This window comes from Liolophura sinensis, chromosome 4, assembly GCF_032854445.1.
Source record: "Liolophura sinensis isolate JHLJ2023 chromosome 4, CUHK_Ljap_v2, whole genome shotgun sequence".
Lineage (NCBI taxonomy): Eukaryota > Metazoa > Mollusca > Polyplacophora > Chitonida > Chitonidae > Liolophura > Liolophura sinensis.
In genome coordinates, this window is record NC_088298.1 from 1,529,688 (window position 1) to 1,667,659 (window position 137,972).

General features: G+C 40.1%; 4 protein-coding genes across 6 annotated transcripts; 2 read left to right on the forward strand and 2 right to left on the reverse strand.

Annotated features, from left to right (window-relative positions):
* The first annotated feature begins 5,334 nt into the window (after positions 1-5,334).
* Positions 5,335-10,991, forward strand: LOC135464910 (purine nucleoside phosphorylase LACC1-like). Of its 3 annotated transcripts, none has more exons than XM_064742482.1 (2): positions 5,335-5,422; positions 9,231-10,991. In XM_064742482.1, the coding sequence occupies exon 2, from the start codon at positions 9,243-9,245 to the stop codon at positions 10,461-10,463; it is 1,221 nt and encodes a 406-aa protein (XP_064598552.1). In that variant the 5' UTR covers positions 5,335-5,422; positions 9,231-9,242; the 3' UTR covers positions 10,464-10,991. The 3 variants fall into 3 exon arrangements, with proteins under 3 accessions (XP_064598552.1, XP_064598550.1, XP_064598551.1); XM_064742480.1 differs by having other exon boundaries at positions 5,341-5,439; XM_064742481.1 differs by lacking the exon at positions 5,335-5,422 and adding an exon at positions 6,047-6,123.
* Positions 10,992-19,154: 8,163 nt separating this feature from the next.
* Positions 19,155-21,365, forward strand: LOC135464861 (taurocyamine kinase-like). Its single transcript, XM_064742430.1, has one exon. The coding sequence runs from the start codon at positions 19,170-19,172 to the stop codon at positions 21,363-21,365; it is 2,196 nt and encodes a 731-aa protein (XP_064598500.1). The 5' UTR covers positions 19,155-19,169.
* A 7,458-nt stretch (positions 21,366-28,823) lies between these two features.
* On the reverse strand, positions 28,824-29,882 carry LOC135464610 (arginine kinase-like). The gene has a single exon (XM_064742054.1). It carries the CDS (start codon positions 29,880-29,882, stop codon positions 28,824-28,826), a length of 1,059 nt encoding a protein of 352 aa, XP_064598124.1.
* A 10,083-nt stretch (positions 29,883-39,965) lies between these two features.
* On the reverse strand, positions 39,966-114,981 carry LOC135464862 (supervillin-like; the record flags this gene model as incomplete). Its single annotated transcript, XM_064742431.1, has 32 exons — positions 39,966-41,124; positions 41,609-41,764; positions 43,337-43,458; positions 44,671-44,829; positions 45,308-45,460; positions 46,503-46,636; positions 47,594-47,907; positions 48,796-48,950; positions 49,722-49,891; positions 50,915-51,024; positions 51,153-51,325; positions 51,706-51,862; positions 52,424-52,569; positions 54,023-54,170; positions 55,354-55,490; positions 56,059-56,275; positions 56,732-56,754; positions 56,877-57,031; positions 58,099-58,342; positions 58,730-58,816; positions 59,382-59,453; positions 59,928-60,160; positions 61,930-62,106; positions 68,737-69,433; positions 71,516-71,674; positions 90,982-91,225; positions 92,323-92,455; positions 110,689-111,342; positions 112,001-112,234; positions 113,207-113,386; positions 113,760-114,377; positions 114,563-114,981. Coding segments are annotated over 32 exons (6,867 nt in total), but the record flags the coding sequence as incomplete, so codon positions are not given.
* Between the last annotated feature and the right edge of the window lie 22,991 nt (positions 114,982-137,972).

The window sequence follows — 137,972 nt, forward strand, 5'->3', positions numbered from 1 at the left end:
CTTCACCCACATTGTTCTTGGGCGTGGATGAGTAGAAAGCGTAGCCGCAACCCTCCGTCAGCTTTCTTCATCCACATCTGTTACTGAGGTTTGTTGTATAGAAAGCGTCGTTATTGCACTCTATCAGCTTTCTTCGTCCGTAGGTCTATCTGTTTTAAGAGAGTGGTGGGGCAGATATCGTCATTGCGACATTCTACCGGATTTCTCCATCTGTAAGCCTATCCTTTTTAGTAGAGGGTGGGAGACGTTGCTCTGTCATCTTTGTTATTTCTTCATTTATATGTCGCGTTAAATGGGAACCTTCCTCTGGAACTGTTCTCATATTTGTTATTTCTTCATCCACGTCTTCTCCAGTGCCTGGTGATTGAGAAAGCGTTCTGTGATGCGTTTTTAAGTTTGTTCTTTCTTCATTCATATCTGTTCTAGATCGTGGTTTAAGGGAAAGCTTGTGCATTTCCTTCATATTTGTTTTATGGCCTCTGAGTAGAAACATGTCGCTACAACGATCTGTGAGACTTTTTGTTTCTTAGTTTCCATACATGTTTGCTTTCAATGCCTGGTGGTGGGATTAACATCGTTGCAAGGTAATGTTAGATTCGTTATTTCTTCATCCATGTGTGCTTTCAATGCCTGGTGGTGGGATTAGCATCGTTGCAAGGCAATGTTAGGTTCGTTACTTCTTCATCCATGTCTGTTTTCAATGCCTGGTGGTAGGATTAGCATCGTTGCAACGTTAATGTCAGGTTCGTTACTTCTTCATCCATGTCTGTTTTCAATGCCTGATGGTAGGATTAGCATCGTTGCAAGGCAATGTTAGGTTCGTTACTTCCTCATCCATGTCTGTTTTCAATGCCTGGTGTTAGGATTAGCATCGTTGCAACGTTAATGTTAGGTTCGTTACTTCTTCATCCATGTCTGTTTTCAATGCCTGGTATCAGGATTAGCATCGTTGCAACGTTAATGTTAGGTTCGTTACTTCTTCATCCATGTCTGTTTTCAATGCCTGATGGTAGGATTAGCATCGTTGCAATGGAATGTTAGGTTCGTTACTTCTTCATCCATGTCTGTTTTTAATGCCTGGTGGTAGGATTAGCATCGTTGCAATGGAATGTTAGGTTCGTTACTTCTTCATCCATGTCTGTTTTCAATGCCTGGTGGTGGGATTAGCATCGTTGCAATGGAATGTTAGGTTCGTTACTTCTTCATCCATGTCTGTTTTCAATGCCTGGTGGTGGGATTAGCATCGTTGCAAGAAAATGTTAGGTTCGTTACTTCTTCATCCATGTCTGTTTTCAATGCCTGGTGATAGGATTAGCATCGTTGCAAGAAAATGTTAGGTTCGTTACTTCTTCATCCATGTCTGTTTTCAATGCCTGGTGATAGGATTAGCATCGTTGCAAGGCAATGTTAGATTCGTTACTTCTTCACCCATGTCTGTTTTCAATGCCTGGTGGTAGGATTAGCATTGCTGCAACGTAAATGTTAGGTTCGTTACTTCTTCACCCATGTCTGTTTTCAATGCCTTGTGGTAGGATTAGCATCGTTGCAATGGAATGTTAGATTCGTTACTTTTTCACCCATGTCTGTTTTCAATGCCTGGTGGTAGGATTAGCATTGCTGCAAGGTAAATGTTAGGTTCGTTACTTCTTCACCCATGTCTGTTTTCAATGCCTGGTGGTAGGATTAGCATCGTTGCAATGGAATGTTAGATTCGTTACTTTTTCACCCATGTCTGTTTTCAATGCCTGGTGGTAGGATTAGCATTGCTGCAAGGTAAATGTTAGGTTCGTTACTTCTTCATCCATGTCTGTTTTCAATGCCTGGTGGCAGGATTAGCATCGTTGCAATGGAATGTTAGGTTCGTTACTTCTTCATCCATGTCTGTTTCCAATGTCTGGTGATAGAATTAGCATCGTTGCAATGGATTGTTAGGTTCGTTACTTCCTCATCCATGTCTGTTTCCAATGTCTGGTGATAGAATTAGCATCGTTGCAATGGAATGTTAGGTTCGTTACTTCTTCATCCATGTCTGTTTTCAATGCCTGGTGTCAGGATTAGCATCGTTGCAAGGCAATGTTAGGTTCGTTACTTCTTCATCCATGCCTACTTTCATTACCTGACTAAGTGGTTAGGATAGCATTGCGACAAAGCAATCTAAAAGTTATTATTTTTTCATAAATGCCTGCTTTCAGCGCTTTGCCGTAGGAGTAGCACTGGTGCGACCCTGTGCTTATATATCATTACACTCAGAATACAATGTTTAATGTACATTACGGCCGAGCTAGCGGGGTTAGCGTGTCAGTGAAGCAGAACGATACAGGAGCATCTCACCAACGCTGCCTTTGTGGGTTCAAGTCCAGCTCATGCTGGCTTCTTCTCTGGTCGTGCGTGGGAAGGTCTGCCAGTAAATTGCTCGACGACGTAAGGCACAAATCAAGTAAATAAATCAATAAAAGAATAAATAAATACTGTATTCATCTCTTCTAGGGTCCGGTGCTCGACCGATCTCTTCAGCTCTCTGCCAGATTTGTAGGCGTCAGGGGAACCAACGATGCATTAGAAGATTTTGCTCATAAGATCCAAGAGAGGAGCGAAGAAAACTACTGGAAATGATGCATAGCCCTCTGTGTACAAAGTTTTCACCGTGAAAACATGGAGAAACATGTTATTCTATTCAAATTGTTTACAATGTAAACATAAAAAAGCAGTTTGCGCTATGTACAACTTATTCACCTTGTAAACATCAAGAAATACTGTGTAATATTTACTAAGTAGTTACAATGTAATCAGCAAACAATGTGTATTATATACTATGTATTCACCGCGTAAATACTAAAGACTCTGTACTGTATGGAAATTATACACTGTGTAAACGTCAGCAGACTCTATTCAAACATCAGCAAACACGGTACACTGCAAGTAAAGTATTTACTGTGTAAACAGAGAACATTACTGTACTGCAAATGAAGTATTTAGGCCTCACTTAGTCACATTATGCTGACACCGGGCAAGAAATGGCCCATAACTCCATACATCTATTTCAGAAGGGTCCGAAAAATAAATTCTGACTTTTACCGTTTGTGGTGGCGGCAACCCACACATGGTATTGTGTTGTACATGTAGCATGTTTAATACGATTATTCTTGTTTAATGTAATCCATTATGATCCAGAATAATGAAAGGGTTACTGAATACAACATTTTGTTTGTCTTGTATCAATCACAGGATCATTAAAACATTAATAAGTACAGTAATATATTGTTTACAAGACCCCACTGACAAGCACAAGAGCATCACGGCAGTGAACGCAGATCAACTAAGGGCGACAACTCTCGATGTGTTTTTGCACTTGATCAGTACACGGGTATAACGTGTGCTATTCGAGACAAACTGCAACGTGGTCATCATAAGCGAGAAAACAAAACTTGATGAAAAACATAAACTAAAGCAAAAAACTCTTAGGAGACGGATTGGGGTGATTTAGGTTTTGGTGCATCACTGATTCTGGGAGCCAGGGGTGCATGAGGTTATCCCCACTTTGTCAGGTGACCTGAGATCAAACCCAGGTCGGGTCGTACAAAAAATGGTACTTGGTGCTGCCTCACATGGCACTCAGCACTGAGATGTTAGAGCAAGGAAACAGGACTGGTTGGCCCGGTCTCAGTTTAATGTGTCATGTATGCTGTCTTCGGCATGATACTTCAGTGGCGGCAGCACTTTGACAGCCATGAGTTGCCCTACCACAAGAAGACACAGAATATGTACACACACACTTAATGACTCCTCCTCGTCACGTGACCGTAAAACTTTAATCAGACTGACTATGAGTAAGCGGCCGCATTGAACAAAAACAATCAAAACAAAACATATATATATCTCCACCTTATAACACGTAACATCCACGTTTAATGTAGGTACAGTGTGGAAGTAGGTAGGTACAGTGTGGAAGTACCCTTCCTCCCGTTGACAATGATTAACCTTGAACATTTATTAGGAGACGGTAGCAGTTGGACATAAATCGTATACATCAATACATCAATACATGATTTTTTTGTGCTTAAGTTCAATGCAGCCGACAGTGCGCCATATTTCATTCACTGTAAAAAGTGCAAAAAAATCACATCCATATTTGGAATAAGCACGAAATGTGTACACATGAAATGCACTCTATTTAGATGTGGTCATTTTCTTTTAATTGCTAGCTGTCGATCTATCTTCCCTAAGCTAGGCTGCGGCCTCTCGTCAGGTATTGTGCGAAGTGCGGTCGCTTACTCATAGTCAGTCGACTTGTTTCGTGCAAAACCGACCAATAGCGTTTAAACCTAACTGGCAGGAACTGCAATATTTCCGGTACTACCATTCTTTGTTAATGTTTTACTTATCCATTCATTTCACCGGTTTTTGACACCACACCCAGAACTATTTCACTGTAGCGACGGCGGCCAGCATTATGGCGGGAGGATACAAGGCAGAGCTCGGGGGAAACCCACAACCATCCGCAGATAGTTGACAGACCTTGTCTCGTAAGACCGGAGAGGAAGGCAGCATGGGCTGGACTTGAACTCACAGTGAAAGGATTGGTAAAATGCGCAGGTCATTTTTCTGCGCTGGAACACTAACAACTCGGCCACGGAGGTCTCCTTTCACATATTCAGTTGTTCGTCATGAAATACCTCTTCAACAAGACAGACGTCATATCCGCTACCCTGTGATTAAGAAAACAACATAAACTTTAAGACTCCCCTGCCCTTCTGTTTCGTCTTTGTAAAAAATTGTATAAAAACTGTTCATGGGTTAAAATCACTATTCAGGTATTCAAGCAAGAAATAAACAGATAAATAAATTAATTGACCGCCATTACGTACGTGAAAATGATTGAGTATTGAGCATTAAACAACAATCAAATAAATAAATAAATAAATAAATAAATAAATGTAGCACACCATCGATCGTTGTGCTCACAAAGGTGTATTTCATCAACATATCGGTTTATTTGTTTGTTTTGGAATAAGTCATCATTTGCCGAATTAAAAAACTGACATATGCGTTCATCATCGCTACACATTAACGCATAGACAAGCTCACCCCAAACTGTGACATTTTCTGCTGTTATGCTGCCGTACGTGTGAACAGTCTTACTGGTTTGTGTGTACTACTACACAGAAACTATGACGCATTACACAGAACAACAAAATAAAAGCGTACACCGTTTGGGTTTGGAGAGTCAATATTTCCCATTAGAAATGTGCAAGCGGTAAACTCGGGTGTAGGTCTATATATGTGTGAATAAGAATACACAGTTTGTCCAGGTCACAGATGTCTCACAGGCCGAAACGGAAAGAGAAAGAAAGCGACGTCGACTTCTGGACATGTGCAATCTTGTTTACGCATGCGTATGAGGCTCATACATAGCCAATGATAGGTCAGTGGTGTTATATAGTAAGTATAACATGTTGTTATAACACTGTACTTTAAAGTCCTTTTACATAAATGAGTTTTACTAGTGAGCACCAGGGCGTTATCTAATGTAACCAGCATGTACAAAGGCCTATGTGTGTGGGTCATGGGCCTGTGACACGAAGCTTTTCATTAGGCCTGTGTTCTGCGTAAACATGAATACAGTGGAAATTTCACCTGTACATAGTTATACATGCTTCACTAATATGACAAAGCTCTGGCCGACTAACTAACGTCATACACTAATGCTACATAACTGGTCAGCGATACTCTCTAGAAACTACTGTGTACAAGTACCTGGTACACAATATTGTGATAAAACATACATTCACGTAATTTTGTGTACCAGCAGTACACAAACTGGGTAGCCTGTGAAACATAATTTGTGTGCCGCTGACACTGACGTGCGAATTTGTACACATGTGGTCATATTTGGAGCATACCATATAGCACGCATCCTGGTTAGCGTGCCGTGTGGATAGAACGGGAATTTGGAGGGGAATCCCCATGTGTGTATTGTAACTTGACACTGCAGATGTGCTTAAGCCTATACGTGTATAAGTGTATACTTTGATTGCCAACGGCTACGAATTACACTGGAAGTGACAGCTTATCCATTCGGTCGTATTTTTAACGTCAATACCGCATAACTTTGCTCCAAGACAGGTAAGTTTAAATTGCTAATGCAACGTAATGTAAAACAATGATAAAGGGCCACTGTCTTCTTATTTGTGCCAGGCACAATATTGCAGCTCTCCTGTTTTATAGACGAAGTTATAGAGTAAAACATAGCGAAATTGTTTAATACCTGCTGTGTCTACAATACACAGCATTTTTGTGACAAACATACACATCCACATAATTTCGTGTAATAGCAGTACACAACTTGTGTACCTCGTGCAACACATCCCCAATCTCATGTACACTTTGTGTACCACTGATAGGCCAATACATTACATGTCAGTGTGGATTTGCAACAGTTGTTCTTATAGAGGGTATACATTTTCTACCACGGACATTTGGATAAACATCACTTAAAAAAGAAAGCAATTGTTTATTGTCTGTTTTGCGCCGCCTTTTATAGTATAGTTTTTCAAGACAGCTACTTTTGACTGCATATATGTTTATGCTCAACGCGAGCTAACGCATATAAGCGACATATTCTTGAGTACGGCGTAAAACACCAATCAAATAAATAAATCAAATGAAACCTGTCACTCTGTCTCATCTATAATCTAGGAGAGCTACAGTAATATATCTACAATTCAATAGTTTATTATGAGGTTATATGTCAATGTCAGTGTTCAACCTAAGGCTTATCATTTACTAAAATAACCAGTAAACACTATAATAACAGAATACATTCTAGCATCAGTCAAACAACATACTTTCTATTAAAATTAACAGATTAATTTTTTGAGTGTAAAATCATTTAGAGCTTCCGTGTTGATTGATTGTTATTGATCAATGATCAATGTACTGAAATAACTTTACCTTTTTCCTTTATCTTTCCATAAAGGTAACTCGGCTTATCGTTATGATATGAACAAATGCGGTGTTTGACAATTCATTTACATTTTGTATAGGAATATGGCTTGATAAAATGGAATGAAGGAATTTTTCAGCCATATCGTGGCGATGATAAACTGGAAGGTATGTTTATAAATGCAAAGTGAGTGTGACCCAGAAGGCTGCCTTAAAGCATTGTACTCCGTGGTCTCTCACAAAAGAGGTTCAGGTTCGAATCTACAAATCGCTGGTTTGTCCGAGGGAATAACTCAACTGATTTGCGATACACGTAAACAAACATACCAAGGTGGTCCGATTCACGCAGGATACAAGGGGACACTGATACATGTAAACAAACATACCAGGTTGATCCGATTCACGTAGGATACAAGGGGACACAGATACGAGTAAACAAACATACCAGGTTGATCCGATTCACGAAGGATACAACGGGGCACAGATACGAGTAAACAAACATACCAAGGTGGTCCGATTCACGTAGGATACAAGGGGACACAGATACGAGTAAACAAACATACCAGGTTGGTCCCATTCACGTAGGATACAACGGGGCACAGATACGAGTAAACAAACATACCAGGTTGATCCGATTCACGTAGGATACAATTGGACACAGATACGAGTAAACAAACATACCAAGGTGGTCCCATTCACGTAGGATACAACGGGGCACAGATACGAGTAAACAAACATACCAGGTTGGTCCCATTCACGTAGGATACAACGGGACACAGATACGAGTAAACAAACATACCAGGTTGGTCCCATTCACGTAGGATACAACGGGGCACAGATACGAGTAAACAAACATACCAAGGTGGTCCGATTCACGTAGGATACAAGGTGACACAGATACGAGTAAACAAACATACCAGGTTGGTCCCATTCACGTAGGATACAACGGGGCACAGATACTAGTAAACAAACATACCAAGGTGGTCCGATTCACGTAGGATACAAGGGGACACAGATACGAGTAAACAAACATACCAGGTTGGTCCCATTCACGTAGGATACAACGGGGCACAGATACGAGTAAACAAACATACCAAGGTGGTCCGATTCACGTAGGATACAAGGGGACACAGATATGGGTAAACAAACATACTAGGTTGGTCCCATTCACGTAGGATACAACGGGGCACAGATACGAGTAGACAAACATACCCAGGTGGTCCGATTCACGTAGGATACAAGGGGACACAGATACGAGTAAACAAACATACCAGGTTGGTCCGATTCACGTAGGATACAACGGGGCACAGGTACGAGTAAACAAACATACCAAGGTGGTCCGATTCACGTAGGATACAAGGTGACACAGATACGAGTAAACAAACATACTAGGTTGGTCCCATTCACGTGGGATACAAGGGGACACTGATACACGTAAACAAACATACCAGGTTGGTCCGATTCACGTAGGATACAAGGGGACACTGATACATGTAAACAAACATACCAGGTTGGTCCGATTCACGTAGGATACAACGTGACACAGACACATTTGAACAAGCGTACCAAGGCTGTCCGATTCACGTAGGATACAACTTAACACAGTAACATGTGAAAAAACATACCAGGGTGGTCCGATTCAAGTAGGATACAAGGGGACACAGACACACGTAAACAAACATACCACGGTGGTCCTATTTACGTAGGATACAACTGAACATAGATACACGTAAACAGACATACCAAGGTGGTCAGATTCACGTAGGATACAATGGGACACAGTCACACGTAAACAAACATATCGGGCTGGTCCGATTCACGTAGGATACAAATGAACACAGATAAAAGTAAGCAAACATACCACGGTGGTCCTATTTACGTAGGACACAACGTGACACAGATACACGTAAACAGACATACCACGGTTGTCCTATTTACGTAGGATAGAACTGAACATAGATAAAAGTAAACAAACATACCAGGGTGGTCCGATTCACGTAGGATACAATGGGACACAGATACACGTAAACAAACATCAGAATTACCTAGAATACAAAGGGACGCAGACAAACGTAAATAAACATATCAGGGTGGTCCGATTCACGTAGAATACAAAGGGACACAGTCACACGTAAGTAAACATATCAGGGTGGTCCGATTCACGTAGGATATAACGGTACACAGATAAAAGTAAACAAACATACCCGAATGGACCCATTCACGTAAGCAGTAATGAAATGAATTAATAAATAAATATTTAAAAAAATAAATAAACCCTTATATTCCAGCTTCTGTGGAGGATGAGTGAACAAGAGCATGTCGTCTTTCTGGATTTCTTCGGGTGCGTACCTTCTAAAGAAGACCTTCAGAATTCGTTAGCCAAGGTGGGCACTGCAATTCAAGGAGCCAGGCTTTTAGTTGCTCTACGCCATGACGTCAACACCGGTTTAGACTTGTCCGCACTGCTTCCTGGAAGTCCAACAGAGACCGTCAGCCACGCGGCGAAGATCAAGTCTGTCTTGATTGCGAAGGCGCGCCTGGATGATTTGCAGGTGAAGCGTCTTCGCATTGTGACGGATCCCGATTGTGCCCAGTGGTGGAAGCGAGTCCAGGAAGTCTGCTTCACCCCGTGCTACAGCATAGATCAAATCTACACTACCGTGCCAAAACGAACGGTGAAACCCGATGGGGATTCTGTCAGCTCGATCGGAAACCAGGTTAGGGATTTCTTTCGAAGCCTTCCCGCCGTTGGTCAAATCGGCTTTCTCCGGTCACCGAATATTCCGGCGGAGGTGTTCGTCCACGGTTTCAGTACTAGGTTCGGCGGTTTGAGCTCTTACCCGGGAATGAAGTCTCTAAATCTGACATACACTATGAAAAAACCGGACCCAGAAGCTCTGATCAAGGAAAACATCCGACGCCTGGCGGACTTTGCGGGCTTTGACGGCGGAAACCTCCACGTAGCTGCGGCTACCCACGGCATCCAGGTTTGGACAGTTGGAGAGGAAAAGCCAGCGGGATACGACGCCGTCATTTCCAACATGCCCGGCGTTGTTGTTGCAGCGCCGTCGGCTGACTGCACGCTTGTGCTTTTCGCAGACCCGGTCAACAAATGCTGCGGCGCGGCGCATGCCGGCTGGCGTGGGACTATGACGTCAGAGGGCATTGCCATGGCAACTGTGAATGCTATGAAAAGCAAATTCGGCACGAATCCGAAAGATGTGTTGGTAGCCATCGGCCCTTCCATCGGTACATGCTGCTACGAATTCGGTGTAGAGGAGGCCAAACAATTCGAAGAATTTGACCCTAGCTGCATTGTACACAAGCCTGATCATCCTAAACCCTTCGTGGACGTCGCCAGGACGAATAAGCTTCAACTGCAGAGAGGAGGAGTCCCAGCATCCAATATCGATATGTCTAATACTCTCTGCACAAAATGTCACCCGGACAAGTTTTTCTCCTACAGACGGGATGGGACACCCTTTGGAAACCAAATTGGCTTTATTGGGATTAAGCTGTAATTCATACAGATTGCCAGATTGTTTAAAATGAGCTTGCACGAAAACGAAATACTAGACGTTTAACAGTTCAAGCGTAACGTTGATTCCTGGAGACGTCGATCACAGCTTTGTTCAGATATCTTTTGAGTTGAATTCATCAAGTGGAAATCGAGCTATAGCTTATTACCTTTTCACAACGCTACATTTTCAGGCATTCCATGTTCCGCAAAGCCTTTGGAGAAATTATCCGTGGTATTCTGCCACCAACTAAGAAAGCATTTCAGTTCTGTCACTGGTGTACCAAGTTTGTTTTCTTTTCATCTCGATATTTCTGTTTATATTTTTTGTTTTTTTTATATATATTTTTGAGATGGTACATACATTCATTAAATTGTCTATCCTTTTATAATTGGCCTAACGCTTGACCACTGTCTATAATCGCCATTTGGCTTGATCATGGTGGATCATAGTTGATTTTCAACTGTATGTTGATTATTATTGATTTTTTTTGTCCTGATTTGTCGAGACTCCTGAATAAATATCAATCAAAATGGGAGGCCGACCATGCCTTGAGTGAGTACAGCAGAATTTTAAAATAATAGGCGCAAGAAGAATAAGTATATCAATGTATTACTTTGTTCAACTGACACTCAGCACACCTTATAGAGCATGCGCCGCTCTCTATGATCGCTGCCATCATAAGCAAGTTTCGTACAAGAATGGTGTGCAAAGCCAAGATCACGTGGGCCATAGTGATGAGGCAGGAAATGTCAGAAAAAGCAAAAAGTCTGTACCAAACTTTTTCATGAAAATTAACACTTGTAATGTGTGTATTCTGCTCGGACACCTAAGATTATTTTACTGATAAAGGTCTGCGCGAGGACATCGTTGATGAGGTTATAAACCTAAACAAGATGAAAAGGTCAGGTTGTATCCGAGGACGATAATGGTTAGAGTGATATAGTTCAACACGTGACCCAGGAGCCTCTCCCCAATCGCTGTAAGTTCAAGTTCAGTTCATGCTGGCTGGTTTCCTCCTTGGTCGTGCCTAGCGGGGCTCAGCAACAAGCGGACGGTCGGGGGTACGGGGTAAAACGCCAGTGAAATAAATAAATAAATCCTAGGACACAAGGCGGAGGAATAGGAATCCCTTGAACCAGATAACCGGATGAGATGCATTTTATGTTATGTCTGTGGTATAAAATGAAAAATTGTTTAACAAACCAACATATAATAAGGGTAGACAAGAATAGAAAGACACTGTAAAAGAATACAGCACAGAGACTAACACCAGAGCAGTGACGACCGTGATCACACGTAACCGATGACATACGGCTACAGCACAGAGACTAACACCAGAGCAGTGACGACAGTGGTCACACCTAACTGGTGACATTCGGCTACAGCACAGAGACTAACGCCAGAGTAAGTACGACAGTGGTCACACCTAACCGGTGACAAACGGATACACCACAGAGACTAACACCAGAGTAAGTACGACAGTGGTCAGACGTAACCGGTGACATTCGGCTACAGCACAGAGACTAACACCTGAGCAGTGACGACAGTGGTCACTCCTAACTGGTGACATTCGGGTACAGCACAGAGACTAACACCAGAGCAGTGACGACAGTGGTCACACGTAACCGGTGACATACGGCTACAGCACAGAGACTAACAACATAGCAATGAGGACAGTGGTCACTCCTAATTGGTGACATTCGGGTACAGCACAGAGGCTAACACCAGGGCAGTGACGACAGTGGTCACACGTAACCGGTGACATACGGTTACAGCACAGAGACTAACACCAGAGCAGTGACGACAGTGGTCACACCTAACTGGTGACATTCGGCTACAGCACAGAGACTAACGCCAGAGTAAGTACGACAGTGGTCACACCTAACCGGTGACAAACGGATACACCACAGAGACTAACACCAGAGTAAGTACGACAGTGGTCAGACGTAACCGGTGACATTCGGCTACAGCACAGAGACTAACACCAGAGCAGTGACGACAGTGGTCACACGTAACTGGTGACATACGGATACAGCACAGAGATTAACACCAGAGCAGTGACGACAGTGGTCACACGTAACAGGTGACATACGGATACAGCACAGAGACTAACACTAGAGCAGTGACGACAGTGGTCACACGTAACCGGTGACATACGGCTACAGCACAGAGACTAACACCAGAGCAGTGACGACAGTGGTCACACGTAACCGGTGACATACGGCTACAGCACAGAGACTAACACCAGAACAGTGACGATAGTGATCACACCTAAACGGTGACATACGGCTACAGCACAGAGACTAACACCAGAGCAATGACGACAGTGGTCACACCTAACTGGTGACATTCGGTTACAGCACAGAGACTAACACCAGAGCAATGACGGCAGGATTATAGACAGCAAATGGTCTTTCGTAACTCGAGAAATACGGGATTATGACGGGAACTCTGACTGGTAACCACGGCACACTACTGTAAGACGGGAACTCTGACTGGTAACCACGGCACACTACTGTAAGACGCGAACTCTGACTGGTAACCATGGCGCACTACTGTAAGACGGGAACTCTTACTGGTAGCCACGACACACTACTGTAAGACGAGAACTCTTACTGGTAACCACGACACACTACTATAAGACGAGAACTCTTACTGGTCGTTTCATTTTGTCACATTTGTAGCCTCCCGAGGGGCTAGTAGTAACCTGAGGAAAAAAGTTTTCAACTCTGTTCAAACCAGAAAGCGGAATTGGAGACATAATTTAACTAGTTGCAAAATAACAGTGCAAAAATTTATACCGTATCAACAACCTATAAAGTCGTTGTGGCCGAATTACCCAATCAATTCCCCAGAACTCTTCAGTTAGGAGGTTAATCTTGAACCCACCAATTGCGCATGTGTAAGCTACATTTGCCATCTTTTTTGAGATTTTCCACACGTTTTTGGTTGTAGAAATTTGAAAAGCCATTAAACTCACTTATATAGATGGATGTCTTTTGTAGGCCACGAAGTCATAAATGAGCATGATGCGAAACGCGGTAAATCTATAACAGAAGATACAGTGAGATCGAGTATTTTTTCAGGATGACTAGTTTCCCCTGTAATCACAGGGCTTGTACACAGCGTCCGTTGAGGTCATGGTTTATCCGTATCTCGCCTTCCGCATTCATGGCTTGTACACAGCGTCCATTTAGATGATAGCTTATCCATATTTCCACGGACGTATTCATGGCTTGTACACAGCGTCCATTTAGATGATGGCTTATCCGTATCTCGCCTTCCACGGACGTATTCATGGCTTGTACACAGCGTCCATTTAGATGATGGCTTATCCGTATCTCGCCTTCCACGGACGTATTCATGGCTTGTACACAGCGTCCGTTTAGATGATGGCTTATCCGTATCTCGCCTTCCACGGACGTATTCATGGCTTGTACACAGCATCCGTTTAGATGATGGCTTATCCGTATTTCGCCTTCCACGGTTGTATTCATGGCTTGTACACAGCGCCCGTTTAGATGATAGCTTATCCATATTTCCACGGACGTATTCATGGCTTGTACACAGCATCCGTTTAGATGATGGCTTATCCGTATTTCGCCTTCCACGGACGTATTCATGGCTTTTACACAGCGTCCGTTTAGATGATGGCTTATCCGTATTTCGCCTTCCACGGACGTATTCATGGCTTTTACACAGCGTCCATTTAGATGATGGCTTATCCGTATCTCGCCTTCCACGGACGTATTCATGGCTTGTACACAGCATCCATTTAGATGATGGCTTATCCGTATCTCGCCTTCCACGGACGTATTCATGGCTTTTACACAGCGTCCGTTTAGATGATGGCTTATCCGTATTTCGCCTTCCACGCTTGTATTCATGGCTTGTACACAGCGTCCGTTTAGATGATAGCTTATCCGTATTTCGCCTTCCACGCTTGTATTCATGGCTTGTACACAGCGTCCGTTTAGATGATGGCTTATCCATATTTCCACGGACGTATTCATGGCTTGTACACAGCGTCCGTTTAGATGATAGCTTATCCGTATTTCGCCTTCCACGCTTGTATTCATGGCTTGTACACAGCATCCGTTCAGATGATGGCTTATCCGTATTTCGCCTTCCACGGTTGTATTCGTGGCTTGTACACAGCGCCCGGTTAGATGATAGCTTATCCATATTTCCACGGACGTATTCATGGCTTGTACACCGCGTCCGTTCAGATGATGGCTTATCCGTATTTCACCTTCCACGGCTGTATTCATGGCTTGTACACAGCGTCCGTTTAGATGATGGCTTATCCGTATTTCCACGGACGTATTCATGGCTTGTACACAGCGTCCGTTTAGATGATAGCTTATCCGTATTTCGCCTTCCACGCTTGCATTCATGGCTTGTACACCGCGTCCGTTCAGATGATGGCTTATCAGTATTTCGCCTTCCACGCTTGTATTCATGGCTTGTACACAGCGTCCGTTCAGATGATAGCTTATCCGTATTTCGCCTTCCACGCTTGTATTCATGGCTTGTACACAGCATCCGTTCAGATGATGGCTTATCCGTATTTCGCCTTCCACGGACGTATTCGTGGCTTGTACACAGCGCCCGGTTAGATGATAGCTTATCCATATTTCCACGGATGTATTCATGGCTTGTACACAGCGTCCGTTTGCCAGTGGCAAAAAGCAGAGGCCTTCTGAATGGAGTTCAATATTCAGTTACTTAAACTGCTGTCGACTTCTAAACCCTGTTTCACACACTGCCATATTTGACATTGTTCGCACGGTTTATTATAATTCCCATAAATGAATTCTTGTACTATAATAAATCTCTTGTAGTATATGATCTCATAGCAGCATGATTTTACAGTTGGATGTTTTCGTACAGTGGGACCGAGTATAGTTCATAATGAGTGGAGTTTCCCCAGTAATCACTAACTGAGTGCTGACAGTAAGAAAGCGTGGATCATACAACATGCTATTCTCCCCTCCAGGGTTGTTTGCCACATGCACGCACATGGATTTCTTGTTACCACCTATGCTTCTTTCGCTAATCACACGTCGGCCGCTGTAAATTCATTCACGGAGAGCACGTGCGCATTATTTGGCGCCGTCATGAAGTAATATAACTGAGCGTCCGTAGTTGGCCTATTTTTTTCCCCATTTCATAGTCACATTTTAAAGGCTACTCAAATCGGACTTTGATTTCTCTGATTTCTCTTTTCGATGTAACATTTTTTCCGCCAATGAAACATACAGACTGATATTTCTCATGCTCCAGGCGATTTGGGACATTCATGCTATGAAGTTAATACAGAGGCGGAAGTGAAAATAACTCGCTTTCCAGACGTAAAATGTGTTTTCTTCTCTCTAAACTGCAATAAATGTAATATACAGGAAGATAAAATATGCAGCCAAATATTTTCCTTTATTTTGGAGTCAGAAGAATTTTGTTTTAACTTCAGCTTGTGTCGTCGAAAAATGTCAAGGGGTGGTCAAGTTTTTCGACAAGTTTGTTGCACATTCGTCAGTGATGCGTATTTGTCTTTTATGGAACCGATCCATGTTGTGTACTCACCTTACCCTTCATCAGCGACTGTCCTAGTCCTTGAGCAGGCTTATATGCATCTTGTAAGATACGATGTGTCGCTTCTGCAAAGGTCAAGCTTTTCTGGGTGTGGGGTGGGGTGGGGTGGGGGTGGGGGGCAGTAATGTAAAGCGAGTGTATAGCAGCGACGCATGCGCGATAAGAGTATGCATGGTACTCGGCCCGTTCCAAAGCGGAGATATTTACAGTGCTGCCTAACTGAAACACCATGCCCTTCTCGGAGTTGAACCGCGACTCTCCCATGGTGGAAACTCACACGTTAAAACTTTTGCTGAATTATGTGCGTGCTGCATCTTTAATTCTTTGATTTATTGCTTTATTTATTTGTTGATTCTGATTGGCGTTTTATTTCAAACATGTTTCATTTATACAACGGGGACTATGTAGCATTATGGCTGGAGGAACCGAGAAGAGCCCGGGAGAACCCACGACCATTCGCAGTTTGCTGGTGGACCTTCCAACGTACAATCTGAGAGGAAGCCGGCATGAGCTTGACTGGAACTCCCTGCGACTGCACTTTTGAGAAGCCATTTATCTGCACTAACATGTTAACGGCTCGGTCGCGGATCTCCCCCCTCCTCCGCCATGACCGCGAAGGTGCGATTGTACGTAATTTTCTGCTACCTCCCGCGATAATGGTGGCCGCCGTCGTTTAAGTGAAATTCTTGATTAAGGCTTTAAGCACCATCAAATAAATAAATAAAAATATATATATATATATATAAAAATATACATATATATAATAATAAAAAATATATTTCCTGGTGCTGAATGTTACGTTTAGCGATATAATCTCTGTTTACATGGAAGAGACATCCTAACTGAGATGTAAATGGTGGAGTTAGTGAGTGCTTGGGGTTTAACGTCGTACTGAACAATTTTTGAGTCATATGACAACGAAGGAATCCTTAGGATGTATGCAATGTGCCTCCTTGTTGCAGTGCTGCTTCACTTAGATGACTTACCGAAGGTAAGTAAGCAGCCCCGCCCGAGCCGATACGGGTCAACCAGTACTGCACTACCCCTTCATGCTGAACACCAAACTTTCTCTTTTAATGTCTTAGGTGTGAATCGATCCAGGACTGATCCTGGATTTACCGCTCCCGAAATGGACGCTCTACCAACTGTGCTATCCGGGCCGGTCTGTAATAGTTGGACGATTTACTCATACCCGGAAGTGATATCAGATCTCATGATCTGCAATTTGCCAAAGGAGCTAAAGGAAACCTCCCATTACCCTTCATGCTGTCAGCATTAACGCTGGATAGCTATTCTCGCGTTTCTACACCTGGTCACGTGGCATATGTCCTGTAAAGGATACATATGAAGGACCTCTAAAAGAAAGATTATGGTTTTAATGAAAATGAAGAAAATTTTGCCAAAATATTTTTTTCGAAAAGTTCTCATTTTTGACTTATACCCCAAGAAGAAAGCTAAGAATTATTTTTTGCACCTGTGCATGATAAGACATATCCTTAACCGCATATTAGGAAATAAAAACCAAACGTTTTATGTATCCGTTAATATCCCTTAATATTGCAACTCAAGTGTGTAGCGTTAATATGCGATCGTGAGCTAGCAACTCCCACATGCTAACAGCCTTGATTCCCATTGACCTTAATTAGCGTGGAGCACCCACGCGTCAATCTTTTCATCAGTGGGCGACATGCGGTCTTCGTGCAGAGTCTTTTATTTTCCGGAATCACAGCACTCGTGTATCACCCTCACCCCCCCGCCCCCCCTGCCCACCGACACCCAGCCACCAAGGCCAGCCTCTAAGTGTGACAAATTACACGTACAAGTCGTACAGAATCTCGAGGGAGAATCGCGCCAAAATATTGATGCCAACGGTACATTTTCATCTTCCCCACTGGTGAGTATCAAAGGTTACAGATCGGAGTGTAACTCTTTCCAAATAAATGCTATATTTAGAATCAAGTGCAAAACACTATTTTCAAACAAAAATGAACCTATCTTGTCAAGTTTTGTGCCAGGGTGTTTGACTTTGGCAGGATCGAGGTTTATAATTCTTTAATACGCGGATCTGTAATCAGCATCAGCATCTGTAATCTCAATAAAATTATTTCAAATGTCCGTTGGAGTTTCTGAGATCACTTCCTGTCTCATTACCATGTTCCCAGTAACCTGTTGTTGTTCAAGATTTCTACTAAAAATATTCTAGTGGTGTTAGAGCTGTAAAGTGAGCGTTAGAGGGCGGCGCATGCGCATTTAAAAGTTGCAATATCCTTCAGGTGATTTTACATGTTTCCATTGTCCTTGCCGTTGTCAATACCGTTGTGGTGGCAAGAGTCCAAATTATATTCGTGGAATGACTTGCAAAGGTGTGATTGTAGTTTCCTTTAAAGGGAAGCTAACAAAATCGTGAAGTTGAAAGATCGATCGGTAATCTCAGGCCACTGGGATCATCAGATCTCGACTCCGGAACTGACAGTGACTGACACCTATAAGGGTGTCCGTGTCCGAGTGCCTGGCGTGTTAGAGGAGATGAATTAGTTGGGCGCCCTCTCACTAATATTGTCGCTAAGAGTTCAAGTCCAGCTAATGTTGCATCCTATCCGGTCGTACCGGGTCTGTCAGCAAATGCGCGGATGGTCGTGCGTTTCCCCATCCCACCATAATGCTGCATGACCTCCACCATATAAGTGAAATATTTTTGAGTTCGACGTAAAACACTAATTAAATAAATTCAACAGTTATAAGGCCGTTATATAACAGATATCTAGCTACACATAACTGCTGAAAGCTTTCTCTCTCCATAGTGCATTACGGAATATAGTAGCCTAATAAGCGGGTCAGATCATCTCAATTCAAACGAAACAATACGCTCTCCTGAGGGGATTAACGGATTGAGGATTATCGACCAAGCGGATTAACCAACAGTGCACTGACATTCGGTACAGAACGTGTTCTGCCTTGCCATGCATATTTTATCCAACGCTAAGGAAACGAAGCCAAACACGACCAATACCTAACAACCACCGCACATATAAGCCACACACCTGAAACAACCGTTAGAAACATTGACTGACAGCATACGGTCGACTACCTGTGTTATCACAATCACACAGCAAAATGGCAGACTTGGGACAGCTATGGGAAAAACTAAGCGGTGCGGAAAGTAAGTCGCTTCTCAAGAAGCACTGCACTCCCGAAGTTTACGAAACTTTGAAAGAGAAGACCACGAAATTTGGCGGCACGCTTGCCGAGTGTATCCGATCGGGAGCGGAAAATCCCGAGAGCGGAGTAGGCGTTTATGCAAGTGACCCAGAAGGCTACACTGTGTTCGCCGATCTTTTAAACCCGGTCATCATGGACTACCACAAAGTGGACGAGTTGAACCATCCAGGATGTGACTATGGATCTGAGGCTGATCTCAATTTCGGCGACCTTGACCCTTCAGGGGAGCTAATCGTGTCCACAAGGGTCAGAGTTGGCAGGAGTCATGACAGTTACGGGTTTCCCCCAACCCTCAACAAGGAACAGAGAGAGGAAATGGAAAAAGTCACCCGTGAGGTATTAGAGGGACTAACTGGGGAGCTTAAAGGTACATACTATCCTCTAGATGGAATGACCGAGGAGACACAAAAACAGCTCACCGAAGATCATTTCCTTTTCAAAGACGATGACCGATTCCTCAAAGCCGCCGGAGGGTACGACGACTGGCCCGCCGGTAGAGGCATCTTCTTCAACGACAACAAAACTTTTCTGGTCTGGGTGAACGAAGAGGACCACATCCGAATCATCTCCATGCAGAAGGGAGGAGACTTGGCCGCTGTGTACAAGCGATTGGTGAGTGGCATTCAAGAACTGGAAAAGAAACTGCAATTTGCCCGTCTGCCCAATTTGGGTTACCTCACGTTTTGTCCCAGTAATTTAGGCACAGCCCTACGGGCCAGCGTGCACGTGAAGATACCCAAAGTGGCGGCCATGCCGGAGTTCAAAGAGATCTGTGACAAATATCACATCCAGGCGAGAGGCATCCACGGCGAGCACACGGAGAGCGTGGGCGGTGTGTACGATATCTCTAACAAGAGACGACTGGGTCTGACAGAGATTCAAGCGATAGAGGAGATGAGACGAGGGGTCGAGGAACTGATCAGGTTAGAGAAGGGACATCCGGACACAGGGGCTGCCAAGCCTGAGTCAGACCTTCCAATACTATGGGAGAAACTGGAATCTGCTAAGGACAGCAAGTCCCTACTGAAGAAGCACTGTACTAAGAAAGTCTACGAAAAACTCAAGGATAAGAAGACGAAGTTTGGCGGAACTCTGGCCGAGTGTATTCGATCGGGGGCGGAAAATCCCGAGAGCGGAGTCGGTGTCTACGCATCCGATCCCGAGGGCTACACTGTGTTCGCCGATCTTTTGAACCCGGTCATCATGGACTACCATAAAGTGAACAAACTTAAACACCCAGAATGTAATTTCGGTTCTGAAGCCGATCTAAGCTTCGGTGATCTTGACCCCGAAGGGGAGCTAATCGTGTCCACAAGGGTCAGAGTTGGCAGGAGTCATGACAGTTACGGGTTTCCCCCAACCCTCAACAAGGAACAGAGAGAGGAAATGGAAAAAGTCACCCGTGAGGTATTAGAGGGACTAACTGGGGAGCTTAAAGGTACATACTATCCTCTAGATGGAATGACCGAGGAGACACAAAAACAGCTCACCGAAGATCATTTCCTTTTCAAAGACGATGACCGATTCCTCAAAGCCGCCGGAGGGTACGACGACTGGCCCGCCGGTAGAGGCATCTTCTTCAACGACAACAAAACTTTTCTGGTCTGGGTGAACGAAGAGGACCACATCCGAATCATCTCCATGCAGAAGGGAGGAGACTTGGCCGCTGTGTACAAGCGATTGGTGAGTGGCATTCAAGAACTGGAAAAGAAACTGCAATTTGCCCGTCTGCCCAATTTGGGTTACCTCACGTTTTGTCCCAGTAATTTAGGCACAGCCCTACGGGCCAGCGTGCACGTGAAGATACCCAAAGTGGCGGCCATGCCGGAGTTCAAAGAGATCTGTGACAAATATCACATCCAGGCGAGAGGCATCCACGGCGAGCACACGGAGAGCGTGGGCGGTGTGTACGATATCTCTAACAAGAGACGACTGGGTCTGACAGAGATTCAAGCGATAGAGGAGATGAGACGAGGGGTCGAGGAACTGATCAGGTTAGAGAAAGGAGGAGAACTTAAAGATGACAAGCAATCAGAAACGAAAAAGCATTCAGATAAACCTACAACTACACGATCCTGTTCCATTCTTTAAATATCATGGACAATGAAGACTTTTAGTCATGTAGAATCCCAGAGGCGTTGTTTGATTGACATGGTTATTACATATGTTATTCACCGGTAAACACTAAGTACGTCTGTCCCTGGATCGACCAGAGAATTTGCTGAACGCCCTATATCCACTGAAGAGGTATTATTTCAGCTTTACAAGAACAAAAAACAGATATTTAGGGCAATTTTCTCTACTGTTCCTCAAGCCTTCAAAATGAAAAAGCAGATTTCTTTATTTTATGGGTACATATTTAAGTTAAGATTGCTGAACACACATATATATGTATAGATGCATTGATAATGCCGTCATTACACTGGTCATTTCGATTCTTCTAGCTATATGTGTCATATATAAAGATCAATAATGGTTTCCAAAAGTTTATTTAACGCGCTATTAAACTTTTCTGTTGATATATACTAGTAGATGGTGCTTTAGTTTATATATGAAAACTCATAAATACAGAAGCAATCTCATGTACAAATATCATGCCTTGATAATTTATTCTATAACTTGTTCTGTTTTCTCCTGTATTATATCTTTGATGTATTTATTATATATTTATGTACATGCAGAACTTTGAGGTACAATATGTTTGTTTGAAATTAAAATCGGCATTCTGAAAATACCCTGTGACTTTAATGATATTTCATTGTTGTTTATTTTTGTACGAAATTATCTCTCTAGAGGTAGGCCGCTATTTAATATGGCTGTTTCCTTTATTTTGGACGATGTCTAGGACCAAGTTTTTTTTCGAAATTCTACCCCGCTGTTAGTTGTGGGAGTGTGCAAATATACGTATTAATAAAGATGACCTTTCAAACAACATCGAGTGTGTCACGCAACACGCTGGCCGGTACGTTTACCTCCCCGGTATGATTTCCTACTGCTTATGTCTACAAATAAAAGAATATATTTTCTGGTGAACTATCGGAATTCCCTTCAGTGATAAAAGTGTTATTTCCCCCACAGTTATTTCGCACAGTTTATAGATATTGCTTCTGTTTTTACATTTTTGATAGTTTACTCCCAGACGCTATGACGTGAAAAATAAACATTTGTTTCATGACGTTCCAATCTGACCTGTGCGGTATGACGTCACAATGAGACACGACGTCATACATACGCAGCTTTGAAATATCTAGGCCAACTGCAATGGAATAAGCTTGCCGTTGATTGGCCCAATATGTATGAACTCTGTGGAGGGAAGGACAGAGAACTGAAGCAAATACTGCATGAAATGTCACATTTTTGCCAAATTTTCTTTATTTTTTTGGGTGACATAGACTTTAACACCTTCGTCTTGGCGTTTGTTGTGTAACCCGAGATTGTGCACATCGAGATTTGACTCGGTACGAAACAAAGTTCAGCGGTATCGGGTTACACAACAAACACCGCTAAGGTGGTGTTATACCTGCTAGTTGCGGACCGTGTGCAAATATACATATTAAATGGAAAAGACCTTTCAAACAACATCGAGTGTGGGACGCAACACACCAGCCGGTACGTTGCCTAGATTTGAAATATCTAGGTTAACTGCCATGGAATAAGCTTGCCGTTGATTGGTCTAAAATGTATGAACTCTGTGGAGGGAGGGAAAGAGAACGGCAGCAAAAAGTTACACGAAATATGCCGTTTTTGTCTGATTTTCGTCAGTTTTTGGAGTAGAATAGACTTTAACACATTTGGTATGGAACGAGGTTCAGCGGTGACGGGCTACACCCTTAAATGTATCAGGTAATACTGGTACTAGGTCATATTTTATATTTAAAAATTTGGCCAAACTCAGTTACGAATACAGTTGCCCAAAGTCAAAGTATTACATCATCAGCTTTAGTTGCTATGTTATGCACTGTTTTTAAGGTTAAGTACAAAACTGAACACTTGGTATAAAGTTAAATCCGGTATTAAGTATTTTAGAGAGCTTTGAACAGCCGGACACAAAACAGTTAGTCTCGATGACACCATTTTTATTTACTTTATTGGAACTCATCGTCATGTTCAAGACTATTTCACTCACACAAAAGCAATGGCCAGGTTTATGGGCGAAAGAAACTAAACAGGGGGCTGTTTCTCAAAGCGGTCATAACGTTACCTCCGGTCCCAAATACCGGGCGACGTACGCCATCATTATGCGACGACATAGTGATCATAGGCCAGCGTACGTTACAACCCCATTGAGAAACCGGGCCCGGAATCCAGTTTCACAAAGTGACGTACAACAATTTTTATTATATATTTGTCGTATGATACGAGTCTAATCAAATTAAATCTTCTGAATTTATCAATAATACAGCTTAAATTATTGCCTTTCGGTAAATGCCAGACTCATACCTATATTATTTATAGTGTTAAAATCGATCTGAAGTTTGAAAGAGTTATAATCAGCTTTACAAATTTTGGGTATTTCTCAGTATTTATTTATTATCTTGCATGTTTTCATTCTATGGGCTTTAGACGGCAATAAAACATAATAATAATAATAATCATAAATAATGTACACCTATAGTTGTAAACAATGTAGAAATATGACAGAGACTGTTTGTTACTGCCCGTTCTGTATGACAGCAAAAGTCCTCCGTAGAATTTCATTGTTTTTTTTCGCCCTTTATTCACTGTAGAAAATCAGGAGAACCACATTTGGAATTGTGAATATGTTGGTGCATTTTGCCATCGTTTTGTACGGTCTTAGAGAGAATAGCAATCAAATAAAACCCTGACGTTAGTCCCCGAGGTAACAGATCAACGGTTTACTTGTCGCAAGCTCTTGAATTTTTGCCGAAGGACGCCTTTTCATTTCTTTGCCAAAATGTATGACAGGTGAAACAATGTCATATCACAGGTATTACAGGTGAAAAAAAAAATTTGTTTTAAATTACGTAATACCGTAACCAGCGCTACAACCTATAATTTCTTCTCCGGGCATTCACGTGCCTAATATTATTTCCGATGAACAATATCTTTTTGTGATTCAAGACTATTTGAAGTTTTTAACACCATCAGCATCAACCTACACTTTATTTATTTATTTGATTGGTTCTTTACGCCGTACTCAAGAATATTTCACATATACGACGGCGGCCAGTATTATGGTGGGTGGAAACCGGGCATAGCTCGGGGGAAACCCATGACCATCCGCAGGTTTCTGGCAGACCTTCCCACGGAGAGGAAGCCAGCATGAGCTGGACTTGAACTCACAGCGACTGCATTGGTGAGAGACTCCTGGGTCATTACGCTGCACCTACACTTTAACTGCAAGATAAAAATATATGTAAAAATGAATTGGGGCGATGCAAAAATGGATCATGTCTTAACTGTAGTTAGTAGACGCCATAGACTATGTTTTATATAATGCTACATTTTATAATGCTCTGCCGTGTACTGCCAGATGTTGTTTAATGCCCTGCCGTGTACTGCCAAATATTGTTTAATACTTTGCTGTGCACTGCCAAATATTGTTTAACGCTGTGTTGTGCACTGCCAAATGTTGCTTAATGCTCTGTTACATACTGTCAACTAGTATTTTATGCTCTGTTGTGTGCTGCCAAATATTGTTGAGTGCACTGCCAAATAGTGTTTAATGCTCTGCTGTGTACTGGCAAATAGTGTTTAATGCTCTGCTGTGTACTGCCAAATATTGTTTAGCACTCTGTTGTTTACTGCAGTATTGCATAGCATTCTACTGTATATTATAGTATTGTTTAGCGTTCTGCTGTGTACTGCCGTATTGTTTAGCGCTCTACTGTGTTTTGCAAATTATTGCTTAACGCTCTACGATGTGCCGCAAAACATTGCTTAGCGCTCCATTGTGTGCCGCTAAATATTGCTTAGCGTTCCACTGTGTGCAGCAAAATGTTGCTTAGCGCTCCACTGTCTGCCGCAAAATATTGCTTAGCGCTCCACTGTGTGCATCAAAAATGTTGCTTAGTGCTCCACTGTTTGCCGCAAAATATTGCTTAGCTCTCCACTATCTGGCGCAAAATATTGCTTAGCACTTGTGCTCTAGTGGTACTGCAAAATATTGTTTAATGCTCTACTGGGTAATGCATTGCTGTTTACTGCTCTATTGTGTAATGCCTATTGTAGAATGCTACATTGTTTAATGTTCTATTGGGTGAGAACTGAGTTAACCACATCGATGTTGTACAAGATCTTGTTGAACAAAGTACATTGCTGAAACAGTAGGGGACATTCTTCATCAGTGGAGCCCCATATATTGTTCAATATCTTATTAAATAGACATTTTTTTAATAACATTGTCTGACTTATTTATTTTATTTCATTTAATTTCTTTAATTCACGCTTAGCGACATGCCCAAGAATGTTTCACTTATAACACGGTGGTCAGGTTTATGTGTGGAAGAAACCGGAATGACGAGAGGAAACCCCCGACCTTCGCCAGGCACCTGACGAGAGAAAACCACCGACCTTCTCCAGGTACCTGACGAGAGGAAACCCTCGACCTTCGCCAGGTACCTGACGAGAGAAAACCACCGACCTTCGCCAGGTACCTGACGGGGGTAACCACCGACCTTCGCCAGGTACCTGACGAGAGGAAACCCCCGACCTTCGCCAGGTACCTGACGAGAGGAAACCACCGACCTTCGCCAGGCAGCTGACGAGAGAAAACCACCGACCTTCGCCAGGTACCTGACGAGAGAAAACCACCGACCTTCGCCAGGTACCTGACGAGAGGTAACCACCGACCTTCGTCAGGTACCTGACAAACCTCTTGACTTAGAAGCAGCAGTAGTTGCGGCAAGAGCTGGGTTCGAACACGCGACCTCGTAACGCATTCATCCTGGAGAATTAGGTTTAGTGGATTACTCGGTTCACACTTGGCTAAATCTTACATACATACATACATGTGTGCATAGACAAATAACAGTCAGCGGAAAATTCCAGAACAGGTATCAACACGGAATATAATGATACGTGGATTCTACCTGATTGGATTATGTAAGGTATGACGCATGTAATCTAGTCACCTAGCAGGTTTAATACCCGGCACGCAAGTTACATAAATGGCTGATATCTGAACAATACGGCTCAAGATAGAGAGCAGTCGAGACAAACAAATATGCGCATAAAAAGTGAAGTGCTATTTTTGTTTACCGTAGTCTCGGAACATTAGTAAACATTGCATGTTTGAACACGAGTCATCTTTAACCGGCTTCCTCACTATACGAGCATAAACGGTATACGAGTCACAAACGGTAGCCATTTTTGACAATGGCTGAGCGCGCTGGCAATACCTGGTCAAGAGTGACGTCCCTTCATCACCTCGAGTGCGGTTGACTGTTGTACACTTATATAACACTGTACAGTTACTAAGCCTGCATATATGATAAGAAAAATGTCCATCTTTTCAACACATTTTGCAAGAACAGCTGCATGATGTAGTGGTTCGACCCTAGCCAGCTTCAGACAGGGAATCCTAAAAATTGGGCGTTGTTTTCTCGGCTTTGGTGGTTTTTTTGTTTGTTTGTTTGATTGGTGCTTTACGCCGTACTCAAGAATATTTCACTTGTACGACGGCGACCAGCATTATGGTGGGTGGAAACCGGGCAGAGCCCTGGGGAAACCCAAGACCATCCGCAGGTTGCTGACAGACCTTCCCACGTACGGCTGGAGAGGAAGCCAGCATGAGCTGGACTTGAACTCACAGCGACCGCATTGATGAGAGACTCCTGGATCATTGCGCTGCGCTAGCGCGCTAACCAACTGAGCCACGGAAGTCCCCCGGCTTTGGTGGTAAGAAATGGGGTTGACAGCGCCAATTAGATGGCCCCTCACATACCTTCTATCAATAATAAAGCGGGTAAAAAAATAGAGTGGGGTGGGTCCCACGCGTGGGAAAGAGCTCCAGGTTCTTGTAAAAACGTCAGTGGCTTTAGATTGTTGTGAGGGGAACGAGTTCTTGCTAAATTTGGTGAATTACTTCAGGTATTCCTGTTTCTCCCACTAGTAATACTGTACAAGTAAAAAGTTCTTGAGTATTTCCTTAAACAATAAAATAAATAAATAGCGGGCGATTCTACCACCCCTGTTGATTATTCAGCCTAGAAAGAATAAATAAAACAGACAATAAACATGTTGTTTAGTACCTGTTGACATCTTTCCAAGAATTGGTCTCGTGGCAGTGAAGGATGGAGACATGCGAGCTACGGTCATTACTGTCGTCGGTTTCAATCAAATTATAAACACCTCTCACGCAGTTGTCAAAATGGATTCCGTATTAATAATGGGAAGATGTCAAGTGTAATGAAAATGTACAGTTAAGATATTTAGAAAATGCATTCTTGCTTTTTATGTTATGTTCACATTGGAAATGTCCGCTTGCACTCTACGTACTAGTTGTGGTATCATTATGTTTAGGCAAAAGGTTGGTCGTTTTGGAAAGGGCTTAATTAAAAAAAAGCAACAAGAACAAAACCTTAATTTCTTAACTGGAAAGTGATGAAAAAAACCCTTAAAATATTTCAGGAGAAACACGGCATGACAGGAGAGAAACAGGACATAATATGGAAGAAACAGGACATAATATGGAAGAAACTCGATATATCACGGAAGGAACTTGATATATCACGGAAGAAACTCGATATATCACGGAAGGAACTTGATATATCACGGAAGAAACTTGATATATCACGGAAGGAAATTGATATATCACGGAAGAAATTCGATATATCACGGAAGGAACTTGATATATCACGGAAGGAACTTGATATATCACGGGAGAAATTCGATATATCACGGAAGAAATTCGATATATCACGGAAGAAACCTGACATAACGCGCAAGAAACTTGACATATCTTGGAAGAAACCGACCGGACATAGCATGGAGGAAACAATAAATATACACTCATAATAGGAGCCACGAGGAAACAGAAATGAACACAGACCAAAAGAGAACAGAGACAATAGGAAATATTTTATACTTATGGAGGAAACACGACTGAGACACGGAGAAACACGACCGAGACACGGCTGAGAAATGAGGGAATACTACTGAGATACGAGGAAACACACCTGAGACCCGAGGATTCACAACGAGTTTACAACAGGTCATAAGACAACAAAAAAAATTTAAAAAGGTAATCCATTACCATACCTGTTTTAAGACTATATATCCGTGATTTTCTTAAATAAATTGACACTGGGCGCAGAGAAAAAGACAAGAAATCAGAGAGGATCATCAAACTGAGCTACCATGCGTTTATTAATACATGGAGATTAACAAAACAAAGTACGGTGAATTTACTCTCACAGGATTTGAAACCAGATTATTTTCCGTTCCAGAACAACGAAATGAAATAGCACAAGTCAAGGTGAACAATACAGGTCTTATAATAAACACCCGTGGGAAGTCTGTGTTAATTTTATTCTCGTTCGGCAAAGCATGGCAGCCATGTTGTATGCTAATGGTTTCATTAAATTATTATTTAAGTTCTCCTCCCTTCTCTAACCTGATCAGTTCTTCGACCCCTCGTCTCATCTCCTCTATCGCTTGAATCTCTGTCAAACCCAGTCGTCTCTTGTTAGAGATATCGTACACACCGCCCAAGCTCTCTGTGTGCTCGCCGTGGATGCCTCTCGCCTGGATGCTATACTCGTCACAGATCGTTTTGAACTCCGGCATGGCCGCCACTTTGGGTATCTTCACGTGCACGCTGGCCCGTAGGGCTGTGCCCAAATTACTGGGACAAAACGTGAGGTAACCCAAATTGGGCAGACGGGCAAATTGCAGTTTCTTTTCCAGTTCTTGAATGCCACTCACAAGTCGCTTGTACACAGCGGCCAAGTCCCCTCCCTTCTGCATGGAGATGATTCTCAGATGGTCTTCTTCGTTCACCCAGACCAGAAAGGTTTTGTTGTCGTTGAAGAATATACCCCTACCCACGGGCCAGTCGTTGTACCCACCAGCAGCCTTAAGGAATCTGTCACTGTCGTTAAAGAGGAAATGGTCATCCATCAACTTTTTCTGAGTTTCGGGGGTCATACCATCTAGGGGATAGTAAGTACCTTTAAGCTCCCCAGTCAACTTCTCCAAGACATCACGAGTATTTCTCTCCATGTTAACACGCTGCTCCTTGTTGAGGGTTGGGGGAAACCCGTAACTGTCATGACTCCTGCCAACTCTGACCCTAGTGGACACAATTAGCTCACCGGAAGGGTCAAGATCACCGAAGTTTAACTGTTCGACATTTCCAAAATCGGTGGGAGGGTGGTAGAGGGCTTCTACTTTGTGATAGTCCTTAATGATCGGATCAAACAGCTCGCTAAACTCTTGGTAGGCTGCAGGATCAGATGCGTAGATTCCCACTCCACTGTCCAGGTTTTCCACACCAGATCGAATGCAGTCCGTTAACGTACCGCCCAACTTCGTCTTTTTGTCTTTCAGTTTTTCATAAATCTCTGGCGTCAGGTATTTGCTCATCAGAGACTTGCTTTCCTTTGTTGCCCTCAGTTTTTTCCATAGCTGTGGTAGATCCGACATCTTGCTTATCTGTTGTAGATGTCGACTTCGACGTGGACTGTAAAGAGCAGATAGTTTTACCCGTGTCGTGTCGACGAGGTGTACGTCTCTTCTGAATTACGTATCGCGTCTTTTCTATCTGTTCCAATTCTCTGTGATCTGAAAAAAGACTGAGGTGTGTTCATGCGCTAGAGGGCATATCGACCTGCAAGTGCAGCATTCATCACGTGACGTCTGACCTCGCACAGCGCCTTCAGCTTCATAACGCTTCATGCAGTTCTCACAGAATCCAATATCTGTGTTGAACTCACCATCAGAGATTCCGTTGGCTGTGTATGCAAAGTGGATTAAATTGGCTCAATGTAGTCGCTTATCTGAAAGAAAGAGACAGGCAAACAGAAATATATATGCATAGAAGTTTGAAAAATAAAATAAAATTCTTTACTAGATCAAGTTTATAAGGATGGATTAGCTGAAACAGGTGCCTCCTGACCGGAAGGAATTTTCGCCTGTTTGCTCATACCTGCTGCGTATCTTGAAGACCATCGCATGCGTCTTGTCGCACACTCATCCAATATGGGGTTTCGGTAAACATGGTCGATAAAACATAAAATCAAATTGAAATCAAATTGAAATCAAATGTGACATGAAAATTATTTTCTCACCCAAAAGCAGTATAGACTTTAGATAGTATAGTATAGTTATTCGTTTTACATTATATAGCAAAAAAACTCGTCACTTAACGTGTTGTAAAGCATACATGAATAACCTGATGGGTACAGCAGTATTTTAATCAAGTTGCGAATGTTAAGGCAGTCTCTTTTTTCCAGGCTTTTTTTCAGTTCATTATTTCTTTCTTCCTTTTGAGGCTTTAAATCGAATGATGAAATGTTTTGTAACGCATATAAATTTACATCGAGGATCCACTATTGCCTAAATATCCATGAAGAAAAGAAATCTGACCAGCCAGGAAAGTTCACAATAAGTTCATGAATATCCCGGCTTAAGTTTTCTCAGGTCAGTGAACACATAAATGGGCGTTTGACCTCAGCCAGGATATTGTTTTAATGCCAAAGTTGTGCCCCTTGAATGACAATGTAACCGATTTACACACAAAGACAGACTGCAACTATCGCCTTGCGAGGTTCTCGTTGTGTGGATGGCCTTCTGTGTCCGGGTCAGGTCAGGTAGCCCCCGTTGTGGTCAGGTGCGATCAGCCATTTTGGACACGGGTCAGTGGTTTGTAAGGACAGAGGTTTTGTCTGCGCAGTTAACCGCATCGGAAAACAACGCTAACTTTGATCCGGTTTATTTATTCATTTATTTATTTATTTATTTGATTAATGCTTTACTAGCTAGCGCGCTACTCAACTGAGCCACGGAGGCCCCTGATCCGGTTAGTTACGAAGTTAAACTTCCTTTAATTACCTGCCTAATGTATTTGTACATGCATACTCTTACAGCGCATGCGTCGCTCTCCATCTTTCGCTTTACATCACTGCCACCAATAGGCACGCTTGACCTTTAGAGTCTGTGAGACGCACATAGGTTTGTTTAGGCTTAGCCTCATCACCTGTGTCCTCCCGCGGAACTATTTTATGAGCACTCATCAATAAAATTTTGTTAGGTTTTCGGTTAGAATCATGTTGTACATACTGTAGATAAAGCGAATGCATGTGTATAAAGTATTATTAGAAATGAAGTGTGCGTGGTTTCTGACATTACCTGCCTCATAACCGTGACCCCAGTGACTTTGGCGTCGTTCAAGATTTCTGTACAAATTATGCTACTGGTGGCAGTGATGTAAAGCGAAAAGTAGGAAGCGACGCATCCGCTGTAAGGAGTATGTTTTATATATAGATCAAGCATCAGACTGAAATATAACGAGATTCCTAACCTAAGGGACATGAGTTCAACCCCGGCCTTGGACAACAAGTGATCGACGGTGCTCGTGTGGCCTTTTGCACAATCTAACGTTCAAGACCACTCAATTGTCTTCCACAAATATGGCGTGCAAGCCTGTGCGCCTCACGTGGAAAAATTCACAATAGCTTGCCAAAGGTCAGTGGTTTATCAAGGCATTCTGGATTCCTCTACGCATAATTCTGACCGCCACCATACAAACCAATGAATGAATGATTATGTGTGCGTGTGTGAATGTATTTTGGGGGTTTTACGTCGCACACCCAACAAAAAATGTAAACCTTTGTTTAATAAATTTTATACTAGAAGGTCACGAGTTGGAGATACTCTGTATATCCAACGTGGTGATTCTGTTCAACACGATGAGTGTACAGCCCCTAGCCCCTTCTCCATGCACAGTTTATAACCGGAAAAATAACATTTGCGTCTTCTTCGTGTTGTTTTTAGAAGGCACCAGCCTTTCGCATCGTTACTGCTCAACTCACTGTTTACAAATCACAGGATTTCCTGAATACAGCTCATGCTAAACTGCGGCTCTCACGCTACATGGTGGGTAGATAAATAAATACCTGTTCAAGCAGAGCTACGTCAAATTTCTCAGATAATAGCTAGGGGGTTCCGAACATCGACCCTCCGCCGGAGCCATGGCCATGTGACAAGCACGGGGACAGATGGAGATGGCACGTTCCATGTATTTTTCGAGGTTGAACTAAGAGTGCGAGGTGTAAGAGTGAAGACTGACAGTTTTAATAGAACTGTGAACGTTCACGAGCTCCTACATGTAAGACGACTTTAATAAAAGCCTCCACACTAAATGTTGAAAAGAGCACGTCCCATGTCATTCTTCTTACAGCACATGTTCTGCTCTCCACGCTAAATATTTACATCGGGCGCATTCGAGTCCCTGAAATCGTGTTGATCCCCACACGAGAACGAGGTTTCGAATGCCAAAGTGTAACACGGGATCACTGTTTGCGAACAAGATTTTCACTCATCAATTCTCCAAGGTCAGAGCCGAGTGCAACAGGAACGATATTAAAATAAAGCGCCCTCTGTGTCCGTTTTGTACTTACACATTCGTATCAGCTGACACGAGAATATTATATTTGTATTCACCCTTAATGCAACAACTAGACAAAGTTGGCCTTTGGAAACCGCGAAAGAAACGTGGACTACAAATCAGAATTTCACTAACAACAACTCAGAAATGGTGGCCATACTAAAAATATTTAACTGTCACGACGTCTGCCAGCATTATGGTGGGAGAAACCGGGTAGTGTCCGGGGGAAACCTACGATCATCCGCTGGTTGCTGCAGACCTTCTCACACGTTCAACTGGAGAGGAAGCCAGTATGAGCTGTACTCGAACTCTGGGCGACTGCATTGGTGAGAGGCTCCTGGGTCATTCCGCTCGTGTAGGACGGTAACACTCGGTCAAGCCCCAGATATGTACACAGACACACTACTGTCAAGTGACCACATTTTACAGGGTGTATGTGACCAGATGTCAGTCCATTACGTTTTCAAGTGAGCGCATTTTTACAGGTTATGTGTGAGCAGATGCCAGTCACCATACTGTTAAATGGTCGCACCAAGGTCTTGGGGATGGTTAGTCCACCAGCAGGGGACTAGGTCATGGATGATGGTTAGTCCACCAGCAGGACCAGGCCTCAGGGATGGTTAGTCCGCAAGCAGGGACCAGGTCTTGGGGATGGTTAGTCCACCAGCAGGGACCAGGCCCTCAGGGATGCTTTGTCAACCAGCAGGGATCAGGTCTCGGGGACACTTAGTCCACCAACAGGGACCAGGCCTCAGGGATTCTGTCCACCAGCAGGGACCAGACCTCGGGGATTCTGTCCACCAGCAGGGACCAGGCCTCAGGGACACTTAGTCCACCAGCAGGGACCAGACCTCGGGGATTCTGTCCACCAGCAGGGACCAGACCTCGGGGATTCTGTCCACCAGCAGGGACCAGACCTCGGGGATTCTGTCCAACAGCAGGGACCAGACCTCGGGGATTCTGTCCACCAGCAGGGACCAGTCCTCGGGGATGCTTTGTCAACCAGCAGGAATCAGGTTTCGGGGACACTTAGTCCACCAGCAGGGACCAGACCTCGGGCATGCTTAGTCCACCAACAGAATCATGGTTTATGCGGAATACCATATACATCTGTATATCGGGTTTCATCAATCTGCGAATGGTTGTGGGTTTCCCCACAGCCCGTTTTTCCCTCCACCATAATGCTGGCCGCCGTCGTATAAGTGAAATATTCTTAAAAATGGCGTAAACCATCAAGCAAATAAATATTATAAATATACCAGACCTTTCACCAGACTATGCGATTAAGCATTAATCCTTCTCTTCGCAGAGGTCTTTTTTTTTCAAAATCGGGCCATTTTCTCAAAACATCACAATTATTCTTGATTTTCGGATACTTCTATATTTCTGGTTGTACTCATAAACATTGGCTATAACAGAGTGTTCCGAAAAATTTTTTTAAACAATCACATTAAAAGTCATTTTTGGGGTATTGGTGTTCTACGCCGTACTCAAGAACATTTCACTTATACGATGGCGGCCAGCAGTGTGGTGGGACTAAACCGGGCAGAGTCCGCGGAGGAAATCCGCGACCATCCATTGAATGTTGACAGCCCCTCCATCTGACTACCGAAAAGAAGGCTAGCTGTATACAGCTGTTTTCACTGTATACAAGGACTATTCGTACGCAGCTCACCCCAAGTACGGCCTTTGTTATTTCTACATGTATATGTAGCATGTAAAATATGACGTATGTAACCGGTGCAGCTGCTCTCTTCACAAAACTCGCGTGCGGATCTGATAAAACCACAGAAAAATCTTAACAAAAGGTCAACGCGGATTCTGGGCAGTACACGAAAGATGTTTGCATATTACTCTTGGAGATCCATGCAAAAATGAAATTATTAACTGAACACAAGGACAGATTGGCACACCTTCAAGCATCTATGTAAATAAATATACGCTTGAAATAATTAGTCACGATATCTCAGGCACCGTCTGACCGCATACAGGTTTCATATCTGTACATCCTCTTAAACTACACTCAACAAAATAATCTGTTAATTTTAACAGAAAGTCTGTTGTCTGAGTGATGTTAGAATCTATTCTTTCATTTTGACTCATATTCAACATCATATCTTGGTACTTTAATAAAAGCTTTATGTTGAATTAATAGAATATGTGTACGCGCTGTGTTTATCATAGCAGCCTACTGCAATGCGAGAAGATTTATTTATTTGTTTGATACGTGTTTTACGCCATACTCAAGAATATTTCACTTCTACCACGGCGGCCAACATTATGGTGGATGGAAACCGGGCGGAGCCCGTGGGAAACCCACAGCCATCCGCAAGTTGCTGTCAGACCTTCCAGCATACAGCCGGAAAGGAAGTCAGCATGAACTGGACTTGAGCTCACAGTATGAGGCCAACCCTGGGGTCATTTCGCCACGCTGGCACGCTAACCACCTCGGCCAGGGAGGCCCCCGCAATGGCAGAATAACTTGCCTTAATAACAAAATACATTATAACATCACTCAGACAACAGATTTTACGATCCCATTACCATAGCCTCTAATGTAGAAATTTCGCACTGAAGGAGTATTTCGACGTAACCTATGACAGAAAAACTTCACCAAACATGCATGTTACACAGGCTCCGATGATCATCAGAACTGCTTGTTGCACCAGAACAGCGCTACGTGTGATTGCCTGTTGATGTAAAAAAGTCAGCAACAGTATGTGCGCGTGTCAACTGAGACTGCCCTTTCGTGCTGTCAAAATGTGGAACAGCAACGGGCGGACAACTCTATGTTGTATCGTTGATCGTTCAGATTTTCTCTGATATTAACAACCAACCAACCACCATCACACACACACACAATCCGGAAGTTACTTTAAGATGTTGCTTTAAGTATATGTCGTATTCCTGTAGCTCAAGGCACTGGTTCTACCATCACTCATAAACAACAAAAATCGACTTTCGTCTCAGCAGCAGATCATTCCACCATCGTCAGGTGTCAATGACGTCGACTCCAAGCTTAGAATATTTCACTTGCACCACAGCAAGCAGCATTATAGTGGGAGGAAACCGGGTACAATCCGAGGGAAACCCACGACCATCCCTAGGTTGCTGAAAGACCTTCCCACGTAGGACCGGAAAGGAAGCCAGCATGAAATGGAACTGAACTCCCAGCGACCGCGTAACATGTTGTAATCCCGAGTTCACAACGGACAGTTAAGGGTTACTGATTAAAATATATTGTATATTAGATGAGCGTCATCTTCAGTTGCACCTTCTCTAGGGCTGGTATCTAGTGGCTTGTCCAGATGTGGTGTTCTTAAAACCACCTTTCGTTTTTGGTATTTTCCAGACCAGTATATAAGTATCAAGGTGATGACCAACGCGCTCTGCTACGGCTGTTAAAGACATACCGACATCTACTCTTTCTTCACGGTCGCGCTATGCTGAAGGTAAAGAGTGTGTGCTTAGGGCTTAACGTCGTAATCAACAATTTTTCGGTCATATGACGACGAAGGAATCCTTAGAGTGCACGTACGTGTGTAATGTATCTCCTTGTTGCAGGACGGGTTTCAACCCCTCTTTTATCTAGCGCTGCTTCACTGAGACGACTCACCGAAGGCAAGACTGCCGTCGTATCAGTGAAATATTCTTGAGTACGGTGTAAAACACCAATCAAATAAATAAATAAACATTGGGGCCGGTCTTAAAAGCAAACAAAACACTAAAATGAAGTATATACCAGATGGAGGGCCATTAAACAATGTCCAAGAAAATAGTTCGATATACTTTTTAAGAATGTTTCCAGCTGAGTAAAATGGTCAAATGATCATACTGTAATGATAAGTGTCCATTGAAACTCGAGTTTTTCTACATCAGATACATGTACACGCGCAGTTCCTGTGCATTTTAGTGTAGGGGTTTCTCCCATTCTCCTTACAGCGCCTCGCTCTCTATTTTTCGCTTTACATCACTGCCACCAATAGTCAAGTTTGACCTTTGGAGCCTGTGAGATGCACGTAAGTTTGTTTAGGCATAGCCTCATCACCTGTGTACTCACGCGGAACTATTTAATCAACACTCATCAATACAAGTGTACGAAGTATAATTAGTGACAAACGTTGAGACAGTTTGTTTCTGACATCACTTCCTGCCTTATCACCCCAGTGACCTCGGCGGTACTCAAGATTTCTGTACAAAATTTGCTATTGGTGGCAGTGATGTAAAGCGAAAGGTAGAGAGCGACCCATACGCTAAAAGGAGTGTGGGGTTTCTCTCAGTCTTCTTGTGGCAGGGCGAATCCATGCTACCTAAGCGATGGCGCAACTGAACTATCATGCTGAAGACACCAGACAGGACACCCCAATCAGCCACATTATACGGACACCGGGCCAACCAGTCTGTGCTCTATTCGAAACCGCGCAAATCCGCACACTTCACGCATGTTTGTGCGAGTAAGGCGTCAAATGTCCGCATGTCTGCAGTCTCGCATAACCTCTAAAGTCATTTCGGGTAGTCAGTGCCTCTTTAAACAGCCATCAGAAATGCATACAAACGAATAAAAGTAGCTAGCCTTAATTGAACTGGAAAACACAAGTGTTAGTATTTTTTGTGGTCGTTTTTTTATGCCAAATCCGACCCCAAATATCAGACATATTCTTGTTGTGTCATTTGTACGCGTTATACATATGTTTAGAATGTGCGTGTCAGGACAAGTGCTCGGCTGTTCGAACATAACCAATGTCAGCCTCAGCATAAAAGCCGGTCTCGGCTTTGACACTTCGGCAAAGAGCCAGGAATCAGAACCGCGATAAACCGACTGCTGTTGATCTTCTCCGTGGTGCAGAATTTGTCAAGATCGAAGCAGTTTTTACAGAGTCACAACAAAAAAGATCGAAGTCGAGAAAATGTGTTTAAGACAATGTTATATTTAATAGCGAGTATGACTTAAAAGGTATAAAACAGTAGAATATTCCCAATGAATGAGAGTTGCTGCATCGAGACTTCTTTGACACTTTGGTTTACACATAACAAAAACACCTCCTTGCACGTTTTATAACGGTCATTTAAAACACGGCTAGATTAAACCAGCTGGCGTTGAACCCTTCCTCTCCCAATGGATGGCTTATCCCAAGGAAGTGTAGAGAGGGGGGATATTATACTCAGTTTCGGGGGACAGGAAGCAGGAGGAAAATGATATCAGTATTTTACTTTCTTCTTCTGACTGTCAGAATGGCTTTTCTCAGCATGGAAAATCATATTCCACGAGGACACAGTTCACCATTTCCATTCCAATCAATCAATCGATCAATCAAAACGTTTCCTGAAGAAGTGAACCTAAAAATCCATTTTTATTTTTGAAGGGAAATCTGTTCGATGTGCCATTTTTCTAAAATACAATGCATTTAGTCATTTCATATTCTACAGCACAGAAATAAATAAAACAGTTTCATTTTTTCCGGATCTTCTAAATTTCTTATGCCATTTATGGAATGAAATTAAAAGTACAAAAGGTTTTTTTACTTCAGTACAATTTTTTTTACCAAATAATAAATTTCAATCATCAGAAAGATATGTAAGTAATACCAAAATTGTAAAAAAAAACATTTATCTGTGGAAAACAGTTTGTTTAAAACGTTTGCATGTCTTATATGATGCAACAGACCCAAACCCTAAAAAAATGTAAACAAGGCTTTGTGACAGCACTGAAGTAAAAGAAAAGAAAAATTCCAACACATGATTTTGAAAACGTGAACAAATTTTTCACGGCATATATATCACATAGCGGACATTTTGGATACTTTGTGACCTGCAGGTCTAAGCCTTGTGAAACACTTCAGAGATTCAGAGATGACACCGTATCCTTAGCAGCTGGGAAACCTGAACATTGGCAACAAAAGAACGGTACAGTTTCTATTGCACATTGTTCTTCAGGAAAGACAAGAGATAAAGAAAGATAGTCCTTGTCAACATCTGCAGTAATGTTTGTCAGTATGTAGAACGAAGGATCCGGTTTCACAGTTATCTGCTTCGGCCAAAGTGTTTTGCTGAACTAACTTCCTCACCATACTTATGTATTATGGCATTTGCATTGTTTCCTGAGAAACATTCCTTGTTTAACTTGAGCAAAAAAATACTGACCTGGCTGAACATTTCTAGTGTTGTGTAAACATGGACAGTGCCATAGTCAACGTGAAGACTGCCCTTTCAACATGGACAGTGCCATAGTCAACGTGTAGACCGCGCTGTCAACATGGACAGTGCAATAGTCAACGTGTAGACCGCCCTGTCAACATGGACAGTGCCATAGTCAACGTGTAGACTGCCCTGTCAACATGGACAGTGCCATAGTCAACGTACAGACTGCATTGTCAACATGGACAGTGCAACAGTCAACGTGTAGACTGCCCTTTCAACATGGACAGTGCCATAGTCAACGTGTAGACCGCGCTGTCAACATGGACAGTGCAATAGTCAACGTGTAGACCGCCCTGTCAACATGGACAGTGCAATAGTCAACGTGTAGACTGCCCTGTCAACATGGACAGTGCCATAGTCAACGTGTAGACTGCCCTGTCAACATGGACAGTGCCATAGTCAACGTACAGACTGCATTGTCAACATGGACAGTGCAACAGTCAACGTGTAGACTGCCCTGTCAACATGGACAGTGCCATAGTCAACGTGTAGACTGCCCTGTCAACATGGACAGTGCCATAGTCAACGTACAGACTGCATTGTCAACATGGACAGTGCCACAGTCAACGTGCAGACTGCATTGTCAACATGAAGTGTGCCACTGTCAACGTGCAGACTGTATTGTCAACATGACGTGTGCCATTGTCAACGTGCAGACTGCATTGTCAACATGAAGTGTGCCACTGTCAACGTGCATACTGCACTGTCAACATGAAGTGTGCCATTGTCAAAATGTATGTAGAGTGCTCTGTCAGCAACTTGTACAATGACCTCTCAGGTTTGTGTGAAACTACGACAGCAGAAGTAAACTGTGTACGTTCCTCAAGAAAAAATCCCCACAGAACTTTGCAAAACGCGAGCCTTCTGAAGTTTAACACTGAGAAAACTGTGTTTTGAAAATAGTAAAAAACAGAACAAAAAAAAGAAACAAAACAAAACAAACCCCCAAACAATCTAAAGAATGAAATGCTCAGAACAAGACATTCCGTCAATGTGGAGCTAAAATTCCATGGATGATGTGATTTGGCCTTGTATAATGTACACAGTAATTCACTTGTACCGTTTGTGGAACAGTGGTAAAAAAGCTTTTCAATAATCAGCATTTGTGACGTTTTGAATTGTTACCTGTCGGTGACCATGTCCGTATTTACAATCATGATCTAAAGCAATGAGGAGACATGAGCCAAGTGTTCTATTGCACATTTACTCTATACATATGTCTAAAATATACAAGCCACACTGTTAGCAAAACTGGAAGAACCATTGGCCAGCAAAGGATGCTAAATGTCACAAACTACTCAAGGCGATCAGACCAGCGCCGACACACGCTTGTTGTCTCTCTTACCAACCAGGCAAGATTGTTTCGGTAATTTGCGTAGGGTTTTACTATTTTCAAACTTCTTCTCCTATTTTTTTTTCTTCTCCTTACACTGCTTTAGAAAGCCAATTGCATATGTACATGCATAGTCATTTTATACAAATAAAAATGAAAGAAGAAAAAAATGTTTATACAAAATTACTCAATTCAATTCTGAATCTGTCCTGTACAAAAAGAGACTTTATATACAAAATATACGCGGCAAGGTGAATTCAGTTTCCAATGGCACCACGTTTAACCAATCAAATTCCACAGCAGTAATTTTTGTTTTCTTAAAATCAGCCAATCACGATCACAGCTTGCTTGTGGTGGGAGTCCAACAAAGATTGGGAGCATATAAAATTGTTGGAGAAGACGGAACGATCCCCCGATATGGACATTCCCAATAGGGCCAAAATGTACTAACGCAGGGAAGGCTCTGCCTCGGATTTGTAACGCCAACGGCAAATTGCACAATCATAACACCTACAGTCCATTATATCTTCAGCAGGGGGGTCAGCTTGATCGATGGAAGGCACAAACCTTTATACTGTCAAAATATTTCTCATGTATCACAGACGTTGCGGAAAGGTCAATAATTCAACTATTTTGCTTATCATTTTTGGTTGTGGTTTTCATCAAAACAGTCCTACTTTTTGTTTTAACTTAGTCTGCTTCCAGCCAGGCAGCGCGTAAAAGTCATCTTTTGTCATGTTTAGGACCTCCTGAAAAGAGAGAAGAAAACCAGGTCATTTTAAACACTCAATTTACTTATTTATTTGACTGATGAGTATCACACATTGCAGAATTTGCATTTATCTGAGCCGACAGAAATGTTCAAGATTCTTTTCATACATGTTGGTAATCGACAAGTAGTCTTTAACAAACGTCAGGCTGCGCAAATCGTTATCTGAAACTTCACACTATTCCTGAAAAAAAACATTTGGAAGTGGGAAATCCGAGTGCTTTGGAGTATACCACCAACCTTTGCCACCCGACTGACAAACTTCCCCACATGTTACCTTCAGTTGTGCACACCATGTTGGTGGATGAAAAAGTGGTCTTCAACAAATGTTAGAATGCATAAATGGTCTGGTAAGCTCCGTTGACCATCAAATCTACGGACAATGAGAGCAAGGCAATCTACAAAATCCCTGCCCAAGACCTAGACTTAACCCATGATGCTTCATTCAATATGGCTGCCGTTACCTCAAATTCCTCCTCCCGCAGATATGTCTCAAGCTTCAGTGGATCAACGCCTTCAGGTAAGGGACGCTCTTTCAACTCGTCTAATGTGTACTGGGACTGTGTCAACTTGGCTAGGAGCTCCTCCACAATGATTGTCTCCCCTGGTTTGCGGCCATCCTGATAAAAAAAAAAAGCACAGTCAAGGTCACAGCCTGTTACAATGTCAGAATAATGATAAATGAATAAATGAGCTGACTCGCAGACTTCGACACCTGACAAGAAGTTGTTACGGTTCAAACCAAATTTGATCATATTCAGCCCAGAGCTGGTTTACTTTCCGGCTGTACGAGAGAAGGTCTGCCAGCAACAAGCGGATGGCTGTGGGTTCCCCCCCAGGCTTTGCCCGGTTTTCTCCCACCATAAAGCTGACCACCGTCGTAAAAGTGAAATATTCTTGATTACGGTGCAAAAACATTCAATCAAATAAATAAATAAATATTCAGCCTAGAAGCTCTGTCGGTATCCCATGGACAAGTAGTTTACTCCTGCTGCTATCCCATGATACTGATAATGGATATACAAACAATACCCTAAAACAACAATCATAAGACCCATGACAAAACTTCAAACCAAATGTAATTAATTTTAGCTAAGCAGTTCAGGAGATAAAATATGGACACGATTTATAAGGTGGAAAATTTATTTATTTCCTTTGTGTTTGACCCCCAACGGAAGAATGTTCACCTATGCGAGCGTTATGATGGTAGGAAACTGAACAGAACCCTGGAAAACCCATGACCATCAACAGGTTGCTGAAGACCTTCCCATGTACGACAGTACAGGAAGCCAGTATGGGCTCCAGAAACTCACAGTGATCCCACTGCTGAGAGATTTTTGAGGATTTCTACTACTGTAGCATGCTAAACACTCTGGCACTGAGGATCCAATATGGTGGACAACGGATAACAGACAGCACAAAGACAAGACATCTCCTCACAACGTTTTTATGGGTGGGCGGACCAACCACTGGCCTTTTAACAAACAGCCATATGTGCCTCATTGAGCGCTTACAATCTCACAACGTAAGGCCCCACAAACAGTGACAGTGGGGAAATCAACTAGTATGTCCAACATGTTAATGACAACCATTAAACTGTAACCCTGACTCTTGTGCAAGTGTAAGACAAGCCTTTTAACCACTCGACCTTAGTCAGCTTGCTCTGTAGGGATCACGCAGCACAATATTTGATAAATTCCATGACTTTCAAAGTCTTTTTCATATACAATTCCATGGTCTTTCCATGACTATCAGTTCAATGACACTCAGCACTTCAGGGTGCTTTATCCTTTATGCACATTTTTGTAAATTTCGCCATGTGAAAATATTTTGCTGTGTTATTGTGTGTAAATGACAATTAGAACCTTGCTTCCCTTACATGTCAAGGATTTGTGACCTAAAACAAGTGGTCTATCAACAATCTGGAAAGTATTTTTATAATCAATTTCTAGGACTTCTAAAAAAAAATTCAAGGACCTGCACACAAATTCCATAACTTTCCAAGGTTTCCCAGGGCTGTTTTAGCCCCGTCATACCTGAATAATGACTTGCGTATTCATAAAACACCACACAATAACATCGACTCCTTACTGTTAGCTCGGTACTATATGAAATATTGCCGATGTGGTGTTAAGCCATACTCATTCGTTCCTTTACGGTATAGAGTATGAAGTAAACCATGGGCTCCTTACCCTTAGACTGGATTCCTTGGCTTCTTCGTCTAACGTCCACGCTGGGAAGAGGTTGGTAAATGCAAGAGGCTCCAGACCAGCAAACACCAGGTATGCTGTCGGTGGCTTGGACGGGCACTTCTCTATAACACATCAAACACCAAGGACATAATGATAATGGCAAACAGTAGCATGTAGATAGGTATAGATGTCAATTAGAAAGGGATTAAGTAACAGTATTATCGTTAATAGGGATTACACTTTCTGAATATTCAGAAAGTGTAATCCCTATTAACAATAATACTGTTAAACAGTAGCACGCTTTCTTAGAAGAACAGCCCTTTAGTTCTTCATGGACTATAAACAATGATCTCTCTCGCCATATTACAGCGTTTCGATAACAATGCGAAACAGTAGTATGCGTTCTTTATAGAAGAGCACAGCAACCTGCGGATGGTCGTGGGTTTCCTCTGTGCTCTGCCTGGTTTCCTCCTACCATAATGCTGGCCGCCGTTGTATAAGTGAAATATTCTTGAGTTTGGCATAAAACACAAATCAAATAAATAAATAAAAGCACTTCAGCTCCTTATGGACCACCAAAAATGATCGCTCTTTTCACGAATAATTTGGGGGCTACTTGTTGATCTTTTGACATGCCAATATTCACGTTTAGATAAAACTATCCAAAACCCAATTCTGCTTCATTAGTTCTCTGTTTTCTATATACACCTCATATTAGAACTGGAACATTGACTCTATCATGATACTACAAAATCAAGTCACATTGCACATCAGTCTATTGGCGCAGTCTTACATGAAGTCTCTTCTCCTAAACTGTACATGACCAACTCTGGGACACTGCCCAGTCATGAGGAAAATTGTACACTATTAACACGAAATCTGAATTGTTACGACATGAGTATCTCAATCTATCATCGACATTGCCCATTTATTTCAAAGGCGTATTTTCAGGCCAGTTTGTTGTGGATAATAAATTTTTTGGAATACCATGTTCATCAAATAATTGATCCCATATATATATATATACATATATCTAATATTCAACTGGTTGTTATTTGCATCTTGTTTAAGTAATACACTGTAGCCTTTCATACATGTGCCTTATGTTCAGTTGAGCAATCTTTGCGCTCAAATTCATCCGACATTGCACAAAAAATTGGTGCAGTCTTATATAAAGTCTATGCTTTTTTATACATGCAGTGCTGTATTTCAGCACAATCATGCTTTATACTCTCTTCCAGTAATAAAGTGCGGCATATAAACAAATACACAAGTATGACTCAAGTTCTGTGTCAGCCCAAGTTCGTGCAGTCCTACATGAAGACTATACTCACCCTGGCAGTACTGTAGCGTGGTTTGCATGGCACAGCGGCGGTCGGTGTTAAATCTTGCCTGTGCTGACCCAGTGTGGACATTCTCGCTGTCTTCACCACCCTCTGGCCACCAGCCCTGCCACAAGTACACCTCCTCATGGTTGTCCAATAAAAACAAACCTACAAATCACAAGACAAAATATTCTTGTTTTGTAATCTGATAAAGAATGAAAAGTTTACTTAAATGATTGTTATTAGACACTATAATACAAAATTTTCAACGACAAATACATTTTATACTAACATATATTTTGTATTTGTTAATACTACATCTAGTCCACTGCTTGATGAAAATAATTTTGTCAGTATGGTTGGCACAATCATCCTGCCTTCCAAATAAAACAAATCAACTTTCTAAAATCAGCGAAACTCTATGACACACAAAATTTTAGCTCATACAACACAAACACAAACCATGAAATAAATACTAATAAAATATTCTAAGCATTTCTGAGAGTTTTAATAACATAACGAGTATAAGGGCTTCTGAAACGTTCACCAGCACAAGGTGACAAAAAGGCCACATGTTCAAATCCATCTCACTCTGTTTCAGCTGAATCTTTTACGCCAATATTTGTGGGGTACCGGGTGAACTCACCTGGCTGTGAGACCTTGTAGAGATCGGACTGTAGGAATGGCATGGGGGTGACCAGGTCGTGGCAGCGGGTGGGGTTCAGGATCTCCACGGCCTCAAACACCCCAGCCACGCTGTTCATGTAGAACAGCCGAGGGGTGTGGCGGATTGGTTTTCCTGTACATGTACAAACCACAGTTAGTCTATTAGTTAAAATGTCACTAAATGATAGGATAAGCACACATACAAAGGGTAAATCATAATGGGCAAGGTTTTAGCAATCCTTTGTGATGTCTGTCTTACAGCTGTATAACACTGTTACGGTGACTGTTTTGTTACAGGATATGGGAATATACACATCCTTCTTGTGACTGTTGCTGTCCAATGAAAAGACTATTTTGTCTGATGCCAGCTAAACTCATATATAATTTACCATACGTAAAAATGTTCACATATTATATAATGGTTCACCGACATTTGGCAAGCTAATGACAAACTTTTTGTCTGACATGCACATATTATGGAACAAAAGAGGTTTGTAGCTCAGTCTCAGCAGCCAGCGTTATTGCTGGCTGTGTAAACTATCTTTAATTGTTCTGTCGTTAAAGAGGCTATGTCAGAGATTTTGACAAAACACATTTTGTTCTTATTTTGGAATAATAGCCCAGTAGATGTACAAGCCGAGCTTTGTTGTACTTCTTCTAGATCTTTGTTTAAAAAGGCTACATCAATGATTTTACCCCCCAAAAAATCAAAATTTGCTATAAATAGAATCAAATTTTCTTTATTAACCAAGACTAGCTCCAAACTGTGAGACTCCAGTACATCTCTGACTTGTATCTGTACTATTATGTTTAGACTTCAAAAAATAGTTTGACAAGTCTGTAATGTGACTGACTTCCTAAATTCTAGGAACTTTATTACAGATTCTGAACAGTCACACGGCACAGATGAGGTTGGTATTTTGTGTAAGGTAAATATTTGTGCTATTCTAAAATAATAGCAACAATTTGACTAAATTTGCACTGATCAATTTTGTCCCGAAAGTCTCCAGTAAAGGCCCTTTATTTAATCTGTGCAGGTACACGTACCCTAATTCTTCCACCTTTTCAACGACCAACATTCTGAAACATTCTGTATGAAGATTATAGTATATAACATTTTACCTGAGCTGCTTAATATCAACAGCAATAAATAAATGAAGAATCTGTTGGTGTACCTTTGAGAAGGGAGTGATACAGCTTCCTGTCCCTAGTCCTCATGGCGCTCCAGAACTCAGACTTCTCCGAGCCTTCCTCCAGTTCCGTGATCGTCACGCTGGCCTTGTTATGAAGCCCTACCTCCAGTGGGCATCTGCCAATACACAAGACAGCATTCAGAATTCATACATGCCATATTCATAACTTTTATTTATTCATCTGAATGGTGTTTCACAACGTACCCAAGAATATTTCACTTATACGATGGCGGCCAGAAAAAAGGTCAAGGTCGCTGAAAATCAATAGGTTTCTCCCTCATGCCAAGGTGTAAGTGTGGTGAAAGTGTGGTGTAAGTGTGGTGTAAGTGTTGTGTAAATTTGGTGAACTTGGGCTAAACTGTTCTAGAGGCAGAGCATTCACAAGGATATGGACAGATGGACAGCGCCCCTTACACAATACCCCCTTGGTCAATATTGGCCCAGGAGTAAAAAAATGATGATATATTTGATTAGTATGCAAATGAATTTGAGTATAAATGTGAAAAGCCAAAACGCACATGGTAAAGTAATCATTTCCGCAAAAGTTTTTGAATTTCCTATGAATAGGTTCAGTGATATAATGGACACAGATTGGGGCAGACAGAGGAAAAGACAGGCGCAAACATGCCAATACCCCTTAAAAGATAGTACTAGACCAAATGTATATATGCAGTGATAAACTATCTCACAGAAAGTTTAAAAAGCATAACGTTTCATTGTTGTAATGCTGCACATATGCTGGCATATCTCACTTCAAAGTAAGCCAAATCATCCACAAAAGAGACAATCAAAAGCACCGCCATGTTATCACATTTAATTAATCAGGCGCGAGTTACTTCAATAGTCTGAGGACACAGCTGTTTCTACTTACATCACCCTAACCCTCTTTCACCTTGTTTGTTTGTTTTAACAAGTCACATTCAATGGCCTCGTAAGAATTCTTGATTTAAATCTCTGTGGATGTTCAGATCTGTTTCCCCCCTTCTTCCTAAACAACTTGAAGTTATATTGTTTGATGTGTTTTCTTTTAACTCAAAGAGATTGAGGAGTAAAAAACTCCAGTCAGGACTTACTTCTCCTTAAGCTTGTTGGCTGCTCCTATGGCCAGCTTCCTTGTGTACGATGGAGACTTGGCACCATGCCAGATGTACAGGAACCCTGTCTTAACATTGAGCAATAAAAAGGACGTCCTACTGCGAAGATTCTCAGCCCCTAGAGGCACCTCCATCAGGCACATTTCGTTTTCGAGTTCGTTTCGCACCAGGTACAATCGGTAAGCACCCTGAGTGTTCGTTTCGGCCTCTTCTCGTTTGCCAATGTGAACGATGGTTTGTCCCTCAAAGAGATTCAGAAAACATGGAGGTTCTTTTCCCTGAGAAACCCGCACCTGGAAAAATGCAAGAAAAAAAATTATGACATTTTACTGCCTTCAGGAATGGAATAACCTCAACTTAAGTTTAAATGAAGAGTTCAGGTGTAAAAGCAGATATACGCCATTCATGCCGAGACCTGAACTCTTCAATTATTGAACCTAAGTTTAAATGCTGAATTAAAGCACTGAAGTATAGTTTACATGCTAACCATACATTTAGGCTGAATGGCTTACTTCATGCGTAGAGTTTAAATACTGAATTAAAGCACTGAAGTATAGTTCACATGCTAACCATACATTTAGGCTGAATGGCTTACTTCATGCGTAGAGTTTAAATACTGAATTAAAGCACTGAAGTATAGTTTACATGCTAACCATACATTTAGGCTGAATGGCTTACTTCATGCGTAGAGTTTAAATACGGAAGTAGATCTCAACAGAGTTTATTTTCACTTCTCAATCATGTTTTTGTCCACAATCTTCTGTTTTTTTAAAATATAATCTTGTAAAAACGTGACAGATTTATCTCGCTGACCCACTGAACAGCTTAGTATAATAAATAAACAAAGTAACCCTGAAGAAATTCATTTTGACGGTTTCAATATTTCGACTTTAATTAAGTCATCCTCAGGAGTATTGTGACAGTTTTTGTGACGATGAATTCACCATGACATTCCATAATCCAAATACTACAAGCCACAGCCTTTTGTACTCATTATAAACTGTCCAGATCAGCATGGCTCTTTCTGGCCAAACATACAACAACAGTTGCATATATGTATACAAAATAACAGAAAAACAGAAGACAATCATCGCTGTGTATTTACTAGGATGCCTTTCACTTTCAGATGAAAAACACTTTGTAGTTCACCCTTCATACATAAAGGTTTCTTTTCCTCATACCTGTGGGCCTCTTTCCTCATCCAACTCCACGGTCATCAATGCAGACGCACCTTTCTCGTTGACAGTAGAATTATGTCCCTGCCAGAAGAAGTAAGCACACCTTTCTCGTCCTGTCAGCGAGTGACGAGCAGCCTGACCCTTTAAAGTTTTCATACCTGTTGGGCAGCGCATAGGCATATCAGTGTACAGTTACCATGGCAACAAGGCACAAAGGAAAATACACACATGGTAATGCGTAAATTATTGCCCTCATTACATATGCTTAACAAATATCTGCTGAGCGGTATCATTTATTTTCCTGTATTTTTGACCCTATTCTTCAAAATTTTTCAGCCATACAATGGGTGTCAGTTTTATGGATGGAAGAAACCAGAGTGCCTGTGGAAAACAACCAACCTTTGACAAGTTACTGAAGAGCTTCTCCCCACTACTTATTGTCACCAAGGCCTCACGGCCTTGAGAACAAAGGAATCAACAAACCTCCTGTTGCACAGTATAGCCAGAATGACATACAAGGCACGTACGTGTCCCCATCACTGAACTGCCTGTAGCTGTGTTTGGGCAGTTGGAGCGATTGTACTCCACGTCGGACAATACAGACAGAATGCCATACAGGTCTGTGATCATGTACTTCCATGACACCCTGTACGTGTCCCCATCAATGAACTGCCTGTAGCTGTGTTTGGGCAGTTGGAGCGATTGTACTCCACGTCGGACAATACAGACAATCAGTGACAGGCAGTGTTTGGGCAGTTGGAGCAATTGTACTCCACGTTGGACAATACAGACAGAATGACATACAGGTCTGTGATCATGTACTTCCATGACACCCTGTACGTGTCCCCATCAATGAACTGCCTGTAGCTGTGTTTGGGCAGTTGGAGCGATTGTACTCCACGTCGGACAATAAAGACAGAATGACATACCTGAGGCTGTGATCATGTACTGCCAGCGCACCACGTACGTGTCTCCATCATGGAACTGACCGTAGCTGTGTTTGGGAAGTTTGGAGTGGTCGTACTCCAGGACGTGCCAGACAATGACATCCAGGGTGAGGATGTCAAACTCTCGCCGCAGTCCGTCCATCTCCTCCACCCTGCCAAGCAAACAAACACGAATGTTTGCAAAGGCGTTTATTCAAGAATATTCTGAAGGCATTACTCAGACTGACTGATCAAATTAGACTTTCTGTGAGGCCCTGACACTGGCCAATCCAACCAATGTAGTTTTGTCTCCAGACTCAAATCAAAACTGTGCTTAAATTGTGCTGGAAGTCACTCTTTCACATGCAATGAGGTTGAGTAATTAGGGTACTGTCATTTTAATTATTTATTGTATTTAAGAATTTACCAAACATAACCAGTCCTAATTAAATTTCTCTATTTCATTATAGTTTAACATCATACTCAAGGAATTTTTTAGTTATGTGATGGCAATCAGTTTTTATGGGTGAAGAAACCAAAGTGCCAAGGGTAAACCACTGTCCAGTGGCAAGTAACTAATGAACTTTTCCAAGCAGGACGTACATAAACGCACAATCCACAAAATCCCTGAGCGCTGCCTGTTTTGAGCGTGATTGGTGTTCAATAGCTAAGCTAATACTACAGAAATGAATAAAACAGCCTTCTCAGAGGACTACTTGCTCTCCTGTAAATACGATGTATATATATATATACATACAAGTGAAAAAGCGTTATGCAAGAAGTACTTGATTGGTGGTGGGGGGGGGGGGGGGTGGGGTTGTAACATTGTAATTCCTGAACTGATTACCACATAAAATAAGACAAATTTAAGTAGCACAAAACTTCACAAGAATCCTTGAAGTACATTCACAGCAGTTGTAGTCTTGTCTGTAGATTCTAAAGTACATTAAGGAAGGTAACTTTATCACTAAAAATGTAAATGGCACAAAAATTACTCACAGACAAGTCTGGATTGTGGAGAAGATGTGTGGAAATTTTCATAGCAATCAGTCCAGTACTTTAAGAGAAGATGCGCAGACAAAATCATGTCTGCAGACAGTCATAGACACAGACAAGGTGTTTTCAACATCCACCCCTCTCCCCTGCTTATACATACGGGAACAAATATTGAGGAAAGCTATTTTACATGTACATACCACTTATCTCCTCGTCCAACATGGCTGCCTTCAAACAACATGGTGACCGGCGCTTTGTTCACAGGTATGAGGAGTTTGGCATCATAAGGTTTGAGATCACACTCCACCTGCTAAGGTCACAAAACACACATCTCATGTTTACCTCATCTTTTTTCGGTATTCAAGATTTTTATGACTTATTTTTATATTTGTATTAAAATAAACTATTTTGTTAATGAACAAACAGCCGTACAAATACCTTCAGGGCAAAGCTTTCTGGCGTTTTACTGCGCATTGTAAATCGCGATGATTCCGGCCAATCAAAAAACTTCTCCTTGAACAGCGTTGTTTCCATGTTCTGGTTGACTTTACCAAATACAGCCCAAGATGGCCGCTGAGAGGATTTCTTTGGCGGTGCACCTTCTTCTTCATCTGAAATACAGATAGGAATTTGTTTTGTTTCATAAGAAAAACAAAGAAATTTGTTTCTTTCATTTTTGATTGATTTATTTATTTGTTTGATTTGTTTCCCCTCATAACGATGGCGACCAGCATTATGGTGGGAGGAAACCCACAACCATCCACAGGCTGTTGGCAGGCTTTCCCCTCGTACGGCCCTTTCATTTTTAAGGTATATTTTATATTTCTTAATATCCCATCTATTTTATGGTTATTTTCTATCTATGGTAAATTTCAGCAACGATGTCACTGATGGAACATGGGTCAAATTAGCACTCTCCATTCCGACTCTTCCACCTGCAGAATTGTTACAATAGCTATCAAGGTTGATATCATGACAGTTGATAACTCACCCCTGAGGCCTGAGATAGGGTTGACGGGACACATGCTATAATCATAGCCCTTCTCCCAGAGCTGGGTGGCCAGCTTCATCCCCATTCGTCTCTGCTCCATGGACACCTGGTTACCCTGCCAGACGTACAACTCCGAGCCAAAGTCAAAAACCAAGACCTGAACAAGTAAATCCAGCTCATTATGAATGCCTTAAACACCAATATGGGTACGTGTGAATCAGGTGAATCAAAGTGGTTTTTCTCCTAAACTCCAATACCTGAACAAGTACATCCAGCTCATTATGAATGCCTTAAACACCAATATGGGTACGTGTGAATCAGGTGAATCAAAGTGGTTTTTCTCCTAAACTCCAATACCTGAACAAGTAAATCCAGCTCATTATGAATGCCTTAAACACCAATATGGGTACATGAATGCCGTAAACACCAATCAAGTGTTAAAACCCCAATACCTGAACAGGTAAAATCAAGTCTTCAACACTAACACCTGTAGAGGTGAGTCTGGGTCATTAATAAAGACTTCAAGATTAACAAATACACAAGACAGTCCTATCTGATAACTCTCAAGTAAAGAATAAAAAAAAGAACCAAATTTATTGCCCAAGTGAAGCACAGCTGTAGGTACAATAGTAACATGACAGTAGTAAAGTTTACAGGTGGGCAAACAACGTGATATCACGGGCGCATATAAAAATGGATGGGAGATGACGACACATACCTCCTCGGGTTTTAACATCTCCACCTTGGGGATCTTGCCCCAGTATTCCTCGTATGGGACTAACGTGTTATTGCAGACTTTATAAACCATGTTGGTTTCCACGATGAAGGCTTCGTAAGCCTCGTCTTCATCAGGGGGGCCACACTCTGGAAATAAAGCATATGTATGTATGAGTGGGGTTTAATATCACAATTTTTCAGGCATATGATGATGAGGAGTCATTGGATGCACGTACATATATTGTGTCTTCTTGTGGCAGGGCGAGTCCATGACTGCCAAACTGCAGCTACCACCTAAGTTTCATGCTGAAGACACCAGACATGACACCCCACCCTGTCACATTATACGGAAAACGGGTCAACCAGTGATGTCTCCTTGCTATAACTTCTCAGTGCTTAGCGCCAAGCAAGACAGCAGCCAACACCACATTTAAAGTCTGTAAAGTATGACCCGACCCGGGTTTGATCCCGAGATCTCCCTACTCTGAGGCAGACGCTCTAACCATTAGGCCACCGAAACGGTTGAAATAAAGAGTTTCGATATTTAAATATTTCCTCTGAGATAATACTATTACAACCCCTTATTCTGTATTATTCAAACACAACTAGTAAAGGTCATCGTAGGGGAGTGGGGGCCTCGGTGGCTCAGTCGGTTAGCGCGCTAGTGCAGCGTCATGACCCAGGAGCCTCTCACCAATGCGGTCGCTGTGAGTTCAAGTCCAGCTCATGCTGGCTTCCTCTCATGGGAAGGTCTGCCAGCATCCTGCGGATGGTCGTGGGTTTGCCACGGGCGGTTTCCAACCACCATAATGCTGGCCGCCGTCATATAAGTGAAATGTTCTTGAGTACGGCGTAAAACACCAATCAAATAAATAAATAAATAGTACGGGAGTGGAAACTGTACACTGATTTAAGTATCGGTACATGAAGGCAGGGGTTGAAATTAACTAGAAAATCTTGGTGTTTTAGGACTCAAGTTCATCTAAACGTTGGCCATCTAGTGAAAAGCTCCATTTCATTACATTATTGTATTACTGTATGAGTATAAATGTGGGTACAGTCAGTATAAATCATAGGCCAGTCAAATACGCTAGTGCTTCTCTTCAGCAAGACCAAAATTCCACCAGCCTCTGAATGGTGGATCACCGTTAATTTCCAGCCCAAACAAGGAATAAAATGTTAAAGCAGACCAACATATTTCACTTGTCACGCAAATGATCTAGGAACCTCTCCCCATGCATTTACTGTGAGCTCAAGTCCAACTCACACTGGTTTCCTCTCCACCATGGGGAGGTCTGCCAGCAACCTGCAGATGGCACAGAGTTTACCCCAGGCACTACTTGGTTTCCTCCCACTATAATACTTACCACCATCGTATAAGTGAAATAGACTTGAGTATGGCTTAAAACACCAATCAAATAAATAAACACATAGACAATTCTTTCATTGGTCACCGACATTCTTCCATCCAAACACCCAATCAGAACAACCATATTTTATAATCATGTTCAAATTCAACCAATCAGAAGAATGAATGCTTATGACTTATCCAATCATAAGACGGGTACCACAGAAAGTCTGCCAATGACAACAGCTGTACCTTGGCACTCTTCATCGCCTTCCAACGCGGACCAGAAGTTTTTATTGGCTACGTGTCTCATCTTCTCGTCTTCCACGATAATAGGTGGCGATGATTCACGATAACCCAAATCCTTTTTCTGAGAGACGAATTGGGCAATGTCCGCTGCCTGAGAATGAGAAAAAAGACAAATTGGGCAATGTCCGCTGCCTGAGAATGAGAAAGAAGACAAATTGGGCAATGTCCGCTGCCTGAGATTGAGAAAAAAGACAAATTGGGCAATGTCCGCTGCCTGAGAATGAGAAAAAAGACAAATTGGGCAATGTCCGCTGCCTGAGAATGAGAAAGAAGACGAATTGGGCAATGTCCGCTGCCTGAGAATGAGAAAGAAGACAAATTGGGCAATGTCCGCTGCCTGAGAATGAGAAAGAAGACAAATTGGGCAATGTCCGCTGCCTGAGAATGAGAAAGAAGACGAATTGGGCAATGTCCGCTGCCTGAGAATGAGAAAGAAGACAAATTGGGCAATGTCCGCTGCCTGAGAATGAGAAAGAAGACAAATTGGGCAATGTCCGCTGCCTGAGATTGAGAAAAAAGACAAATTGGGCAATGTCCGCTGCCTGAGAATGAGAAAGAAGACAAATTGGGCAATGTCCGCTGCCTGAGATTGAGAAAAAAGACAAATTGGGCAATGTCCGCTGCCTGAGAATGAGAAAAAAGACAAATTGGGCAATGTCCGCTGCCTGAGAATGAGAAAAAAGACAAATTGGGCAATGTCCGCTGCCTGAGAATGAGAAAGAAGACAAATTGGGCAATGTCCGCTGCCTGAGAATGAGAAAGAAGACAAATTGGGCAATGTCCACTGCCTGAGAATGAGAAAGAAGACAAATTGGGCAATGTCCGCTGCCTGAGAATGAGAAAGAAGACAAATTGGGCAATGTCCGCTGCCTGAGAATGAGAAAGAAGACAAATTGGGCAATGTCCGCTGCCTGAGAATGAGAAAGAAGACAAATTGGGCAATGTCCGCTGCCTGAGATTGAGAAATATAACCACCAAATTATGGGAATTTAGATCCTACGATAAAAGAATACATAGAGCAAGCTGGTTTTCCAAGCTGTGTTGATGGCGCACAAAGTGAAAGGAGTAAAAATAAAGCTGAAAATCCACCTTCTTATTTTTGTCACATCCCAATATTTGTAGGATTTTCTTAATGTTTGAGGCTTTATCATGTAAATATTTTGTCAAAAGAAAAAAATTGCTGGTGCAAGTCCACATTTGCCACCGAGTAGATAATTTCTAAGTTTTATTTATGAAACATTTTCAAAACTTTATGTCACAAAATTTGTACTCACTCTGGCCTTTTCAATGACATTACTAAACTTCCCATTCCAATTCACGACCCTGTCTGGTCTGATCAGAATGTATGAGTCGCCCCTGTTTACAGACGAGACGTGTGGTTCAACCAATCGTGTCTGGACATGGCGCCGACCTAAACCAACAACCATATTACACCGGAGTTAGGTAATGAAATGCAAGTATGGAATGAATGACATCTCACGCCCACACAACCCGATCAACAACACATACACAACATTCTCACTGCAGCTGACATATCCTGGATTCACTTTATCTATAAGACTGGTTTTCAATCATATAACAGTACTCTAATTTTTTTGGTCTGCATGTTTATGATAGTGGTTTCCCGAATGTGCATTAAAATGTCCATACAAAGGGGGCATAACTCCTGCATTGGTCACTCCAGCAAACAGGGGAGACAATCTGGTGTGCATGGACAAAGTTCTCCTCTTCAAAATCCTATAACCTGGTTGTTGTAATCTAAATTGCACTAAATATGCTGTAACTCAATGAGATACATCAGATTATTCATTCTAGTTTCTTTGCCATTAATTTTCACATTTCATATTAATTTTCATTTTTAGTCCGATTTCTTCATTAAAATTACCTTTTCCTCCCATGATAATGCTGGCTATATAGAAATATTCTTCAGCAGCACATAAAACCCCAATCATATAGGTAAATCTAACAAATAAAATTACCTTTAATATGCAACAACATGAGATCCTTATATGGTAAAAATTTATCAGCACCCCCTGGTGTCTGTGCCTTGGAATCTTTGGTTTTGCGCAGTTCGATGTTGAAACTCTCCGTGGATTGGAGTCCCTTAACCGCAGCCTCAGCCAACATCACCTGGGCTGACGAAGAATCCTTGGCAACTATGCACAAATGTTCAAACAAACACAAACATTCAGATGTCTGACACAGTTACCTGATTTGTTTAATTTGATTTTTTTTTTTAAATTTGAGTTCTATTCATCTTTGAAAGGTGTTTTGACATTTGATTAAAAGTTATGATGAAATTTTATTACATTTTTTACATTAAAAAGATAAAAAATATGTGAAATTTAGGGCAAACACAGCTGCTACTAATTTCAGTTTTATCAGTGATATTTATTGTGTTGTAACATTCAAGAAACCAGGTTTTATCCAAATCAACCACACGTTATTTGTTGTCTGAAACTATTTTAAAATTTTCTGATTTAATTTAAAACTGATCCAACAGAATTCTTGAAGTATTGCTAAAGCAATGTGTATCCCCCACTCGCTTGAGGCATCAGAATAAAGGATATGTCACAACAGTCCACAACAGAACAAAAATGGCTGTAAATTTGTGTGAAAAAGTGTATGAAACAGTCCAAAACTTAAACTTGCTCTGTAACCGGACTCTGTGAAGCCTTGTTCGAAGATTGAATTGAGATCAACAAACTGTGTAAAAAACTAAAAAGACGTGAGAAAATCTTGGTCCAAGGGAACAGTTCTCCTTGATTCCACATTATCCTTCTCCACAGTTACTCACAGCCTTCCCGTTTGAGCCTCTTCAGTTCCAGCTCAGCCACACCCGTTCGGAACTCGGTGTATGTCTGCTCGATTTCCACGGACATTGTCTTCAGCGGGTTACGATTCTGAGCAAGATGGCGGCGTTTGGGACGAATCCTTCTAGCTGGAGTCAGTCTGTAAGGGGAGATAACAAGCATGACAAGATGTCAGTGACTAAATGGATCTTAAATTATTTATTTGAATAGAATTTAACAGCACAAGCAAGAACTTTTCAGTTTTGAGCAGCGATCCAAGTTATGCAAGGGCCTCAGATATGGCACTTTTGAACAAATCAAAAGGGTCTGGGGGGGGGGGAGGGGGGGGAGTTGGGGTCCAACAATTTTCATGTCTTTTGCTTACATAAAAATGGCAAAACTGAAAGCTGTGTGAATCACAAGGATGCTCTCACTATTCAACCCCTGCATGCATGAAAGAAAACTGTTTACCAAGAACTTCCAAAGACCTAATACTAAAAGTATTCTCACACTTTCAAGGGTCATTAAGTTTAAAGGAGAAGAAAAGATAAAACTGATGCCAAAATCAGATGAAACAACATCAAAATATGGTCTTTTACTATTTTTTTTTTGATTTTTCTTTCCAGAAGAATAAGTTATTTGAAAATATTTTTTGTACGGTGGGTATTTGGGACATCATTTCGGTATTTATTGTCGTTGCATAATAATGTTCTAAATAAAATGAGGTGCTTGCATTCTACATTTATCTGAATGTAAATTTGTTTATATCCAAACATATGTATGCATTTAATCGGAATTATGATAATATTTATGAATATATTAAAAAACAATTATTTTCTAGTGTCTTTTTCTTTTTACATAAAAATCGAAAAGATGAAGACCACATTTGCGACTAACTTTCCACACTATTTCATCTGAACTTCATGTCATTTTCATGTTTTCTCCACCTTTAAGTACAAACCTTCGTGTGTGGAGATTAATGGGTAGAATTTTGATGCGTGTGCAGATAATTTATCGGTCCACTTTAAACATAATGCAATGTGTAATTAACATAGACAGATCAAGGATTTCAAGGTCAAGAGGGAACTGTGTATCTTCTGCAGCTGGCTACCTTCTGTATATCAGATTTGAGAATCAGGCAAATTCAGCAACATAGTCCTGGGAACAATTTTACGTTCTTTACGGTGATTTAGCATTTTTCTCCACCTCTACGTCTCAGTAACTTACACATCTTCTGCCTTGAGGAAGAGGTGATTAAAATCGTCAAGCGACACATCGATCTTCTCCTCCTCCAACCCTTGCACCTTCGAGAAAAATGTGTTAAAACTATCCTCGCCAAGGTCGGGTAACTCTACCGTCATGGTTCGGAATGCATCCTCAACCTCACGGTCCTCCTCGCCACCGACCCTTGTGATCACCGTCTTGGACGAGGAAGAGGTCGAGGATTTTGAGACAGAGACTATCGGAGGGCCTGGGAACAGAATCAGGAACACTGCTACTTACTTCACTAAGCAAATACGTTTCTATTTTAATTCCTTTTTTTTTTTTAAAGATTATATTTGTTTCTTGTTTAATGCTTGTTCACTCATACAATGGCAGTCAATGTTCACTATGAAGTAAACTGGTGTAAACCACCTGACCTTTGACAAGTTACTGGCAATCTTTCCCACATGTGACTAACAGACCTGCCAGTTTATAGGATGAAAACCTCACAATACGGACATTACAATTTAGTACGTATACAAGAATATGCATATGCTCATGACTGGGATGTTTATTCATTGATGCTGTTTATGACAGTGCCAATCATGACTTACATCAAATAAACATTTTCACACCTGTACAGAGGTAATCTCACCTTCAGATATAAGCTCTTTGGGAATGGGGATTCTCTCTCTGGAGGGCGACTGTAGTGGGGAGCCATCCTCTGAGGGGGCAGAGTCTCCTTTCAATCAAACAAATAAGACACGGTGATGTTATTTGCTTATATATGCATAGGTATGAGGAGCCATCCTCTGAGGGAGCAGTCTCTCTTGTCAATCACGCAAATAGGACATGGTGATTGACATGGTGATACAGTATAATATACATTTATGATCAGGTATGAGGAGCCCTCCTCTGAGGGGGCTGACTCTCCTGTCAATCAATCACACAGCTCCGGACAAATGTACTCATCTAAGGCCGTCCTTAAAACTATGTTCTTTGTGCTCAAGCTGATACATGCATATGAATACAGGTAGGAAAAGCTATTCTCTGACTGACAGACAATGCATAAACAGGCAGGAGGGGCCATCCTTTGTGGGCACAGTCTTCTGTCAATCAAATACACACAACCCAGAATGACTGACAGATAATCTGCAAATACAAATACACATGTAGAGAGGGCAAACATATCCAAAACTTCAAGGCTGTCTGCAACATGTGTAACTCCTTTAAAAACGTCAGAAATCATTTTTAAACTCTGAATTCTTTCTTTGGTGTAAATGTGGGAGAGTCACCTATTTTCTTACCTTTCCCAAAGGACAGCTCTCTCTTTGGTAATCGCCTCTTTCTGGTGGATACAGGGCTATCCAAAACAATACCTGCAGCCACAAAACAGAATGTAAGTTCACAGTCCTAAAAAATACTTTCCAAAATAGCAAGAAACAATAAACAGTATTTATAGTATTCATAGCGATACACTGTTAATTCCTATTTGGAAAAGCATCGCTCTTGTAAATGAGACAGCAGATACTGCTACTTTTTTTGTATTTTTAGCAACTTTAAGTCAGGAAATTTGTATGATACACTCTGCAAAAGAAAAAGTGTAAAGAATTCTGGCATTTGACTGCCTGTAATTCATCGAAAAAGAAATCAAATTGGAAAATAAAGACCCTACGTTTCAGCTATACGAGTGGCCCCGTCAGTCAGTCAACTTCTCTAATACCGTATCATTCGACATAAACCATTCATGTGACTCACAGCGCAAGACAACACAAATCCCTATGCTGTCAACATTCTGTGGGACATCAAAGCTTTGCACATTTGCTTACAAGTCAAAACATGCTGAGCCTTACCATTTTTGCTCTGCTTGCCCTCAACTGTGAAGGCTTGAGCATCTTTCTCCTCCACCCTACTTGTCCATCTCATCTGGGACTCGCCTAACTTGGACAGTCTGTCGGCAATGCTGTGCGGACGTTCCAGGAGAGGCCCCTTCTTCACTCTCATCTGGACATCTTCAGGAAGACCCAACTCAGGACGTATTCTTCTTTTCCAGTCTTCTTCACCGCTCTTCTTAAGCAGGTTCAACCTACAGTACAAGGTAGAAGATATCACTTGTTCACAAACATTCCTCATTGTCAGCTACTAAAGGCGACCAGATTGGGCTGATGGGGACAGAATGTCTGGCTCGCCCTAAATGAGGAGGGAATTATCCTTTCATGTAACTTGTTTTCGTTGTGAGATCTCCAGCCAAATCTAGTCTATCAGACCCACTTCAATGAATTCCCATACGCCTCCACAGTGAATTATTTACAATTTTCAAGGGCAGATGGAATTCGTTTATACATACACAAACCGATTATATTTATGTCTGTGTATCTTAATAGGCATTTCAGTGAGTTCATTAAACACCGTAAAAAAGGTTAAATTAGGTGTATTTAAGTGATTTCATAACCACTGAAGGTATCATACTATACATCCGTGGTTGGAGTGGGTCTATAGTTGTAGTGATTGACAGGTTCCTTGATTGTGATTTGCATACTGTACCAACTCTGCATTTGTTTATATTTGAACACTCGGACCCTTATATAGATTGATGCCCCAATCTTCACACAATGAATGCTCTCATCAGCGATCATCAGAGCTTGCACTAGTAAGGTGTAATAATATTAGAGTGTACAAGTATACAATTTAACGGAGTGATTTTATTCCTACCCAGCGCAAACGAATGGGGAGTCTTGCATATTTAATACAGAAAGCTATAGTGTGGCCAGAACCTACATTGTTTTGGTGTCTCTGAAAAATTCTATTGGCCCTTTTGTGTTGTATAAGAATTTTAAAATGATTAATAAACAGGATCATAAATTCACCATTTTACTTTGTGAAAAAAAATCACCAAATATATATGTACATGTACAGTATACAGATCGAACAAAGAACTTCAACACTGCTTCAAATGCATAATCTTCACAGCAAATTTACCAGTTTTTACAAGCATGGTTCACTTCCTCAAGAGGTCAATATCACCCTGACAAGTGTATTTTTGTAGTTGACAAGCTGGTATATGATCACCCATTACGATGTATCATCTGTTTGAACGATATTAAAGACTTGCTTCGGGAAGCTGTAAAATATCCTCCATACCAAGAGCTTTTTTTTTTTTGTTTGTTATTTTCTTTTTAATTTAATCAGCGGTGAAATGCAACTTTAATACTCTGTACATGTTAGATTAGTATATGGATTTTACACGGTAAAGTGTTCAGCTAACAGTGAACAAACTGTAACAAAAATTGTTGTCCTCACAGCTGAGTTAAGCTCCCAGCTGTTAGGCAGCCAACCTTCAGACTGTAGCAGAGAGGCAGCTTGGCCAGGAACGAATAAGGAAGCAGTCTAGCTGATTGGACATACAAGACAGCAGGCATATCTTCTAACTCAAGGTATGTTAACGCACTGGACACTGTCTGTTGGCTGTCCGTTCTGACATTTCAGCTCTTGCCTGACATGTATTTATAATACATTTCAATTCAATGCCGCCAGTGTCGCATCATTATCCCTGGGCAAATCCCTTATTTAACTTCTAAATTATTAGTTCTTTGTAATAATTTAAAATGTTTTAATGTAAATGATGAGATTACATGGTCCTGTAAATATAACTCTGTAACTGCCTTCAGTTAGAAGAGGACTTGTCCACATGAAAGAAGACATAGATTTGTATTGTAGAGTTAGTTAAATACTATGTTCTCAGTTGTCACTAGAAATACTAAAATGTTAAGTGAAAGAAAATAAAAGTGACAGTAAAATGGAAAATCCGAATATCGGATATAATTCATCGCTCTAGGACCACACCTAGACTGTTACCTTTCTGCGATAGACCCGCTGTTGGTCTTCGTTAGCTCCCCTGATCCTGTGGCCTCTGCCGCCTCTTTCTCCTCGGGAGTGATTGGCTGTGTGTGGTGGCGTGATGCCCCGTACTTCATCTTCCGCTGTTCTGGCGTTTTCTCTGGCGCCCCAGTGTCAGCTGGCTGGGTGTGGTACCTGAAGAGAAAATGGACAGGATGGTGTTGTTGAGCTACATGTATATATAGGGTCTACAATACCTGTAGATGTGAACATGTTTTTCTGTGCTGTACATCTTAAGTTCAAACTTACCTTGGAACACTAGGCCAAGCTGTTAGCCTGGTATTAAATTTAATCTGGACTTATGTCTCAAAATCAAAATCCAAATATACATGTAGCTATGATCAAAATGGTTGGCTCCAAAAACTTGAAAATTTGTACACTGATTCTTTACTGCGGAACACTGTACCGATGACAATCTGAGCTCTTCAAGTTTGTCATTTCAAGTACTTGTAATTTGATGGTTGTGGGTTTCCCCCTGGGCTGTGCCCGGTTTCCTTCTGCCATAATGCTGGCCACCATCGTATAAGTGAAATATTCTTAAGTACAGCGTAAAACACCAATCAAATAAATAAACAAATAATTGATGACCTGCGTCTTAATTTGGTTCGTAACTACGAGCCTACTTTTGTACGATTCACCTGGATACTGTTTACACTGAGAGTACAAGGTCTGCTGGTGAAATGTTTTGCCACTAATCTTCGTAACTATTACCTAATATCCTACCTCTTTCGTAACCGTCCACTTCTTACTTCACATTAACTTGACACGAAAACCTAACCATATGTTTTGTGTGTAGCTTCAACAGCTTACTTATAATGTAATTGCCCAAGCTTGGAGAGATGACTAAAGGGCATGCTGGTAAACTAATACAGCTAATGCTGGTAAAACTAATACAACAATTATGTGTAACTCTATTATGAACCAGTCTGACACAGCCGACACAACAACAACCCTAATTCAAGAGCGCACTACTAAAGGTATAGGCTTTCGTCATCATATCTGCAAACACGAGACGTGGTGTTGTTCACGGGCCTGGTAACATGTATATAATACCGCAATGCTACGTGCAGGCTAATGATAGGTTACACCCTGTCTGGTACGTGGTGTAGCACAATAAAGATACTGGTACCAATCCCTCATTTGCCTGTAATGTGAATTTATAGGGGCAAATGAAGATACTACTTTTGATGCTACCCAGTAGGATATCATCCTGCCCTCCTAACAAATCTCACAGTATATGTACACACACCTGATCACTTCTTGTTGTCATATGACTGAAAAATGTTTAAGTACGACGTTCATCCTTAAGCATTCATTCATTCATTCCTGACAAACCTGGAAAAATGTGTTACTATGACATAAATCAAACTTTATGACCAAATGTATTATATGCATCAATAAATTATCAGGATCAAAAAAGAGTTCCAAGTGTTATTTCTATAACTTGAGAATGCAGCTGTTTGATGTCACCCAAACCCTGTTTTTCCGTATAGCCATATTTAAATAGGGTATGGTATGTGGGAAGGTCCGCCAGCAACCTGCAGATAATCGTGGGCTTCCCCTGGGATGTGCCTGGTTTCCTTCCACCATAATGCTAACCACCGTTGCATAAGTGAAATATTCTTGAGTACAGCATAAAACAACAATCAATCAAATAAATAAATCAATCAATCCCTCATGACAATACGATGTATATATAGTAATATGACCTTATGCATGTGACACACATGCCTACTGAATGCCCAATACTTGTACCTGAGTAGATGAACATCCTACAGCCCTGACATATCGCTTTATATCTCTCAGCATATATACCCTCGTGAAAACAATCGGCCGCAAAACAAAGCCCTGCAATGTACATATGTACCTCCCAAATTTGGTTCATTACTAAGTTTCTTATGTTGTCTGATTCTGATTTGTCCATACTGATCGCAGAGTTTTGGGTTTGTCTGGAAGGTAGTGGACAAATCTAAGTCACCACAAGGATCTTTTTTTTTTTTACTTTTAATCCGCTTTTTGGGGGGCAAATTTTTAGATACCCTAAGCAGGTTCAGCCTAATTCTTCCCCTCTTTGTGACATCTACATGTAGTCTGCTGTAACTGTTTTGCAGGAATACACAGTTTCTCTTTTCTCACAATGTTAACTCTAAAGAACATAAACAAAATGTTTACTTTTCTGATAAAAAAAAAAAAAAAAAAAAAATGGGAAGAAATGTAATTTTTGGCCTTCAATCAGCAAAAAATGTACTAATATCTATCCTAAAAGTAAAATACAGTAATTAAAGATTGGTATTAAACTAAACTAATAACACATGTACCAATATTGACATATGAACTCCCTGTGTATTAAAACTGTTTATTGATAATGGTTTATTCATTTAACTATTTAACTGGTGTTTGATTTCCCTTATATCATGGGGACTAGCATTGTTGGGAGCATGCCAGGCTGAACCATGGGTGTGTACACCTTCCTACATGCGTACGATTTCACTTATATCATGGGGACTAGCATTGTTGGGAGCATGCCAGGCTGAACCATGGGTGTGTACACCTTCCTACATGCGTACGGTTTCACTTATATCACGGGGACTAGCATTATGTTGGGAGAATGGCAGGCTGAACCATGGGTGTGTACACCTTCCTACATGCGTACGATTTCACTTATATCATGGGGACTAGCATTGTTGGGAGCATGCCAGGCTGAACCATGGGTGTGTACACCTTCCTACATGCGTACGATTTCACTTATATCATGGGGACTAGCATTGTTGGGAGCATGCCAGGCTGAACCATGGGTGTGTACACCTTCCTACACACTTACAGATATAGGAACCATCTTTACACTGCTACACAGCATGTGGTTACTAGATATTAACAGGATTATAAAAACCACAGCAATTCTGATCTCTAAATCCAGTGTCTGCTGTTTTATCAAGGGTAACTTGCGCTGTTTTCTCTAACATGTTGTAAATCATGAGATATGGTCGGCCTTACGGGCAGAGGGGACAGGATCATGACAGCCACAGCAATTCTGATCTCTAAATCCAAAGTTTGCTCCTTTATCAAGGGTAACTGGTGAAGTTTTCTCTAACATGTTGTAAATCATGAGGACAGGTTACACCATGTTTATGCGGGAGCCAGGAACATCATGATCTACCTGACGCTTCCATAAGTGCCCTATTACCAATGGGTGCTGCTGTATACTTTCTAATAATACCACGTCACAGAAGTTTAGTGCAGTTGTCCTTAGTTCATTTGTCCTTCCCCTCAATACCTATACTCAAGCATGAGTGTACTACTCGTGTAATGCTTCAGCATGAGTACATTACTCATGTAATGCTTCCGCATGAGTGTATTACTCATGTAATGCTCAAGCATGAGTACATTACTCATGTAATGCTTCAGCATGAGTATATTACTCATGTAATGCTCAAGCATGACTATATTACTCATGTAATGCTTCAGCATGAGTATATTACTCGTGTAATGCTTCAGCATGAGTATATTACTCGTGTAATGCTTCAGCATGAGTACATTACTCATGTAATGGTTCAGCATGAGTATATTACTCGTGTAATGCTTCAGCATGAGTGTATTACTCATGTAATGCTTCAGCATGAGTGTATTACTCGTGTAATGCTTCAGCTTGAGTATATTACTCGTGTAATGCTCAAGCATGAGTACATTACTCATGTAATGGTTCAGCATGAGTGTATTACTCATGTAATGCTCAAGCATGACTATATTACTCATGTAATGCTTCAGCATGAGTATATTACTCGTGTAATGCTTCAGCATGAGTATATTACTCGTGTAATGCTTCAGCATGAGTGTACTACTCGTGTAATGCTTCAGCATGAGTGTATTACTCGTGTAATACTCCAGCATGACTATATTACTCATGTAATGCTTCAGCATGAGTATATTACTCATGTAATGCTTCAGCTTGAGTATATTACTCGTGTAATGCTCAAGCATGAGTGTATTACTCATGTAATGCTCAAGCATGAGTATATTACTCATGTAATGCTTCAGCATGAGTACATTACTCATGTAATGCTTCAGCATGAGTACATTACTCATGTAATGAGTATATTACTCATGTAATGCTTCAGCATGAGTGTATTACTTGTGTAATGCTTCAGCATGAGTAATGCTTCAGCATGAGTGTATTACTCATGTAATGCTTCAGCATGAGTGTATTACTCGTGTAATGCTTCAGCATGAGTGTATTACTCGTGTAACGCTTCAGCATGAGTGTATTACTCGTGTAATGCTTCAGCATGAGTGTATTACTCATGTAATGCTTCAGCATGAGTGTATTACTCGTGTAATGCTCCAGCATGACTATATTACTCATGTAATGCTTCAGCATGAGTATATTACTCATGTAATGCTTCAGCTTGAGTATATTACTCGTGTAATGCTCAAGCATGAGTACATTACTCATGTAATGCTCAAGCATGAGTACATTACTCATGTAATGCTCAAGCATGAGTACATTACTCATGTAATGCTTCAGCTTGAGTATATTACTCATGTAATGCTCAAGCATGAGTACATTACTCATGTAATGCTCAAGCATGAGTACATTACTCATGTAATGCTTCAGCATGAGTATATTACTCATGTAATGCTTCAGCATGAGTGTATTACTCATGTAATGCTTCAGCTTGGGCCCCATGGCTACCATTGCACATGTCGTAAGGAAAATGGCAACTCATAAAACTTTTATCATCAGAAGACACCTCATTCTACATTATTGCATGTTCTTCATGTACGTCTCCATGAAAACAGTGCTGTGAACAATACATAGGGTAAACCATCAGCTTTCCACTGAAGCAGTTGGCTGAAGTACAAGATTAATGTTTAACCACAATTACTCACTTTTAACATGTGGAGAGATATATGTAGGACAAACTATGAAACCTTGAGTTTCTCCTGAAACAAAATGAATTGCACAACCTATTTCATATTTCTAGTTACGCCCACGGATGGGTTCGTCTCAAAATGATATGTAATGCAGTTCAAACCATATGATATATATCATTATCTTACTTTCCGATAAGTTTAATAAAACAACTAATTTATGCTGGTGAAATGGATCAAGGCAGAAATCATTATGCTGTATATAAAAGCTCAGCGTTTGATTAGTCAACAAAACTTTGACACTTTGAAGCCTAGAAAAAAAGGTTACAACAGGTAGAGTTTTTACGGTAAAATACCCACACCAGGAATTATATGGTCGAGGGAGGGGGGGGGGGGGGAGATCAATTTTCATCAATTTCTCCATTATCATTTAAATTATCACTACCATAAAACCACCATATAACCACATAAAATTACTTCTGCTGTGGAGCAGGCAACATTACATGGGAACTGCCAGCATTGATATAATAAGGTTTAATAGGCCTCCATCCAGTCTGATTTATGACTGTCTGGCTTTTAAACCTCCGGTATTTCTAACCAACTATTCATCTCTCCCTTATTTAACATGCTTTAATACTAACATGGTCACACAAGTGTCCCCCGAATATTTTTTACGAAGTCATTGTTGTACACATCTGTAAATGCTGTATTTCACTTACATGTAAAGTTTATATACTGCTAGAAACTCATACTTGAATTGGACTTCAATAATAATAATAATAATAATAATAATAATGAAGTTGAAGCATCACAACGTAAATGTAAAGCGCTTCACAAGCTCTGGACCCACGTGCCAGGATCATTATCTTTTACATGTCTGTGGTGATGCCTCGACTTCATTATCATTATGTCAAGTTGAGTTTTTTCAATGCCAAATTTTGCTTCATTTTAACTGATTCATTCACTTTAAAGGTCCATTTAAGAGGTTTTTTTTGGAAGGTTTCATTCATTTCTCATCAGAAAAACCTAGGTGTTGGCAACAAATGTATCATTTTATGGCCGTTACCCCAATTCCTCAAGTTTTTCGGATATTGAAAGAGCAACTTTCAATGCAATTTATGCAAATTCATAACAAAACTACATTGGTTTCAGTAATAATTGATTTACTATGTACATAAAGGCACATATCTGTCTGTTTCTATGTCATGCATGAAGAAGTCAGGGGAAACCTATCCGTGGCAACATATTAGATCCCTTACAACACCCATCCCTAGCGCATAGTATCCTTTGGGATGGACAAATCCGTTCCCAAACAACAGCGTTGTGATGATGGAGTGGCTGGCTGCTGTACAATATTGTGAGTCTTCAGTTAATCCACTTTAATCACCAAATGTTGTACCATGTTATCACCATTGTACGGTTTGTCACTGGATACTACAGTGTACTACAGTGTACTAGAGTGTACTACAATGTACATGTACTTATGAGGCCCACATTGCTGGTGCATGACAGTCAATAAAACACTGATCAATACATTATGGAACAAACTGTTACAAGTATCATCACACATAAATAATAAATAAGTACCGGGATAATGTAATTCTATAAAGGTACCAGCAGGGGCACACAATTAGTATATTCCATGTTATTAGTTTCCTTGACATATCTTGTCTAAGCAACTATTCACTTTCTATTTGGTTGTGATCATGCAGTTTTATTCCTGGAGAACACATAAGAGCCAGGAATAAACCACTGACCTTTGACAAATAACTGATAAACCTTTCCACATGTGATACAAAGATGTTCACACGCAAAGCTCTTGTGCAATACATACGTATGCAAGGGATGAAAATCTTAGGCATTCATGAGATGAACTTTCAAATCAGAGAAACCTACCTTTCTGCTTCTGCTTTCCTCGGTTCTTTAAAGCGCCGCCGAGCCACAGCTTCATTTTTGATCTTGGACATTTTCCTTGTTTCCGCTGTCTCAGACTTTTCCACAGTGACAGAAGCAGCTGCTGTCTCCGTACCATTGGTCTGGTTACTCCGAGTCTCCACATGATGTGACTCTGTCTCCTCTCGCGTTACCACTGATATAGACTCCCTTGTCACGTCACTGTCTTCACTGGTCACTTCACACGACACTGACCGGACCTCGCTGGACGCTGTCTTCTTCAGAATTCCTCGGATTTCGTGCGATTCCTTGAAGTCTTGTGAACGGGACTTCTTGAGAACACCTTTATCAGGTTCGACCTTGTTCTCTTCAAGGGAATCGCGCTTCAAAATGCTCCTCGGAAGATCGCCCTCCGATTTCCCTTTAGAGTCACGCCGCAATGCGCTCCTGTGACCTTTTTGGGAATCATTCGAGTCTGTGTGTTTGAGGATCCCACGACATGGTTCATCGGGAGACTTCACAGATGAAGTTATCTCCCCTTCCGAGTCGCCATGTTTTAGAATTCCCCGAGGTTCTGCACTGTCTTTTCCACCGTCTTTCAGTATCCCGCGGATTTCAGAATCGGACGACTTCCTCCCATCATGCTTCAGGATACTTTTAACTTCCTGTGGGTCCTTGCTTTCTGAGGTTTTCAAAATTCCTACAATGACACAAAAATATTATGACTTACAAAACTACACAACTCATACATATACACCTGTTTATAATACTATAGGAGCGTAACATATGAAGGATGGAATTCTCTAATACGGTGAATCAAATAGACTAATAAAAATCCCAGATTAAAATTTGATTTAAAAATTGTGCTGACGTCAGCACAAATTAGCTGTGGCCATTTAGATCTGTTTCCATCCCTGCTGTGCTGCGCACGCACGCTAACCACTTAGTCATGGAGGCCCCTAATTGTTAAGTGAATGGCCGGCCTACATGAAAAGACATAATCATCCTGAATTTTAAAAATTTCACAAACCGATTAACTTATAGGATTGCTACTGGAAGGTAAACGCTGGTATATATTATACGATTTATACATTTATGTGAACATGTAAGTCGGACTCCTGCTTTGGTCTGTGTTTGTACAAATATATTGTCATACATTTATACACTGGCACACGAATACTCGACCCAGTTTTTACAATTCTGTACATCTATAAGCTTGACTAGAGTCAGTGACACTCAGTTCTATACAACATCTACCTGCCATTTATAGATGACCCACATACCTTACCTGTACCAGGTAAGTGTGCAGGTGAATGAGGGAGGAATGTAACCCTCTCTCTCACCTGTAGGTGAGATGGGATGGGATAGGCAATTTACATCACAATATTAACATCCTGTCTCCTTAATAAACTACTAAGGTGAAGACATGTATACTTAATCAAAGTCTTTTCTTTTCTTTCACCTTTATGACATATGGTTAACCACAAACCATACTGCCAGGCAATTATATTTTAGCATGAATTACTTTTCTTCTGTCCTGCAAAATAATATACACTCTTTACCAATAAAGTAAACAAATGGCATCCGAGTTTCCTCCAGCTTCACTACAATTTTATTACATGGTGCATTCTTGGTTTTCGTGTCAGGCCAAAAACTGTCTAAGTCTTCAACAGGTGGAGTTGCAATTTTTGCCCTGAACTGAAGAAGACAATCCTTACTATGCGGGAGGTTATAATGAACCTAAATGCAAATGCATTCAAATTATCTTCTTGTTATCAAAAAGCCATTATTTAATTATTATAGTTCTACATACAGACAGAACTGGATTTACTCTGGAAATCTGAATGAACCTGCGGATGGTTGTGGGTTTTCCCCGTGCTCTGCCCGGTTGCCACCCACCATAATGCCGGCCGCCGTTGCATAAGTGAAATATTCTTGAGTACGGCGTAAAACAATAATCAAATAAATAAACAAATACAACTAGTACATGTATATGCAGGCCAGTTTTGCTGGTGTCCAGACCAATATGGGATCTTAAGAGTAAACCACAAACATTGGGCATGTTACTTGTGTACTTTCACAGTACTGATGAAATTAAGCCTCATCATGTATTTAAAAAATTTCAGACCATCAAAATACTTTTGCCACAGTTTGACTGAAACTGTCTAAATATGTCACAGGGTTATTCTGCACTCCATTCAGGATAGTCTGTCCAATTGCCTGAGGCACAGCAGATTCCTGACACAGATACATCCAAATGTAGGCCAAAAAACACCAACACCTCCAGATTCATTCATGGTAGGTCTACGTGTCTTTATACACAGTTTACAGTCTAAAGTATTAAATAAATAACAAATACCATCAATCTGTTATTCAACATGACAGGTGTTTTTCCAAACTCATGCGAGTTTTAATGAGGATATACACCTGTATCAAGTAACAATCTACTGTTACCTAGACTCTCATTTACACCAACCTGGCAGGTATGTGGCCCGTCCAGGTCAAATGCTCACCTCAGGCTATAAATATACTACCACATAGTGAATGAGTTTACCCTAATTCTTTCATCATATCCATTGTATAATATATAGGTCTACATGGAGAATAAATTTTAAAGGTGAGCCATCACATACTATCCAAGACACACACACATTCTTATCTAGACATTTTCTCAGGCTAAAAACAAACTTTTAAAGTAGCCTATAAACTTGATACTTCACGATAAATGTAAAGACATTCACGATACGTAGGAATGAGATGGATGATAGGGATTACAATATACCTCGACGGATCCTCGAAGATGACGAAGACTTTGTTGTGGTTGTAGCAGACCTTTCAAACCAACTGGCGCGAGACCTTGTCCGATTGGTCTGCTGACGGAATGTTTCCATGGGAACGATGTGTGACTTTGACAATGAAATCCAATCAAATCCACGATTAACTTTGCACATTTATTTTTATCTTTCCGGTGGCTTTTTCAAAGTCTTGCTGTCAAACACAGCATATATGCAGCACAAAGCACAAAATGTGCTTCTTACAATCTCCATCCTTTAATGGAAATCTCCTAGGTTAATAGTTCTTTAGTCGTTTAATCTGTTAATCCTCTGCTTCGGTCTTTCTACGAAAACATGCCACCTGTAAGGTGTATATCCTCCAGCATGCTTTTCTGAAACCTCAATCACAAACCTCGTCACAACCTAAACGGATTATCAAAATGACAATTTTCAAGTTTCAGTACAACTATTCCTAACCAATATGCCACTGACGACCACTGGAACAAAATATGCTGATTAGAATCTTGTGACTTTAACCTCTGTTCCCACACAACATGAAATAGGAGCTCAATTCACCTCGTAGAAATGAGGACTTTTCACCTATAACTATAAACTGGTTGAATCAAACTCCACACAAACTCTAACCCCTCTCTCTTCTGGACATGACATATCTGTGTCAGACATACCTGCCAGGTAAAACACGCCGACGACAGGAGGTAATCAACACACCTGGGGAATGTACCTGCCCAAAAACAAGTCTACCTGACTGACTACCATTAGACTACTGCATGACCCCGAAGCCTCGCACCAATGAACCTTCTAAATACATTAGTTGTTGTCTCTGCAGTTGTCTTCTCTTGTATGATGTGGCCATAATGCACACAACTACATACATTGTGAGAGACATCATGATGATGTATGGCCTGTAGCTGAATAGAGTGAGTGAGTGAGTGCATGGGGTTTAACGTCGTACTCAACAATTTTTCAGGCATATGACGATGATCGCTGAATAGACAGACTGTCAAATCCTCAAGCGTGTCACAGTCTTATCACAGACTAGTCTTGGGGCTTCGTCATATGGGAAATGATATCGAAATCTTCCAATTTTCGAGATATATCTTATCTGCTCTTGTGGCCGAAATATATGCAACTGTTAACAAGAATGAGCAGTTTGCTTCTTCTCACATGATCAGTACATCCAATCAACAAGATATAGACATCTTTACTATTCCGAAACAAATCTGTGAGAGAAATGTAAGTTTTTACTTTCAGTACCACTACCATCTGTCTTAAAAATTAGAAGTATGAAGGAAATCTTGTATAGAGCTCCGGTTAACAGCTAAGACTTTTCATTCTAGAACAAAAGAGTCATGTGACCATTGATAATGATCACGATCATCTGGATTTCTATCCTAAATTCTAACGAATTTATGACTCAATACCAGTTTTGCATGACTAGAAGGGTTGTACTGAGACAAAACTGACATGTATACTATAAATGGTCGTGAGTTAGCCCAGTCTCCTCCCACTATACATGCTGGACACTGTCGTATGAAGTCAAATATTCTTAAGTAGGGCGTAAAACACCTATCATATATTAAACTGAATAAACTGACTGATTTGTAAATTTTCAGCTTTGCCCGATGTTCCGTCACTCAGAAACAGATCTTTGTCAAGCACTGACGTACGGCCAAACGGATTGCACAGGAATATTTTGAAATTTTCTAACTGAGATGCTATGTTCTCCTTCAAACCTTCTTCAGGCCAGGGTAAAACATTAATCAACTAAATACATCAATGAAAGAAAAAACATGACGTATTGTAGAAGCTAACTGCACGAATATCTTAATACCAGAAATGAACAACAGCTGACACATTCCACAAAAAGTTGATGTCGTCATGAAGTGAGCGGTAGAATGTTAAACTACAGGGTGTCATGTCATGAAGTGAGCGGTAGAATGTTAAACTACAGGGTGTCATGTCATGAAGTGAGCGGTAGAATGTTAAACTACAGGATGTCATGTCATGAAGTGAGCGGTAGAATGTTAAACTACAGGATGTCATGTCATGAAGTGAGCGGTAGAATGTTAAACTACAGGGTGTCATGTCATGAAGTGAGCGGTAGAATGTTAAACTACAGGGTGTCATGTCATGAAGTGAGCGGTAGAATGTTAAACTACAGGGTGTCATGTCATGAAGTGAGCGGTAGAATGTTAAACTACAGGGTGTCATGTCATGAAGTGAGCGGTAGAATGTTAAACTACAGGGTGTCATGTCATGAAGTGAGCGGTAGAATGTTAAACTACAGGGTGTCATGTCATGAAGTGAGCGGTAGAATGTTAAACTACAGGGTGTCATGTCATGAAGTGAGCGGTAGAATGTTAAACTACAGGGTGTCATGTCATGAAGTGAGCGGTAGAATGTTAAACTACAGGGTGTCATGTCATGAAGTGAGCGGTAGAATGTTAAACTACAGGGTGTCATGTCATGAAGTGAGCGGTAGAATGTTAAACTACAGGGTGTCATGTCATGAAGTGAGCGGTAGAATGTTAAACTACAGGATGTCATGTCATGAAGTGAGCGGTAGAATGTTAAACTACAGGGTGTCATGTCATGAAGTGAGCGGTAGAATGTTAAACTACAGGGTGTCATGTCATGAAGTGAGCGGTAGAATGTTAAACTACAGGGTGTCATGTCATGAAGTGAGCGGTAGAATGTTAAACTACAGGATGTCATGTCATGAAGTGAGCGGTAGAATGTTAAACTACAGGATGTCATGTCATGAAGTGAGCGGTAGAATGTTAAACTACAGGATGTCATGTCATGAAGTGAGCGGTAGAATGTTAAACTACAGGATGTCATACAAATTTCCTGCTCGACAGACCAACCGACCAACAGACTAATTAAGCCTATACAGCAGGTTGTGCAACTAAAATGTCGCACACCGCTGATCAGGAAAGAAGACTGCATGAAGATTTACACTGGTACTTAATTTAAACACCCTTTATAAAATCCCACAAAGAGTAGGTATTATCCTCCAACCACGTTACTGGCAAACAGTAAATTCAGGCCCGGTTCAACGGTCTAAATCAAAACACCATCAAAAATTACTGTATTTCATCTAGTTTGGGGCGTAAAAATGCACTTCCAAAAGCAAAAAAAGGTGTCACAATGATGCTTTTTACACTTAATTTTCTGAAAAATTTCACAAAAACTGTTACACTGCATGAATCCATCAGAATCATGCAAGTCAAATGTGTCACTCCAAAAATAACAGTGTATTAACAGTGTTTTAGACGACCGACAAGCCAATCATTTAGCCAAATCGTACTCCACACCTTAAACACCTTCTACAACATCAACTCACTCTCACTCCCGTTTGTCCACCTGGAATCAATGACAAGCTAAGCTAACGCAGCGCAGAGCCAACTAGCCACAGCACTTTTCCGTCCGCCACGAAACAACCTGCTGGTCCACTGGTGCACAAATGTAACAAACAGGCCAAACCCTTATCCAATCAATACACTGTATAACCTCACTGACAGACAGATAAAGCCCCATCCAGCAGATGAGCTACAGCCTCTCCAACCCTTTCAATTCCCACCCCACCCCCTCTTTTTTTTTTATAACCTACCTACACGTGTATTTCCCACTGTGATAAAGCAAACACAGAAGCTATATTGTATACGTGGTACTTCATGGCCAAACATATCACAAACCAATACATATTTTTGTTCTGCAGACCTTTTCTCCCCAATATTGGTTCTTGACAGCTATTTTGAGCTGCAGACTTAAAGGTGGAGAAAACATAAAAATAACATAAGGTTCAGATGAAAGGGTGTGAAAAGTTATTCCTAAATGTGGTCTTCAACATTTTTTCAGATTTTTCCTTAAGGAAAAATTAAAATAATTTTTGTATGGTGGGTATTTGGGACCACCTTTAAGTATTTATAGTCTTTGTTTAATATTTGTCATAAATGAGGATGTAACACAGGTTTAATAAATATTTTTGCACTAGAATTTGTTCTTTTCAGCTAACAAATGTATTAAACCTCAATTTGGGATCATATTTGTATTTTTAATACGTTCATAAATATTTTCTTAATTTAGGTTAAATGCATATATTTCGATATAAACATCGAATTTACATTCAAATAAATTTATTAGACAAGCATCACATCCTTATTTAGAACATTATTATGCAACAACAATAAATAAACGATAAAACGACACACAATAAAGGGTATTTGAAAATGTTTCTTTATGGTGGGTATTTGGGACCACCTTTCGGTATTTATTGTCCCTGCACAATAACATTCTAAATAAGGATGTGATATATGTGTGATAAATTTATTTGACTGTAAATTTGTTGTTTATATGCAAACAAATGTATTTCATCTGAATTATGATAATATTTATAAATATATTAAAATATAAATATGATCAAAATCCAGCCCCACTTCCTTTTGGCATGTAACCCATGCATCACTGTGCTAAAATGTTCTAAATACTATCATTACCATATATAATATAATAATAATAGATATACCATATATATATAATAAGCTGCAGTTTTAACTTTTTACCCATACCCATCCAGGAAGCGAGATGATAAACGCTGCAGCTGCAGGCTGACACATTCGTGCAGCCACCCTACAGGGATAAAGATCAATTTACTACAATCAGGGACTGCTATCACGCCCTTAATTTACACCTAGTGTCCGGAATCTGGTAAAAAGAGCCCTTATTGCACCGTTATATTGTTTATAATCTAAACGGAGTGATCGAGATCTGCAGCCTGTGGCTCGGTGTATTACCCTGGTGCTCAGTTTAATGTGTGTCGACTTTCACAGGTCCGGTATCATACCAACAACTATCAACACTCATGCTAGCAATAAAAGGGAGGACAGCCCCCCTGGGGAGGGGAAAAAATGGACAAGTGCTCCTAAATCATGCCCTCATCAATTTAAGCTTTACACATAAAACTATAATGTTTGCACTTCCTATAATCAGGGACTCTCTGCTATATATATAATGTGTTACTATGTGCGATAGGGTACACCTATATCCTAAATAAACCACAGAAAGTTTGTTTTAAATACAGACACCACCCAGCCTGTCTGATGTATGTACATGTGCTAAACCACCCAGTCTGTCTGATGTATGTACATGTGCTAAACCTCCCAGCCTGTCTAATGTATGTACATGTGCTAAACCACCCAGTCTGTCTAATGTATGTACATGTGCTAAACCTCCCAGTCTGTCTGATGTATGTACATGTGCTAAATCTCCCAGTCTGTCTGATGTATGTACATGTGCTAAACCACCCAACCTGCCTGATGTATGTACATGTACTAAACCTCCCAGTCTGTCTGATGTATGTACATGTGCTAAACCTCCCAGCCTGTCTGATGTATGTACATGTGCTAAACCACCCAGCCTGCCTGATGTATGTACATGTGCTAAACCTCCCAGTCTACCTGATGCATGTACATGTGCTAAACCACCCAGTCTGTCTGATGTATGTACATGTGCTAAACCACCCAGCCTGTCTGATGTATGTACATGTGCTAAACCACCCAGTCTGTCTGATGTATGTACATGTGCTAAACCTCCCAGTCTACCTGATGCATGTACATGTGCTAAACCTCCCAGTCTGTCTGATGTATGTACATGTGCTAAACCTCCCAGTCTGTCTGATGTATGTACATGTGCTAAACCACCCAGCCTGTCTGATGTATGTACATGTGCTAAACCTCCCAGTCTGTCTGATGTATGTACATGTGCTAAACCTCCCAGTCTACCTGATTTATGTACATGTGCTAAACCACCCAGTCTGTCTGATGTATGTACATGTGCTAAACCTCCCAGCCTGTCTGATGTATGTACATGTGCTAAACCACCCAGTCTGTCTGATGTATGTACATGTGCTAAACCACCCAGTCTGTCTGATGTATGTACATGTGCTAAACCACCCAGTCTGTCTGATGTATGTACATGTGCTAAACCTCCCAGCCTGTCTGATGTATGTACATGTGCTAAACCACCCAGTCTGTCTGATGTATGTGCATGTGCTAAACCACCCAGTCTGTCTGATGTATGTACATGTGCTAAACCTCCCAGCCTGTCTGATGTACGCACATGTGCTAAACCACCCAGTCTGTCTGATGTGCGTACATGTGCTAAACCACCCAGCCTGCCTGAATGTATGTACATGTGCTAAACCACCCAGCCTGTCTGATGTACGCACATGTGCTAAACCACCCAGTCTGTCTGATGTACGCACATGTGCTAAACCACCCAGTCTGTCTGATGTATGTACATGTGCTAAACCACCCAGTCTGTCTGATGTACGCACATGTGCTAAACCACCCAGCCTGCATGATGTATGTAAATGTGCTAAACCTCCCAGTCTACCTGATGTACGTACATGTGCTAAACCACCCAGTCTGTCTGATGTATGTACATGTGCTAAACCACCCAGCCTGTCTAATGTATGTACATGTGCTAAACAACCCAGCCTGTCTGATGTATGTAAATGTGCTAAACCTCCCAGTCTACCTGATGTACGTACATGTGCTAAACCACCCAGTCTGTCTGATGTATGTACATGTGCTAAACCTCCCAGCCTGTCTGATGTCCGTACATGTGCTAAACCACCCAGCCTGTCTGATGTACATACATGTGCTAAACCTCCCAGCCTGTCTGATGTATGTACATGTGCTAAACCACACAGCCTGTTTGATGTATGTACATGTGCTAAACCACCCAGTCTACCTGATGTATGTACATGTGCTAAACCACCCAGTCTGTCTGATGTATGTACATGTGCTAAACCTCCCAGCCTGTCTGATGTCCGTACATGTGCTAAACCACCCAGCCTGTCTGATGTACATACATGTGCTAAACCTCCCAGCCTGTTTGATGTATGTACATGTGCTAAACCACCCAGCCTGTCTGATCTACGCACATGTGCTAAACCACCCAGCCTGCCTGATGTATGTACATGTGCTAAACCTCCCAGTCTGCCTGATGTATGTACATGTGCTAAACCACCCAGCCTGTCTGATGTATGTACATGTGCTAAACCACCCAGCCTGTCTGATGTATGTACATGTGCTAAACCACCCAGTCTGTCTGATGTATGTACATGTGCTAAACCTCCCAGCCTGTCTGATGTCCGTACATGTGCTAAACCACCCAGCCTGTCTGATGTACATACATGTGCTAAACCTCCCAGCCTGTTTGATGTATGTACATGTGCTAAACCACCCAGCCTGTCTGATGTACGCACATGTGCTAAACCTCCCAGTCTGTCTGATGTATGTACATGTGCTAAACCACCCAGCCTGTCTGATCTACGCACATGTGCTAAACCACCCAGCCTGCCTGATGTACGTACATGTGCTAAACCACCCAGTCTACCTGATGTATGTACATGTGCTAAACCTCCCAGTCTGCCTGATGTATGTACATGTGCTAAACCACCCAGCCTGTCTGATGTATGTACATGTGCTAAACCTCCCAGTCTACCTGATGTATGTACATGTGCTAAACCACCCAGTCTACCTGATGTACGTACATGTGCTAAACCAGGCTGCAGTTCGGCCTTTAGTTCTCTCGAGTGACGACAGCTGCACATTTTCACACATGCACGTTAATACAAAAGCATGGCTCCACCAGCATAGGCCAAAAAAATCCTTTCTTTTGTGTGAAAAACAACGCCTGCAGTTGGCAGAAAATTTGCAATACCGTGTAAAATGAGTTTAAAGTTATAAAATTATGGGAGCGCCCAAACAGCTACTATTTAGCATCATTCAATAAGCAAAAATAATTGAAGAATGTCACATGGTAGAAGGACGGTGTCACATATATACATACTGCTCTATACACTACCAGCCTGATCCTCCCTGTAGAGCACTCGATCGCTCAACAAGCCCTGGAATGGGCTCTATGACTGCACATTTGGCCTTATCATATTTCACACACTTCCCAACTCTGCCTGAACTAATATACCAAAACACAGCAACAACGACGACACAACAGCCTCTGTAGAAATGACACTCCACTAGAGCTCAATCACAACCGACTGCATGGTGTCATCCCCACGCGCGATACTCTTGCCCCAATTGTGCCGATTTTCCCTGGCCCTGAGCTAATATACTCTACCGCTGATGTACACATAAACACACCTTAATATACCTACTTACATATGTGACACAGTTAACTGCTCATGCGGAACTGAATGTCAAATACCAGTCTGGTATATATAGCCCCACAGGGAGTCCTATTTCGTAATAACTTTGCAAACACCTGACACGTAGGCACATATCCCTCTTTGTTATCAATTCACGGCAAACTTCACTCCAGGTAAAGTCCACCTGTATCACACATTCCTACCCAACGCTTTAATGGCTCATACTTATTTTTACCAACCACCTGACTGGCTTTGATAATATATCACATATAAATACTCCAAACTTTACCCTCTTACTCTTCATGAATTCCTTGGGGTGTTTAAATTAACAGCTCATCTAATTTTAGGTTAGTCATGCAACTTTGTAGCAGTAAAAAACATAATATTTAATCAAATATTTTTAACTTGAAATTAAACCACAGCAAAAAATGCCTCTGCAGATATAACAGCTCCTCACTCTCACACTGATGTAACAGCTCCCTTACACTGATGTAACAGCTTCTCTCACACTGATGTAAATGCTCCTCTCACACTGATGTAATAGCTCCTCTCACAATGCAATAGCTTCTCTCAAACTGATGCAATAGCTTCTCTCAAACTGATGCAATAGCTTCTCTCAAACTGATGCAACAGCTCCTCTCACACTGATGTAACAGCTCCTCTCAGACTGATGCAACAGCTCCTCTCACACTGATGTAACAGCTTCTCTCACACTGATGTAACAGCTTCTCTCACACTGATGCAAGAGTTCCTCTCACACTGATCTCACACTGATGCAAGAGTTCCTCTCACACTGATCTCACACTGATGCAAGAGTTCCTCTCACACTGATGCACACTATAGCTGCTCTCACACTGATATAACAAACCCTCTCACGCTGATGTAACAGCTCCTCTCACGCTGATGTAACAGCTCCTCTCAAACTTATGCAACAGCTCCTCTCATGCTGATGTAATAGCTCCTCTCACACTGATGTAATAGCTCCTCTCACACTGATGTAATAGCTCCTCTCACACTGATGTAATAGCTCCTCTCATGCTGATGTAATAACTCCTCTCACACAGATGTAATAGCTCCTCTCACACTGATGTAATAGCTCCTCTCAAGCTGATGTAAAATACTAACCTCCTAACACACTAATGTGTTCACTTTAATGACTGGGATTATTACCCTCCACACATCGTAACAAGAGATACGAAAAACATGGAGTACCTGCAGCTCACCTGTAAAAGTTGTCATCAAATATAAATACCATGATGCATCTGCTTAACACATAAATCTTAACAAACAGTTAAAAGGTTGATAAACAAAGAAAAAAGTGTATAACTCAGCCACCAGGATACACTTTTAACCTTGAACAGAAAAAAAACTATACAATAAAGTGCAGCAATAATACGCACCATCACATATATACACAATGTGCATACCCATGCCAGGCTTAACACAAGTAGTCTGTCATCAGACACCTGATAACGATGTTAGAACGCACATGGAGACCTTGCAAGATAAAAATCCGAAGTTCTTATGCAGGTCATTGCAACATCTTGCCTGTAATACTTTATCATCGCAACATCAACTTGAAAACTTCATCATCACAATATCTTGCTTAAGCACAAAGAAATGAAGTATACATTTCCATGTCCTATATGTGTAGAAATGATAAATGATCTACTTAACAGAAAGTGAATGAAACCTGCCAAAAGCTGGCCAAAGTTGTTCAAAAATGTACTGGCCTTTAAGAATGATATTAACTTTACTTTGGACTAAAGTTTTAAGGTTTATTTTATTCATTCATCTGATTGGTGTTTTACGCCATACTCAAAAATATTTCACTCATACAATGGTAGACAGCATTATGGGGGGAGGAAACACCAAATACAGGAAACCATGATCATCAGCAGGTTGCTGGCAGACCTATCCACATACGGCTGCAGAGTAAGCCAGCATGAGCTGGACTGACACTCCCTGCGACTGCAATGATTGGAGGCTCCTGGGTCATTGTGCCGTGCTGGTGTGCCCCTTGGCCACAGAGGCCCCTATTAAGACTTAAGTAGGGCATTACTTTTAATACAACACTGATCAACTGACCCTAGATAAGACCACATGTTAACGTTTACTGTTCAGTGTTGACTACACCATGTACATGAATCAGGTCATTTAAACAAGAACAAAAAACAATCTGGTAGTTGCCTGAGCCGAGTCACACCTTGTACTATGTACAGTTAGACACGTCTTTATGTAGGCATCAATAGGCTAATTTCTGACAGCACAAAGAATGGGCCTACATTTCTTTATTACCCATCAAAATACCCGCAAAACATAATTTTCATGTAAAAAAGAAACATTATACACGTAGTCATGATGGAGGAAACAAAAATGAAGACACTTACGGTAGAGATCCGTTTAATAAGCATTATAATACTGTGCTTTTGAAGTTTCATGACCTAAGTTTTGTTAAGGCACACACCATGTTGGCTGAACATAGGCAAACAAAACTACTGACTTAAGCAACTGACTGAAGTTAAAAAATGGTGTGAAAACCACACGCTTAGTTTTAACATGCACCTCACATAAAAGCGAGTCCTGCGCCTGCTGTGACGATTACACAATTGGTGTCATGATGTCAGCACACTGATAATGCTAATGGACAGAAACTGACAAGATAAAAAATAGAACTAAAACCCACTTGTGCATCAGAGTTTGATGACTCATAATTTGCCTGTCTATGGATCTTTATTAAAAGAACATCAAATGAAACTGAGTAATATCAACTGGTACCAATTACGTAATGTCAAATTACAAGTACATGTACAAAAAAAAACTGTTTGTTTCGAGGCATCCAGTAAAAACAAATTTTACTTTATTTACTTTCTTTTAAGATGTTTAGTATTCTTTCAAAAGATCTGCTGGAAGGACGACGTCTTAACTGACAAAAATGTCATGTCTATTTTACTGTCCATGAACACATGATATAAATCACTGGCTTACTCATCATACCCACCTCTATCACGCACAAGAAAAAAACAAAAAAACAACCCACAAACTTGATAACAAAACTAATTAGGCTGTCTGATCATATCACCTCATCTTCATTACATATCAAATTCAGACAGTACAAATAGTACAGGTAAACCTTTAATATATCAGTCCATATTCAAACTTGTAGCTATTTATGAGAAGTGTCTGGCTTGATAAATTTAGGATCATGTCATTTATGTTGCATATTTCAGTATGAATCTATGTAGGATGAATAACATGAAATACATTTTGCTATTATTAAGTCCAAAATGTGGTTTGTGTATCAGATTTAATGCTCACTGATATGAGACAAAACAGTAAAGACATAAAAGTTTGTCTATGTCTAATTTACTCATCTGGACTGATTCTGACAGTTCTATTGTTATAAGAAAGGTGTACTTGTATTCAAGTTTATTTGAAAGTTAGGGAGATATCCAACCTGAAATTGTAAGCTTCAGCATCAAATGTACTACTTTATGACATTCATTTGCCTCTAAATAAGCAATTGTCTGAGCAATGTTTAGATCATTTACCAAGGTCACATGATTGAAGGTAGTCCGTTTGTCAGTATGACTGCCCTGTGTGGCTGATTTTGTCTTATTATGCTATAAATATCTCAAAGAACTGATAACCCCTACCTAGCACATCTTACCTGTACATGCACAACGGTCATAATCCAGGTACACGTACTTAAGACTAAGTACACTTCCACATAAACATGTGGTTATTATTTTAATACAACGCTGCACAAAATCTTCTAACTTTGATCTCATCACGGTAAACCATGAATGCTCTGAGCCAATTGTAAATCACTACATCGTGATCCAGAACCAATTGCTAGCTTTACATAAGCGTACACACGTACAAACGTGTGAGGAATGTGACGCAAACTCTTCATCGCAAATCAAAAGGCACCGCTGGTCGTCAATAGCCGTTGTATATATATATATATATCCACATTTACGAAGCACTGGAATAAATTCATCTATTAATATAGATGTTTGTCCTGTGTATCACGAGCCATGTTTATCTATTTTGGTTTTGATCTATGAATATGGCTTGTAGCATACAAACCATCCTGATATATTCACTTGTTTCCCTGCTCCATTTCAGCAAACTTAATGTAATGTTAAACACTAAACTGGTCTTTAACGAATCAAATTAAGACATCAAACCATAACGTCTTGCAATACACTTCTGAAAACAGAGTTACTTCTGTCTTTATCGAGGCCAGCATGATCAGCTAAACTATGGCATAGTAATTTGCCCAGGTTTGAAATTAAGGCACATCATGCATCCACTAATATGTTTTAAAATGTCATGTAGTTTCAGAAAACAGACAGAAATATAAACGGACCACTCGAAGCATTACTTCACACTTTCCTTTTTTTAATCTTAGGATTAAAAAACATGTCAAACTTTGATCATTTTAAAAAGCCACTCACAGCCTGAACTTAAATGAAGTTAATTACAGCAGTCAGATCAGAAGCCATGTTGGTGGCATTAACCAACAGCAGTCTGAAGTGAAACAAACATAAGTCTTCAATGAAGCCAGCAGCTGAAAGAATTAGCCAACAGCAGTCTGAAGTGAAACAAACAGAAGTCTTCAATGAAGCCAGCAGCTGAAAGAATTAGCCAACAGCAGTCTGAAGTGAAACAAACATAAGTCTTCAATGAAGCCAGCAGCTGAAAGAATTAGCCAACAGCAGTCTGAAGTGAAACAAACAGAAATCTTCAATGAAGCCAGCAGCTGAAAGAATTAGCCAACAGCAGTCTGAAGTGAAACAAACAGAAGTCTTCAATGAAGCCAGCAGCTGGAAGAATTAGCCAACAGCAGTCTGAAGTGAAACAAACAGAAGTCTTCAATGAAGCCAGCAGCTGGAAGAATTAGCCAACAGCAGCCAGAATAACGAAGCCAACCACAGCCAGAATAATGAAGCCAACCACAGCCAGAATAAGGAAGCCAACAGCAGGAAGAATTAGCCAACATCAGCAAGACTGAATGAAGCCAACTGCAGCCAGCATTAAGAACCTAGAAGCACAGTCAGAACTGATGCCAACAGCAGCCAAAGTTACATTTAGTAAACAGCACTCTGGATTAAAGCCAATTTAAACAGCTTTCAGACGGCAGTGTTAACCTGGCTCATGGCCTAACACCAAATGTGCACTAGACTGGTTGGGGATTAAGGGACAGGCCAGCTGTATAATGTTTCTCCAACAAGGGATGAGGTTGAATACCAGGTAAGGATTAGATCTGGGTGTCTGGGGAATGGCTCATTTAGGCTATCAGTCAACATGTCTGCTAATAACACCTAGACTGTGAGGATTCAGACTTACAAGAGCATGATACACTAGGACAAAAACAGACCAGGGGCCAAAACCATACAGCAATTTTGGAGCAAATTACAGCTCAATACAGCATGCAGTTTTCAAATTTGGACAGGTTTCTCTCAACACACCATGTGTGAAGTTTTTCAAGTTTCAGCTCATATGGGCTAAACACAAGAGTTTACATCACATTTCAAGGATTTGCTCAAGTCAAAACTGGTTTTGTGGAATCGGTGCCTGGTTTTCTGTTAATATATTCACAGCCGTCTTATAATGCTGCCTCAATGAAATGCCATGTAAATGACACCAGGCTTGACACGCCCCACTCTGACACAGTGTACTGACAGGGGTCCAACAAGTAACTGCATGAGAAATCTTCTTGATACATTGAGAATCAACACCCTGTACTTAACCGTACGTCACCCACATACTAGATTTATTTACTTTGTTTTGTTAAAAAGTCACACTGAAGGCTTTTTCACTTGAATGATGGCAGTCAGGTTAATGGACTGTGAAAAATGGAGGGCCCTAGGGTAAACCACTGACCTTTGGCAAGTTGTTGACAAACTTTCTTACATATGGCATGAAGATATGCCCACCATATTGACAAAAAACTTTGTAATGTTTTGTCAGCAAACGTTAAACAAATTGTGCAGACGCTCACTGATAAAAGCATGGTCAGACTGTCACAAAGGCCCTTTGATCAGTCAAAGTGAGGCATGGCACTAGAACCCATTATAGGGTATAATGTCCATCACCCCTGCCGTACCTTTGACAGCTCACTACCAGCTCTAGTACTGCCAATATACTATGGGTCACAACCTAGCTGTCTGCGCATCATAAACAGCTGGATTATAGTTCTCTAATATCAACAGACATGTCTCTCCATCGACCCTGGAACATGACAACCCATACCTGCTACAACATTAAACAAACCATCCAGGCCCAGGTACTCACCCAACAGGAGACTTGATTGGTAGACACAGTGTTAACCTGGTAATCCCTTGTCAAGTCTGTCTGTCTACTGTCTAATATAGTGAGCTTTTTATTATTAATTGTATTATTTGCGTAATATATAAATTCTTAGATTTGAAAAAGATCTCACAACATGGGGATACAACGCTGTATTTTCACGTTAAAACAATGCTGGTAGTGTTAAGGCACGCTAAAGAAAAAAAAAAAGCAAGAAATACATTTGTTCCTGATCCTTCTTTAAAGAATAAAGTGGTGGGGGTGGGGCAGTGTAGGGGGGGGGGGGGTGGGAGGAGGGGGCAGCGAGGCATTATTATTTGTCTGATCTTCCGATCGAGAAATATGCGAAATCACTTACACGTAGAATGAACAGAAAGGTCAAAATAAGCTTAGCTTGCATGCCTTAATGCAATAAATCAGTTGATGAAAGTTGAAAGAAAAGGGACTGAAAAGAACTGAAAGGGCCGTATTTCAAAGGCATGGTAACTGATGGCCGGAGAGAAAGTCTGAAAATACCTCTCCCTACCTCCAAATTACATTAGCAGTCACCTCTTCTGACAAAATCAGCTGCTTTTGTTTTTGAATTTTAAACAAAACTGTCTGAAATCAGCCAGTTGGGGGAAAATTCCAATGCCTGATTTCACCATGTGGTATGTAACAATTGCATTCTCAGCGGCCTTTACATGTAAATGACACTTTCAATGCCAACGCTTAAGTTTACTGGGCAAGACCTTAATCAATCAGAATGAAGCAAAATGTGTCACTTGAAAACTACCAAATTTTACGTGAAATACGGTATTTTAGATAAAATTTCATTGGTGTGGAATTCATTTGTTTTTCTTGACTCTTCCTCATTAAAACAATAATGAAATGTATCACACAGACTAGATCAAACAAAGGTGTTCAAAACATAGGGGCACATGTCTGCTGTTCCAAACACTATACCATTTTACTTCTCTTCTGTTATACATGTGAACCGAAGAGGGTTTTGTATAGTATGCAACTAGACAAGAATCTAGGTCACTAGGTCAGTTCTGCTATGTTAATAAACATAATCTGGGTGAAAGGAGTGGTTTATTTTTAGTGGCAGGTCTGTTGGTGCAAGAATAGGTTTTGATTGAAGTCCATCATGGCTGGTATTGGTCCCAACTCAAAACTCCACCAATGAGCCAACATACTCACTACCTCATATACAGGTGATTCCAAACCCATTTACTACTGATGGTCCAAAATTACACAAAAATTTGGTTTCAAAATTTCTAATTTATCCCTGCATGCTGTACACTGTAATGATGCATGCTTTATTGATGCGTGTTGTAATGATGCACGTTTTAATAATCCATGTAGCATGTGATATATGTTGTAATGATGCATGTTTGAATGATGCATGTAGCATGTCATGCATGTTTAATGATGCATGTAGCATGTGATACATGTTGTAATGATGCATGTAGCATGTGATACATGGTTTAATGATGCATGTAGCATGTGATATATGTTGTAATGATGCATGTTTTAATGATGCATGTAGCATGTGATACATGTTGTAATGATGCATGTTGTAATGATGCATGTAGCATGTGATACATGGTTTAATGATGCATGTAGCATGTGATATATGTTGTAATGATGCATGTAATACATGTTGTAATGATGCATGTAGCATGTGATACATGTTGTAATGATGCATGTAATACATGTTGTAATGATGCATGTAGCATGTGATACATGTTGTAATGATGCATGTAGCATGTGATACATGTTTAATGATGCATGTAGCATGTGATACATGTTGTAATGATGCATGTAGCATGTGATACATGTTGTAATGATGCATGTAGCATGTGATACATGGTATAATGATGCATGTAGCATGTGATACATGTTGTAATGATGCATACAAAGGGAAGGACAAAATTATCCTTGTCATCCTATCCATGTAGCATGTGATACATGTTTTAATGATGCATGTAGCATGTGATACATGTTTAATGATCCATGTAGCATGTGATACATGTTGTAATGATGCATGTAGCATGTGATACATGTTGTAATGATGCATACAAAGGGAGGGACAAAATTATCCTTGTCATCCTATCCATGTAGCATGTGATACATGTTGTAATGATGCATGTAGCATGTGATACATGTTGTAATGATGCATGTAGCATGTGATACATGTTGTAATGATGCATGTAGCATGTGATACATGGTTTAATGATGCATGTAGCATGTGATACATGTTGTAATGATGCATGTAGCATGTGATACATGTTTAATGATGCATGGTTTAATGATCCATGTAGCATGTGATACATGTTGTAATGATGCATACAAAGGGAAGGACAAAATTATCCTTGTCATCCTATCGATGCAGAAACAAATGAATACTAGTTATTAAGAAGACATTTGGTTTAGGATATTTATGGCACATACATGTTTGTACTAACGAGCTAGTCCAGTTTCTGGGTCACTGCACAAAGCTTAAAATACCAGGGATCCTTCACTAATCCTACAGTCCAATAATCATCATTACTACAATGACAGCTTGTCAGATAACAAATGCACCATTATACGCGCATATAAATATAGCCACTCTTACATCCTCATGAAAAAAACATCAGCAATCTGTAGGCAGATGTTTTGGAATGTAAATGCAGTTATTTAGTGTCATACGATATAGTTTCTCTCATGTATGTTGTCGTGATCGCAACTGGGGACCATGTATTTGTGATCACAGTGTGAGTAATTATTTGGGATGTAAACTGACAGGTATTTGGTACAACATACTGTTCAAACACACTGGCCATTAAACAATGCATGAGTGTTTATACGTATTTATTTTATTTGATTGGTGTTTTACACCGTACTCAAAAATACTTCACCTATACGACAGCAGCCAGCATTATGGTGGGTGGACACCGGGCAGAGCCCCGAGGAAATCCACGACCATCCGCAGGTTGCTGGCAGACATTTATATGTACAGCGGTTGACCATTGTATTTTATTGCATATGAATCTTGTATAATTTATCATTCTGTTGAAAATTACCGTATGCCGCCAAAGTTCAGCATTCTTCATGTGACACATTTGGCTTGATTCTAACAGATTCATCCACCTCACTTCGCCACCTTTGTGCAGTCAGAATAATTTCTTATCCAAAAAAACTTCAGCTTAAACTGTTGAGACCAAAAGTATCATTTAATTTTAAGGTCTTCATGTGCTTCTGAAAGTGCATTTTCACACACCAAACTTTAGGTGCAAATAAAACACACTGAATGGTAAAAATATGCCAGTCATGTACTATATGTAAGTAGCAGATCACATCAAAAATAGCTCTTTCAACGGCACTATTATTGCTGTACAAGGATCATTATAAGTCATTAATTGACCATTAGCATGGCTGATGGCTAGCATCTCTTCTATCACGTCTGTTAACACGGCCATATCTAGAAAAACATTAAAGGCTCTCATCCCGAACTTTATTGGTGACATTGTGACTGTGCATAAAGAAATTTCAAAATGCAACTCAAAATGGTCCTTTCTAAGAGCTTTTAAATATGTGAATGAACGAAACTTGGGACATAACCATTATATTTTTGTTTAATATACTTCCAAGTTTTAATACAGCTGGCTTAGTTTGGGCCCCAAACGTTTTCCAGAGCCAAATTGACTAGATGTGGCTCTGGTTAAGCGCTCCTCTACCAATGGTAATGCAACATCATAGCACAAAATCTATCAGTGTGATTGACAGCACACTATCATCATGACAAGAATGTGTTAAAATCTGTACTACATGCTCTACTGTCAACCTAATGTTGTTTACAATCCATCCTCATTGTGTAGTGTAAATGTAGCATAAGTAGCCTTCAGTCAGTTCATTGTGTAGTGCAAATGTAGCATAAGTAGCCTTCAGTCAGTTCATTGTGTAGTGCAAATGTAGCATAAGTAGCCTTCAGTCAGTTCATTGTGTAGTGTAAATGTAGCATAAGTAGCCTTCAGTCAGTTCATTGTGTAGTTTAAATGTAGCATAAGTAGCAGTCAGTTCATTCTAATAGGCGAAAAACCACAACAGCTCCAGGGTTGATGTTTTGCATTTATTCTACAGGACGATTATTAAACATTGCAAATCCAGAAACAGGGAGGTCCATCAATCTTATTAGCGTGATTAATCCGGATAATCTACCTGTCCAACATTAGGACTGATCACCCACCCTAAACAAAATGAAAACAAATCCAGGCAACACCAGCCATGTGAACTAGAATCCGGAAGTTCAAAATTAACCCTCTTCCATCCCCCAGCGTTTCCAGGAATAAAAGAAAAAAACCTAAGAAAACCTTGAAAGAAGTAACAAGACGTCACGTTGTTTGGCTTCACATAAATTGTCATGAGCCATTTGTGGTGAGCACTGACTGCACCATTGGTACATCAAGTTTAAATGGAGAAATGTAGCAATCAGAAAGTGTACGTGAAAATCCTTTATTACGCTAAGTACCTGAAATAATTACCTGATTTCAGTTTAGCCTTTTTAAGTTTAGATTCTAGGGAAAATGTGTGCTAAGTTTCATGGAAGCACGCTCAATACTTCAGGAAGAGTGATATGGACGAAACCTGTTCTACCTAAACAACGGCCTTATGCACTGATGGCAGGTAAATCTGCATACAGCTGTAGCTTCAGTTTTATGCTCCAAACGACGGGTAGAGTAAATCCTTGGTGTTTTGATGAAACGTCTTTGCTACCATATACTTCTTCAATGTTTGAACTCAAAAATTCCTGTAATAATCAATTTCATGTCAGGTGACATTGTGAAACCCCAGTCTTTGCATCACGTGGTTTTGTTTACTGGGTTTCCCTGACCTTTGGCCAAGGGTCACACACAGTACCTGAGAAACGTTGTAGCTACTGTCTCTTACTGAAAGTGACCTTTTATTATTATTATTATTATATGTACATCTTACCTGTGTCTTCAGCTTCCACACTCTCCGTACCGACAGAACTGCGCCTGGATCCTGGCTGTGAACTTGCCCGGGAACCTGCCCGCGAGCTCGGCTGGGACAACGTTGCTTCTGCATGCTGCGCCATCATCTCAATCTGGGCAGCTATGGGTAAACTCCGTAACAGTTCGTTATCAGGAGGCTTGGCCATGCTCAGCGCCAGCGGTGAGATCTTGGAGGCTTTCTCAACCTCCTCCGTTGTGATTGGCTGAAAATAAAACAGATGCAAACGAAACATTTGAAGATCAAAATTATCGCTAACACTAATGTATTTCACCTAGAGTTCAGCATTTTTCAAGTGACACATTTTGTTTGATTCTGACTGATTTAACCACCTTTACACTGCCACTTTAATCTCTTTGTCAAGTTTAATTAATTTCTTGTCAGAAAGAGTTCAGCTGAAGTCCTTCAGGTCCTTTGGACAGAGTATTCTTCCTTACCATATTTTAGGTTAAATCCAACATTTTAATTTTTAGTCTGATATTTTTGAATTCTGTTTTTAGAACATGCTTAAGAATCTGAAGCTGATACAGGCATCTGAAGTGGGAAGATTGCTTTCACCTTGGCTGCCCTAATACGGCCGCCATGTTGCCAATGTGGTGTTAAACATTGACCATTCAATCATTCTACCACTTTTGGAAAGTGTGAAGTCAGTTTTTTCACTTATTTGAGCAGAGAAACCATTCTGATTTGCACTAAAATTTGACTTCTGTATAATTTATTTATTTATCTATTTATTTGATTGGTGTTTTATGCCGCACTCAAGAATATTTCACTTATACGACAGCGGCCAGCATTATGGTGGGAGGAAACCAGGATGGTCGTGGGGGGAAACCCACGACCATCCGTAGGTTACTGGCAGACGACTTCTGTATAACAACCAAGTAACACTAAGCAGACTGTATAAAAGTAGGTGCATGTTAAAGACTGATTGACTGACTGATTGATTGACTGACTGGTTGACTGACTGACTGATTGACTGACTGATTGATCTATTGGTGTTGAATGCTATCCTGCACAATTTCCACTTGTATGATACTGATCACGTTTATGGGTTGGTTGCTAATGGGGTGTCATCTCACACAAACCACTGACCTCTTCTTGTAAGATGCAGCGGAAATCTAATTAAGTGCATACATTTGAGCAGCTACTAAAGTTTTATAAAAGCTGGTTTTGAATGAATATCGCTTTTCAGATATCAATTTGTTTCCATGGCAATGGTCTTACGTAGGCCTAGCAATTTTGTTTGAGAATTCATTATATTTATTGATGCCATTGTAGAATGGACATAAAACAAAGACTTACCTGGGTATTGAATCTTGAGGCCAATTTTCGGTTTCGTTTGCGGATGACAGGTGCATTGGATCGCGTGGGTGGTGGGAGAGCTTTCTCTTCAGGCTTCCGACTGAAAAGCTTCAGTTTCTCTGCAATGCTGAGTCTGTTCATAGAGAGAGGGGAAACAGAAACTGTGAGAACATTAGTATCAACACAGATGAATTTGATCAGTTGTTACATCACCACACTTCCTCCTTTACACACCAGGTTCACCCCTCAATTTTCATACAAGTAAAAGTGATAATGGTCTTAACACTTCAGTCTAATTTCTGATCACAAATTAATATATATATATCTATATATATATATAGATATATACTGAATCTAAGCGAGATCAATACAAGGGGGACAACTTTTGTCACCTCAGCAGACCTGGGGAGCAATTCCCACCATCATCAATTCCAGCTGGACTTATATACACTGTCAGTTTTGTTACTCAAATCTTTAACAGTGAGGCCACTGATTGATTAGATCTGCATGAATTTTAGCAGAAAACTTTAAATCAAAAAGTAAAATTTTTATATACACTTTTAGATGGTGAAGAAAAATCCATATTCATGTACCTACACAAATACAGCAGTGAATTCTTGAAGGTATATTTCATACCATACAGAAAGTAACATAGCTTTACTCCAAATTCTGTATATTTTCTGAAAGTCTGGTGCTTTCTTAATATCAAATGAAATAAGTATTCAGTAATTCAGAAGAAAAAAAAAATGCAAACATAAAATATACAGAAAAAGTCAAAATATAAATAAAGAGCTTTGTTATTCCGGCTGAACAGGGGTGTAAACACTATGTTCTGGCTGAACAGGGGTGTAAACACTGTGTTCTGGCTGAACAGGGGTGTAAACACTGTGTTCTGGCTGAACAGGGGTGTAAACACTGTGTATAAATTTATAAATGTATTCATATCCACCACCATGCAATTAACAAAAATAGTCCATTAGCACAGGAAGACAGAATTTAAACACAAGTGAAGCACACAAAATGATGTCCCTGAAAATACTGATAAATAATGAGATAGATGATTTATCACACAAAATGATGTCCCTGAAAATACTGATAAATAATGAGATAGATGATTTATCACACAAAATGATGTCCCTGAAAATACTGATAAATAATGAGATAGATGATTTATCACACAAAACGATGTCCCTGAAAATACTGATAAATAATGAGATAGATGATTTATCACACAAAACGATGTCCCTGAAAATAATGATAAATAATGATAGATGATTTATCACACAAAATAATGTCCCTGAAAATAATGATAAATAATGATATAGATGATTTAATCCTGTTTAGTACAACTACATGACCACCATATACTCTCAATTTCATCCAGGACTAACATTCTCATTTTTGCCGAATCTGATAGTTCTATTGACTTTAGACAGGTGTTCTCAGGTTTGCTTGGAACATGGGATGATATTCTACTGGAAAATTGTAAGTTGCAGCACTAAAAAAAATATTTTGTGACATTTATTAGCTTTTAAAAATCAAATTTTGAGGGTGAAATTTTAGGTCATTTAAAGTGTATGTTGTTCAAATACAACCAGACAACATCTTACTACAACCTCATATAAACCTAAAAAATATGCACATGATCAAATAAACTAAGACTCTATGACACTGATGACAATAAACAGATCAATTATCCAGATAACCACATGTACATGTGCACAAACTTATATATATACATGTATACATACAGGCTGGAGCAAAAGTCTGGACCCACAGGCAATTTACTACAGAATTTGCTTTCATTGACGTGGAGGGCCAGTTGATTCTCCACCAAGATCTCCGGGTTTGGATTATTTCTTACGGGGACATCTTAAATCAGTGTTAGCGACCAGGATAGCACAGTTGGTACAGATGCAAACGAAACCGGGACCGGTAGATCCAGGATCAATCCTTGATCGAGTCACACCTAAGACTTTAAGTAAGGAAGTTGTAACTTTCTCGCTTGGCGTTCAGCATGAAGGGTATAGTGCAACGACTGGTTGACCCGTATCAGTATAATGGCTCGGGCGGGGCGGCTTACTTGCCTTCGGTAAGTCGTCTCAGTGAAGCAGCACTAAATAAAAGAGCCGTGGAAATCCTTCCTGCAACAAGGAGGCACATTACACGTACATGCACCCTAAGGATTCCTTGGTCGTCATATGACTGAAAAATTGTTGAGTACGACGTTAAACCCCAAGCACTCACTCACTCACTACACCAGTGTTTTATGCTTACAAACCAAAAACATTACAAGCACTAAAAGATAACATCACACAAGAAAGTATTTGGAGGAAGGTGGAAGTCAGTTTGAACACTTTGTTTAAACTGTGAATTGTTAAACAGTAAAATGCCTATGGGTCCAGACTATTGCTCCACCCTGTATATGTAACTGACTGCTATGACCAAGTAAGTAATTTATAGAGAAGTAAATTTGAGTTTGAAAATGAAAGGACTGTAAATGTACAAGAAGTTTGTGCCACTGTTGACAAATCACCGCAGTAATGGCAGCCATTACTCACACCTTTGACACACCTGTAGCTCTAACAGAACTGCAATGATACATCCTTATACTTGAAAGACCTAATTAATTTTTCACCACAAAAAAAACCCCCAAAAAAACATCATCCTGACAGCATAGTCTTGAGGATTGAACTCATACAATGTAAAGCAGAAAAACTATAGTTACTGTGTTTCACCTAAAGTCTGGCAAATAAAAATGCACTTTGAAAGCATAGAAATACCTTAGCATGATACTTTTGATATGAACACTTAAGTTTTCTCAGTCAGATAAGAAATTGATTAAACTTCTCAAAAAGAAAGTGGCCCTATAGAGGTGGGTGTATCACTGAGAGTGAAGCAAAATGCTTGTATCACTGAGAGTGAAGCAAAATGCTTGTATCGCTGAGAGTGAAGCAAAATGCTTGTATCACTGAGAGTCCAGGAAAATGCTTGTATCACTAAGAGTCTAGCAAAATACATGCCCTGAGAAGTGCTATACTTCAGGTGAAATGTAGCAATTTGATACGCATCTTCAGGACACCTTGGACAGAGGTATCCTAAATAACCCTAAATTTCACTCACAAAAGTGCATTTTCAGAGGCAAATAAACATCACAAAATATTATTTTTGGTGCTGAAACTTTTTCCTGTCTAATATTATGCCTGTTTCCTGGCAAACCTCAAAGCACCTTTCTAAAATGAATACAGCTCTCAGAATCAGGAATAATGGATAAGTTAGTTATGGAGAAATTTATGGTCATTTAGGATATACCATGTTACCCTTCCCTGTACCCCAAGCCTCACCTCAATCCCTACCCCACATCCACTGAGCTTGGGGCAGGTAAATACCATGAGGTGTGAACAGGAGATGTAAACTGTGCCACATGTCTTAGGAAAGCGGAGTGTCCAGGGCTATGCATAGGAACTAACTGCCTTCCCTCCTCCCTCCCACCCCTGTTGGCCATATGGTAACCCTCAGAGACACCTTAACTGTAAAGACTTCATGATGTAGACTGTAACAGTCTTGCTGGTCAGATTAGAAACATGTAGCGCAAAGGTAAAAAGATGAGGACGCATTGATACAGAAAATTTGCTGTATAATATAGCTAGAACCAAAAAGGACTCTGTCATAGGTAAATTTTCTATATGTGCAAAATTGCCAATTGACAAAAGTGTTGTGAAGGCATTATGATTTAGTCCAATTGAAAACAGTTTCATGACAACAGGAAAAAAAAACAGAGGAAATCGTCAGTGCTATATAAAACTGAACAACAAGTGAACACGCTGGGAAGGTCACCTGAATTTTCTTCAGGTACATATCTTGTCTGCAAAGGTAATAACTTACTGGTTATAAGTCATTTGACTGTATCCATGATCCCTGGATACGCTGAGTAATGTTTCCAAAATGAAGGTGTCAGAAACCGCATGAAAATATGAACCCCTATTTATCCTATGTATTGAATCATATTATAACATTTCTAAACTTTTGAATAATTTCAGCACTTCAAGTAGTGCAAGTATGACATTTACTAAGAGACAAAATTTGGAGCTATTCATGAAAAAAAAAGTGTTTTTCGCATAAAATATCCATTATAAATTATTTAAGAAAGAGGTCACTGACCTTTACAATAACACATAAAGACAAACAAGACAATCTTAACTGGACATATCTGCAGGGCAAATTTTTTCAAGCAATCCAGAACACATAATTACTGGATACATGTATGAGTTTCAAATAATTAGCCTGTGTACACATCCTTTTTAATTAATGTACATGTAGGCAGGATCGCTCCACACCCTGCCATATATAGTTTACATACGACAAAAGAAATTACACTATACAGCTCTGTGCTATTTGGGTTTATAAATGTTGTGCTATTTTATGCATGGTTATTTTTAGAGCTTTGGGAATAACTAACGGCTGTGAAATCAATTTTAAACCATACAAATGGGCCCTATTTTCAAAGATTTTTAAATCACCACTACATATTTCCATGCCAAAAATAGTCCTCAATTTAAAATCTTTAAAACTTTTAAAAACACATGTAATGACAACCCATATATACATACATATGCAAACCTCCCCTTGCACACAGTGTACAACTGTAAACATATACATTTAAAATGAACCATCAAAACAGACTTTAAGAGAAACATTGTAACCCTCTAAAACCACACTCTCCAGCCGTAAGTAGGGAGGTCTGCCAGCAACCTACGGACAGTCGTGGGTTTCCTCCTGGCTCTGCCCGGTTTTCTCCCACTATAATGCTGGCCGCCGTGGTATAAGTGAAATAGTCTTGAATACTACGTAAAACACCAAGCAAAAAAGTACATAAAATCTAAATCCACCTACCTTCAGATCCAAGCAAATCTCAACAGCTTTAGTAAACACAGATTAGCTTACAGGACCTCAACTTACATCCACACACCCCTGGCTATGTGAAAGTAGCTACTAGACTCTGCTTCATTCAAGCTACAATACCCAATGTGTCACTGACACTGCAGTGCTAGTGAGGAGGATCAGCTAGGGGTGAGGAGGATCAGCTAGGGGCTCAGAGAGGCCCCCATAAATCCGCAGGGCTTGTATGTATTAAGAATCTTTGGACTTACATGTATATACACATGTGAGTCATAAACTGCAAGTGCTTCAAAAGCTAAATTCAGAAAAGGAAAGAATTCAAATTGAGGTGGATTCTGCAGTATACAACTAGTGTACAAATTTTTCAACTCTCTACATCAAAACTGTTTAAATTTAACTGTGTTTGAATGTTCATTTAAACCTTAAGATATTTGATAAGTACGGGCCCAGGGCAGGGATGTGTCTATTCAAAACTACAGAACAGTTACATTTCCTGCAATCCTAGAAATACCAACTGAAGAAGTTCAGATCCTTTAATCAGAACCAAGTAGCAAAGAATATCCCAGAAACCACCTGCACACATACCTGTACATAGCTTGCACTATTACTTCGCTACAACATGGTGGCAATAGTGCCAAAGTGGGGTTAAGCCATGATCATTCTTTCCATTGCTCTTGTATGACAAGTACAGTACATCTGAATTGTTCTAGCCAGTGAAACTCTGCAAGAAACTGTAAAGTGCCTCCAAGGATGGATCAATCTTGCACATTTTTGACCTCTAAAAGACTTTTTTCTGTGGCATTTATGCGTACAATTATTTAAAAATGAGACTGAGAATGATTTGTTCATGTCATTAAAGATTCAAACTTCATAAAACTGTGCAAATTATTTCTCTACACCCCATAGCTCTCTCGGAATGTTTCCAAATATTGTCAACTAATGCAGAGGTTCAAAACTCCTTAAACCAAAAGATGTCCATCATTTACAATAACACCCGTTACAAAATTACAGTATAACATTTGTGTGCCAAGCCAAAGTACTTCATACAAGCCAAATAAGAGGACCTTACACTAAAAGATGTAGACCATTTAATTCTACTGATATGTATGATTTAAGACCTAAACATCCAAAAACAAATGAAAACAAACATTTTGTAAAACACCTTGAGACCTTTAAAATATATATACATATATATATATATATATACAAAACAGAAATGTAAAACATAACTGTATAGTCACAAGTTCACAGCCACATGTTGTAACTGGTAACAAATTTTCACACCTGTCACCTTACTGTGGTTACAGGTATTAATTAGAAGCTTTACCTACTCTGTAAAATATACAATTTTTGCAACAGCCAAAACGAAAGGCTTACAGGACACCCATGTTGGCTTTGGTTGTTGGTCAGTCCTAATTCCTCACGAAGTCTACATTACCAATGACACTATATCTAACACAATAATTGTGTGGACTGCAAGTACAGCAAAATATTAACATCAAACTCAAAACTGCCTGTTCTACTCTCCGCGTTGACATAACCAAATATAAAAGGCCCTATGCTTTATGGTGTTAATGTAATATCAATACGGTTACACAGGATTGGCTAATTGAACACACACCTCAACCTCCTCCAATCACCTGACGCGGCATATGTTTTTGCAGCGGATCTTCATCAACAATTAACATGTACCACTGTTTAGCATTTTTCAAATAACGCATTTACCTTAATTTTTCAACTTTTCAAATGCCCCTGCGGCCAATATTTGGAATCATTCCGAGAGAACTATGGAGTGTAGAGAAATAGTTTGCACTGTTTTATGAAGTCTGAATCTTTAACGACATAAACAATCATTCTCAGTCTCATTTTTAAATAACTGTACGCATAAATGCCACAGAAAAAAGCCTTTTAGAGGTCAAAAAAGTGCAAGATTCATCCATCCTTACTGAGGCACTTTACAGTTTCTTGTGAAGATTCACTACCCTAATTTCTCAACCCTTTCGCATATATCATCTTTCCGTGCAATTTATGCACATTTTTTATTTAATTTTGGACGCAAAACTACATTGCTTGGATTGGCCAATTTCAGGACTTCAAGAAAAGTATAATTTATCAGTCCACATAAAAAATTGCCTTCAGAGTATGCTTAAATAAACACCTTGCAAAGATAGGATAAGGTTAAAGAATTGCAGTAAATTATCACCTGAAGAATTTAACAGCTGGCGTCGTAAGTATCAGTTTATGAATTTCTGTATGTGCTTCTAAAGGTGAGATGTTACATAGTATTGGTTGATAAACAATCTCTGAATGAAACGAACATGGATGGCGTTAACATGCTAAAGAAGGCTGATATTACATATATTTGGGTAGTTTGTTCAGTTAAAAGTGCCCTCAAGGATTCAAACCTGTCAATCTAATCGATTTCAAATATGTACCACTTTCATGCATCAAAACAAATCAAATTGAGCTCAAACTATTAATCGACATCATGCAGTGAAACTTGTAATAGGAACTGATCATAACGAAAAGGCATCTACACTGACAGGATAATTCACACATTCGTGAATTAAATGGTCAGAAAAGGTCAGTTAAAGGTCAGAAGATTAATTAAGAAATAAGCTACCTTTTTTTCTTAGTTTTATTTGATAGGAGTTATTCCATCAGCACACTGAAGACTGTAAAACAGACTTCAACAATTTACTTCCTGTAATTCTTCAAACTTTTTGCATGTTTGCAAGGTGTTTATACAAGCACATTTTGAAGGCATTGATCTTTGTTGGCTGATAAGATCATACTTTTAGTGAGCTCTGACACAGGCAAATCCAACCAATGTAGTTTTGTCTCCAACATGAAAGTAGAAATGTGCATAAATTGTACTGAAAGTTGCTCTTTCATATGCGAAAGTGTTGAGGAAGAAGGGTAACTGAAAAAGTTTTGTGAAACCAGGCTCTGCATACTAAAAAAACCTAATGAAAGCCTTGCTAACCAGTGATATGCATGGTCCATATCCTAACTTGAGATCACTGTTGTAGGTGTACATGGGTATACTGATCAAGGCACCTACAAATGACACCAGTAACTGTAACTAATACTCCAGTAGTCTGGGCAGCCTTCAGTACCACACTAGGGATTGGGTGTCAGCTTCTGAATGAAGCAGTCATTTACTGGATTCTGCAGAACAGGGTCACTGACCACTGAGGTCAGCCACACAAGCTGACAAGTGTTTCTTAAAGGGTTTGGAAATGCTGACATTCAGATGGAAGCAGACATAGTTGCACTCAAACATGTATATAGGGCAACCACCAGCTATTTTTCTGGTGGCATTGAAGAGAGACAAAGCTGCATGTGCATGTGGCTCCCATACTGTATTTTTTCACCTCAAGATTTACTTATAAATTATATGCACTTTCAAAAGCACATAAAAACATTAAAATGACACTTTTGATGGCAACAATGAAGTTTCCCTGATATTTATTTATTTGATCCCTTGCTCAAGAATATTTCACTTATACGGCAGCGGCCAGCATTATGGTGGGAGGAAACCGGGCAGAGCCCAGGGGGAAACCCACAACCATCCGCAGGTTGCTGGCAGACCTTCCCACACACAGTCGGAGAGGGAGCGGCATGAGCTGGACTTGAACTCATAGCGACTGCATTGGTGGGAGGCTCCTGGGTAATTACGCTGCACTAGCACGCTTAAACCAACTGGGCTATGGAGGTCCCGAGACTGCATTGGTGGGAGGCTCCTGGGTAATTACGCTGTGCTAGCACGCTTAAACCAACTGGGCCACGGAAGTCCCTAGTTTTTCTCCTAAGAATATAATCAAACTTCACAAAAAAATTCATGCCAGGTGGACATTGATCGGTCAGAATCAAGCAAAATGTGTCACTTGAAAAATGCTGAGCTTCACAGTATTTACTGTGAAAATACAGTACTCTAATTGCTCAACCTTTTTGCAAATGAAAGGGCAAATTTATGCTCATTATGACTTGATTTTGGAGACAAAACTACATTGGATGGATTGCTCAATTTCGGGGCTTCAAAAAAGTATAATTTTTTAAGTCTACACGGAATGAAGCCTTCAGAAAACGCTTGCATATAACACCTTGCAAATATGCCAAAAGGTGGAAAAATTACAGTAGTCCATATTTTAATGACACCCCACTATGATCAAGGTTGTCTGTTTTCTTTATCAGAATCTATATCACATGCACAAATTACTCCGGAGACATTATAACTCATTTAAATAAATAAACTTTAAGGTTTATCTTAAACCTCCACATATAGTATACATGTGTATGTATTTTTAGAATCATGATGGGGCATTTTGATAAACAAGGCACTGATACTTGAGAAATACTGTTTCCAAATAAAAAAGAGATTAAAAGCGATCAAGGGTAATATTTCAATCTGTCTTACTGCAAATCTTCAACATTTTCAACCTCTAACACACATTTTCTCAGTGGGTTTATGCATACAATTAATTCTTAAGATAATGACACTAAAGATGCAAGCTTAATAAAATTGTGCAAATATTTTCTCTACACCCAATAGTTCTCTCCAAATGTTTCAAAATATTGCTTGCAGAGGCAGCTGAAAAAGTTGAAGAATTAAGGTAAATTAAGGCAGCAAAAAGCCAGAAGTCATTGGTAATACACAGGTTACCATGGGCCTTCAGAATCAATTTGACAACTATGATATTTACATGTAAATGCATTGTAGCTATAATATTGTGACAAAAGTCTTCGGTATGACTGTAAAAAAAAACAACAAAAAGCTAATTAGTCAGTAGATTGTCACTCACCAATTCAGGATCTATCAGTTTGCTATTTCCACGTTCGACGTATGGTATTCCAATGTAGAATTAATTCATCTTTCGGACTATGCGATGTCCACAGTTAGCACAGTATATTCACCACAGACAAATTTAGCACAACATAAGAATATTATCTATCATGAAATGTGCATTACATTGTATGTCCTGTCTGATACAGCCCACTTCTGTTTACATGCCTGCACGACTACCCCGAACTTGGACTTACACATAATTGGCTCCTTAATTAGCGACTTCAATTAAACGTACATGATAACCAGCTCACTGTCTGGCCATATTCGTCTGAATTATCACGATCTTGCTAAAAAGACTGTCCATTTCAGTGTGAATCAGGAAGTGTCAGATCATGCTGGCCATCTTCATGAGGCACTGCAGCATACATGTATTTATACATGTACTACTATGTATTAAACTGTGTCATCTTTCTTCCTCCTGCTGAGTTTAATTTATACATCGTGATTAATGCTAGAACATGTTTGTGGGTAAATTTTAAACATTAGTAAGTATTACAAGTTGAGTATCAGGTAGATTATGACACCTACTGTTGACTCACTCAAAAGGGTTCATGATTTGACAGGTTTCTCTATATTTAGCTAATTGCTTCACCTGATGTACCTGTTGCAGTAAGAGTACGAATACTGCGTTTCATCTAATGGTTTAGTACCCTAATTCCTCAACGTTTTCGCATATGAAAGAACAATTTTAGGTGCAATTTCTAAACATTTTTATATTTGATTTTGGAGACACAACTTGATTGGTTTAATTGACCAATTTTAGGGCTTCCCAAAAAGTATAATTTTATCAGTCTACTCAATATACTACCTTCAAAATATGCTTTGAACACCTTGCCAAAAACATGCCAAAAAGGTTGAAGAAATATCATAGTTGTCAAATTGATTCTGAAGGCCAGTGGTAACCTGTGTATTACCAATGACTTCTGGCTTTTTGCTGCCTTAATTTACCTTAATTCTTCAACCTTTTCAGCTGCCTCTGCAAGTAATATTTTGAAACATTTGGAGAGAACTATTGGGTGTAGAGAAAATATTTGCACAATTTTATTAAGCTTGCATCTTTAGTGTCATTATCTTAAGAATTAATTGTATGCATAAACCCACTGAGAAAATGTGTGTTAGAGGTTGAAAATGTTGAAGATTTGCAGTAAGACAGATTAGTATAAAATGTGGAAGGGAGGTAAATACTGAGACTATATACAATATTACCTCCAGGCACTGAGAGAGTTTGAACCGGCGGTCCAAATATCTGCAGTACCAAAGACTGTGTGTTTCATCTGTACATGGCAGGTGTTGACCCACTGCTGTGTTTAACAATGAGTCACTGTCTTTCCAAAAATTGCGTGCTAGCGCAACGTAATGACCCAGGAGCCTCTCACCAATGCAGTCGCTGTGAGTTCAGCTCATGTTGGCTTCCTCGCCGGCCGTATTAGTGGGAAGGTCTGTCAGCAGCCTGCGGATGGTTGTGGGTTTATTTCTGGCTCTGCCCGGTTTCCTCCCACCATAACCCTGGCCACCATCGTATAAGTGAAATATTCATTAGTACGGCGTAAAACACCAATCAAATAAATAAATAAATAAATAAATAAAATCTTTCCAAAAATCTTAAGACAATCCTGCATGGATACAATCGACACAAAGCATTAAACCGTAACCTGACAATAATGGCCTTCTGATTCACAGGAGTGGTACGTACCACAATATTTGTGGTACATACAAAAGATGAACTGTACACCAATGTATGTACCACAGTTCAGGTTACTGTACCAAAGCTACAGATACTACAAGCCTGGAAACAATCAGAAGAATTAGCAACCAGGACAATGTACACAATGTATATACTGACCGCGCCCAACCGGACAGGTTTGTGCAGGACAAAACTCCCATATAAATGAATGACATATTGTAACTTGTACTGCTTGTCCAGGACAAAACTCCCATATAAATGCATGACATATTGTAACCTGTACTGCTTGTACAGGACGAAACTCCCATATAAATGCATGACATCTTATAACTTGTCCAGGACAAAACTCCCATATAAATGCATGACATACTGTAACTTGTCCTGCTTGTACGGGACGAAACTTCCATATAAATGCATGACATCTTATAACTTGTCAGGCTTGTACGGGACGAAACTCCCATATAAATGCATGACATCTTGTAACTTGTCCTGCTTGTACGGGACGAAACTCCCATATAAATGCATGACATCCTGTAACTTGTCCTGCTTGTACGGGACGAAACTCCCATATAAATGCATGACATCTTGTAACTTGTCCTGCTTGTACGGGACGAAACTCCCATATAAATGCATGACATCCTGTAACTTGTCCTGCTTGTACGGGACGAAACTCCCATATAAATGCATGACGTATTGTAACTTGTCCTGCTTGTATGGGACAAAACTCCCATATAAATGCATGACATCTTGTAACTTGTCCTGCTTGTACGGGACGAAACTCCCATATAAATGCATGACATCCTGTAACTTGTCCTGCTTGTACGGGACGAAACTCCCATATAAATGCATGACATCCTGTAACTTGTCCTGCTTGTATGGGACAAAACTCCCATATAAATGCATGACATGTTGTAACTTGTCCTGTTTGTACGGGACGAAACTCCCATATAAATGCATGACATATTGTAACTTGTCCTGCTTGTACAGGACGAAACTCCCATATAAATGCATGACATATTGTAACTTGTCCTGCTTGTATGGGACAAAACTCCCATATAAATGCATGACATATTGTAACTTGTCCTGTTTGTACGGGACGAAACTCCCATATAAATGCATGACATATTGTAACTTGTCCTGTTTGTACGGGACGAAACTCCCATATAAATGCATGACATATTGTAACTTTTTAATTATACATGCACAAACAGATGGTTGATTAAATGCCATCAAATGACATACCTCGTACCAACTTAAAAATTAAAACAGTTCCAAAATATTAATACATTAGAAAAAAATTTACCATAAATATGTGATCCTCTTGTAACAACTTGGCTATGTATCGCTAATACAAGCAACGAAATGCCTGTGCACCAGCTCCCGAATCCGATACTCCAATGATGTAAAAGTCATCCCCACATGAAGACTACAGCCCACTGACTGTCCTGTGTCCCCAGGGTCACAACACAGTACCCCCCACAGACAGACCAGCTACTGTATAGTCCTGGGGGTAAGGCACAAACAGGGTGCCTGGTGTTAGAAAGCCAGCCTCAGGGGTAGGGAATGTGCCATGTTTGGGTAACACCAAATAAACACCAGTATTGTGTGGTTATCCCTGCTAGCCTGAGCTCTCATACATGTATTCTCAGATAAACACACCAGTGGGACTCATGTCTGTAATCTGGGGCACACAGGCTGCCTGGGTGTCTGAACTTTTCAAGAGCTCCCACTGCCAGGAAGTTGTAGGTCTTTAAGAATGACTGCCTGAATTATGAAGCATACAACCTACAGTCTAGTCCCTTGTAAACCCTGGCTGCACTGAGCCTGACATTAACCTATTTAGATTACAGTACAAACACAGACTTGACTGGGGTACACCTATGTTTCACTAATATCCACCACAACTGTAATTATTCAACAATTTCACATACATACTATATGTTTATTCATTCAAGTATATTCTTAGGGTATTATTCTGTGCAGGCTCAGATGAAAATTATACTTTTCATTATGTCTTGAAATTGGCCAACCCAACCAAACAGCAATTTCGGTCCAAATTTAATAAAATCAAAAGGTGCACATAAATTGTACTAAAATCTGCCCATTCCTATGCGAAAAGGTTGATTTGGTTTGATTGGTGTTTTAAGTTGTACTCAAGAATATTTCACTTATACGACGGCGGCCAGCATTATGGTGGGAGGAAACCAGGCAGAGCTTGAGGGAAACCCATTACCATCTGCAGGTTGCTGGAGGCCTTCCCACGTACAGCCAGAGAAAAAAAAGATGAGGAATTTAGGTATGTAGAACGTACTTACAATATGCATGACATATTACAGCTGTATAGTTACAATAAACATAAAAACAAATCCCCAAAGATTGTCGAGCGGGATATTCTTAAGATTTAGTATAGCACAATTAAGTACAAAGATTTTTTTACAGTGTATTACTTGCCCTATCTTCAAAATATTCCATTCTCACGGCAATTCTCCCCGTCAATGACAAGGAAAGTATACAAACATTGGCTTACTTAACTTCCTTGTCTTTGTGTAAGAAAGCTAGCTCAGATTCTTAGTAACAGACAGCGTGGGTAAAAAAAAAAAATGGTCCCACTATATTAAAATTAGTGGTTAAGAAAATGCCTATTTTTAAATCAATGTCAGTGATATTCGGTGGGCATTTTACCCACTCCCCTTCTCCTCGCTTAGGTGATCACAGGATCTCCAGCTTTCAAGCTGTCTTTATTTTTCAATATATGCCTTGAAAATGGAAAGAGAAGGGTCTGAGTACTTGGACATTGCAACGTACAAATGTTACATTACAATTTTTGGAAGATCACTCTTCTTTTAATATATTTTTAGGACTGCCAAAAAAAAAAACCGGATAAGTTTATACTGTCAGGAAGTCACTAAAAGGTACAACATTTCATCGACTGAGAAAATCAAAATATGAGAACACATGCTACTTGAGTTCATCTGGGAGAGAAGGGGTGTACAGGGCCTAGCTGATCAGAAGTGTATTAAGTCATACATTAGCTTTTTATTAGGCCAAAACTAGTATTAAGGTTTAAGCTTGGTTGAACTTTGAATACACATTTGAACAACCGGCCCCAGAGTGCTAATTCTAAGGTACTAACACCTTAAACTTGAAACCAGGAAGAGCCTCAGCCACATAAATCACTTAAGCAATATGTCATGTACAAATACCTAAATAATACAACAAATTCTACCATAGACGTACAAGTAAATAAAATTCTGTTTTGACATACTCGGTACTGGAGGAGTGTCTTCTGATATGCCCAAGAAAAGCTACTTTATCATTTATGTCAAAGTGCTTATACGTTCTCCTACCTCAACAATGCGCTAATGACGTACTATTATCATGTATGTCTTCAAGCTGCATAGAAAATCTGCTTTACAGGCAGATCGTTTAAAAATCAATACAGAGTGCCTGTTTTTCTAATTTAGAACTTTTTTTCACTACATATAGTCTGGCACAAATATAACAATCTGTTATATTAGTCCCAGATGTAGTCAAGTGCATTAACCAAGTCCAAATGTGTTAGCTTAATTGTACAACCATGCATTACATGCCTACCTGAGGTATACATACCGTTCCTATATATACACTTCAAAGACTTCAAATTTTCATGCTTTTTGAAGGCTTTTCCAGGCTACTTCAAACAAATGTTCTAAACTATTAATACATACTCACAGCAATGTAACATGAGCCTAAATTGTGGAACTGACAGTCATTTAGGTATGAGCCTAAATTGTGGAACTGACAGTCATTTATGTAGGAGCCTAAATTGTGGAACTGACAGTCATTTATGTATGAGCCTAAATTGTGGAACTGACAGTCATTTAGGTATGAGCCTAAATTGTGGAACTGACAGTCATTTATGTAGGAGCCTAAATTGTGGAACTGACAGTCATTTAGGTAGGAGCCTAAATTGTGGAACTGACAGTCATTTAGGTAGGAGCCCAAATTGTGGAACTGACAGTAATTTATGTAGGAGCCTAAATTGTGGAACTGACAGTCATTTATGTAGGAGCCTAAATTGTGGAACTGACAGTAATTTATGTAGGAGCCTAAATTGTGGAACTGACAGTAATTTATGTAGGAGCCTAAATTGTGGAACTGACAGTCATTTATGTAGGAGCCTAAATTGTGGAACTGACAGTCATTTATGTAGGAGCCAGGTAAATATAAAGCAGTTACACAGAGGTTGGAAAACAAAGCTCTCTAAGAGAATGTCAGCATAATGTACCAGGCACTGCTACTCAGACTGGGTCTTCATAATCTCCATTTCAAAGCATTTTCAGGCTACAAAAAAGCCCCTGATTTTCCATATCTGAAGGCCTGAAAAAATTACTTTCAAATGCCATGCTTTTGACGGTTTTCAAGGCCTTCTAGGCACCCTGTACATGAGAGCAGCGTTGTTAAATACATGCGTTCCTGGATGTCGCAGTTGTAACCATGACAAAGACTGGTGTTCACTGCTGTGGTTTATACACTACCCTATTTCCTCAACCTTCTGCACATATGAAAGACCAGCTTTCAACAGCATTTATGCACATTTTCAATTTGATTTTTGAGACAAAACTACACTGGTTGGGTTGGCAAGTTTCAAGGCTTCATAAAAAGTATGATTTTATTTGTCTGCACAGACTAATACCTTCAAAATATGGTTAAATAAACATCTTTTAAACACATTAAAAGGTTGAATAAATACAATAACATATTAATGTCACAACTCCTGGATTCCAGATGTTACAAAAGAGACTACATAGTGATCCTGGGGTTTTTACTCAACTCTCTATGCAAGCACCTGCTCATATGGCACAGGACATGAGCAACAAAGAACTACTGAACAGGTGCTGGATGAATTTATGTATTTATGGTTAAATGAATGACCATTCAGATGCGAAAAGTAGGTCAAACTGAACATTCGGCTTGATTTATTGCCTCACTTATTTGAGTATTGCTTAACTCAGTAATCAAGGATTTCAAAACTTCTCAAAAGAGTGATTCCATCCTAAGCTCTATCTTCCAAAAAACATCACTGTTTCTGTCTCCCTTATTTCTTCTAATTATTACGACACCTGGTCTGCTCTTTTTAGCCAGTATTTATTTATTTATTTACTTGATTGGTGTTTTACGCCACACTCAAAAATATTTCACTTACACGACGATGGCTAGCATTATGGTGGGAGGAAACCCACGACCATCCGCAGGTTGCTGCCAGACCTTCCCTCTTACTTTAGCCAGTATACATGTAGTTGTAGCAGGAATATTTGCTTCCTCTTTCTTCACATCGTTAAACCATTTACTGAGCAGCATACTCATATCTTTACTTTTCCAAAAAGCTGGGAAAAAAATGTTATATTCTGCCTTCAGCACTACTGTTCCATCTGTTCCAAAAATGAGAAGATTTAGAGAATTTCCAAACTGTCCCTTCACAAGCAAATAGTAACTCCAGGCTGTTTCAGGTGTGCCAATGACAGGAATTTACCAAATACAAGTACTTAACATTGTGATATTTGTTCTAATTTTGTATGCCAGTTGCAGCTGAAAATTAAGCATTATTATTTTCATTATGCTGATTTAAGGCACCAAATTCCCCTGTCATTCACACATATGCACCAAAATGCAGGTCTATCAAACTGTGACCTATGCAACTGTACATTTGGTGGACAGAGTGATCTCCCTTTAATTCAACAGAGAGTACAGCGTCCAATTTCTTGAAGGGGTTGTACCGTTACGCCGGCCTAATCACCAGGACGTCGAATACTGATGTCATACGCCGCCTTGGTATTTGCGACCGGCATAAAGTTACAACTGCTTTGAAAAACTGACCTCTGTTTGTGGCATCCTTGAACTGTCAGTCATACAGTAAATAGTAACACAGAGATTTTATTAGAAGGCTACCTGTTATCCGCTGTCTGCTATGTCAGTCAAAAAATGAGCAAGTTGCTGCCTACTTTGACAAAAGTTCCTAATTTTGCTCCATTCAAATCACTGACAGGTACAGATAGCTGCTACTTTTCCCAGGAATAATGCTGTTCAAAAAGATAATGAAAGCTCTGTAAGAGGCCATTCAAGTTTAAAGGATCTTTCCCTTGAAGGCTTGATGGGACCAACACAAGCATCGGTATAAGGATCTAGACTAATTTGTGTGTGCTAAATATCCTAATTTTTTATGAACACTGTCAGTTTTGTTTGCTAAGTGATAGGACAAATTATGTCCACTTCCCCTCTGCACATCCCTTTGAAAGAGAATCTGTCCAAAATGTATTCATACACATTTAAACATATCAACAAATTCAAATTGTGAATCAATCTTCAAATCAACTGAGAAGAAGATGACAGTAAGAATAATCAGGCTGGAGAATATATGGAATGAACGAATGAAGGCTTGAGGTGTTACGTCGTACATAATTTTCCAGTCATGTGACGATGACAAAATATATAGAAATCGATACATCCGTCACCATGGTGTTATTGCCTGTTGACAAACAGATGGACGGACGGGCATATGTAGAGTGACAGCAGTTAAGCACACACAGGCAGAAGCCCAAATCACAATATATATATGTATATATGTACATGTAGATATACATGAAGTACTGCATGCAAACCACCGCAGGAAGCAGTAAATAGTAGGTAAAATAATCAAGGCAGAAAATAATCTGTGACGCACAAAGTGTTCTCTTATTTCAGAAGAGAGTCGGACCGCACTACAAGGGAGGCTACTCTACAACCTTTGGTTAGTGAAAACATCAAAGCTGATTAGCGTGTTGCTACGAAAACATATCAGGTACACGCCGTCAGAGGTGTTAGGTCTCGTAGGACCGAGTGAGACGTCAACAGAGGGGGAACTACAGGGGACACACGCCCACATGGAAGCAAGCACCATCTTTGACCTTGGACTGACCTTGACAGTTCATCCTCCGAATCCGATGAGCCGTCCTTGGAGGGAGTTTTACTCACACTCGGTTTGGCTGTGCTGCTTTCCTGTTTGTCAGTATCTGCGAATTCGCTCGCCGTTTTCACCTCGTCTTCCGTGATCGGCTGGGTCCTGGATCGCTCGCGCTTCTTCTTCTCGATCATTCGCTTTGCACCAATGGAACGGTTCTTGGGTTTCTCCTTTTCTGGTGCCCTGGCTTGCTCTTCAAGTTGTTGGAAAATGGACAACCTTGCCGACACGCTCTGTCGAGTGGGATCATCTTCCGGGACTTCCATTTCTAGACTCCGTAAACTGTCTGACTGAAGGGAATCTCTGTCAGCATCCGAACCCGACAGTATACCAGAATCTGCCTTGGACGTTGCCGCACTCAGTGGTTCGTACAAGTGGCGCAGTGGATCAAGAAGAGTGTTTCCCTCTGGGATAGATCCCAGTTCAGCAGCAGTGATTGGTGCCGTTTTCGATCGTGAAGATCTACGAGATTTTTTCTCCTTACGAAATGGTTGTGGGAATTCTGTTTTTTTGTTATACGTAAGACGCTTATCTTGTTCTTTTATCTGTTCGAAGATATTAATGGTGGCTTTTCGCCTCACCAGACCTCGGAATGAGCTGACTGACTCTAAACTGTAAGAATAAATACAGCAAGAGCAGAGCCTCATCAGTGCTTTGCTTTAAAATTGTCAGAGTACCAGCTAATACTTAACCAATTTGTCACAAATTACAAAATTGAACATGACCAGGACACCATCCCCAAAATGACAAGTACTTTATATCAATTCAAGGTTTTATAGCTGATAATAAAAAAAAAAAAAAAAAATGTGCGCACAGAATTAGGCAAGCATAAATAAAGTAAACGATCCTGACAAAAACCCAAACTGAAATTTTTTCAAAAAAAAAAATAAAGAAAGAATACACTGGTGACCAAGCAATGTGATAACGAAGTTAAAATTTGCCCCAATAATAACCATTTATCGAAGGTGCATATGCTGTAAAACCCAATTTTCCGTGCTTAGTAGCATGCTGTTCTAGCAAATTTGCAATCACATTTGTAAGTGAAGTTTCTCTTCTCATCCACCCTCGATAAAAAGAATTTTTAATGCAAATTTGATCTTTTTTTTCTTGGACAGAGCATAATAAGCACTTCAAGAGAATAGGGTAAAATGGCTAAGTTAAAAACACATGACATAAATACAGCACATTCAAATTAAACCCGTTCCGACCAATCATCTTCAGCCCTACACCTTGTTAAAAGAGCCCAGCTTGTGAAGACGATGATGTGTACCTGTCAGCCTCCTGGATCTCCTCCAGCGTCACAGGAAGTGTTCTCGTCCTCCAGTCGTCCCGTGAGCGCCGCGGATGACGCTGTCGCTTCTCCGTGCCTCGCTCTTCCTTCTCCGCCATCTTTTCTAGTTTAGCCATCAGGTGTTTGTCAGAGATGAGCAGTGGGTTTGTCCTGGGTCGAACATCTTCCTCCACACTCTCGATGCTCTCACGGCGTGGTGTAGAAGCACCAGATCTGAAGGACAAATCAGAATATTAGCTCAAATCCATTTCACCTATCTGCTGCATTAAAGTCTAAGAAAACACTAACATGATGTACCTATCAGATGAAAGATCATTAAACAATGTCCAGCAAAGTAGTTCGTCTTATTTTTTAAAAAATTTCTTTCAGCATACTAAGTGCACCTGAAAGTTTGGGTTCTATTAAGGCCTTTTCTAACCATATAATGGGACCAGTGATGTCACATTTGGTTGTTTTACAACTAAACACACAGACTGCTACATTTCATCATTCACAATCACATACAAATACCTTGGAACAAACTACTTCAAGTAAAAAAATTGTGGATGAGACGTCACTGACTACTTCTCTCTCGCAACATACTACTATAGAATCTCATGTTTTGAAAGCATTTTAATTGGCTGAAAAAAAAAAAAAAAAAAAAAAATAAAATAAAATCACTCTATTTCCATGGAGAGTGTTTAATGGTCTTTCATCTGATACATACTTCATTTTAGTGTTTTCTTTGAATTTAAGGCAGGAAGCTGAGCACGCCGTCAGGTTATTATTTATTTTAATTAATGCTTATCTACCAATGAAGTTCAACAAAATCCTGAGCTACTTCTTACACAAATATGTAAGAAAGGCCGATGATTTATCTTCTGATGTCCATTTAATTCTCACTTCAAACTTATTTGATTGGTGAATCAACTTAAATACATGTACAACGGTGGCCAGCATTACCGTGGAGGAAAACACTGGCAGCCCATAGGTGAAACCAACCACCATCCGCAGGTTGCTGGCAGACCTTCCCACATACGGCTGGATAGGAAGCCAACATGAGCTGGCTCTAAGAAATATGAGAGGCCTTTCGGGAATCTGTTACCCCAACTCACAAAACCTCATACATGCAGTTCTGTAATATTGTTATCAGAATACCAGTTACTGATTCCTCTTCTTGTCAATACAGCATGCTTATCTCCCTTACGTGCACGTGACCTTGGGGTGTTGACCCCTGACCTTGTGTGTGGAGTGACGGGGCAGGACTTGGCCTCCTCAATACGGTTCTCCATCATGAAGATGCGTTCAGCAATAGACAGAGGCCTCTCTTCCTCTTCAGCCTCCTCTTCTGTACCCTTGTGAATCTCAGTCTGTGCAATCTCCTGTCTGTACAAATAATTATTCAAACAGTCTTCACCATTGCGTAAAACGTAAATCGAATTCACAAACAAGGCATTTAGAGAATAACAGTAGCTCATCCCATTAAGCAGATTGTACAACTGCATCATGTTCAAGTCATGTGATACGTCTAAATTATTGACCTCTAAACCAAAATAAGTTAGAATGATTGACAATATCATACACAAATGTTATTCCCACTTAGATGGTGCTTAGATCTTTAAATCAACAAGAAAGACCAAAAAAAGACATGATGGGGAGTTAGTGAAGAAATTTACCACGGAAGTCTTTGATATGCAAATCGCGAACTGCATTTGGCAAATGATGTGCGGATGGCAACTGCAATCATCACCCGTTTTACCTGATAACATTCCTCTTATCTGCCTCACTCTCTCGGTTTTCGCCCGTCACTTCGCTGCCTTCCACTAGTTTCTTCCTTCCCTGCAGGACTGCGGCCAGCTGGGGGTCCACAATGGGACCACTTTCCTGAGATCGAGACGCGTAATCAGACGATGAGGACCGCTTGAGGATACCACGCACAGGCTTATCCGAGGATTTCTGTTTGACCACCACATTTGGAGGCTTGGACTGCATCTCAGAGCGGGCAACTTGCTTTCCTGAGGAACTGTCAGCTCGTTCGTGGATTGACTGTTCTTCCTTAGCACTACTGGAATTCTTTCTTAATTTTTCTGAGGATGTTTGAATATCTTTTACCTCTTTTGAATCCTCTTTCTTTGTTTTTTCTTTTGAGATGGCTTCTGACTTTTCAACCACTATGGTTTTTGACTCTTCAACAGTTTTAGTTGTCTCTTTTTCAAACCTACTCACAGTTTTACTCTTTGCCGTTGCCTCGGTTTGTTTGGAATCCAAACTTTCAACACTGTCCTCAAAGACATCTTCCTGATCAGCAGTCTTAGAGTCTGTGTCTTTCCTCCTGGCTTGCAAACCTTCGCTACTTCTTCGTCCGCAATCACCTCTTTGATTTCAGCCTCAACCGACCTGCTTTTCTCATTGCCATTTTCCAGCTTTTCCAACTCCTCCAAAGCATCATGGTACTCTGCGTCTGATGCCTTCCTTCGTGATTTCAAGACGCTGATCAACTCTTGATCTTGATGACCTCTTCCACCTTCGTGTCCTCTTTTGGCATGGACAGCTTGGCCTCACAGAAGCTCAATTCTTGACTCCTCAGTCTTCTTCCCACTGCTGCCGCCATTCTCCGAAGACACTTTATTCCTGCGATTCAGAGCAGCCGAGAGTTCCTTGGAGGGTTTATCGCTCTGCTGTTGTTGCCGTTGCTTTACACTTCTCATGAAGTCAGATTTGTAGTTCGATTCAGATTTGAAGCTTGATGATCGTTGGACAGCTTTCGCTCCCGAGTTGATCCCACTCTCAAACTGGCGGGCCCTGTCCTTTAGGCTACCCGTTCTTTCGGGAGTCCTGCGGGGATGATTTGATTCAGTGTTAGACTCATCGCTGCTCGTTGTACCACTGCGAGAAAACGATGCCGGAAGGTCTAATTTCTTGGTAGTGATTTTCCCTGGTCGGAAGTCGGTCGGTTTCTTCACAGGACTCGGAGCTGGAGAATTTTTGTATCAGAGATGAAAACTCTTTTCCTCGGGCAATGGTCTGGTGCTTTTCGAAAGATCATCTGTTTTGGATTTTGCCTCGGTTTTCGCCTCCGCTCCTGAAATTTGGAAAGAGCTGAAGAAACCTATAATATAGAGAAAAGAGAACATTATCAGCCTGGAGGGAATATTCAGGTGTTTGTCAGAATATGCTTCACACCTAAGTAACATTCAGGTTTATGGCTTAAAGGGATACAGTATCGATGATGATTGGTCGACAGTGGAGATAGGCTTTCCTGGGTTAAATCTTGTAGCCTTGGTCATGCTTGAATAAATATACCATACCTAAAATTCAGCTTAGACAAGGTATAGCCTGGACTTCCCTATCTCTCACACCACCCAATCATAATGAATTCTGTGTACCCTTTAAATGTATTTTATTTGAATGGTACCATGGCTCATGAATTTTTTCCTTACATGTACACGTCAATTACGGTAGCTAGCGTTATGGGCGGAGGAAACAGAGTTCGCAGAATAAATCACCGGAGTAAACACTATTAATTTTTGGACACATGCCTACATTAAGCCACAACTCAGTGTGCAAACGCTATAGGCATCAAGCATATCACTTCAAGTAACTTTGTCAGAAATGTTCCCCTATAGCTAGACTCATAAATGACGACACAGAATACAGAATTGTTAATAAATATATGGCATACTGACAGAGTGACAATGCAGGTGCTTGTAACATGTGCATGTAGGTGAGTTTCAAGTTAAGACGTATTACCTGTGATGTCACAAAATACCAGTATTTACATAATTTATTTTCTTTTTACAATCTTTGACATCCAGAACCAGATGAGGAAACAATTCAATTTATCTATTTATTTTTTCATTTGACTGGTGTTTTATACCTATTTAAAAATATTTCATTTTTACACTAGCAGCCAAAATTACGGTGGGAGGAAACTGGGCAGAAAACATGGGAAACCCACGACCATCTGCAGGTTGAAAAGTGCATTTAGGACACCTATTATAACCAAAGTGTGAAGGGACAAATTGGTGGCATTTTGCAGTACTGTTGTCAAACAAAAAACCAAAATCCATGAATTTAAACTAGCAGTAAAAATCGAAGTTATATGTAAAGCCATGACTCATGAATGCCTTTGTAAATCTGCATCAAAATAACACATACATTTTCATTAAAAACTGGTTAAGCTGTGAATGATTACAATCTATCAGCGATTTTAAGTTCTTTTGAGAATACATTTCAAAAAACGGTGAAAAACTAAATAAACACGAAAAGATGCTATAAGAGGAATTGCTCTTAAAACTGCATGAGCTGTACATATATCAGCCAGCATTCATGTTCATGTTACACTGTTTGTGACAACAACAACAAAATCGTGTAGACATAAATGAAGTTTATATGATTAAAGCTTGAACATACAAAATGATTCGTGCATGGAGTACATGATGGCTGACTGAATGTAGTGTGATACTGGATATCAATGTTTGCAAGATGCAGTGAATAAATAGAAAGAAACCCAAGAGGGAGATGCACAAAGGTGATCAGAAAAATAAAAACCCTTCCCAGACCTGACAAATAATAAGAAAAATAGATGCTATTTTCGATCCTTATTTCTGGTTTATTACAATTTCCATTAGAAAATCCAATTTGAATTTAACGTACTCATCATAATCATGTACTTATAATCAAGTACTCATAACCATGTACTCAGCAAAGAGCTGGTGAATGTAAACTGATCAAGTTCTGACGTTTACTACACGTAGGGCCTTCAATTGAAGTTTTCTAACATAAATTCCTACACGTAGATATGCATGTACAACTGTACTTCACGCTTTTATGTTCTAATATGTAATGTATGTGTATCTCATCTGGTACAATTCTTACATTGTATTTCATGAGGTACAGCTTCATAGTTTATGTATCTCATGTGATATAGATATGTTATTAGTGTATCTCATGTGGATGACACAGTTGCAACATACATGTATTTCTGGTCATACAGTTGCTACATGCATGTATTCTGGTCATACAGTTACTACATGCATGTATTCTGGTCATACAGTTGCTACATACATGTATTTCTGGTTATACAGTTGTTACATGCATGTATTCTGGTCATACAGTTGCTAAATACATGTATTTCTGGTTATACAGTTGCTACATGCATGTATTTCTGGTTATACAGTTGCTACATACATGTATTTCTGGTTATACAGTTGTTACATGCATGTATTCTGGTCATACAGTTGCTACATGCATGTATTCTGGTCATACAGTTGCTAAATACATGTATTTCTGGTTATACAGTTGCTACATGCATGTATTCTGGTCATACAGTTGCTACATGCATGTATTCTGGTCATACAGTTGCTACATACATGTATTTCTGGTTATACAGTTGTTACATGCATGTATTCTGGTCATACAGTTGCTAAATACATGTATTTCTGGTTATACAGTTGCTACATGCATGTATTCTGGTCATACAGTTGCTACATGCATGTATTACAACTACTACATGTACCTAGTGTCTTACAACTGTGACATGTATCAAGTGTCTTACAGCTATGACATGTATCAAGTGTGTTACAATTGCTACATGTATCTAGTGTCTTATAATTGCTACATGTATCTAGTGTCTTACAACAGCTACTTAGTGTCTTACAACTGCTACCTGTATGTAGTGTCTTACAATTGCTACATTTATCTAGTATCTTACAACTGGTGCACGTATCTAGTGTCTTACAACTGGTGCACGTATCTAGTGTCTTACAACTGCTACATGTATCTAGTGTCTTACAATTGCTACACGTATCTAGTGTCTTACAATTGTTCCACGTATCTAGTGTCTTACAATTACTAGACGTATCTAGTGTCTCACAATTGCTCCATGTATCTAGTGTCTTACAACTGCTACATGTATCTAGTATCTTACAACTGCTACTTGTATCTCACACAACACAGCTGTTACATGTGGTACATGTCTCTAGTTACAGAAATACTGACTCGGCTGGGCAGCGGGCCTAACAGTCGCAGCTCTCTCCTGGCCAGACTCTCCCCTGCAGACACATGTTGTCTTGCGGCAGACTGACCAATACTGGCCACACTCTCTTCTGGAATGGTGCAAGCCTGTCACAAAAACATGCACACATGCATATCGTGTGATAAACCTTTCTAGATATAGGAATTTGCTGAGAGATAAGCTTGTCAATGTGTTAACTCCGACATGCGACCAACCGTTACACTTCTTGGATGCAATTTTCTTTCTCTTTTCATTCTTCTTTTGTTAGTATGGTGATAAACAACTGCAGAAAACAAGTCAAAGTACACAACCTATTCCAAACATTCACAAACATGTGCAGAAGAAAGTGAGTGAGGGACATGCACGACATATGCAATACTGTAATTCCTCAACGGTTTGGCATGTTTGCAAGGTGTTTAGGTATATTCTGAATGCATTACTCTCTTGTACACCGATAAAATTGTACTTTTTGTGAAGCCTTGAAATTGGCTGACCCAACTAGTGTAGTTTTGTATCCAAAATCAAATGAAAAATGTGCAGAAATTGCACTGATCGTTGCTCTTTCATATGCGAAAAGGTTGAGGAATTAGGACAGTTAATATCTGCTGGAATTTCATACTTTCAAAACTTACCATGGGAAAAATGCAAAATTTACAAGAGTGCTAAGCAGAAAGATATTATGTATTACCAGAACAATGACCTATAGAACCTATCCCTGACCTTGAGAATTGCCCAATCAAACTGCAGGCTACTGGAACCAACCTTAACCTCTTCCCTATGCCGCGCAATCTGCTCCGTGGCTTTCTGAACCTCTTCAGGTGTCACCGGTGTTGTCTTGTTACGTTCCGTTAACTTCTGACCTCTAGGGGTACCTGTTGCCTCAAGGTCAAGGTTACCTCCTTGACTGGTCAATCCTTCTGTAAGTAAAATAAGGAGTCACTTTATTCATTAGGCTCTCTTATTATTTATATATAAGTACAATGTCAGGATTTCCTTCAAGAGGTCTTGTGCGATGTCATGCCCCATATGTACATAAGTTTGTGAAGGCATAGAGCCTAAAACACTGACAATGTTTAATTGCACAAAATTATCATATTGGCAAAATAAGACCAATAAACAGAATATTGAACAGTGAATGCTAAATACCGTAAATATTGTTCTCATAAAATCCACCTCTCACTCGAGTACATATGATTATTCACCCTTCACTGTGCAATATCCTCTGCATTTACATGTGTACTGTGGATATACTTGTCTTTAGCCTGCTTCTAGCCCGTTAGCAGTTTGTCTGTGGTGGGCTTCTGTAATGCGCACTGAATATGTCGTAGAAATTTGCCACAAACTATGTCGGCAGTAATTCTGCATGTTACACACCTTCAGCAGTTGATTAATTCGGCTAAATGTTAAGAAGCATCCTAAAGAAGGCTATGACAGATGTCTAATTACCAGCCTTACTCAGAACCCATCATTAAATTTACAGGTGCCCTAACAGAGCATATATCCCCAAAATGCCCAAATTATTCACGAGTATTACCTCATAAATTCAACTGGATTGTTAAAAAAAAATTGCCTACATCCTCACACACTGACAGTACGAAGATTTAATATAAATAACTCTGACACAATAATATTAGTTACATAGTTATTCAGTGATAGAAACAACATTAAACCCCAAGAGCTCACTCACTCAGTGATAGGATACGAAAATATGAGGATTAATGACACCATGTATTTGCGTATCCTATCCACTGAGTCACCATGTAACAAATTTATCCTGCACAGACCCCATCAATTCAGTGCAGAAAACTGATGTTTAGGGTGAATCGCTGCAGCAATGTTGTACCCCCCATCAAAGGGAGATAACCTACTCAGCAGACACATTTGACGTCATCTGTAGGATTCATGATAGGACACAGATCCCCATTAGAACTTCCGTGTATTTTAGGGTGTAAAGTCTTTTCTTGCTGCCAGCCTGCCGGTTTTGGTGTACATGCTTGCTATCAAAATGATGTAACTTGTCTAAGCTTTGGGCAGGTATGAGTTTTATTGATGAAAGTTTGAAATTCTGGGCGAGAGGACACAAGGAGATAGGTGGTGGCGAGGCTGCGAGTGACGTCCCCTTGGAGTTGCTAGGCACCCCTTCCAGCTGCCGGCATGGAAAGGTCCACATTTTGACGGTCAACCTATGTCAAGATTTTTATGGCTTCTTTCTCACAGGCTGGGCCAGGTATGCACCAAAGCTTATTGGCCACGGAATGTTTGGACTGAGCTACAGCGCTAAATGTTAACATTGTCGCTTATGGAAAATTAATTGGAGTCTGTGGCCAGAACATAACTGTATACCCCACGTGAACGTTGTTGTCCAATGAAAAGCAGAGTATTTTGTCTGATGCAGGATAAATTGGTATATAAGGCATTAACATCAGGTTTCTTATTAACTGAAAATATTTTGGTCCACATTAGGCTCCCGAAAGCATGCCCATATTGAATTAGGCTGTTTTACGCTGTACTCAAGAATATTTCACTTATACGATGGCAGCCAGCATTATGGTGGGTGGCAACCGGGCTAGACCTTCCCACTTATGGCCGGAGAGAAAGCCAGCATGCGCTGAACTCAAAGCGACCGCATTGGTGAGAGACTCCTGGGCCATTACGCTGCGCTAGCGCGCTAACCAACTGAGCCACAGAGGTCCCGCCCATATTGAAAGGCTGTATTTGATACTTCGCATGTACTGAGTGTGTCGTATACAAATTCTTTATGTTTAAAAATATCTAATAAATATTCAACTACACTGTACAGCACTAGCCTGCAACATTGTCTTAATTTGCCACTAAGATACGGAGCCAACTGTGCAGATTGTCCGTCAAACATCAGGATCTCAGTCCATACTCGACCAGGACACCATGCGAGGCATCACAAGGAACTAACACACACTCCGGGACTAACGTGTGTTCTAATCGCAAATGACACCGTCTGACCCACGTGTCAGAAACTGAAGTTTACAGGTACATGTGCATTACATCACCTACCATGCATATGTCAAGATTTATACCTCAAGACAGGTGTGAAGAAAAAAAAAATTGTTTTCATATCAATACTGGAATGCTCATACCCGTATCCTATTGGCTGAGTATAATTTATGTATTTATTTGATTGGTGATTTATGCCGTACTGAAGAATATTTTACTTACACCACAGTGGCCATTGACTATAAACTCTTACACATACATGACCCTAACCTGGGTATATTACACGTACTTGTATGTTGTATTATTCCCAGGTATTTCCTTCCATTCTCAGTTATAATATTGTTATTATGCTCCTGTATATATCACATCTATTTAAAGCTCAGTGACACGGCAAAAATCAATAATAGGTCTATAAAAGGCAGACCTGTAATCCGGAGTAAAACACAGAGATCAAGGATTAGCTGCTCTCCATCTGCCACCATACAGTCCATATTGTGTGTGTAGAACAGCAACACAAATAGGTGCCTGAATGCGCAGGATATGTACAGCACTATCAGCGAGAACCAAATGACATATGCTTTAAGAATGCATGCAGATCAGTTCCAACATGGCCGTGTATTTCTTGTTCATTTAATTCTCTACTGCTTTTATCAACAAAAGCTGTCAAGTGAAATATTTCTATCCAAATCCCCAAAATTCTCCTGACCCTTACACTAATTCTTCTAATTTTCTGGGACAGACAGCAGTAGGGTTGAAAGTTGAATATTACATTTCTTTGCCAGCTTTTTGGAAAAGTAAAGTATGTTGTTCATTAGATGGTCTAACCATGTGAGAAAGAAGATACTCAATATTCCTGCTACAACTGCATATATATTGCCTAAAATGAGCAGCCCTGAGGTGTCCTAAAAATGAGAAGAAATAGGGTATTCATAAACGGGGTATTTTTGCCATCAAAGCTAGACTAGATACACTGAAAATTTTCATCCCCGCAGAAATATGCCATTTTCAGACCAATTAAAGGCATGGCTTTTGGTCCAGTATGATATAATACTTAACAGAAGAACGAACGACTGACTTCACATTCTTAAATTACTGCACACTGTACATGCATGATTAAAATACGTGTGTTAACATGGGTTCACTCAATTTGATGCATAATTTTGTACAATTTTTTGTAACTTTTTATTTATGAGATTACCAAAATCTTTTCCAAGTGACCCTTTAGTATTTTAGGCAAGTTTAGTCAAAAGCTAAAAAAGAAAAAAATTTTTTCACTGTCTTCCATAAATTTGATACTTCAAGATCACTCGTTGGAGATGCTCTAAATCCCAGCACAATGGGATACATACAGCACCCAAATAAGATAAAGCTTTTGGCTCAACGGGTTACTCACGGTGTAAGCCTATCTTTTTGGTACTGAAGATACCTAGCCAACCTAGGTACTGTTGCTAGTCCAATGATCGGTACAGTTCCTAGCCCAAATGGGGAAGATCTACATAGACTGCTTACTGTTTCTGTCCCCAGAGGGCACTGCTTTTAGCACAGTAGGGTATTAAGCCCAATAGTAAAGGATTGTGACAGTTTCTGGCTCGATAAGATAAGCTGTTTCTGGTTCAATAGGACAAGTTGTTTCTAGTTCACTAGGACGTGCCGTTTATGGTTTAATAGTACATGCTGTTTCTGGTTCAATAGGACAAGCTGTTTCTGGTTCAATAGGGCAAGCCGCTTCTGGTTCAATAGCATATACTGTTTCTGGTTCAACAAGATATGCTGTTTCTGATTAAATAGGACAAGCTGTTTCTGGTTCAAAAAGGATAAGCTATTTCTGGTTCAATAGGACATGCTGTTTCTGGTTTTATAGGACAAGCTGTTTCTGATTCAACAGGATATGCTGTTTCTGGTTCAACAGGATATGCTTTTTCTGGTTCAACAGGACAAGCTGTTTCTGGTTTTATAGGAAAAGCTGTTTCTGATTCTATAGGACAAGCTGTTTCTGGTTTTATAGGACAAGCTGTTTCTGCTTCAGCAGGACATACTGTTTCTGGCATATACACATATATACCATTTATAGACACTTACCATCACACAATACCACTCATCTTTTAATACAATTCTAATTTTTAACACAATATTACACAATGAATAGTTAACAGTCCAGCAAATCTGCATTTTGATTCAAATGAGAGGTTCTTAAACATTTAATGATACACAAATAATGTAAACTAAATGCACGTGTAGCTGAAGATGTGTTACTGAGCCATAGTTTTCCAAAACTACAACTTTTATACTACATGTATGTTGACTAAGTCAACCCAATGAATGAATCGTATGTTATATGATATATCACTGACAGACGTCCAAGAAACCTCACAACCATTTTAGAAACCTCAATATGCGATCTAGTTTTAGTCTGTATAATAATATAACAGACTGCAGTCAGTTTCCATGCACTATTTTGTATTCATTTAATTATTTGATTATTTGATTTCATGACGGTGACCTGCATTATGGTGGGAGGAAGCCAAGCAGAGTCTGCAGGAAACTTATGACCAATCTGCAGAATGCTGACAGGCCTTCCCATGTAGAACCGAAGAGAAAACCACCATGGGTTGGAATTGAACATGCAACATTTGCTTGGAAACATTTAAGATCACAATACGGTACATTAGTAGCAATATGGTACATTTGTACATGTATACACATTTGGTTCATGCACTCTTTACACAACAATACACAGGTGTGTTAACTGCAGTAGCACTTTATAAAACAATACATGTATGGGTATTAGATCCATAGTTCTACACTTACGTTTTGACGTGAATACATGGAAGTAAGTCGATTTGAAATTATCCGCAGACATGGTTTGCGCATCCTTACGCCATTCCTCAGAAGCGCTTGTTGCAGTTACCTGTATTTCAGTTGTGCTAACAACCATAGTGACCAGGTGTGTATGTACAGCAACTCGTCAGCGGGGAAATCCAGCTACGTAAAAACCTACATGTACTGCTCAGGTGTGTCTCTGCATCTGTCCAATCTCAGCTGGAACAAATCTCTATCATACCTGACAGGTGTAAATTTACCTCCGTGAAATCTCAGGGAAGACACGAGCAGGCTTAACAATACCAAACTGAATAGCTACATCGGACAGTTTCCAGTGTTACAGTTACACAGCTAAGGGAGATACACCTGCCCTAGCCTGATCAGCTCACCACACTTGTATTACACACCTTAGCTTCTCCTGATTACCTGTGGGGTGGTGCTTGGGCAAGGTGGGGGAGTTATCTATTATACATGTGTCTCTCTCCACTCAAAGTGAGAATTAAACAACCTGCTCGATACTTAATTCCCAAGCTTTCCCCTGTAGAACTTTTAGCAGTACTACACACAGGCCTTATACTAAGTCTGTCACTGAGCATGTGGCCGATAAACGCGATCAAATTACCAAATTCCTACGCAGCAAGTTTGTCTGTATTACACTCTTTTCAGATCATCAGTAACCAGTGGTGACAGCATCTTTTCAGTTTACATCCATGGACACACATATACATGGGATTTGTCAGACACCAGTACTGATCATTGCCAATAATCCAATTCCTGTATATAAGGGGCAGCAAGGTATTATGATAGTTCACATACCTTTATCTTCCTACATCACAAGCAAATCAAGAGTCAAGCAAACTGTCACACAAAATACGCTCCGTGCCAGTTTCTTATTCTGATGTATGATGGGTTAATACATTGCTCACGCAAAAATCCACAGGTATATGTACAATTCTGGAATCCATCTTCCAGCACGCGCACTTATATACAGTCAGTGAAGACCTCAGATTCGGATTGTCGAGCTGACAGCTGAAATACATGTGTACATGTCAGACTGTCACTTCTATAATCCAGCTGACTCGTCCATATGCCACAGCATTGATCGTCACGCATCTGTGACAGCTACTACAACGACGACAACCATGTTTGTCAAGCCTCACCTGCTTCACGTCCCTTAATTACAGGTATCACGTTCACTGCGGTGAAGCGACCTGTGACACACTTGACCAGTGGTCAGTCTGACCAGCATGCGTGCGTGTCCAGGGCACTGTTCCAGGGCCATGCTAGCTTACCTGAGTGTAGACCTAAGGGGCCAGTTTGCTCTAATTACAGGTAAGGTGTTGTTGACAAGCCTATCGTATTGCTGTATCCCTTAGACTTAGCACAACACACATACCACTATACGGATTACAATGTAGCAACCCGCACCCTACAGCTAATACTCAGGTGGGCAGTTTAGACCAGGTAGATGTATAGGACTCAAACATGCACACCTGGCAAAGCAAACGCTTCTACATGCAATGGAAGAATCTAAAATTTCCGCACAACACTCAGCCCACCTGCACCTTTGAGAAGAAAAAATCAATAATCTATGAATTTTAACACCTGAAAATGCTTACTCAATAAAGTCGCTGCTGCACGTTAAGCAATCAATAACATCCCCTGTTTGTTTGCCTTGGGATCGCAGATAACACACGCAAACTTGTAAAGGCTGCACCTTGGAACATTTATTAACTCCACTGCTTTGAGTATTGCATTTCACCTGAAGTTCAGTATGTAAAAATGCACTTCAGAAGCACATAAAGGCCTTTGAGCGCTGTATTTCACCTTAAGTTTGGCATGTAAAATCATACTTTCAGAAGCACATAAAGGCCTTTGAGCGCTGTATTTAACCTCAAGTTTGGCATGTAAAATCATACTTTCAGAAGCACATAAAAGCCTTTGAGTGCTGTATTTAACCTCAAGTTTGGCATGTAAAATCATACTTTCAGAAGCACATAAAAGCCTTTGAGCGCTGTATTTAACCTTAAGTTTGGCATGTAAAATCGTACTTTCAGAAGCACATAAAGGCCTCTGAGCGCTGTATTTCACCTTAAGTTTGGCATGTAAAATCGTACTTTCAGAAGCACATAAAGGCCTTTGAGCGCAGTATTTCACCTTAAGTTTGGCATGTAAAATCGTACTTTCAGAAGCACATAAAGGCCTTTGAGCGCTGTATTTAACCTCAAGTTTGGCATGTAAAATCATACTTTCAGAAGCACATAAAGGCCTTTGAGCGCTGTATTTCACCTTAAGTTTGGCATGTAAAAATGCACTTTCAGAAGCACATAAAAGCCTTTGAGTGCTGTATTTAACCTCAAGTTTGGCATGTAAAATCGTACTTTCAGAAGCACATAAAGGCCTTTGAGCACTGTATTTAACCTTAAGTTTGGCATGTAAAATCATACTTTTAGAAGCACATAAAAGCCTTTGAGCACTGTATTTAACCTTAAGTTTGGCATGTAAAATCATACTTTCAGAAGCACATAAAGGCCTTTGAGTGCTGTATTTCACCTTAAGTTTGGCATGTAAAATCATACTTTTAGAAGCACATAAAAGCCTTTGAGCACTGTATTTAACCTCAAGTTTGGCATGTAAAATCATACTTTCAGAAGCACATAAAGGCCTTTGAGTGCTGTATTTCACCTTAAGTTTGGCATGTAAAATCATACTTTTAAAAGCACATAAAGGCCTTTGAGTGCTGTATTTAACCTCAAGTTTGGCAGGTAAAAATGTACTATTTCACCTAAAGTTTTGTACGTGTAATGTATGTAAAAATGTAGTATTTCACCTAAAGTTTTGTACGTGTAATGTTTGTAAAAATGTACTCTTTCACCTAAAGTTTTGTACGTGTAATGTATGTAAAAATGTACTATTTCACCTAAAGTTTTGTACGTGTAATGTATGTAAAAATGTACTATTTCACCTAAAGTTTTGTACGTGTAATGTATGTAAAAATGTACTATTTCACCTAAAGTTTTGTACGTGTAATGTATGTAAAAATGTACTATTTCACCTAAAGTTTTGTACGTGTAATGTATGTAAAAATGTACTATTTCACCTAAAGTTTTGTACGTGTAATGTATGTAAAAATGTACTATTTCACCTAAGGTTTTGTTCGTGTAATGTATGTAAAAATGCACATTAACGTCTTTAAATGAAATTTCGATGCTAGCTCTGAAGTTTTTTCTGAAAGATTAACCAAATTTCACAAAAAACTACTAAGTGGCCTGGTAAAGTGGACGACTCTATCAGAATCAAGCAAATTATGTCACCTAAAAATGCTAAGCCTTAAGGAAATATTGTAGTAAATTTAAAACCCTTATAGACATGCATGTACAGAGGTTGTAATACTGATGCCCACAGTACACACATATACACATGCATGTACACATGATGTAATCCTGATGTCCACAGTACACACACATGCATGTACAGAGGTTGTAATACTGATGCCCACAGTACACACATATACACATGCATGTACACATGATGTAATACTGATGTCCACAGTACACACACATGCATGTACAGAGGTTGTAATACTGATGCCCACAGTACACACATATACACATGCATGTACACATGATGTAATACTGATGTCCACAGTACACACACATGCATGTACACATGATGTAATACTGATGCCCACTGTACACACATATACACATACATGTACACATGATGTAATACTGATGCCCAGAGTACACAAATACACATGTATGTACACATGTGTTGAAATCTATAGTTCTTGGTCACTTGTGTGTAATTTGACTTGGTTCTTGGTTGCTTAGTGTGTAATCTGACTTGGTTCTTGGTTGCTTAGTGTGTAATCTGACTTGGTTCTTGGTTGCTTAGTGTGTAATCTGACTTGGTTCTTGGTTGCTTAGTGTGTAATCTGACTTGGTTCTAGGTTGCTTAGAGTGTAATCTGACTTGGTTCTTGGTTGCTTAGTGTGTAATCTGACTTGGTTCTTAGTCACTTGGTTTGTAACTTGGCTTCATGCATACACTCTGCACCTGCTGAAACATCAGAACTTGTGCTTAGTAATTAAGCAGCTTAAGTCTTGACTGAAATCATAAATTTTAAATTGAAATAAAAATTTAAAAAATTATGGTCGGTGCATTATTGTACAGTAAAGAATTGGTGTACAAATTCTAAAACTTCCTAGAATACTGCAGAATAGTGCACCGGCTCCAACTTTTTAAAAAAATTTATATTTCAATTTAAAATTTCAGATTTCAATTAACACCTTAATAGTAGCTGTGTTAGAATGGGCCCTCACAAGTGTTGGGATCCGACATGAATGTGATGAACCACATGCTCTTTCTCCTTATAGAAAGTCTCAGTATTTGACTACTAAGAATGTTTATACACTGTCATCAGCAGCATACGATCAGCTTCAAGTGCTAGACTAGTGACCATCATGCAAGATTCATTACAGGGAAATTTATGATGTCAACAAAGGTCACTTTTCCTTACACAGTGATAGCAACAAAAGGGTTCCCACTCAACATTCGAAAAATTTTGAATATGCAAATTAGGCAATGATGGCACAATCAGGTACTGCACCAATGGATTTTAACGATCTTGTCATGATTATTAGAATATCTACAGTAGCAAGCCAGACAGTATCCAAACACAACATGAACAACAACAACGACAAAAAGCTTTCTGCCCTCAAACAGGATGGCCTGGCTCTCTGATATCAGCACCCAGCCAGCACACAAGTCTGGCAGAGTTTAGACATACTTCTACATGTGTGCCTTTGTAAAGTTGACTCATTGTTGAAGTCAAAGTGAAAATCAAACAGTTCTGTATGCCCTTCGTGTTTTGCATGCAGCTCTTTCTTAGAGCAGACCCCACAAAAGCAACAGGCAAACCAGCCACACAATTCCTGCATTTGTTCACTGTTTTTCATTTACAGTCAGGCAACACCAATTTTATTTCCTGCTTTACGGGTAAGCTTATGTCTAACCTTGATAATTCTTGTGGTTTTTTCCCATATTTCCAATCATGCAAATAAGTCATCACCAGGAAAAAAATTGCTGGGACAGTCCACATTTCCCACAAACATGACAATTTAAATTGGCGTGGCCTTACAAATGTTTTGTGGAAATGAGACATACATCAGGCCATTGGTAATTGTCAATTCGTTTCTTATCACGTAACTGTGTTAACCATTATAAGCCATTGGGGCTTACTGCTCTGCCTGGTTTCCTCCCAAAATAATGCCAGCCGCCATCATATAAGCAAAATCTTCTTGGAAATACCGATCAAATAAAACATAAATACGCCATACTGTATTCAAACAAAAATAAACAAGGATAATATCTTGCTGGGAAAATGTAAGTTTCAGCACCGCAAGCTATATTTTTTGACCTTTACTTGCATGTCAAAATGCAAATGTTTATTTATTTATTTGATTGGTGTTTTACGCCGTGCTCAAGAATATTTCACTTATACAACGGCAGCCAACATTATGGTGGGAGAAAAATGGGTAGAACCTGGGAGAAACCCCCGACCATCTGCCGCTTAAGGGCAGACCTTCCCACTTACAGCTGGAAAAGGAAGCCAGCATGAGCTGGGCTTGAACTCACAGCGACCACATTGGTGAGAAGCTCCTGGATCATTACACTGCGCCATGGAGGTGCCAAAATGCAAATGTTCTTATGTTTACAAGATTAACACAATCAAATTAAAGCGACCATTTGAATCCATCAGGTGGGGCCTCGATCTGCGGGTGAGGGGGTTAGCCAGGAGCCTTCCACCAATGTGTTTGCTGTGAGTTCAAGTCCAGCTCAGGCTGGCTTCTTCTCTGGACGTATGTGGGAAGGTCTACCAGCAGCCTGCGTTTGGCTGTGGGTTTCCATCGGTCATTTCTTGGTTTCCTCCAACAATAATGCTGGCTGCTGTCATATAAGTGAAATATTCCTGAGCGTGGCGTAAAACACCCAATCAAAAAACAAATCAACTAAATTAAATCAATTCATCAATCTCATTCTGTTATATTCTCAGCATTCATATCTATCAGGATATTCTGTTGGCTTCTTTCAGAGGCATTTAGGAGCTCGGGTGGTATAGACTAACAGAGGCATTTCTTATGGAAGATCGCGCCTACAATGACCTCATCAGATTAGACAGTGACTGCCTTAATCCCTAAAGCCAATATCCAATGTTACATTGTTGCCTGTTTTTGACACCACTCACTCTCTTACTGTATATATGTTGACTTTTGTTCATATTGTTTAATAACGATGTAAGAACCTACATCGAAACGTCACCAACACAATAAATTCAGGAGTTGTTATCCATAAGAAATGCCTCTGTTAGGATATTCTGTTGTTTGTGTTGATTTGTTCACATGCATAGATATATGCAAGATTTTCCTTGTGATATCTCTACAATATTTCCCTACAGGTGCAAAATTTCACTGGGAGATGAAAATGGATTATGTCTTTTACAGGGAAAATTTTCATTACAAAGTCTGTAAGATACGACCAGCTACAAAGAAACAAATAACTAAACTAACATAGCCTAAAAGTGAGTTTGTATAGCCCTTCTCTTTCCCTTGGAGCCTCCATCCCCTTCATCCCCGAACATCAACCCATAACATACTTCACTTGATATGCAGCATGAGACATGATTTATAAGATAAAGTTCTTCTGTGAAATTCTTTGAGGCGCTACTAACTTGCAAGAAGCAAATAATTAACATGGAAACAGGTCCCTTTGCTCCCTCCTCCTTTCTCGCCATGAGGAATCTAAGAGACAACAATGACATTGCTATTTGCACAATGGGAAAACTCAAAGCTACAAGGAATACAACTGGCACTGTCAGCTGACAAGTAGCACATATCAAACATCTGACAGCGATGGCAAGTCACATTCTCATAAGTCTATTAAGCCTTCATTTGTATACTTTACAACCGGTTGATGCTAAACTAAAAATGCCACAGGATAGCTGACAATGTACTGGCAAATCTAGCAGAGATGTACAATGAACAAATCTAGCAGAGATGTACAATGAACAAATCTAGCAGAGATGTAAAATGAACAAGTCTAGCAGAGATGTATAATGAACAAATCTAGCATAGAGGTGTATAATGAACAAATCTAGCAGAGATGTACAATGAACAAATCTAGCAGAGATGTTCAATGAACAAATCTAGCAGAGATGTACCATGAACAAATCTAGCAGAGATGTACAATGAACAAATCTAGCAGAGATGTAAAATGAACAAGTCTAGCAGAGATGTATAATGAACAAATCTAGCATAGAGGTGTATAATGAACAAATCTAGCATAGAGGAGTATAATGAACAAATCTAGCAAAGAGGTGTATAATGAACAAATCTAGCTGAGATGTACAATGAACAAATCTAGCAGAGATGTATAATGAACAAATCTAGCAAAGAGGTGTATTATGAACAAATCTAGCAGAGATGTACAATGAACAAATCTAGCAGAGATGTACAATGAACAAATCTAGCAGAGATGTACAATGAACAAATCTAGCAGAGATGTATAATGAACAAATCTAGCAAAGAGGTGTATAATGAACAAATCTAGCAGAGATGTACAATGAACAAATCTAGCAAAGATGTACAATGAACAAATCTAGCAGTGATGTATGATGAACAAATCTATGTAATATGGAACAGAAATGGTTGAACTGGCCAAGCTTATGACAATGCTTAGGACAATTATGAACATTAGCCCTGCACTTCTATAGTGAAGGTGGATTCAATTAAAAATGTGACGAGTAAATTTAGGTATAGTTATCCATCTTTAATGACTGTCAGATAATTATGTAATATACATCTAATTTCATTGTCACATGCTTCAGAAACAGACAGATCCAGTAAGCCACACCCAAAGCTCAACTGGGGTACGCATAGATTCTGAGTCAAGATTTCAATACAATTTTTGTATTTGATTGGTTTTCAATTTTCTAAATTTCAGAAAAAAAAATTCCCTTGCTATGTAGCATCATACTCCTTACAGCAAACACACCGCTCTGTAGCACTCGCTTTAGATCACTGACACAAATAACAAATTTGTACAGAAATTTTGAGCCATGCCAAAGTCACTGAGGTCTAAAGTATGCACACCATGCTTTCAACATAAACATGATGCAATTTTCTTGATAAATTTGATTGATAATTAAATGATGATTACATAGGTGTGGGCGAAGACAAATTTTAGTGCCTAAGCCTAGAGACTATGCAAGCCACCTGTGACAAGAAGTCTGAAAAGATCCACAGATCAAACTTGTCTACTGGTGGCAGTGATGTACATATTAGTTGTAAGAGAAGTGCATGCATATATTATGCAACAACTCTTTTGACTTCCACTTAAAGAACCCATACTGCCTGTTCATAAATTTTGTCCACAGGTATCAAAGAGGTTCGTACACCATACAGATGCTTGTGTACCCTAGCAGCGTGTATTTATTTTATTTTATTTATTTATTTGATTGGCGTTTTACGCCGTACTCAAGAATATTTCACTTATTCAGCATTATGGCGGGAAGAAACCGACAAGAGCCTGGGGTAGAACCACTACCATCTGCAGGTAGCTGGCAAACCTTCCCACATACCGCTGGAAAGGAAGCTAGCATGAGCTGGCGTGTATTTACATAAGGTGTGGTCTGCTAACCATGACATATATACATGTGTGTACACATGCATGTCTACATAATCTTATACAGGTACTTATGTCATATGGGCTTAACTGCCATTTAGAAGCCAAAGTAGTTCAAATCAACCTTCAAAACAATCGAAATTTAAATGTCCAGCTACATGTACATGCACATTACCTTCAGACCAATTCCACGAGACCATATAACATGATTAGGTACAGACAAACATATAGATAGTTTGCTAGATTACTTGGTGTAAATTTCCAAACTTTTCTACCCCTGAAGCGCTTTTTTCCAGTGGAATTTATGCATATAATCACTAAAAAAATGATGCCAAAAAGAATTTGTTTATGTGAATAAATATGCAAGCTTCTTAAAAATGTGCAACTTATTTTTCTACACCCCATAGTTCTCTCCGAATGTTTTAAAATATTGTTTGCAGAGGGGGTTGAAAAGGTTGAGGAATTTGGATATTGCTCCATCTTATACATAATTTCATATGGTATTAAACACTGAAAATCAAACACTTCGATCGATTACCTAGCCCTAAAATTAACTCTTTTCAAGGACAAAGTGGCTATAAACAATACTTTCAGGGATTTTGGTGACTGGTCCATAGACATTAACCCATTAAAATGAAATGTATACATCTTTGTATACTATCTATAGCTATAGTACACTGATTCTATATAATAAAAAAAGCGATAAAAAAATGTCAGTACATACCCATCATAAACTAAGGAATATTGGAATCTCTGGTGATTATTGTTTGCAGGAATTCACATTTTGTAGTTGGTCTGAGCAGTGAACAGGGCACCATAGCACAAGTATGTACACCTATCTCCTCCACTAAGCTAATTTTCACCTTTATCAGTGGATCACATCTGTCACTTCACGCCAAACAAGTGTCTGGTTCATAGCTAGTTGTTTGGTGAGAGAACCCAATCTATGCATCCTGCACACTTATATCCAAGAGCTTGATGATCCGACTGATACTTCAGAAAAGTCATATGGACTATAGACGGGGTTTTCATATAAACTGTCACACCCTGACTTCAGTGACTTTTTATTACTGGAACTAAACCGCAAAATAACGTGGTTTTGCAATCGTAGCAAACTGTCCAAAACTTTTCTTGTTTTCCATGCGAGAGTGTGAAAATCTGCAAACCAACATGGACTCAAAAGTTCCATCACATGCTACCAGCAGATTACATCAATCGTGACGAACTTGCTAATCAAGGTCCTCATGCTGTATCAAATATGTCAACAAAACATGTACGATGCCATGAAACAACGAAAAACAACCAGTTCCATCTAAACATCTTCATACATGTAGTCCACACTCCATCAAGTCCGTAGCAACAATAAATAACACAAACACAACCTCACGTACATATTCTGCTTCTGACCTTACTGCTTCAGGGTTGTGCCATCGTCACATGTTTAGGAATGATCACAAATGTCCGCATTAATTGAGTCATATTCTTAAAGTGTTAAAGCCCGTCCCTCCGCTGAAAATCAGACATCAAAGACGGCAAATGCTCACATAAGACATCCTTCAGTGTAAACTGTGTCTCAGCACCCAGCCACAACACACAAGGCCGTGTTTCTGTGTGCAGTGATTTGAATTGCAAATTGCTGTTGTTGTAGGAGAGCTTCAACTGACGTACGTACAATGGTGAAGTCATAGAAAATAAAGCAAACGGAGAATCACCCACAAAGAGTCAACGCTCTATGAAAGGCAGGCAGATATCCATATCAATGCATGCTGAAAGCAAAACTTTTCAAGACTGGACACAAAAAACTGTGATGTGAGAACACAAATCCAATGCCAAATGTGTTTTCCACACAAAAATAAAAAAAAACATCACCAACCAAAGGTAAAGGTGTGCATGTCAGTGTGTGCACGGAGGCGCGCTGAAATTGCTCAAGCCATGAAGGTCCTGTCGATTAAGCAAGACATTTTACGATAAAGGAAAGTTTTTACGCTGGGTGAGCAGCCAGACCCGTGAACAGTGTATCCCACAGGTATAAGCATGCAGGCATACTGTCAGGCAACACAACAGAGGCTACTAGGGTTTAGGGCACTGCTTATATCAGCCCATTCCACGATAGCTATAATGATCAACTGGCATGTCTATGTGGACATACAGCTACAAGGAACCTGTTTTCATCAAAAGGTATATGTACTCTTCAAGGGGATTTATACAAAGGGACTGAACTGAAGATGGGCAATGATTTTGTTGTACAGTACATATACACAATACCACACACTGTCTAAAAATATTACGTGGTCTTTATGGACATACCACTGTAAATCATCAACTTGAATATTGCCACAATAACTTGCAGAGATACAGCCAAGGCGACAGTAAACCGAATAATGGTTCAGCTATGGGTGTAGTGTTTTTTCAGTGATCCTGGCGATTAAAGTTTTCACATTTTACACTTCTGAGAGGGCACATGAATTTAACCTGTGTTTTTCAAAACTTAAAACCTTCTAATTCATAAAACAAAATGCAAGCTGGACTGCGATTGCAAATATGACTATAAATTATGATTACGAATATATGATACCGGCGAATCTGTTAAACTTCAAGCAAAAAAATACATGTACTTTTTCATCAGGATATATATATACACACACACATATATAAATTGACACCTATATTAACAGAACTGTACTGATCTTATTCACAAGTGACTCACCAATATTTTATAACGTACTCAAGAAAACCACAGACTTCAAATTTCAGCACAGATTGAAATGAGATGTGTTTTGTCATCCCTGCAGACTGACTAAAGAACTATTTCCTAGCACGCTAACACCATCACAATCTTAACTCAGCCATTATACTACAAAATCCAGACACACACAGAAAGGAAAAATAGAGCATATTCTCTTCACGAAACCCTTTTCATCCATAGAATACCTGTATTTTTAGAGAGTTTACAACATGTTACCCACTCTGGATGCTCAAACCACCCCAGAGCAATTGTGTGTCAAGTGGGGTTTTCCACAGACAGATATGATAAATGAAGAATACCTAAACACAATCCTCAGCTCTGCAAGTCCTCAATGTTTACCCAGCAGTCCTATGTTTCTCCTCTATACTGTAGTGATGTTTTAAAAGAAAACTAACCTGTCTACATACTTTATATACATTACATTTAAACAACACAGCTTCATAAGGTAGATCCTATATACATTTATATTTATTTATTTATTTATTTATTTATTTGATTGGTGTTTACACCGTACTCTCAAATATTTCACTTATACGATGGTGGCCAGCATTATGGTGGGAGCAAACCCGGCAGAGCCCAGGGGAAACCCACAACCATCCGCAGGTTGCAGGCAGACCTTCCCACTTATACATTTATACATCAAAAGGACATTACTCCACACAAATGTACACAACAAATGATTTTTAAATATGGTCATTCATGTCAAGGTTTTTTTTTGTTCCGGCTGAGCTTTGCACAAGGATCCCAGACAAAGGATTACATCCAATAAGCCTGGAATACTGACACTTACCTCTGAGCACAGCAATATGTTTGTGTATTCACAACCTATTCTAATCAATCTGTGAAGGTCTAACTGATAACAAGTGGGAGACAAGGAGAACCGCTAAGCTCAAGCGTTTATAATGCCAATTATGACAAATCTTTTCCATGCTGTTCTATTTTCTGTGTGGACTGATTGTGTGTGTCAAACAAAGCCAAGTTCAATGAGTGAGTGCTTGGGGTTTAACGTCCCACTTAACAATTTTTCAGTCATATGACAACGAAGGAATCCTTAGAGTGCATGCAATGTGCCTCCTTGTTGCAGGACGGATTTCCACCACTCTTTTATCTAGTGCTGCTTCACAGAGACGCCTTACCGAAGGCAAGTAAGCCGCCCCGCTCGAGCCATTACACTCATACGAGTCAACCAGTACTGCACTGTTCTCTTCATGCTGAACGCCAAGCGAGGAACTTACAACTTCCTCTTTTAAAGTCTTAGGCATGACTCAACCCAGGATTGACCCTGGATCTAATGCTCCCGAAGCGGACGCTCTACCAACTGTGCTAACGGGGACGGTACAAGTTCAACAACCATGCACTATAAAGAAATTTTGTGTTCCATATGTAAATAATGAGAGTTCTTCTATATTCATTCAACATTATAAGCTGTAAAAACTCAAGAAAGGGAAACATTTAAAATCAAACACCGTGACATCTGGTATCAAGTGATGTAGTCATTATCCTGGTACCATAATAATCACATCAACGCCAGTGTTAATACGACAAGCCTGATGACTTATGTCGGAACAAGAATTATATTAGTTCGGGCATGAAACTCACCAATAATTATAAGATTTACCGTACAATAACCCTGATACTGTCGGAGAAGAAATCTACTCCTGACCATCAAAACTCATTACAAATAAATATCATGCCACAGTAGAGAAATTAGAAGTGACATGTATGTATGTATAATGAAAGAAAATTGAAATACTAATTATGTGTATTTGACTTTGAATTCAGATCATTATAAAGGAATTACATGGTCTACACTTGGCAAGATTGTTATCAGAGCTACAAATATAGAATTCACTGGACCATGACACACTGCTGTTTGGATATGTGTACATGGCATGCTATATAAAAGAATATAAAGAAGCATCCCAGGTGAGTAAATAGAATAACAGTTAACAATTGTCACAACAAAGGGTTGTAATTACACACAGTGTACAACTTCTTGAATATGAACAAAATTAACTTTGTGGGGTAGAAAAATAAAACCTTTTGGTCTTATTCATACACCATTTTTTTAATATTTAAACACAAAATGATACCCTAACTTAGTATAATAACAAATACTTCTTTCCCCTAAAGGCATTCACCAATCATATATTCACATCTGTTATGTCTGTAGTGGAGTATATGCTAACCCCAATAACAAAAAAAACTTTCAGTGTAAGTTATTCACCTGTTTAGTTTGATTTTGGAAACAAAACTACACTGGTTGCATTGACCCATTTCAGGGCTTCACAAAAAGTATAATTTTATTAGTTTACACAGAATAGGTTGAAGAATAAGAGAACACGAATAAGTAATGAGTGGTGCAATGGTGTCCTGTAATTCACCTTACAGCATTCATATCAAGATAACCACAAGGCAGGAGAGAGCAGCTAATGTAGTAACCATGTTCCAAATTTCAGTACTACTATACATATATAAATATATATATATATATATAAAGAACTAAAATTTTCAGAATCATAACAACCAACTTGCTCATAATTTGCCTAATTCTGAGAAAGATTCTGTTTGTTTTGTTTGGGGTATTTAACTAGGATCTACATGCACATGTTATAGTTTCAACACAAAGAAGTAATACTCTCCAGCCTTTTGTGGGAAGGTCAGGTAGCAACCTGTGGATGGCCGTGGGTTTCCCCCCGGGCTCTACCCGGTTTCCTCCCAACATAATGATGGCCA

Excerpts from the sequence above, each read along its gene's own strand:
- LOC135464610 (XM_064742054.1), bottom strand. The coding sequence starts at position 29,882 with ATGTCGGATCTACCACAGCTATGGAAAAAACTGAGGGCAACAAAGGAA.
- LOC135464910 (XM_064742480.1), top strand. The coding sequence starts at position 5,416 with ATGATAGGTCAGTGGTGTTATATA. Across the intron at positions 5,440-9,230 it reads TAGGTCAGTGGTGTTATATA|CTTCTGTGGAGGATGAGTGA; the intron begins GTAAGTATAACA and ends CTTATATTCCAG.
- LOC135464861 (XM_064742430.1), top strand. The coding sequence starts at position 19,170 with ATGGCAGACTTGGGACAGCTATGGGAAAAACTAAGCGGTGCGGAAAGT.